The sequence below is a fragment of the Uloborus diversus genome, chromosome 4 (assembly GCF_026930045.1).
Source record: "Uloborus diversus isolate 005 chromosome 4, Udiv.v.3.1, whole genome shotgun sequence".
Classification (NCBI taxonomy): domain Eukaryota; kingdom Metazoa; phylum Arthropoda; class Arachnida; order Araneae; family Uloboridae; genus Uloborus; species Uloborus diversus.
Genome location: NC_072734.1, coordinates 17,081,070 through 17,225,248, shown reverse-complemented (window position 1 = coordinate 17,225,248; position 144,179 = coordinate 17,081,070). Strand labels below are relative to the sequence as shown.

The window sequence follows — 144,179 nt, the reverse complement described above, 5'->3', positions numbered from 1 at the left end:
TTTTCTAAAAATATAGTTTTGGACAGTTTTGGACACAAGGGTTTTGGACAGGACGGTAAAAACCACGGTTTTTACCGTAGTGTCCAAAACCATGCCAACCCTGGTAAAAAATGCAGAGCGTAAATATTGGTTTTCTAAAAAATATTGCCATCCGAAAAGGCTATCAAAATGTATAGAATCAAGAGGGAAAAATAAAAGTCCTATTAAAAGCCTTGTACTATTAAAAAAAATCAATTACAAGTATTTTATTCGTTAACAAATAGAAACTGGCAACAGATAAAAAATTTAAATCATTGCGTTTATTTTCCTTGTCGGTCAACAATGAATTCGGTGAATAAAAGCATAGCCTTATTTAAAATCTGTTTTAAAAAACGTTATAATTAAAATTCTGTAACATGGAAGTTCTAAACTCATTCTATCAGACACAGAAGAAATTACTCTTTATTTTGGTACTAAATTTTTAAATCTTTAAACATGTTTTCACTGCAAACATTGCGGAAAACCTTTTAGAAGTTTTTAATTAATATATTCGTTAAGGAATGTCATCCAAAGATGCAGCAGCCTAGCTAAGGACACTCTCATTAATTCTTATTTCGAACAAAAAACAGTTTTTCAAATTCGATCCATCCGTTTAGACGCTAGAGTGCCACAGACAGATACACCAACACAGACTCATAGATACACACATACACAGACACGTCAAACTTAACCCCTTTCCTTTGTGTGTCGGGATTTAATAAAAACAGAAACTGGCAAAAAAATAAAAAAATTAAATCATCGAGCTTTTTCTCATTCTCTGCCAACAATGAAATTGTTGCCAATCGCGTGAATAAAGGCTTAAAAGTGCATTTAAAATTAACTAGAAAAAGACTATAATTGCTGTTCTACATAAATTGGAAGTTCCAAACAAGCTCCATCATACGCAAAAGAACTTCATTCTTTCGATGGATACCAATATTTTAAATGTGCAGGCAAGTTTCCACTACCAGTATTGAGAAGGAATAGTAATTAATATCTTCTGTAGTTAAAGATGCACAACGACGAGACCTAACTAAGAACTCTCGATCAAGTCATCTTTCGAACAGAAAAAACAAATCCTTTGAATTTTGACGTCTTGAATTCAAATTATGTTTTTCGCAATAACGAATTGAGATAGGACCCACGTCGTTGGGTTTCTTGTTTCGACGAATGGAATGGAAATGACCTAGAAGTTTGCTCCCGTTATATTATGACTGGTGATTTTCTAAAATAGGTAATACTAGGCATATCCACGAAAGAAGAAATGATGATTAGGATGCGCTAATAGTTAAAGATATTATGGCAGATATCCACCAGCAAACTTATCATAAAGATTATTTACTGCGAAAACATTATGTATTTTTATTTCTTATCAATTTTAATTGATGGGAATTAGAAATCTAAAAATTTTGTATTTAGATGAAGTTTTGCTTTTTAAGCTCATCTACATAGGTCTTTTTTTTCCCCTGAAAAAACTTAATTTTACGCACAATACCGCTTTTTTTTTTCAAATAAAAAGTCTGTTTGAGTTAAGCCCTGGAAAAAAAATTAAATTACATTTTTAAATAAAGAAGAAAATGAGACCGCAGATGATTGTAACTATGACGACGGAAGTTTAACTCTCTAAATAAATATTACAAAACAACCATCGTCATGTTAATTTGAAAAATCAGAGCAACAGCAATTTCGCTACTCCAGAACTCGAATACGCTACCTTGCGATGATTAACACTACAACCGAAAACTTTCTATTCCACGTGTTTTCTTTGGGGTAAATTACAGGCTTCAGACAGTTTGTGGTGTAACGTAATTTCAGAAGAATAGAAAAGAAAGCTTCCCACAAACACGATGAAAAATTACTGCCATTCACTAAGCATCAAAGCAAACTATAAGTTATGGCATTTGTTTGTTTTACCTTTTTCATCCACCATTAGACAGTGGCTGCAGTGCCTTCCATAGTTTATTGGCGTGCCGAATCAGAACAACTTTGGTCAAGTGAAGATAACAAGCAATTCGTGATTTCCAAAAAAAAAAAAAGAAAAAAAGAAAAATTAATTTGAATTTCGACATCTTGAATTCAAATTATGTTTTTCGCAATCACGAGTGTGTGTATGTAGGCGTGTGTGTTTGTGTGTGGGGGTATGTGTGTTTGTGTGTAGGGGTATGTGTATGTATGTGTAGGCATGTTTGTTTGTGTCTGTGTGCTGGCATAAGTGTGTGAGTAGTTGTGTGTATGAATGTGTGTGTGTGGGGGGGGGGGGTATGTGTGTGTGTAGGCATATGTGTTTGTGTCTGTGTGCAGGCATGAATGTGTGGGTAGTTGTGTGTATGTGAGTGTATGTGTTTGTGTGTGTATGTGTAGGTGTATGTGTGTAGGTATATGTGTGTGTAGGTGTGTGTATATGTATGCGCGTGTGTGTGTATGTGTGTGCGCGTGTGTGTATGTGTGCGTGTGTGTGTGTTTAGTTGTGTATGTATGCGCGTGTGTGTAGGACATGGATGCAACCTGGAGACGGCTTTCGCTAAGGGGCAGCATCGTGAGGAGCCGGTCGACGGTGATGTTGCGGAGGGTGGCGGGGGGAAATAAAATGATAGGACGCCAAAAAAAAAAAAAAAGAAAGAAAGCAATAAGCAATCGTGATTGCTCAAAAAAAAAAAAAAAAAAAAATATTAGATTTTTTTTTTCATCTTAAATTCAAATTATGTTTTTCGCAATCACGAGCGTGTGTGTGTATGAATGCGCGTGTGTGTTTGTGTAGTCGCATGTGTGTGTGTTTTTGTGTAGGCGCATGTGTGTGTGTTTGTGTAGGCGCATGTGCGTGTGTGTGTGTAGGCGTTCGTGTGTGTATGTGTATGTAGGCATATGTGTTTGTGTCTGTGTGCAGGCATGAGTGTGTGTAGGTGTGTGTATGCGTGTTGTGACAGTTTTCGCAAGAGGAGCAGCATCGTGAGGCCGGTCGACGCGACGGTGGTGCTGGCAGAGGGTACTGGTGGGAAAATAAAATGATAGGAATTCAAAACAGTCAAATGAGAACAATAAGCAATCGTGATTGCTCAAAAAACCTAATTCATCGGTTTAGGAGCTACAATGCCATAAGAGCGAATGATAAAAAAAATTTATTAGTTTTACAATATTATAAATTTATTAGCGACTACATTAGTGAACAGTGATATTCATTTTGAATTATCTCACAACACTCCATAATATTGAGCTTCCATAATTGAAAATATCGTTCAACCACTACACGAGCCAATGTCAATCGCATGAGAAACTTAATAAAGGAAGCAACTGATGATAATCGAATGATAATTTCTCAAAATTCAGTCGAAACCACCTGTTACTTTTCCTCGTCTGTGGTCTCCAATTGCACGATAACACGACAGCAGCTGCTTTTGTTCGAATGTATGTTTGATTCATCCGCAGATAATCGGTTCACTCTGCACTCATACATGGAATGAAGCAAGAGTTCTTCGAACACTGAGTTTTCAACATTTACTTTTTCATTAAGCGTTTTTTTTTTTTCCTTCTCTCTTTTTTTTTTTTAATTTTTTGTGACATAAATAAATATTTTCTGAAATCATCACGTATTTTTTCAATCAAATCATTATTTATGAATACGATATTTCCTAGAGAAATTTGCTTTTTAACCAATTTCCACATACAAAAGAGAGAGAGAGAAAAAAAAACCCTCTATATTTCCGTGAAAAATATCTTTGAATATTAAAATAGAGTAAAATAAATTCGTAAATAAAATTTAATTTGAAAAAAAAGGGGAAAAAAAGAAGTGAAATGAGTTATTGAATCAAATGAAAAATAAAAATGTGCAATTAGAAAATAGCTTATCAAGATTATGGTAATTGTCTGCTCCTCCCTTCAATTACTTTTTACTTCCTTTTACAAAAAAGGAAGCATTGTATTCGCGAAAAAATTTTCACTCAAAAACCGACGACTGAAGAATGGCAAGTCCTAGAAAGTTGAAATTTGGTACGTAGACTCCTAGTGGTGTCTAGTTGAGCACCTCCCCTTTTGGTTGCATTCAGGTGTTTTTAAAGGGTCTTTTGCCACTTTTTTTGGGGGGAGGTGGGAATCATTGTTAATTTCGATGTAAATTCAAGTGGTGTTACAATTTGGCGGACACTTGGCGATATATCGCCAGTCTTTTCATCGCCAAATTTTGTCGCCAACTTGGCGACAAATTGGACGACATTTTTCTTTTTTAAATTTTAAATCTGGTTTCAATTTGGCCACTGTTAGTGATATTTAGATAGTGAACTATTGAATTACATTAAAATTACCAATAATGGGAAAATGACATTAAATTGGAGTAAAATGAAGTCATTTGAGGCACACATCAGCTCGTTTAATGTTATTTTCGAGGGCATTTTAAAATTTTATCATTCATTTTTAACAGTAACAATATAAAACTTTTCATCATTGATGATATTTTCTTGATACTGTCAAGAATGTATTAAAATTTGACTAGTTGAGTTTTTTTTTTTTTTTTGAGGGAGGGCGAGGAGACGAACTTTTTTCTTTGAAGATTATCAATGTGTAATTAATGAGAGAAAAATTACCTAAAGACGGAGATGAAATGAAACGGAAGACCTATCTATATATATAAAAATGGAGTTTGGTAAATTTGTTCCCTAAGATCTCAGAAACTACCCGGCAGATTTGACTGAAACTTTCACCGTTTGTTCTTTTTGGTACTGGGGAGGTTTGTAGACCAGTTCGAAAAAAATCCGATTGATAGTTCCTTTTTTATTCTAATTTGTCCAAATTTTCGCATAAATGCCCCAATATGACGGTGAAAAAATACGTGCACATATTAAAACTATGTGTCCATCGAAAGCGCTTATTTTTCTGCTGAAGATGGCATCTGTTAGAAAGTTCTAAGTTGTATGAAAAACGAGTTATGAGCTTTTTTTGTTCCATGTTCGAAGGCTTTCCTCAACCCAATTCATTATTTAGTGTATCATCTCAACTCCCAGTTCATAGTTAGAATTGTTGAATGTTTTTGTGTTTCGTCTGACCGTTTGAAGCTTTTCTCAAGTCAAATCTTAAAGTAACGTTTTTTCCCCAAGATTGGCTAATAAAAACTAGATTTGGTTGATTATTTTCCATTTAAACGGAACTTTAGTGTAATTAATGGGTTTTTTTAATTATTTGTGCTGATTGGATTTTTTAATCATTACCCAATCTAACAGCAGAAACCTCGCCAAAATTTATGCAGAAAGATTTCGGTAGCGGATGCATTTAGCAGTTTTTTCAACTGTCGCGGTTTTTGAAGTCAAAGACTACGTATGTCAGCTTTCACCATGTAAACAAAATATCGTCAATCAAAGAATCTTTAAAAACTTTTTTTACTATAAAAAAATCCAGCAACTAAATTAGGCAAATCAATAAACAGCACAAAAACTTCCATTAATGTGACTTTGTGCACAAATTCAAACCATCGCCAAATTTTACTACTTATTTTGGAAACATTTCGGATGAAATTGTTTAGCGCCATTTTATGGTGACCAAAAGTATCTTAGCATATGGCGACAATATCTCTTTAACAAAAATTAGTAACATACCGTTTTACAAAGTAAGGAGGGGGAGCATTATCCAAGGTATCCCAAAACGATTCCCGCAAATTCGGTAACATTTTAAATCGCACCAAGAACCCACAATAATTAAAATTTTCCAAAATAACTAAAGCAAGTTTATGGGGATCACGGGCGCGCGGCTACATTTTTTTAAACAGTTCGTTCTTCAATAGACATACAGAGAAGGTAAGACTCAATGTAAAAAAAAACAAGCATTAACTGATAAATCTTTTTAAACATGTGAAGTTTAATTTCATATTTCGGAAATTCTTCAAATTTGTATATGCTTAAATTTCGTGTTTTCGTTTCTAAATGAATACTATTTTGCTCTTTTTACTTACCGCTACTTCAGTTTTACGAGTAAGGAAGCGAGATTTTAAATCACGTCAAAAAGGTGTGTTTTAAGTTCTTTCACTTAAAACAAAATACTAATACAAGTAACGATTGTTTCTCATAATTATTGCTAACCCAGGCAACGCCGGGTATTTTTGCTAGTTAGAATATATTTAAAGAAAGCGATTTTTTATTGAGTTGCCACATTTGGTTTAATAGGTTCTGCACTTACTTCTTACTTACAAGAAAAGTTATCTAACACATTACTAACAAAAATTAAAATCAGGGTACTTTGCGCTTAAAATGTTAAAACTGTGCAATGGGGTCGTTTCCAAAATTTTAAAAGTATTTTTTTCTGAAAGAGCATGCTTAATAACATAGGATCTGACCATTTTTTGAATAATCTATTTAAGTTTAATATTTTTAAAAAATTACTTAAATCGGTGTGCTTTCATTGTTTACACTTCACTGTTTCACATTGTTCTGACGTGTGACATCACAAATGATGAAATGTCATTCAATGTTGCCATTCACAGAACAAAACATTTGATTCGCTTCTTTACTCACGTGTATTGGCAACGATATGGTTGATAGCAAGCGTAGAGCGCAATTTTAATTCGCTGCTTGATTATCATAACGTGGAAACGTAGTAAAAAGATGCGCCAAATTGCATCATTTGTGACGTCATAAAGACCACGCCTTGTTTGAAAAATTGGACATTTTAAAAAATTAATTTAAAAAAAACTGTTGGGAAATTGAAAGTATTTTCTGGATCCGTGTAATTTTTTTTTTGCTCATTCTATCCATTTCAATGACTAAAAGTAGCACTTTTGACTGAAGGAAACCACCCCATTAAAAAAAAGTACAGTGTAAAGGAATACTGAGAAAGTTTTTTGTTTAGTAAAAGCGCTGCAACACAGGATGTGTCTTTGAACTCTTCCAACGAAAGAACGAAACCACGAAACAATAAAAAAAACTTTAACTCATCTCTCTCGTATACTATTTATATATTCAAACCTAACTTTCTCAGGATCGCCATTGCTCAAAACAATTGAAAGGATTAAAGCACCTCCCTGCAAAATGGCAACGCAGAACCAATATTATGAACGAGAAATGTGACAAGCTCTCGATCCTTTTATACATTTATTTTTTATATAAAAATAACGGAGGCAGCTGTGCCAATGTCCCACATTGCTCGCTCTTTGTTGGAAGTCGCACTCATTTCTTTTTGGAACCTATTCAAAAGTATCTGGAGGAATTAGTCGATGACTGCGACTGCTTGATAGTCATTCGATTTCTTATTACTATTCTATTCTGCTCGAGTCTTGATGTCACAGCTCTATCGAGTCGGTTTATTGGATTTTATGATGATCTCATCGTAGCAGAGGCGGGATGAAAGACTTAAACATGTCACATCACTGTTTGCAAAATGGTTTTACGCAGCATTTAAATGGCCATGTGAGTACGCATGAATCGAAAGATTATACGCTATATTTATTTTGCGCTGAAGTCCTATTAGATCGTTTATTGGCATGAATGAGGTATGTTTTTTGAGCTCAAATGTTGATGATCTTATAAAATCCCTGAAACATGCCCTAAAAATTGCAACAGAAAAAAAAGGCCCTCAAAATTTCAACAGTGCACTTATAAATTAAAAGAATTCCTCTTATATTTAAACAAGAATTTCAAATCTGAAGCATTATTTCTTTTAAAAATTTGCATTAAATTGTTGAAAATGTGTAAATTAAGAGAAATTGAGATATAGTTTTAATTAGAGTTTGAAAACATGAAAAGAAAGAGAGAAATGCGGAAAAAAAGAAAAAAAAAAAGGAAAGATAAGAGAGAAAAAAAGTTTTAAAAACTTTTCCTCTCTTTTGATGAAAATTTTATAATATTTTGAACCTTTATTAAATCCCAAAAAAACCTGCGTTGCATGACGAGTTTAATAGATATTTTATCCCTACATATTAATCCAAAAAACGGCAGTGAAATATAACAAAATAAAGAAACAATAAGAATTAAACACAAAAATCCTTTAAACTTCTCATTTTGTTGGTGCCCTGGTGCCCAAACTACGGCACGTGAGCTACATCCGACCCGCGAAACTGATCCGTGGCCCGTTGTTTTGTTCAATGTTACAAATCGAAAAGCACGATTAGTGAATCACAAATTTGGAAACTATATACTCAGAAATTGGTTTTTGAAAATTCGATTCATCTAATAAAATAAGCATCAAGTAGTTGATAACAAGAATCATTGGTTTGTAAGTTTTCTTCCTTTGTGAGAATCGTTTTAATATGAAAAGCAACCCTCGGGTAGCAGAGGCGTGGACAGAAATTTTGGGGCCCGTCACAAATGATTTTTCCGGGCCCCATCCATATTGTTTACCATAATATTTCAGCCCAGGTTTTAAAAATATTGGGCCCCTTTCAGGCTCGGGCCCGGGCCAACAGGTTTCCCTTCTCCCCCCCCCCTTTGTGCACGCCCCTTTCGGATAGAAAAGGGTTCGGAACCACTATTTAAACCCTTTATGACCCGAAGGGTCTCAAAAGTCCCATTAAAAAAATTCCTAAATTTTCAGTAATGGAGTCATTTCTAAAATTTTGAATGTATTTTTTTTTCTGAAAGAGCATGCTTAAAAACATAGGATCTGATCATTTTTTAAATAATTTGACTAAGTTTAATGTTAAAAAAAATATTTTAATCGATGTGCTTTCATTGTTAACACTTTCGCGGAGGAAATCACAAATGATGAAATGCCATTTATTGATGCCATTCACAGAGCACAATATTTAATTCGCATCTTTACTCACGTGTATTGGCAACGATATGGTTGATAGCAAGCGTGGAGCGCAATTTTAATTCGCTTCTTGATTATCCTAACGTGGGAACGTGTTGGACAGATACGCCACAGTACATAATTTGTGACGTCATAAAGACCACGCCTTACTTTCAAAATCGGACATTTAAAAAAATTTATTAAAAATTAAGCGTTGGGAAAATAAAAGTTTTTTTCCTCGCTCTATGTTTTTTTTTTTTTTTTTGCTTACTCTATCAATTTCAGTGACTAAAAGTTACTTCTTTTAACTGAAGGAAACAACCTCATTAGGACTTTTTCATATCCTAATAATCTCATCTTAAATTTATTTCTCACATCAATTTTTTAATTAAAAAATTGAAGAAGCGTTTCTAACGCATAAAAGAATGTAAAAAAAAAAGTTTCAAACTCTTTTTCAAAATATAAAGGAATTTGGGTCATAAAGGGTTAAGTTAATCAATGATCATTCTTTACAACATAAAAGTTTCGGAATTCCAGCAGTGGCGGATTAACGTTGCCGCAACCAGGGCTGCCAGAATTAAGAACAGTAAATACGGAACTAGCATCTAGGAGTGAAAAGGGGGGGGGGGGAATGGGGGGATTTGTAACACGTTTATTCATGATAAATCTTAAGAATTCAATCGCAATAAAGCATTAAACTTCACAAAATGTCGCCTATCAAATTATAAAAATCGTTTTCATTGCGATTGACGACGCAGGCGCAGAGATATATTTCCAACATTAGTCAATGAGCAAAGAAGTAACCATTCGATTCCTCATGGTCTGCTGCCAAAATAAAAACATACAAACAAAATCAAAAAGAAAATAATTTTTGCGTTTGTTGCCACATGATTTTTTTATTGCCCATTATTTTTTCCCCTTAAAATAATGCCTCGTTCTGTAAAATATTGTTATCAGCAAGAATACGGGACATTAGCCGTTCTGTATGGAAGTTCCCCGGGACGCGGGACGATTTTTCAAAATACGGGACTGTCCCTTGAAATCCGAGACGTCTGGCAACCCTGGTAGCGACTCTCGCAATGGCGATAGGAGCTCACTACCAGTGTCTCCAAAGGGGACTCAAAAATGTACATGAAAGCTATTTTACTTTACAAAGCTCTGTGGGGGGCCCCAAATGCCGGGTCCGCCAGCCAGAAAATCCGCCACTGAAATCCTGATCGAAAAATGTCACTTACCAAAAAAGAGAAGGAACGGTACGATAAGGGGCTGCACACAAATGATATCACGCTTTGAGGGTGAGGGTAGATTCGTGAAATTGTGACAGTTGTGACTAGGGGAGGAGGGAAGTAAGAAGAAGTGTGACACCAGACCCAGGAATTTTCGAGAGACGATGTTTTTGAAAAGTAGTGTGATATGTAGTAACAAAGGGGGGGGGGAGGATAAATGTGAATCACGCACTTTTTTTTAATTAGAACTTGTTTATGAAAAGTAGTACACGTGACAAGGTGGTGGGGGTCAAAAATGTTGAACAAAAATGTGAAATCAGTTATAGACAGCTCCTAATTCAAATTGATAAAGACGTTTTTTTTTTTTTTTTTCATTTGGATATGATCATACAGAAAAAAGCAAAAAACATTAAACTATTTTTAAATTTATTTCTTAACTAGTGATACCCGCACGGCTTTGCCCGCAGTAGAAAAATGAAAAGCTTTTTTGGTTCGCCTGTATATTTACAAATAATGGATGATGAATTCCTCGCCAATTGGCTATGTTAATTCGCTCTCCCATGTTACTGTTCCATGTCATGATAATTTCGCAATTTACTCGTCCATCTTATGATAATTTTGCTCCGGAAAAGGTTCTTAAAATTGAAATAGATAAAGAACAAAATCGAATTTTCGAAACATCTCTTCGAGGTGCACACTCCCATGCTACAAACTAACGTTGTGCCGAATTTCATGAAAATCGGCCGAACGGTCTAGGCACTATGCGCGTCACAGACATTCAGACAGATATCTGGACAGAGAGACTTTCAGCTTTATTATTAGTAAAGATAAAGTTGAGATTTTTGTTTGCAGCCGATTGTGTTTGCACAGACAGGGTCTCAAAATAGGATTTTTCAATTTTAAAAATAAATAAATAATAATGTAAATAAATAATTAAATAAATAAAAAAGAAACTTTCTATTTATGATCATGAACTAAGAAGTTAACTTATAGTTACTTCAAAAAAACGGCATTGAAATTGTATTCTTTACGTACCTAACCTTATATATCTGTGCCAGTATGTGCTGCGTATATTTTTGTACTTCTGAATGTTTAATGATTTTTTATGAAAAGCTTGATAGCATACATATTTTTAAATATGCTTGATCTCGTAAATTAAGAAATAAATAAAATGCACTTAAATTATTGTACAGGATACGTAAAAATAACTGACAGGTCGAGAAAAAAAAATTGCTTTTGCTATAATTTTAGAACTGCAATGATAAAATAATAGTGTTAGTTTAAGACAACGTTTCTTTAATTGTGTTCCTAGGAAACCTTGGGGTTCCTCGAATGAAGCTTTTAATCGGTATTTTTCGAATGAAAAGCAGAGTAAATAGCAGCAAATAAAGTAGCAATAGTAAAATAACAAAGTAACCGCAACAGATTTTGTAAACATGACATGAAAATTCAACTTCTTCTTTATTATTATTATTTATTACTAGTGGTATCCGCACGGCTTTGCCTGTAATAGAAAAATTAAAAGGTCTTATGGTTCGCCTGTATATTTACAAATAATGTATGGTGAATTTTCTCGCCAACTGGCTTGTACCCATGTTACGGTTCCACGTTATGATAATTTTGTATCTCGCCAATTGGCTTGTGCCCATGCTACGGTTCCACGTTATGATAATTTCGTAATTTACTCGTCCATCTTATGATAATTTTGTTCTTAAAATTAGAATAAAAAAAGAACCATATCGAATTTTCGAAAAATCGCTTCGAGGTTCACACCCCCATGCTACAAACTAAATGTGCCAAATTTCATCTGCCGAACGATCTAGGCGCTATGCGCGTCACAGAGATCCAGACATCCTCCGGACATCCAGACAGAGAGACTTTCACCTTTATTATTAGTAAAGACTAATAATAAAGCTGAAAGTCTCTCTGTCTGGACGTCTGGAGGATGTCTTAATGTCTGTAGGATGTCTGGGATCTCTGTGACGCGCATATCGCCCAGACCGTTCGGCCGATTTTCATGAAATTTGGCACAAAGTTAGTTTCTAGCATGAGGGTGTGCACCTCGAAGCGACTTTTGGAAAATTCGAGTTTTTTCTTTTTCTATTTCAATTTTAAGAACATTTTCCGGAACAAAATTATCAGAAGATGGACGAGTAAATTACGAAATTATCATGACGTGGAATGGGAGAGCGAATGAACATAGCCAATTGACGAGAAATTCGTCATCCATTATTTGTAAATATACAGGCGAACCGACTGACCTTTAATTTTCAACTACGGGCAAAGTGGGGTACCAGTAATTCCTCCATATATCCCAACATTAAGTTCATCTGCGACCAGTAAAATAAGTACCACTTATCTCAGGAACATTTAAACTTAAAATCTTTCCATCAAAATAATTAAAAAATTATTTTCAGAAGTTTTGTGTTAATTTTCGGAGTTACTTTTTAAAGACAAAAAATATAATTTGAAATAAATTTAGTTTTTATTGCAAATAAACCATTTTCAGAATATAACATTCAAACTACTCTACTGAAAGAAAACCAGGGATTTCTTAAGGAAAACCAAGGATTTCACGAAAAAAGTACACATTAAAAAAGGATTCCGCTAATCAAAGAAATTAAGAAACATTGATTTAAGGCAAAGAAGATTTAAAAAAAAATATTATTATTATTATTTATTTACATATGTCTGTCCAATGTCTTTATATTTTATCAAACCATTACACGATTACTCGAATTCAAAACTGTTCTTTTTGTAGTCGAACATTTCGCTTTGTATTATTACAAAATACAGCTAAGACTTAATACTGCAAAACCTAACATCTCATTTACTGAATACAAACTGCAATTCGTCTTTGTTTCGGGGTCATCGGTCTGGAATAAACGTAACAGGGTTTCAAACAAATAACATCATTTAGAAACTGGTAACACAGTGGTAGCTAGTCCATCATTTCAATTTTTTCCGGGAGGTGGGTAGAGAAGAGTTAGTACTTAATGCAAATTCTTAAAAAACAATAAAAAGTACCCTCGTCAGTGGCGCACACAAGGGACGGGATCCAGGGGGGTCAAACTCCTCCCATAGGTTTTGCCCTCCCCCCCCCCATTCATTACGATTCTATGTAATTGTACGTATTGTGTATTTCAAACAAAGGTAACAATAATTTCAGTTCTCCTAAGTGAAAAACAAAATCCTCATGTTAATAGATTTTTCAAAATATTCTGCACTTTTTCTATAACGAACTGCTTATAAGCAGGATGGTGATTATTAATGAATGCAATGTAATAACCATCGATAAAATCAAGTTAATATGATTGACGGTATGAGTGTATGATAAGAAAATGAGGCTTTCGACCTTGGACCCCCCCCCCTTCCCCTTGCAAAATTCTTGTGTGCGCCACTGACCTCCGTATATATAAATCCAGCTTCATTAATTTCTCAAAGTCAGGTGGCAATTGTTCCCTCCTAACGCATTAAATGAACGGCCTGCTAATTTGCTAAAAATATTTAGGGCCGTATTTAATTGAGACAATAGAAGTAGATTTCGTAAACAACCAAGTAGTCGTGCGTCGCCGAGATAAATTATTTAGTTCGCGAGAAAAACTAAAATGTTTGCTCTCAAACTCGAAGACTTTTGTTTCTTTTTTTTTTTTCCTTTTATGCACAGGCCCCCTCGGCGATCACCCCCCCCCCCGGGTTTTAGAAACATAATGTGACTATGCATTTTTGTATGTACTTGTTGTTTATCTCCTATAAAATGTACTGCATACATTTTATAGGAGAAAAGCAACAACCTTATCCCCCCACCCCTGGAAATTTTTGAAATGTCGGACCTGTTTGCACGTCGTTTAAATTAGTTAGAAAGAAAAAAAAAATTCTTTTTTTAATGTGCCGTTTTAAAGGAAATTAGTTCTGCATTCTAATCAACTAGCTGGCGCCAATTCTTTGATTCCATCAATGCTGATGTGATCAAAAACGCCTGGCATGGTTTCCGAAATAGAATTAACTTGCACCTTTTAGTTGAAAAGAATTCGCAATCGTCATTTTTCTTGTCACGTTTGGAATTCGTATATCCGCCGTGTTTTGGATGATACATTGGAAATACAGACTTCGAATGTGGTCGTCATTTAGGAAAGTCAGGAGGAGGCAATATTTATCCCCCCGACTTTGACAAATCAATGTATTTCCAATTGTTGTTTTTCTGTATAACATGCATTGAGTTTATACACTTTCATCGTAGGATTAACCGGAGTCCGGACTAACAGGACTCCGATTAGCAGGGTTATGTAAATGGTAAATGCTATTAGTTTAAACCGTGGTTTAAACCAAGTGGTTAAAAAAAATAAAAAACATGTAGTTTTTTTTCCAAAATTTTTTTTTTTTTAAATTTATTGTTTTACCCCAAATGTTTTCATAAATTTTACATATTATTGCAAAGAATAAAATCTAATTGATGCAAAGCTTTATAGATGAATTAAAGATTTAACATAAACTCCTGTTTGTAAAAATTTGCAACACCATGAAGGAAGCATCATAGTTGAATGAAATTTAATACACAGTTGAGTGGTAATGGTACAAATAAATGATTACATTTTCAAACCAAACAAACAGTAAAAAGAGATAGAAATTAGTATTTTGTGTGGCCACCACGCGCCGCAATAAGAGCTGCTACACGACTCGGCATGGGGTGAAACAAAGTTTGAATTTCTGCCTGTGGGAGAGTATTCCATATTGTTTGTATGCGCAACCAAAGTTCGTCTGTCGAAGCAACAGGACGAGGATGCGAGCGAGACGCCGCTCAACGAAATCCCACACATGTTCAATCGGTGACATATTCGGGGAATATGCAGGTCAAGGAAGAAGCTGTACCTGCTGCGAATCAAGGTAGGATATGACTGTCCTGACGGCATGTGGACGAGCATTATCCTGCTGGAATACAGCCCCTAGCAATCCTTGCAAGAAAGGAATAGCTTGGGGGGCTGTAAAACTTCGTTTATGTATCGGGTACTGTTCAAATTGCTCACAATTCGTAGCAATTGTGATCGTCCATGATATGCTATGGCACCTCAGACCATAACTCCGGGTGTTCGTCCACTGTGGCGCTCGTTGATGCACTCCGGAATGTGCCGTTCACTGGCATAGCGACTGACACGAATTCGGCTATCATGGTGCCACAAATTGAAGCGGGAGTCGTCAGAAAAGACGACCTGCTGCCAATCAGCACGCCAGCTTCTATGCACATTGGCCCATTGTAGCCGCAGGCGGTGCTGGTTTTGCGTAAGAGGAATCCTGTATAAAGGAATCCTTGCGCGCAGCCCACGCTGCAACAGACGTCTCCGAATTGATGAAGTACACAATGTAACACCTGTAGCTGTTGACCACTGTGCTGCCAATAGGGAAGTTTTCGATTTTTCAATTTTATTTTTATATGATAGAGTAACATGTATGAACATCATAGGTGAAAAAATTTTTGCGATACGATAAGTAGTTTTTTTTAAACTAATTTTTAAAGTTCAAGCTCTTGTGACGTCAAATGGCATAGGAAGTGACGTCATCCCCTCTTCCGATAGGGGAGAAACGAAGGTCACACATTCGACTTCGAAGACGAAACGTGAAAGGCTTTCTCCTCGCATTTAACTCCTCGCGTTTCTGGAACATTAAACATCTCATCCTCTCGAAAATATTCGAATATCTCATTGGTGTTACTTGAGGAAGATTATTTAGATTGTGCTTTAACGAATCCAGCCTCCATAGTGTGTTCAAAAGGATTATTGAATTTCTAAAAAATAAAAATATCAGCGCTCTCAAAATGTTCCTAGCGAAAACAAGGGATCTTCGGCGGAAGGCTGCCCATTCGCGCCCTGTGACGTAGGCTCGTGACGTTTCAGAAACGCGCACTTTTGCGCGTGGATTTTTAAAAATTCATTAAAAATCAACCACGGTGTTTTAAAATTCGGCGATGGTGAATTTTTTAGTTTTGAGGGTCAATTAACAATATCAAAAATATGAACATTTAATAGGTTGCAACTTCCCTATTGTCTGAAAGAAGCTGTGCGGTCCGTCAGCACCATACGCACCAGAGGTATCTGTCATCGCGAGCTGACGTCACATTTCGGGGTCCACTCCCGAATTTCCGAGCTGCCCGACCCCCTTCCGTCCACTGCTTCCAAACACGCATGATTGTGCTGCTGTTACGCTGCACACGAGCGGCTACTGCACGATAAAACGATTCAGCTTCACAAAGGCCGACGATTCTGCTCCGTTCAAACTCCGAAATTTGCTCAAATTTCGCTTTCTTTCGTCGAAGAGGCATAGTAAAGATTCAGTTAACGTTTACTCTAGCATATAACCACCTATAATCATACACGCCTCGCAACAGCCGTCTATTTATATTCGGTTCGATCCACCGTTCGGAGGGCGCTGCTCAGCATACGCATGCGCTACCGGTCTGCAATTCTAATCATTTGCATATCATGCCCTAATTTACATTTCCTCCAATTTTCAGCTCACTCGCGTAAGTCCTGCGTGGTGTTGCAATTTTCACAAACAGGAGTGTATTTAGAAACTTATAATTGTTAAGGTAATGCAAGTGTGCTAAATAATTTTTATTTTTATTAATTTATCTTCTTTTTTTTAAATCCATGCAGCTTTTCTATTAGTTACATAAATATACAAGGCAGATCAACTAAGTTTTTCTAAGATTACATGGAAAAACAAAACCAAGTAGCTCTTTTATAATTTTTAAGTATCATTATTTTTCAGTCATTTGCATTTCAAAATACAGTAGGATCCCGACTTACGCGAGGGATGCGTTCCAAAACTCCTCGCATAAGTCAAAATTTCGCGTTGTGGAAAAAAGTTGTGTGTGATTTTTTTATTTACATACCCAATCATTTTAGACATTTTTAAACGCCTTTTAAACTGTTCTAGACCGTTTTCTAACTATATATTATCGTTTCTTACACAAAGAGTTGAATTTTTACCGTATTTTTAAAAAATCTGCATTAGTCAACATAAAATACTGTTACGATGCACAAAATCAATGATCAATGGGAGAGAGAGACACATAAAAATGAAACAAAAATGGTACATTTGCTCAGTTAACGTTTTGGTATGTCCAAAATTGCGCCTTTTAGCAAAGAAAATATTTTTTAAGGGCATTTAAAGAGCATTTTTTCCATAATTTATGTCAATTCTTGTCTCTATACAGTATTATAATTTAACTCAAAAATTTTTGAGTTAATTAAAATGAAAGTTATTTGGTGTTGAAGCTTCAAAGTTGAGGTCTGTGTTTGCTCCCACCTTTTGAGAACTGCCCATACAGTAGATACAATAAATTGATAGATGATTTATGGTGCGCAATCTGATTGTCATTCTAAAATATTTTTAAATACAGTAGCTTTGCATTTACTTTTATAAGGTTTACATCTATGTATGATAACACCCCTCTTTCAGGGTTTCTATAATCTGCAATACAAGAACAGATTCCAATTTCATATTGATTACATTTTGCTTAAACACTTCTCTGCGAGCTTCATATTAAAACTAAGGATTTAATATGAAGATTGCCTTTCTATCGACTTTTAATTATACGTATAAAAGATTCACTCATACCTAATTGTCGTGCTACCATTGACTCACATTCTAGTTGTTCAAGCATATAAAGAATCTTTACCTTTTCTTAAATTGCCACAAACTTTCGCTGTTTCGCTTTTTGTTTATTCCATCTTCAAACTTTAGATGAAACAGCGTGCTTAGGTGCCACAATATTTTATCCCTTTTCATATTTAGAATAAATAAATGACACTATATAATAAAGCTATGTTTATTGTTTTGTGTGTGGGAACTTGCGCAGTCAGTGATGCTGAAAGGATGACAGTACATTCACGAAGTCAATGTTTAGTAGTCAATAACAAAGCCGAAACTTAGCATCACGATTTCTTTCAAATATTTTCGTGTTGAGAACGAGAAATTCGCTTTAGCTCTAAAATTCGTGGCTCCTGAAAAACTCGCGTTATAGCCATTTCGCGTAAGTCGGATCGCGTTGTAGCGGGAGTCGACTGTTCAAAAACCATATTTCAACCAAAACTTCATGTACTACCTAATTTGCTTAATAACTTAAAGTTTATTGAGATAGAATATGTAATGTACCATTGAAGCGATGTAAAGTGCAAAAATATCTAACACTAGAATATTTAAATGACAAGAAGAAAAAAAAACAATAAAAGTTCAAAACACTTAGAGTAGGCATAAAATTGCGCTTATACCTGCACACTTGTTGTATCCCAGTTATACAATGCAGTCAAAGCAAGAAAAGAAAATGTGTACAATCAAGGCAGTATCCAGAAATTTTTTTCGGGAGGGGCCCGGATTAGCACATTGCCCTAACACACACACACACATATAGTATATATAGACACTCCAAACGCATAAAAATGTTAACATAGAAGACTTTTTGTCTCGATTTTTAATGATTGGACCGTTGTTATTTTAATTTCTTATTATTTTTCTTATTCACCTTGTAGTGGTAAGGATAACAGGAGAGTGTCCCTTTAAGTCGGATGTAGAAAATTCTGTATTTTGAGGCCTTATATTAGGTAATTGAGACAACAAAAATATGAAAAAAAATAGACAAACAAAGTCTTTTAAAAGTTATACATTCTTTTGCAAATCAAGATCACACAAAATAAAAATTGCTTGCTCGACAAATCATGGAACTTAATGGACAGAAAGGAAAAACGAGAGAGGAGAAAAGAGAAGCACCCCGCCATCTGCTCGTATTGGCTTTTAGTGAAGTTTATTTTTGATCACTCCCCCTACCCCCCATTTTTTTTCCCTTAACTGCCCTACAGTATGAAAAATGTACAAAACAGTTTAAAAGAAATGGTGTAGACATTCAGAAAACAAGAACGGACGAGTAATATTCTGGCCAATTGGACAATTCATACTTTATTTTCTTGATAAAATACAAAATTGAAGAACTTTTCAAGGAATTTCAAAAACTTAAATAATTTTCAAAGACTCTCGAACAGTTGAAATTATTTGAAGCTTTTTATTTACACTTTTCAGAAGTTGATTGCACAGTCTTACAAAACGATTATAACTTTGTAAGACACACCCGTTTTAAGTAAAAAATAAATGCAACGAAATATTTCTCGAAACAAACATTTTTTTTTCAATCACAAGTAGTGCAGAAAATGAAAGAGAGTAGAGTAAGTGTTATTTTTTTCTCATACTTTAAGTCATTAACAGTATGCAGTAGAAGTGAGGGAAAAAAACAAGCAATAACAAAAGAACTTCCATGATACTGAATTCGGCATTAAATAAATGCAAGACAAGAAACGTATCAGTCACAAAAATGATCTTGAAAATTATGCTACAGAAACGCGAGAATCGTGATTTTTGCATTTTTTACTCAGGATGTATCAAGGAGCTGAATTTGGCACATCTTGGTAACAAGATACTCGCCTAATCGGAAACTAAGGGCCCAGCCTTTGGGGAGTCCCCGGCTCGAAATCAGTACAGTGTATGTTTTATAAGAGTTTTAGGGGGAGGAGGGCAGGGTCGTGCACAGAGGGGAGAAGGGACACCTGTTGGCCCGGGCCGAGCTTAAATGGGGCCCAATATTTTTAAACCTAGGGTTGAAAATATAGGTAAACAATATGGAGGGGGTCCAAAAAAAAAAAGCATTTGTGACAGCCCCAAAATTTCTGTGCGCGCCTCTGGAGGAGGAAGTGCACAGAAGTAGACTTGAAAAGTCTACCGAACTGACAAAGGGCCTGCCTTGACCCTGGACTGCCCTGAATTGAATTGGGAAAGAGAGCAGGAAGTCCTAATTAAAGGTCTAAATTTTAAGTGTGCCTTGCAGCTAATGAGAACAAGAACTGCTTTTTCTGTATTTCTTCAAAATATTATAAATTTTGAATGTAGTAGCAAAATTAAGAATTTAAAAAAAAATTGTTATTTTCCTTTTCTGACAATAGGAATTTAAAAAAAAGAAAAAAAAAAGCTTCTTCTGTTTTAAGGTACAAAACATTGCGGGTTTCGGGGGGGGGGGCCGTCAGGCCCCCCTCTGGATACGGCCTTGTATACAATTATGAAAACAGAAAACATTCATATAACTCTGTGCTCTTAAAAAAATAATACCAAATTTTCACCTTTCAAAGAACTTTGTATCCTCAGGTATGAATGGTGGAAGAATCAATAAACATTATTTTTTATGACATTATTAAAATGTGTCTCATTATTAAAATATGTTAAAAGAGCATTTTCATTCAAGTTTATACTGGGGCTATCAATTAAAATGATTTTTTTTTATTTCTTTGATGAAAAAAGAAAGAATTTCTAAATGCATTAAACCACGAGAAATAATGTCTACAATAGAAAACATAATGATTTTCTTAAAACCTACTTGTCCTGTTTCTATAATTGTTGTCATTGATACATTAGGTAAATAAATTACATGATTTGTAACTTTTTCAAACATTTTTAGACAAAATATGCATTGATCTTTTGATTTTTAAAGTTGTATAATGTACATCAGACTTATGAATTATTTGTAGATTGTGAAAAATACTTTCCCATGCTTAAGAATGCGTGATTTTACTTTTACTTTTTTATTTATAGTAGATAGCTATGATTATGAGGATATTAATTTGCAAGAATTTATTCTTGGTTATTTGTAATTAATAATGCCTGAACTATCATAGTAAATTATTTCTTTGATTATTTATAACAAGACCCATTTACGTACTGTAGTTTTATTAATAGAAAACTCTAAGTATGAGGAAATGAAATTAAAAATTTTACTCTTAATTATTTAATTAATAACGGAGAAATTAGATACTAAATATGAATGTTAAACATTCCTTAACAATTAATTCATAAAATCTTCATAATTTCCCTAAAATAAAATTGTTTTTCTTACAAATAGTAATAAAAACCAAATAAACCTGGTTTAAATAAAAAAAACCTGGTTTAAACCTGGAGAAAAAAAAACAAAAAAAAAAAACGGTTTTTATACCAACCCTGTTAAAAATATTCATGAAATATTTCTAAAATTTTAAATACTATGTACATTTTGATCTTCGGTAAAATTTGTTTCTTTGCATTTTGCAATTCGTTTCAGCCCGCAATGAGTAATTAAAAAAAAAAAAAAAAAGTAATTTCAAAATGTTTTGAGTGAGTGGGTGGAAAGGGGGGAGTGCACCTTGTTTCTATTCAATGCCTTAAACACAAAAATTCATGCCCACAAGTATCACATTTATTTTCCTTAGCTGGGGGAGGGGGCAATTGCCCTTCCTAACCCTCAAAATACTGGGCCCGATTTTCGATAGCCCCTTTTGTTCGTACAAAACTTGCAGTCGGATTATATATTTTTTTCTGTTTCTCTTTGAAACAAAATTTCATTCACGGTTGATAATTTATACGAAACCCCATTGGCTCTTTAATACCGATAGCCATCAGTTATGCTCGTTTTGGCCTTTAAAAATCGCGCGCAAACAACTGTCATCAATCACTACAATAACATTTTTTATGAATCGTGTATGCACACTCGCATTATTTGTTGAAAGCTTTGAATTTGAAAGAAATCAATAACAGTGTCAGTTATGAGACACATGTTCTAATATTTTTCTTTGCATTAAAAGGAAATCATTATTTTTCTTTGCATAATGAAGCAATAAAAAGCCTTTTAATCGTACGTTCTCCGTGTGCGCCGTAAAATGTTATCAGCTGACCTTGTTCTGACGTCACGTCAGGTGACGTGTCAGTGCGATTGTCGCCGGCAGGGCGGCGTAGCGAGCGCTCCATGGCGATTTGGCGGAGTAGTGCTGCGAGAGTTCTGGTCAAACAGGAAATCCAATTTTCTTCAGATTATGGCCGTGTCAAACTTTGTGGTGGAACCGGATGGATGTTCGATTTGTTGATTATACCCATCTTATTTTAGTTCAGAAATTACTTAGTCATTAATGTAGCTTTCTCCGCGAATGTTGCGTGTAGTTTTTGACGTTAAATTATTTTTTTGTGAGTATATTTTTTGGTAATATCTTTCATTCGTTCCAATTGACATGAACATTTGTTTTACTCATTTGAGTACTTTATTTTCATGATTGCTGACTGTATAACTTCAATGAACAGATTTCCAATTTTCAACCGTTCGAAATGCTTTTGTTTATATGTTCTGTTTGATGCAATGTCTGAAGCTTTCCAAAAGAAATGAAACGTATGCATAGCTCTCATGTTTTACATATGTTTAATGATGCATCGAAAGAATTAAAATATTTTCATTATTCATGGAGATATTTTTATTACTCTCCCAAAGTTCCCGTAACTACATTTTTTCATTATTAAGATAAAAGCATTATTATTTTTTTAGTTTGTTGTCAATTTAGGGAAATTGCTTTTAGAAACTCAAATATTTTGGTATCCTGTACTATGTGTATCACTTGTTGTTTGCGACCATTTCTGTATGGAACATTAATGATTTGCATGTATTTGTGCTATAATAAGCTTTTATGTTCCGATGGTAAAATTTCCAGCCAAGCATCATATTTATTTTTTTTAATGACATATCTATAAATGTGAAGTGATAGTTTAGATATTTTTTCAAAAATTTTCTCTTTGTGTTGAAATAAGAATCACGGTAGTGATCTGAAACTTACTGTCCTCTGCAGCTGATAATTTATCAGGTGCAAATCTATTATGTAAGTCTTCACTATGCATGCAAACAAAGGTGCAGTGTTTACTAGTGTTAGAAATAAGAGTTTGAATCTAAGCATCACTTATAAGCAAGCCACTTTTCGTAAGTTTAAAGAAACTGGTCAGAGTGCGGAGAGGCTCCAGTATGGTAAGGCAAGGCGAAATTTTAAGTATTTGGTACGGATTCAGAAAAGGGAATTGGAGCAAAGGCTGGCAGATGACATTGATGGGAACCCTAAGAGGTTTTTTGCTTACGCTAATTCTGGGAAAGCTCGAAACAGTCAAATTGGGCCTTTGGTGGATGAGCATGGAAATTTAATCCAAAACGATAGGGATATTGCAAATGTTCTAAATAACTTTTTTTCCAGTGTGTTTAACGATAACTGTATCTCAACAGTTGACACTAACAAGACACAAGCTATTATACAGCTTGAGGATTTTGTATTTTCCAGGGAGGAGGTTTTATTTCATTTGAAAAAGATTAAAGCAACTAAAGCTCCGGGACCAGATAATATTTATCCAAAAATTTTAGTTGAATGTGCAGAGGAATTAGTGGATGTTATTTTGAATATTTTCAATGCTTCTTATAACTCGGGGACGGTGCCAGAGGACTGGAAGCTGGCTAACATAACGCCACTCTTCAAGAAGGGGTCTAAAGGTATTGCTGGGAATTATAGACCTGTAAGTTTGACTTCGGTGATTTGTAAGATTTTCGAAACTTTGATCAAAATTAAGATCATGATGTTCTTAGAGACTAATAGTCTGTTGACTAGTTTGCAGTATGGTTTCAGGAAAGGTAAATCCTGTACTACTAATTTATTGCATTTCTACGACAAGGTTACCTCAGCTTTAGATAACAAAAAATGTGTGGATGTTGTTTATATTGATTTTCAAAAAGCTTTTGACAAGGTACCGCATATTGCTCTTCTCAGCAAGTTAGCTGACATTGGAATAGGAGGAAAAACTTTACTTTGGGTTAGAAATTGGCTTACTGGTAGGAAGCAAAGAGTAGTTGTGAGAGGAAATCATTCTAATTGGAGTGATGTTTTAAGTGGGGTTCCTCAGGGATCAGTTTTAGGGCCTCTTTTGTTTATTATATTTATGAATGACATCAATGAAAATATTTCTGGAAGCATGAATTGTTTTGCTGACGATGTAAAAGTTATGGGGATTGTCGAAAATGAAGAACAAGTAAAACAGCTGCAAGAGGATTTAGATCATATTACTAAGTGGGCAGATAAATGGGGTATGGCAGTTAATGTAGGGAAATGTCAAGTGCTACACTTAGGTCTTGGAAATAAGCGTATGAGATATCGTTTACAGGGTTCAGTCATAAATCAAGCAGAAAATGTTATGGATCTGGGTGTCTTTATAAATCAGGACTTCAAGTTTAGTCAACAGTGCAGTATTGCTAGTAACAAAGCCAACAAAATGCTTGGGTTCATCAATAGGTCTATTTCAAACAAATCTAAGAAAGTTCTTCTGCCTTTATATAGGAGTTTAGTAAGACCTCATTTGGAGTATGCTGTTCAGTTTTGGTCGCCTTATCTGAAGAAAGATATTTTTGTATTGGAAAGGGTTCAAAGAAGGGTAACTAAATTAGTAAGGGGACTCTCAGATTTAGATTATGATACCAGACTTAATAGGCTTAACATGTATAGCCTGGAGCAAAGGAGAGTCAGAGGGGACATGATTCAGTTATTTAAATTTATCAAAATGAAAGATGTAAATGGATTAAATTTTTGCGGGGAAAGCAGGACAAGGGGTCATTGTTTTAAGCTATTTAAATCTCAGGCTAACTTGGAAATCAGGAAAAACTACTACTTTAGCAGGGTCGTGGGCACTTGGAATAGCTTACCGGAAGAGGCGGTAATGAGCAAGGGAGTGGATAGCTTTAAGAGGGCCATTGATCTTCATTGGGGACTAATTAATTGACTAGGACCAGCCTAGCTGGGCCTAGTGCCTGTTGCTGGTCGTCACATTTGTATTTGTATAAAATGCCTAGCACAAGTTGTGTAGGTTTTAAAATGAAAAACTTCGGTCCTACTTTTTTTAATAAACATTGTAGATTAAAACAATTACTAAAGTGAAAACATTACTAAATGCAGGTGAATATCTCAGAGCTGCTTAGTCTGAGTTGAAGGCTCTAAAGTTCCAGGATGTCTCATTTTTCTCGGACTCCACTCCACAACCCTGAAATATTTATTCAAAAGTTTCTGTTGCATTTATCTAATGAAAAGGGTATTAGTTAAGATAAAATTACCAGCATTTTAAAAGTGAACATCTTCTGCAGACTCAGTTGGATTTGGAAGTGTGGAGGCCCTGGGGCAACTAAGGAGTGGAGTCCCCTAATCAGGATCTGAAAAGATCATCATATTTTCGAAAATATCCGATACTTTGATAGATATTCGAATATTTTGATATATATGTTTATATCCTATATTTTCGACCTGTGAAAGTTAAGATATTTTGTTAAAATTTTTCATTGTGGGGGCCCCTTTGTTGTGGAGGCCCCAGGGCAGTAACCCCGCCTGCCCTCCCTTAAATTCGGCCCTGTACAAACTATTCTTTCAAAACTGCCGACTCGCTGTCATTTTTTTTTTTTTTTTTGCATTAATTGGATCAAAATCCCATTGCAAATCAGTATGTGGTGCTTGCAGTGAATCAGGAAAGTAGATGCTTGATGAGATCCAAACTTTTATGCATTGATATTAGCTCCTTTGAATTAAAAAATATTTTAGAAAAAAAAATAAGCAAGCATCTTGAATTGTAAGAGGTCTACAAATCCTGATACGAGCTAATGTCATATGATTCCACACAGTAGAAGTGGAAGAGATGTTTTCTGCTTTACAAGTGATGTTAAATAACAAAACACAGTGTGTGTCTAATACTGCAAATAAGAAATAAATAAAATTGAAGAATCTTTGATTTTTTTCCGAGGTGGGGCAAAAACTTCAACTGCCTTCCTTGCCCATCTACCTTCAGATTTAATTTTGCACTTTATTGAAGAAACCCTACAGAAATAGGGTGAAGTTACTGCCCGTGGCAAGGGCCCCAGTTTGCTTTTCATACATCTGGCATTGAAATAAAAATTCTTCATAAATATATTGAGATTCATTGCAATAAAAAGTAATGGAATAAGTTGTTTTAATTTAATACTCCTCCATCACCTTAATAGTTGAACACAAAATTAGAAAGGCTGATCTCTTTTTTAACCAAATGTGACAAATTATCTTTTCTGCATATTTAAAAGAAAAAAAATCAAATTTTTAGTGAGTTCAGGTATTTTTAGTGCCTATTTTAATTTGTTTCAAGTGCATATAACTTTGGCTCTAGTCATGTCAAATTAGTTTTCGATTAATGTTATGTCAAACTGACAAAATATTTTATTATATATTGTTTTAGCAATTCTCAAAAATAATTTTTAATACTTTTTCCAGGTAAAACGCCTAGAAAAGTTTGATAAATTGAAAATGTCGGATACTTCAGACATGACAGTGAAATCCAGAAAATCATATGAAAATTTAACAACTAATGGTGGCATAGATAATGCTTATTCCATGCAGTATGATCCCAATTCACTTTCTAGTCAAACGAAACAGTGGATAGCAAATCGTGAAGATCGTCAAAGTTTGGTCTTATGGAAGAGACCGTTTACTGTTCTTCAGTATTTTATAAAAGAACTATTTATAGTTTTTTATGAATATGGAACCAAGTAAGTATTCAAAAATGTAATAACTGATACATTTTATGCATGCTTTTTTCTTAGTGCAGTTCCTTTCAATTTTTTAATATTATGTAACTGGTTGGAATTGACAGTGGAAATACATTTTAAACAAGGGGGCATTTAAATTCAATTCATTTTTTAGCCTACTTTCCCAGTAAAAGTCAGAAAAAGAAGAAAAAAGCATGAAAGAAGGCTTAATGCATCTTAAACATATCGCAAAAAACAAAAAAAATTCAAAAATAAATAAAATAATTAAATAAATATTAAAAATTGGAAAGTAGGGTATTGAGATGGGGGAAAATGTCTGTCGGTCTGTCTGTCCCCCCCTTATAACTTTTGAATGAATAGTCCGATTCGAACAAACTTTTTTTTGTTCAAAAGATCTCGGCGAGGACACCTCATTCCCATGTTTCACTTTTTGATTTGAACTATTTTTTGTTCAATTTTGAACAGTTCAAAAAACTTAACATTAGCGCCTACGGGGAAATTCAGAGCAATTCCGAACTGTGAGGCGAATTTGCTTCAGACAAACTTTGTAGGAAAAAGCTTTTGATGAAAAGGAACACACTAATCTAAAGTAGATAAAAGAATTAGAAAGGGTTTTTTCACCGAAAGGTGGGGCTAGGCAGTGAAAATCTAATCAAATTGCGAACAAAAGTGAAGAGTCTTGAATTGGTTTCTTTCTTGCTGATAATTTTGTGGAAAGGAGGAGTGTTGAAAATGTTATTCGAAAGTTTAGCAAGTATTATAGAATTCAAAAAATAAATAAATAAATAAATAAAAACAAGTGAAGTTTTCTCAAAAGAATTTTTGTTATATTCACGAATAACTCAAATTTACATTAGTTGAATCTATTTAAAAGCATAAACACTTTAATTTATTCATTAAATCTAATTTTACTGTTAACTAATGTTTAATAATGAATTTTTAAACTATTCCGGTTATGACGTCGCTCCGGCTATGACGACACTTTGTTGACAGTCCCAAAGGTGTCGTGGTAACGACGTTCGACTGCATTCTAAAATATTTTAATCCTAACCAGCAATTACACTTCTTTTCTAAGAAAGAGGTTCCTTATATAAGATGCAAATCTCAACAACTTAGTATATATGTTTCTATATTATTGTTCAAAACCAGGGCCGTACATACTCTAGGTTTGGGATTTAAAAGTTCAACCCCCTTTAATGATCATCAAGGTTAATTTTATGTAGCTTTGTGATTCTCCAAAAACCTGACGTTTTTTAATCAAATCAAATATATTTAAAAAATCCTTTTTTTATTTTTATGCATAGTACTGAGTTTTTATGAGGAGGTTAATGAAATATTATAAATGGAACTCATTTTAACTATTATAGTTTAATTATTTTACACTTTCGTTGTCCTGATGTAGAAAATGTCTCAGGAGAGTGTAACAAGGGAGTAATTTTACTTACACAGGTAGTGGATCAAAGTCCAGAATTATATTTAATATTAAAAATGTTTTAATTCTTATCTCTAAATTAAATTACACACAACAGAAATAATTTTGAAAAACCTTTTATTTTAAACAGAAATGTTGTCCAAGGGCGACTGCAAAAATTTTACATATGTCAGTTTTAAACTTCAAAATCTTTATAAGACCATCAGGTAAATTGGAACTACTAAATAGCCTTGGAATCCAACAAATTGGTCAGAATAAACTGTTGCAGTATACAGGGTTGCCGAGAGCCAAGGTGGTCCTCTGGTTGGTTTTGGTCCTTATAAAACTTATGCTACTCCGATCCCTAGCCGGGTCACTAGTTTTCGATTTGGCTGACATGGCCTCTCGCCGGCCCGAACTGTACAGCAGTTTCAGAATTTCATTTTTTTAAAAAAATCTGTAAAATCTTTTTTAAAATCCTATGCCAAGAGTTAGATGAAAACCAAAGGACAAACTTTAAAATGATGTGCCTTGCTTTTTAAAGTAATTAAACAGATTGAAATTATATTATTTTATAACCTTCTCGCTCTCTGTTCTAAGTATGCAGCCTACAAATTTAATTTGTGGACTGTTGATAAAAATTTTTTAAATAATTGAAGTACATTTGAGAGATTCTTATAGCAATTACATTTGTAGAGGTTTGTGTTGTACAAATTTAAGAATGAGCATTCTCCAGGTCTCCAGAAAATCTCTGATATGATCAATCCAAGTGTTGATGTTGATACACCACAATATTAGTTGTGTGACAAATGTTCCTAAATCTAATCTTCGTAACTTGAATCAAATAACGTTTGTGTACCTATATTGCATGAAATAATACCTGATTTTCATTTTTTTCAAAAACTGTTTATAGGTTCCTTAGGCATCATCTAATCGTTTTAACTACTCTCCTAGTCATTGCCATTAGCATCTTCTTGTACAATTTAGAAGGTCCTCATCAAGAATACATTCACAGAATAGAAAATGTTACATTTAGATGGATTTATTGGATAGGTTTAGGTGTTTTATCATCTGTAGGCCTTGGGACAGGTCTTCATACATTCGTGCTTTATTTGGTGAGTACTGTCTTTTTCTGATTTGTTGATATTTACTGTGATTAAAATGTAGTAGAAAGTTTGATATTAATTTTAAAGATATAGTGTGGGACCCCTAATATCGGTAGGCCCAAAACTTAAGAGTTTTCCTTGAAAAAAGCAAAAATATTTTGTTCTTTTTAAATTCAAAATGCTCAATATTATTACCATTCAGCTACTACTTGTTGAAAACACTGCATTTAAAGCTTACTTTATGTTTCTTTGATGTAACATACATACAGGATTATTATGTTTAATTGTACTGAACATTTTTAGTATCTGATTTTAGTGTACTTGTTGGCATGTTTGTGCCAAAGGTGGAAAAAACTGGTAAAAATCATCCTGGCAAAAATATATGTTCTTTATTTGTGAGGATCGACTGTAGCTAGCTTTATTTTTAGTAATCTCTAATGTGATAATATTAATGCCATTAAACTACAGTTATTCAATGCTTTATTGAAGCAGTAATCTAAACGTTAAGTTTGTACTGTTTTAGTAAAGTGTTCTTTTATTTAATACTTTGAATGCAGAACATAAGAAGCATAGCTTTAATAACATTAAAATAACTCACTACCTTTCATTTAAATTATTAAACAACAGTCATAATAACAAATTATTTTCTTTTAGTTAACTTTTGACTAAGAAGAATATCAATTTGACTATGCAATCAGAATAACAGGTATTCAGGGGTGTTTGTAAAAATCCGAATGGTTCCAAAATTTCTGAAAATTCCAAACATTTTGGGCTGTTGTTTTGGAAAATTTTGGGTTGACCAACACATTTTTAAACTGAAAAATTATTTAAAAAAAAATTTTCTAAAATTTTTTTTTTTTCAATGATTTTTATATGCATACTTGCAGAGTTTTTACGGAGGGGGGGGGGGGTCGAGCTTCTTCATAGTTTATGAAAATTTCACTGTCTTTAGAAAATTTTGCCTGAGTCCATTTGTACCCATGCAGAAATGTTAAGAAGGGGGGGGGGGGGGAGAGAATAATGTGTGGTTGGGAAGTGAAAAAAAAATGTCAGACTTGTATTGAACTACAAATTTGAATAATAAAAATGAGACTTAGAACATTTCAAGCTGATTCATATTCAATTGCGATTCTCTGCATCAAACACATTTTATATTTTTTGGTATATTTTTCTAGTTAGTCTTAGTTTCAGTTTTGTTGAAACATTATTTTAAATTGTTTTAATGTTAACCCATTAAGTGCCGCTATATGAACCACATTGAAAATATTTAAGTTTTCATTTGTTTTGCTGTTCAATACACATCTCTAATCATATATAGCTGAAATTTTGAAAAAATATTTATCAGGTTATGCGATATGATATGGTCCCAAAATGGGAGACATGGCGTTTAACTGGGAATAACATGTATATCCGTACCACTATGTTGATACTTGAATAATTCCTGGCTAAATCCAATTCGAAAGCCCTAAAACCATTTTTATGTAATTAATGCAGCTAGTTATTGGTACTTTAAGTACATATTTCACATATTCAAGCTTTAAAATCTAGAACTTTTAAGGTTTTATGAGACCCAAAGCTATAAATTTTGGGCCCCCTTGCAACAAGAGCTGTGGAGGCCAGCCCCAGAGGCTAGCATTGTATATTTGCAACATTGATAAGTGTTAGTATGCTAGTTATTTTCAATTTCTTTTGGCGTTGGGCCCCTTAAGGACATCCTCCCCCCCCCCCCGCTCTGTCCGTACATCACTCCGAGTCTCTGGTTTTTTTCCTTGTTTCATTCCTTCTTTTTATACATTTTTGTACAAAAAGGAACTTTTCCCCCACATTTTTCTACCTTTTAGCAAAAAGCTTTAGGATTTTCATACACAAAAAGAGAAGAGGTAGGTTTTTTTCTATTAACCTATTATATTCGGGGATCGAACAACAGTAAATGACATTGACCCGAAGCACTATATAAAATGGCTCTTATAAAATGGAACTAAGATATTTTTGGGCTGCCTGACAGTGTATTTGTGTCATTATAGGAAAGGGGTTTTTTACAGTCAACATTTCGTTTGCTTCACAATATGTTTGATGGCATGATTTATGCATCATCATAATGTTTTTAGAGATAAATGTCCAGCGTGCTTCACATTGAGGAATTATAAACGGTTATAGTTTCTTCAATTTCATCCAAAAAATTGAGATAAATTGTAAAAATGTAAATTGAGACAGTTATTGCATTATCTGTGATCTAAGCGATTTCCATTTAAGTTTTTTTCTCAACTATCGGAACAGAATTTGGCAATTCACATTTTAATTCCGATTAAAAGTGCTTAATTTAATATTAAATGTTGGTCAGAAAAAAAGAAAATGTCCTATGACTGTGCACCAACTAATACATATTTTTTATTTCTCAATCATATTATAACTGTGAAACTAGCTAACAGAAGAAAAAATGAGTAAAACAGCTAATGCTAAATTAATTGCATTGGAATTGATTAAAATGTCAAATGAAGTGTTAGATATAAATAATAAAAGAAACCTTAATTTTAAGTCTACATATTGTAACAACAATATAAGAAAATAAAGAGTGTTTTGAAGATGCATTTACTGTTTTGAAGATTTAAGTTCGCGCTGATTGAAAATATCCTATACATATCTAACTATCGGATATTTTCGAAAATATTATGATATTTTCCAGCCCTGAAAGTGAGGGATTGCAAGTTTAAGTAAGAGATTCAGGCATTCAATTAAACTAGTGATTTCCTTTTGGTACATATAATTAAATGTTTGTTTGAAAAAGTAAAATATTTTAAAAGTAGCATCTTTCATAAAATATTTTTAAAATGAAATACAGTGAAACACTATTTATTTGTTTCTCTTTTATACATTCTTATCAGTTAAACATTTATTAAATTGTTCAGTGCTGTAGAGTAATACACATTAACTTATACCTATTATACATTTTTCACTTACGAACCTTTTTCATGCAGTTCTCCTTCAAAAATGTATAAACAGTGCTTCACTGTATTTTGTGAACTTGTTTATTGTAGTTAGCGAAATTGCTTTGAAATCATTATTTGAAGGAGAAGGTTTTTGTCTTAATCTCGAAACTATAATTTTATGAAGTATTAAAAGTAATTTTTTCATTCAGTATTTTTAACTTCGCTGACTCATAATATTGACTATTCTCTAATAGGGACACTTGATACATGCTTTCAAAATAACTATAGTAAAATATTTGTATTATTCTTTTAATCATGCATTGTCACAAGCATTACACAAATTAGAAGATTGTTACTATTGCTTTTTAGTTCAACTGCAGTTTACTTTATTTCTTCGCTTATTTGTTCGTATCTAAGTTATTTATTTGTATCAAGCGAATGTAATCAATCGTAATTTAAAGTGAGATATTTTTTTATTAATTGTAGTGCATTTTCTATTTTGAATTGAAGCACCGAGAAGCAAAGGAATGTGTGAAAGCGCCAAAAATTTTTTTCTTGGCAATAACTAGTACAAGTGGCTGATAGAACTCATATCTATTTTGTGGCAAGACATGGTTTTAGTAGCCCCATTAGGTGCTGCTGAACAGCATAATTTAGAAAAAAAAGTCTACCTAAAGTTTGAACTTAGCACACATTTAACTCAAAATTTAAGAAATCCACTTCCATCCCTTTGCTTCTCACTGCCACAATTGTTGATTATGGGTGAAAAATATTTTTACAAAAAAATTTTTTTTTCAAAGAGTAAATTTGTTTTGCTTAAGAATTTTTTACAAATTAATTTAGGGTCCACACATAGCAGCAGTTACTTTAGCAGCGTATGAGTGCAATAGTTTGGATTTTCCAACCCCTCCCTATCCTGATGAGTAAGTTCTTGTGCTGCTTCTACGTTTCTCTATTACATTTGTATGTGTATTCTAAATGTGTGCAAAATGTGTTATTTTATTGTGTGTTCCCAAATTTTAATTGAAACTTATCTTGTTTTATATTTTTGTTCCGAAAGACTATTAAAAACAAATGATTGTTTCCTAATTAAATTAGCAATTGAAATTCTTACTGGACTTTTTTTTTCCAGAATTATTTGTCCGGAAGGTGATAATAGCAATACTGTTATAACTATTCTAAAAATTATGAGCAAAGTAAGGCTAGAAGCTTTTATGTGGGTAAGCATTATTTTGTTTCGACTTGTTTCTATATTTTTATGAAGTATAGGGACCCTGGAATCTTCTTTTTATTCTGTAATGTCGTTTTTCTCATTAGTGTTTGAAACATTTTCAAAGATTGAACATAATTTTTTCTAATTGCTAAATGTCGTTATAACTAGAAAAAAAAGTGTAATGCCTGAGGGTATTTTTTAAAGAAAATAAAAAAACTAATGTTATTGTTAATGATGCATTTTACAGTTCCCAATGTTTTTCAAAGGTGTGCTTGAACTTTGTTATTTGACAGAATGGATTTAGGGAACCTAGTTTTATACTTAAATCATAGTTTTGTGATTATTCTTTTTATTGAGTATCAAATAAGATGTCTGATAGTTGGATTTCATTCTCTTCATAATGAGTATTATTTCTTTCGAATTTTGAAATCGTAAGTGATAAGATTGTTGTTCCATTTCTTGTTTAAAGAGCTTTTAATTTTAACGTATGTAAGTACAAAATAACCCCAAAAACTCGGTGTTTGTAAACATTGTATTAGTTCTAACTAATTTTTCTGTATAAATACTAATGTTCTAGAAAATTGATGAAACAATCTGTATGCAACCTGGTAGCTTTATGTAATTTGTGTAATTACATTACATTTCTGAACTTGGAAATCATGTTCAAATTTAAAGGAGGCAGCACTTTTGTCAAAAAGTAAGACTTGTGTTCCATTTATTAAATCAAGTAAAATTATTATCAACTGATGATGAATTCCACAATGTATAAATCAAATATTGTATCAAAGGGGTCATAAATATTTTTACACTGTCTTCCTAAAGAACTTCTAAGGATCAATGCCACACAATTTTGCATTAAATTAAAAGAAAAATCTGTATAAAACCTATTGTCAACTTGAAAAGTTGTTTTACAGCTGTAATTTTCCTCATATGACGCTTATATACAGTTGACTCTTTGTTTAACGACTATCAAGGGACCACAAAAAATCGTCCCTAAAGTAGAATACGTCCTCAATAGAATGCTTTTAAAACTACAGTGGAACATCCGGGACCATGAAAGGCTGTCTTTTAATAGAGAAAATCGTTAAATAGAGCTTCGTTAAACAGAGCCTACTGTATATTATTTATTTGCTAATAAATTTGATTTCGCTGCCTATTATACATACAGTGGAGTTTTCTGTGAATATATTTTGCAAACTGTCTTCTGAAAATTTTTATTTTCTGATTGCATGATTTATTTGCAAAGTTGCATGTTAAATAATTATATTTAAATTGGTGTACTTTGAAAATATTTTTGGACTGAATATTTTATGAACATTATGTAGAAATTGAAGAATAATATGTTGTAAAATGTTGAATTGCAAATTTTCTTAGAAGATAATTTTCTTATTTCCCAGGGTATGGGGACAGCACTGGGTGAGCTTCCTCCATATTTCATGGCAAAAGCAGGTATTAAAAAAGTTTTTACTGCTATCAGCATTTATGTATTGATATTTAATTTTGTGATTTAGTTTTTAGAATCTACCGTTGTTGGGTGATTAGACCAAACACAAATAAAATCCACCAACAGCAGTGTTTAGGTTATTCATTATGCAGAATTCCTTTGTCAGTTGAAAATATTTAAAGTTAGAGGTTCTCTGAAACCTTGAAACACCTGTATGCAGCAAGCAGAGCTAGATAATGTAGATGCGTGCACGCCGTGCGTGGATACATCCGCTAACGTGCAGATACGTCGCTTGCGGATTTGCATGTCGTCCGATAATCGTAAAAGTTCATACTCTTTTATTTCAAATTTGTTTTAAATTGATATTGATATCATTTATTTAGATTGTAAAAATTATTACCAGACAGTATATACACCCGCGTGTTTGGTGAATGTATTTGCTGCTGTGCGGATACATTCGCTGCAGGCACACAATAATCGTTCAAATTCTTACTTCTAATTTGTTTTAAACTGATATTATCTAATTAATTTGTAAAAGTTATAGATGGATAGTATATACGTAAGCGGGTAAGGTGGATACATTCGCTGCTGTGCGGATACATTCGCTGTGGGCACGCGCATCTCGTGATAATCGTTAAAGTTCTCCTTCTTTTCTTCTAATTTGTTTAAAATTAATATTGCTAATGTAAAACGTAATAATCATAGCTGGATAATATAGACGGACGCAGATACGTTCGCTGCTGTAAGAAAATAGTATTTGGTGCTGTGCAGATACATTCATTTTGCACATGCGCATCTCGCCATAATCGCGAGTTATGTTCTAGTTTCCCACCCATCCTTTTTCCCTTCTGTTACAAAAATAACTAATTCTGTTAAACATAATTGACATGAAAATTAGTTCCTTGTAACCTGAAAGCAGTAAGCTGCTAATTTTGTTTATCTTAAGGTTTTTAATTACCAAGTACATTTCCGCACAAAGATATTTATTTCTTATCAAAAATATTTTTTAAGCTGTAGTAGGCAGTAGGGTTGTCCAGTTTTTTTCCATGCTGGAAAATATTTGAAAATAAGAAAAAAGCTTTTTTGTTTTTGACTGTAAGAAGATGTGCTTATTAAGCTGTGTGTTTATAGTATCAATGGTGAATTCGTTACGGAGACAAAAGAATTGATTATGTTCTGAAAATACAAATAATTGTAGATTTTTTCTTACATTGAAATGCCCCTCCTGAATTTGTTACTAAAGTTTGTGTTGCCAATAGTAACGTGCTAATTATTTTATCTTTCTTTCTAGCTCGTCTTTCGGGTCAAGAATACGATGATGAAGAGCTAACAGAGTTAGAAGAACTTCTTCAAGCTAAGAAGAAGGCCCCTGAAGAACAAGTAATTTCTTTTGCTATAAAATTTCCTTTGAAATGTTAATTTTGGCTTTGATTTGACTAGGTAATGTATCATTTTAGGAAGTATTCCTGTCTAATAATATTTTTAATGGTTGGATCACAGTGTGTATTAGTCTTAAAAAAATTATGTATAACTTAATGCCATCCTTTGGCTACATTGGCATTTAATGTAACAATTCAACACTTATTGTGAAGGGTTAAGGAAAGTCAACATGCTCTCGTCTATTGTTTATAAGTAGATCTATGTCTCTATTTTTTTCATGATCATCTTTCGTTGTTAATTTTTTTCATTATTATTTTCCTTAGAATAATTTTTCCAAATTGAAAAATTTCAAAATTTTTTAAAATTCTTTTGCTGTTTTATTTCTTACTATACACAAAACTTCTGATAGATGCTAAAATGGTTTAGTATATGAATGAATCTCATTTAGATAAGCAGATCTCTCTAAAAAAAAAGTACTCAATTTAATTTACCTTAAAAAAAATGAAAATTTATCTATGGGTCTTGAATTTATTTTCTCTAAAATCTAGTTGAGATCCTATCCATGTAAATAATCAATAAGTGTGTATGTACCTTTTTAGATCAAAGCTGAAATAAATGAAAAAAGGGTAGCAATTAAGTGATCTTTTAAAAAGATAAAAGACCCCATTTGGAAATGAATTGCAAAAAAAAAAAAAAAAGTGCAACTATTCACATACACCAAAAACATAAGTGTGTGTATTGCTAAGATCTCCCTTTCCCTAACAATATTTATTTACAGATTAATACTTAATATTTGGAGGCACTGAAATATGATCATTTCTCACTTATTCACATTGTCTATGTCTTTTATATTTCAATTCGTATTAAACATTTAAGCAATACATTGTACATGTGCAATTAGAGACGTACCGAGTAGCACTTTGGCCGAGTAGCCGAGTACCGCGTACTCGGCCTTTTATTACTCGGCCGAGTACCGAGTTACCGAGTACTCGGCCGAGTTCCAAGTACCAATTATGTTTTAAGAAGAACCACCGACACACATGTGATGAATTTTGAACTTATTGGAATAGTAGTATAAACCTCCTTGCCCATATAATAGTTTTTAAAACTAAATTCCTGCTGAAATTTAATTACGCATCATATATATACAATTTTGTTTGTGTCAAAAATTTTACAAAAAAATAATTTTTTAAATTAAAAATAAATAAATAAAAGGTATGATTAATCAAGTTGGAATTAAAACAAATTACAGTAAAATCCCTCTAATGCAGACACTAACAGGACAAATTTTTTTTCTGCAATATAGAGGTGTACGCAGGTCAGGGGTTTAATAATGTTATTTGCATTGGAACTGGGGAATTAAAAATTGTCCGCATAAGAGGGGTGTCCGTTAGGAGGGGTTTCACTGTATACCAATCAATTATAGTTCTAATCTGCCAAACATAAATAATTTTTAAAAGCAGATAAAGCAAATGTGCAGGAACACTCCAGACCACGTGTTTCTGCCCCCCCCCCCCCCCCCCCCCGTTACAAGGAACGTCTTTTTCAGTGCATAACATGTGAGCTAAAGAATCTAAAGACATTCAACAAAAAAATACGACTTTTGTTGGATGCCTTTAAATCTACGAGCCCCCATTTTTTGCATTGAAAAAGGAATTCCTTGTAATGCCAAAACACGTGTCTGCAGAGTTCCTGCACTGTACTTTTAAGGTTGTTTTATTTTTTAAGCAAAGGTATTTTTACATTTTTTATAACTAATTTTTGTTTGTAGCAAAAATCCATTTTTAATATAAAAATTCCATATTTTCTATGCTTACATTTTTTGCGTAATTTTTAGTGAATAATACAAATACAAATACAAAAGTGACGACCAGCAACAGGCTCTGGGCCCAGCTAGACTGATCCTAGTCAATTTACTATCCCCAGTGAAGATCAATGGCCCTCTTAAAACTGTCTACTCCTTTGCTCATTACCACCTCTTCCGGTAAGCTGTTCCAAGGTTCCACTACCCTGCTAAAATAATAATTTTTCCTAATATCCATGTTAGCCTGAGATTTAAATAGCTTAAAACAATGACCCCTTGTCCTGTTTTCAGTGCTAAACTTTAACCCGGAACATCTTTCGTTTTAATAAATTTAAACAGCTGAATCATGTCCCCTCGGTCTCTTCTTTGCTCAAGACTGTACATTTTTAGCCTTCTAAGCCTGGAATCATAATCTAAGTGGGAAAATCCACTTATTAGCCTTGTAGCCCGCCTTTGAACCCTTTCCAATACATTATTGTCTTTCTTAAGATAAGGAGACCAAAACTGAACAGCATACTCCAAATGGGGTCTTACCAAACTTCTATATAAGGGCAGAAGAACTTCTTTAGATTTATTTGAAATAGATCTATTGATAAACCCAAGCATCTTATTGGCTTTGTTGCTAGCAATGCTGCACTGTTGGCTAAACTTTAAATCCTGACTTATTAGGACCCCCAGATCAGTAACTTTGTCTGCCTGACTAATGACTGAACCTTGCAAATAATAACTTGTACACTTATTTCCATGCCCTAAATGTAGCACTTGACATTTCCCAACATTAACAGCCATACCCCATTTATCAGCCCACTCCGTAATATGATCTAGATCCTCTTGCAGCTGATTTGCTTGTTCTTCATTTTCTACAGTCCCCATAACTTTGACATCATCAGCAAAACAATTCATGTTCCCAGAAATATTTTTGTGAATATCGTTCATAAAGACAATGAACAAAACAGGCCCTAACACTGATCCTTGAGGAACCCCGCTTAAGACCTCACTCCAATTAGAATAATTTCCCCTTACAACTACTCTTTGTTTCCTTCCAGTCAGCCAATTTTTTACCCAAATGAAAGTTTTCCCTCCTATTCCTATATCAGCTAATTTGCTAAGTAGAGCAACATGCGGTACCTTATCGAAAGCTTTATGAAAATCAATGTAAATAGCATCTACAGGCTTCTTATTGTCCAAAGCCATGGTAACTTTTTCATAGAAATGTAATAAATTAGTTGCACAGGATTTACCTTTCCTGAAACCGTACTGAAAACTAGTCAATAGATTATTAGTCTCTAGAAAATTTACTATCTTAATTTTCATCAATAAGTTTTATTAACTTTGGGGACATTAAAATAAAGATTTATTCCATTAAAACATTACAAACTTCATTATTCTCAAAATTTAAATTTGACTTATAAATTTTAATTGTAAATGATTGCAGAATATAATGCTTGCTCTTTTTCATAAATTTTAGTATCTGTCTTGGACAATATTCAATTTTTTGCAACTACTTGGTATTGGCCGAGTATCTGATCAGAATTTGGCCGAGTACCGAGTACTCGGCTAATTGGCCGAGTACCGAGTAGTTACCGAGTACTCAGTACGTCTCTATGTGCAATATTTTTGTTACTGTGCTATAGTATCATTGTTTGCATAAAATGTATTAAAAGTTTTTTGATTTATCTCCAAAGTAAGTATTTATTGAAATACTGGAAGTAGAATGATTTGACATACATGTTTTAAGAATGGTAAAGGGTGATTTAACCTTGTGCAAAGTGTGTAAAATACAAAGTAAAATTGCACATGCTGCTTATATAATTGCTTTGCTATAGACGGATATTTTTTGGATTCCTTGGGTTTCTTCATCTCAAATCTGTACAAACCCTTTCAAAATGTTCCGTGGGTAAAATAAAGGCAAAAGCAAATGTGAAATATCTGAGGAAGTTTTGTTACAAGAAATAAAGTTGTAAAAGTTTTACATACATAGGTTTTTCAAGGGTGGGCAGGGAAAGAAAGTTTGTACAGATTGAAATAAGAAAGCCTTTGTTTTGGGGGATTTTAATTAAAAACTAAGGACTGAGTGCAGCCCACCTATTTTTTCAAGTTGATTACTTTTCTAGGAATAATACTTCATAAGAAAAGCAAATAAATAATAAATGAAATATAGGATAAAAACATCTAGGATTCTCTCCATTGTTATTCTTTCAATCCCTCATTTTCTCTCTCTCTCTCTTTTTTTTTTTTTTTTTTTTTTTTGTATTTTGTGAGAAATCCTTGGGTGACGGATAAAAGTAAAGGTTTTTTCTTTATTCAGTGCCAAAAACTACCAAGGAATTATCTAATAAAATTTAAGGAACATGACACAACCAAAGTTTTGCAGGTTTTGTGTTCCTATGTCTATCTTTTTTGTTTTAATTCTCTTAATATCTGGCCGTGCAAAATTCTTTCAATATATTTTGTCTAACACTTTCTGAATTTATTTTAAAGTGCAGTGTAAAGCAATCTAGTATCTTAAATTTTTTTTATTTTGCTTCTCTTTCAGTCAGTTCTAGACCGAGCAAAGTTAACTGTAGAGAAGCTCGTAGAACGTGTTGGATTTTTCGGAATCCTAGCTTGTGCATCCGTAAGTATTACAAAGTTATAGTTATTTGTGTTCTTTGCATAAAATTGAGTAGATAACCTCTACTCTCAACTTCAGTCTAACATTTCAATTAGAGGTATTTAAAGTTTTAATTCAAAATTTGTTTTAAGTTTCCACATTTGGACAACGACAATTGGATTTGCATTGTGACCCTTTCATTATATGCCAAGTAGTAAAAACATTTCTCAAAATTTCGTATTGTAAGAGCAGCTTCTTCATTAACTTTTTTTACTGAAGCAGCTGTATCTTAATTTTTATACTTAGCACATTTGCCTAATAATTAATAGAACACTGAAAGAAAAACTAAATTTTCCTGGTTAGATTCTAAAACCTGGATTGACACTTGAGTTTATATATTTAGCAAGTGTCAGTAAAATAGCAAAGGTTCTTGATTGTTTTACCAGAATGAGTAAATAAATTTATTTGTCTCATTTCAGTAATTAAATGCTAAATATTTACCAAATGTATTTTTGTGTATGTGAGTGGTTTTTTCGAATGGTTCTTGTTTGTTTTTGACTTTAAATTTGAGATGATTTTATGAAAAATTATGTTAAAACTTTATTTACTTAAAATATAAGAATACCAAAAACATGTAAACTGTTTTGTTTTTCTAAGTAATTTTTTGAAAAAGTATTGTATATTGAATGTTTTAGATTCCAAACCCTTTGTTTGATCTTGCTGGCATTACCTGCGGGCATTTCTTGGTTCCATTTTGGACGTTCTTCGGTGCCACTCTTATTGGAAAGGCCATCATAAAAATGCACATCCAGAAACTTTTTGTTATTGTTGCATTCAATGAGAGATTAGTCCATGACATGGTCAATAAAATGAAGTAAGTTTTAGGTGCTTTTTTTAAGGATGTCTATAGCAGGTTTTCCAATTAATTTTCAATATTGGGGGGTATTTTACTATATGCTACCTTATATCTGCTTATTTTATTCATCATTTCAATAATATTTTTATTTTTTAATTTATTTTAGAAAAATACAAAAGTCAATCAAAAAATGTGGCTTGGCACCCACTGTCTCAAATTTTATTGAAACTTGGCGTGGTTACTTTTTTTGTGTATTTAAGAAAGTGTAAAAAACATTTATGGTGAATCTCAAATGGTTTAGGCTTTACAGCCTGTTAAAAGTTTTGAGATTTCATGATTAAATGAGGCAGCTGCAAGTTGTTCTTTTGATTCCGAAGTCGTATTAGGAAGTTTTTAAAAACCAATTTTGGGGTCCAATGCAAGGAAAAGATAACCAATCGTTTATATACATATACTAGAGGACCCGACAGACGTCGTTCTGTTCAAACTTTGTAAATCTAAAAGCTAAAGTATTTCAATAAACTATCAAGTGTTTGAACCGTTTTGTTGAAAAAATATGTAAAAAGAAAATGTTTTTCAGAATGCATGTATTTATTACAACTTGATTTATCTAATGCCCACTGAGGCGTTGTTTAAAAAACCATTTTTTCTTGCGTACTTGAAAGATCTTCATAGATTGTATGGTTTGTTGCTTCAGTCATATCCATAAGCTCATTATTTTTTGCATTGTAAAAGGCGTTCCCTGTAACGCCGAAACACGTCTCTGCTGTAATTTGCAAATTTGTGCTTCTTCTAACGTTGTTTTGTCTTACTTTACTGTTCAGCACAAAGGTATTTATTTATCTTATGTACTGATTAGTTTGATAATCCTTAAAGTGCTCTTACCATTGGTGCTGAAACTCAGATGGATTTGAGCCGAGAAACAACTGTTGCTATGTACAGTACTTTCTGATCATTTATTTGGTTAGGTAAACCTAAAGCACCGATTCGACCACATGATTCAACTACGACGAAAGAAGACACATTTACCCGATTTCTACCAGTACTTAAGTTTAAAATATACCACGGAACATAAAATCATTGCTTTCAAGAAATGAAGGCTTCACTCTCTCATTCTACGTATTATCTATTCTCAATTAACATATATCACAGTAAGAAATTTCATTACAAAAAGCAGAGCTGGCTTTCTTATTGTCCTTTGGCAACAGGTTAAATATTTATTTCAATTCTCGCTCAACAACAGATTAAAATAAATATTAATCATTTGGGAGATTTAACCATTCAATGTTTAAATTAATCAATTAACAAAAACGTTTCCGATTCGATCCATTGCGCTTCGAAACCATGCTTGCCACACCTTAATTACACACAAAAAATTAGATCAAAATCAGTCCAGCCGTTTAAAAGCCTTATGGTGACAAACGTCCGCACAGAAGATTTTTATATATTAAGATGTTAGGACTGGGCAATATCAGAATTTTAATACCGCGGTGTATCACTCTTGAAATATCAATATATTCTTGGGGGGGGGGGGGAGTTGCAAAGGATCAAAAAACAAAAAAACATTTGCAAATATTATAATAAATACAAATATTTATCAAATTCAAAACTTTCCCGGAGGGGTTAGGAGGGCGTGCAAATGGTATAGCTCAATGCATGACAAAAGTGCTTCGCAATGATAAAGTTTTAAATATTCAATTCAGTACATGAAATACACCGCCAGCTCAGTCAATTCCAGCCGAGGACTGCAGTTTTGTGCTTATTAGCGCTCATCAGCCCGGCATAGGAAGTGAATGAGCTGGAGGTGGAAAACCTCTCAAGGAAGCCTAGAGTGCCAAACAAACTGGTAGGTAATATAGAATTAGCACAGACCAGATGAGTGACCGAAGCAATGGTTCGGTTCAACTCAAAGAATGAAGGCAAGGCATCGTATATTCAGTAACTGAATAAATATTGTGGAGAATTTATAATGTAATATCTCCCCAATATTTCCTTCAATACTTGCAGAGTGAGTTCTGAAACAAGACTAACAAACTATTTCAAACGTGAATGACATTTATTAAACAATGTAAATAGTTAAAACATTCTGTAAATGATAAAAATATACTAAAAACGTAATCATTACATACATCTCTCTTTGTGCGATTCATACACGAGATAACTAATACATCAATAATGAAATCCATATATTAATTAACTATATGAGAAAAACAATGAGCAATTTTTAAAACACAAACCCTGACTCTATATTACGAACTCCTAATATAAACCCAGAATCTCAAAGTTTGAGAAAAACACAACATGCAATACAGTTTGCTTAAAAAAAAATTCAAAGAACAATCTTCTTGGAAAGTTCTTTTTTTTTCATACTCTCACGACAGTAATGCTCAGTACGTTTCTACGTATTTTCACTAAAAGTTGGAGAAAAAATCCTTCATCAAAGTCTTTAAGGTCATAATTTTTCAATCATTTTCCCGGTTTTATTTATAACAGTGACAGTAAATTAATCTTAAAATATTAAACGAAAACCCACAGTAACTGTTCGAATCAGCATATAATATATCACGGTCTTGAAAATAGAATAGTATAAGCAAATGTTGAAAAATATTTACGATGAAATGTAAATAAGCTCTTTTACTAACTATCCATTTCTCACTAAATCATTTCATTTACAAAAAGATCACTAAAAGAACTTCACTAGAAAAATGCCCCTCTTCTATGCTTAAAAACTGATAATTTTAACTGATTAAAATTTCATTTTTACTAATTCAAAAATTTTTTTAATAAATAACATTTTTGCACCATTATTTATTCAATGAAGGAGAGTTACAAATTCTAACGGGAACTAGTGGTGTTTCCAATATCCAAAAATAGGGTCTCACAAAATGAAAAACAAATACACCCGTGACAGACCCTCATGCAACAATAAAGTTCCTCTATACTAACTTCCGGGAAGACTCTGACAATTACATTTTCACTTTTAACGAGACGTAACAAAAAGCTGTTCGCAACCCGGTTGATAGGGAGAAAAAGTCATTGAAACATTCAAGTGGACAATTAAATTGTTAGAACTTGCAAAAACATTTCATAAAACATGATACAAAGAAGAAAAATTTAAAGTACACTATTCAATTTCAAAAATTTTCTAAAAATGTTTCTAAATTATATTATACTTGTACAGAAAAATTTCTATAAATCTTTTGAATTTCTAATCGGGTGAGAGGTTTCGTGAATATGTCCGACATATTATCTTTGCTTTTGACATATCTCACGTTAAAAATATTTTTGTCAACTGAATCTCGAATGAAAAACAATTTAACATCAATGTGTTTACTACGATGATTTTCCATAAGCGATTTAACGAAATCTAACGTAGCCTGATTATCCACATACAAAACAAATTTTTAATTTTACAAGTGTTAACAATTTGTATTTTGATGCATTCGTCAATTATACGATCAAACCACATGAGCTCTTTTGCACATTCGGTCATGGCAATAAACTCGGCTTCCATCGTAGAAAGGCTAACGCTTCGTTCTTTGAACGTGCACCATTCAATTGGCGCTTTATCTAGTAAAACAAGTTGACCGCCTAATGAAGTTCTATTATCCTTATTTGTAGCAATTGCATGATATTATACTAAATAATAACTCAATAAAAAGTTAGATTATTCTATAATATATAGGCATTTTTTAAAGTGTACAAAGAGTTTTGTAAAAAAAAATTTCCGGCAGTTTTTGGTTTTCGATTTTTAAAAAATTAAGTTTTAATATTTAAAAAAAATCATGTTGTTTTGTTGAAAATTAATCATAGATCTTGTAATTAAATACCTATTCCGAAATATTAATTTTAACCAATAGATGGGGTCCTATTTCATTGAAAGTCGTAGGTGTACGAACACTTTTGGTAGCCACTGTATATATATATATATTTATTCATTCAAATTTTAAGTCATGCAATTTTTCCTCTTTTTTGACTTCGGCTGTTTTCATCCCTGTAATATGCGTAGTGTTTAGTTATTAAGCTATTACTTGCTATATTTTAAACATTTATTTCAATTTTGATTAATAGATACATACCTTATGTCGGAAGATTTCTTCATGCACCCTTGGAAGAATTCTTGGCAAAACAAAAAGAAAAATTACATCGGAAACATGGGACGCCAGGGGCTTCTGTAAGTATTGTTAGATATTTACAAATTTTTTGAAATGAGTTCACCTTTGAAATTCTACTGGAATAAAATTGCTTATGCTGTTAAAATTAAGCTATTCAGTGCTGCAATCAGTATATTTGACTGAGTCAAATTTATTACATTATCAAAGATTTGATTCAATTTAAATGAAAAATACTAAACAGCATGACTGTGTTATCCAGTACAGCATTGTTAGCATGTGTTTTAATTCTGACTAGCTGTGAATAGTTTTTTTTCTTTCTCTCTAAACAACAAATAATTTTAGTTCAATACGTGAAATTCAGTAGCAGATTTTGAATACTAATGCCTAGAGCAAAAACTTTAGTTAGAACTTAAACTTAGAAAATTGAATTATTGTCTCAGATGTGGCAATGAAGTTTTTCTCAGTTTTTCCGCTAGATTTATTTGATCTTTCAAAAGCTATTGAATTCAGCAAAAATACTGAAAAGTCAGGAATGATCAGGAACTGTACTAATATGTTGCTGTAAAACAGTTTCATTCGCATCACATAAAAGTAAAAGTATGGTATTTCAATTAAAATTTTTCAGCCAGCTATAATAAATTGTCTGAAAGCCTGTAAGATTTCGTCAAAGTTGAGTACGGTCATAACATTTCTCACTTGTTTATACACTATAATGTTGGGATTGGAAATAGTAAAAACCTTGAGCAGTGAAAATCGGACAGAAGCAAGCAGAATTCCCTTCGCGAGATTTGAATCTGCCAATTTTGAACTTGTTTGTAAATTGTCAAAAAAACAAAGTTCAGTTTTACAATTTTTTTAAAAAGTGGCATCCATGATATAAATGTATAGTGGGTCTGATTTTGTGTTTGAGATTATTGTGGTGGTTTTTTCCTCCAATCACTGAAATATTCTAAATGTAGCTGAATTTTTGATATTTCAGTATGAGCCGCTTTAATACCTATGTTCTAAAATTCCCCAAATTGATTTTGAGTAATTTTTTGAGTATGTAGATGAAAATGCAAGAAAAGGGCATTTAATGAAAACGCCCTTAATATAAATGCTGATTTAAATTCTTTATTTAATAAATTAACCATGCTAAAAGTAATTTTTTGTTGCAAATATTTAAGGAGGAGGCATGTGTTTTTTTTTTTTTTTTGTTATAACAAATGGTGATTGGTATGTATCTTTATTCCCTCAATAAATGTTTGAATTGCTATGAAATTCATTTTTGTGTTGGCAATGATTAAAAAGGATAATCAAGAGTTCTGTTGACAAAAAATTAATAAATTTTTAGGAAAAGAATTTTATTTTAAATTTATCAAATTAAAATTGCTTCTAATACCTACAAAATAAAACATAATATCGTTACTACAGAAAAATTGCTTTATTTTATTTATTTATTTTTTATAAATTTCAAAAAAAATTGCTTTATTTATTTAGTTTTGTTAATTTTAAGAAACCATTCTTTCTCCCACTATTCTTTAAAGTTTATAGTAGAAAACATATGTTACACATGTAGTACTTACGTGTATTAAAATAATCAATTATCACTGCATAAGATCATAGTGTGTATATTTTATTTTTAAATGTGTGCAAAACCATTAATCATGCAGTACATGGTAAATAAGGGGTGATTTCTCAAAAAATTGATTCTTCAAATTTATTTTTTTTTCCCTTATTTTTGTCCCAAACATAACAAAGAAACAAGTGGGTGACAGCATTTTTTGTGTACTATTCTCAAGAAAGACGAAATATACTTTTATGCTTCTATATCTTGTAACTTTCATTGTATTAATACATTTACCGTGATGCAAGGGAATTCAGTTTCTACCCAATGCTTCTTATTTGCAATTAAAAGTCTTCTGAACATGAGATGTTGTTGGTTTTACTAAAAAGTTGTCAGACTTTCTTTTTAGGCTGTTTAGTTTCTTTCTCTCTCGACCTCTCTTCTTCATCTTCTTTTTCCAACGTTCATGCTTAAAGCTTTTTGAAACATGTGCAATTATTTTCACGTTAACAAATATATACATTTTTTAATTAAATTTAAAAAAGTACCGCTCTGAATGTACAATTTATAGATACTTCACCTTCCGTCTCTTGTTCTTGATTTCTGAATTAAAAAAAAAAAAAAATTACAGTGGTTAAAAGAAAAAGTATCGTGATTAATGATGAAAAACTTTTCCCAATAATTTAGTAAAATTTTGATTATTTAATTTTTTTTAAATGTATTTTCCTGGTTACAGTGAAAATTCATCATTTTTATGGTCAGGATCCGACTAACTCTGGGTGCCAGGCTGCCTGGACAACTAAAGATACCCGAGCAATTGGTTTTCTTCAGAAACCGTGTTGCACTTAATGTTTCTTTAAACTGAATAATAATCTATCTGGCATCTAAAAAAAATTTCCCGACTCCTAGCTTTTAAAAGTTTTTATATCTCTGCTCATCACCATACAGAAATTATGTAAACTAAACTTAAAGCTTTGATTTAAAATTTTAGGTTTACATTACAAATTAGGCGTTGCCATACATTACAAATAAAATAAGCATTCATTTGACAACATATAATATTGCTGATTATTATTCTAAAGTAAGTCAGTCAGTACTTAAAACATTTTGTTAGTATTTACTCAGTGTTTAGTAAATTTTGGTCTCTAAAGTCAGTATTTTTTCTCTTTCAAACAGTTTTACCCCCTGATACTTTCTCTTTAATTAAGTACATAAATGCAAGAGTAATATGTAATGCTTTGGAAATAGTAAAATAAATTGCTTTACATACTGAAAAAAAGTCAAGCCCAGTATCATAGAAAAATTACTGTATTTTTTTTTTACACTAAGGTCCCATTGCTCACTTCCGCAATATTTTAAAATGTATTGTGTGTATGATAAATACACACAAGAACACATTATATACTCTCTGTGTATATCAACTAGTATTTTCCAATTTATTTGCAGATTTACTAGACTTTTTATGATCTGTTTTCATTGCATAAGAGCATTGCCTGGAAGTTTTATCTTTAAATTCATACGAACATTAATTATGATTTACATTGTATAACACTCTGCATTTTATCATCATTAAAAAAATCTCTTTGAAAAGTTTTCCTATTTTTGTCTAAAGTGTAAGGTAATATGAAGATAATATCAAAGCATTAAGGTATTCAGGACAACTACAGTTGTGTAAAATTTCAAGATGAGAAAAAATTTATGTTTTAAACTTTTATCTTTACTTGCTGTCTTATAACTTTCATAAGTTCTTGCAGTATAAGTGAACTTAGTCTATGTACATGCAAAAATATTTGCTGATTAGTAATTAAAGCAATCTTCTAAATATGCTCTGGGCTTTACTAAAATATTTTTTAAACTAAAAGCTAACAGGGTTAAGTGTACAATTTTTTTTTTTCACTTTGTGTTTCCTGACATGGGAAAATTTCTTGAAATTGTTGTTTTCCAATGAGTTTTCAAAGAAAAAAATTGAATGAAATACTGCTCTTAATCATTTAATAATAACCAGTTGCAAGAATTTTTAATTTATTTTCCTAGTTTCAAAAAAGTTTTTTCACTATTCACTAAATTTATAAATTAAACTTTCAATCAAAATTTGTACGAAATAAGCTTTACATTATGTTTTTGCACATTTCAAATAAATCTAGCATCTATTTCACTAAGTCTGATACTATTTTTTGTTACGCCAAGGTTTGTTAAGTTTTAAATTTTTTTATCAGTATTAGGTCAGTATTGGTCAGTATTTTATAAATTTTGGTCAGTAAAGTCAGTATTTTTGATCCTCCAAACAGTTTTACCCCCTGATACAGGAATGTACAGTTAATGGCATTGGAAATCAATTTTAATGTGCAGAACAATTGTTTCACTAAAAATGACTTCTGTTGATGTTTTTAACTTTACATTTTTTTTTTTAACTTTGAAAATAAGACAGATTTTAATGAACTTTTGAGGACAGTGTGTTTAATATTTTATTTTTTTTCTTTTCTCTCACCTGAAAGTAAAATCTTTCATTTTGGAAATATGCCAGCAATAAACATATGCTTTGCCGAACATTGCATACCATGTTTGACTTTTCAATCCTTTTGCATCCTGTAAAGATTTCAACTACTTTGTGTTTTAGGTTATTTTCAATTTTTGTTACCAAAAATCAACTCTTTTTATTTTATACTTTAACAGTATTATTTTTATCTCAATTTTAGATCTGGTTATCTTGTTAGCATTTTTGCGGCTTATTTTTGTAAAAAAAATTCCTGATTTATCTCTTTAAGAACTTGGGAATTTTGCACATAACAACCACTGAAAATTTAATTATGAGTTATCAGTAGAATTCCAAACGAGCAAGAACTTTCAAAAACTAAAAATAAGCAAATGCATGAATTGAAATATTTTAAGAACTTGTTTTTAAGAACCCCCCTATTTTTCTTTAAATCACAATATCATTTTTCATTTATTGGTAGTATTGGTGATATTGCACTCATATTACAAGATCTGTAAACAAATGAGCAATCTGAAATCCCCAAAATTATTAATCATAAGTTGTGTGGGTTTGAGGGAGTCAACTGTAGCTCAGTTTTTGTGAAGAGCAATACATCAGAGTTTTTTATCAACAGTACTAATTCTAATGTGCAGAATTATATGTTTATACACATATTCTTTTATTACTTTCATGTTTAGGAAGGAGCCTGGATAGCCTGGATTTTTGAAAAGTTCGTCATCTTAATGGTGTTCTATTATGTGTTATCAATAGTGAACTCTATGGCTCAGAACCATCACAAGCGGTTACAGAAGAGGCAGTATCGTGCCATGGCCAAAGTTGCCACAGACTGAGAAGAGAAATAAAAATCTTATCAATTTGTATTCCCAAGGCGAAGACCAAGGTCAAATGCTGCATGGAATTGTACAATGCCTATCTATATTTTTATTTAAGTTATAATTTTTTAATTTTGCAACGCTGTGCGTCATCATTTGTGAGTAGATGAGGCTGTGAGAAAGAAACAATCCTCATCAGATATATTACTTAATTAGAGTATCTTACGTGTCTCGTTCCGATAGACTGTTTAGAGTGCCGGGGTTTATATTGAGTATTTGTAAATAAATATATATATACATATATATAATATACATATATATTATCTACCTTTGTTACATACTTTGTGGATCAAAAGGTGGTGAAGAAGGTTATTGTGATAATATTTTCATTTTGGGAAATTGTTTTTTTCTTGTGTATTAATGTAAGTAATATTATTTTTTTTATATATATCTTCTTAGTAAAACTGCACAATTGAAACTGTTTTTGCCTTTCTAATTGAAAAAAGTTTATGCTTACTCTAGTCATGAAGAAATGTTGTGATGATGAAAGTAAGCAACCGTATTTTCATTACTTTGACATTTAGTTAAACAAAATTGATCAAGAGTTGCTTTTATTTTATTTTAAAAGGATTTGAATTATTTTGAAAGAATTGTCAAAAAATTGCTCAAAATGCAGATATGAAACTTTTCCAGGTATACCCCAGAATTCCTTTTTTTTTCAATTGACGTAGCCCAGAATCCAGGTAAGCAAAACGTTTTACCAATTTGTTGTAATTTGATGACCATCATTCAAAATGACCTTGATTTAGGATTCAGTTAGAGATTTCAAATAATGCTACTTGGAATGTATTATCATTCTGCTCCAGTTGCTGTTCATTCACGAAAGATGCAGAGAAATTTCAATGCAATTTTTGATCAAAGTTACACCATATTTGGTCTAAGTTACTTATAAACTACTTGCCTAGTGACATATCTTATTTTGTCTTTTTTAATGAATTTTTAGACAAGGCATTAAAATTAAAAATAAACCTTCAAATAATTAAATTAAGCAATTAAAATATAAAATAATCCTCCAAATTGAAAAACATGTCTTTAAAAAGTGTGAAAAGTTTGATAAAAATAATTCACACACAAAAAAAAAAAAAAAAAAAAAAAAAGAAATGTTAGAAGCTTCATTAAAATGTTAAATGATTTGCTAAATAAATATATTAAGTAATTAATAAACATTAATAGTTGCATTGAAATGTAGAATATTAAAAAAGCAGAGCTATAAGACGACTGCAATGTGAATATTATTTTATTTTTACCAAAGTCGAAAGTAATCAAGTTGGCAAGTGAGATACCAAAAATAAAAAAAGTATTGATATTTAGTTTCTTAAGTTCCAAAATATGAATAATGAATAAAATATCAAAGTTTTGAGGGAGGGGGAGCAAGTTTTACTTGGAACATTTTTGAGTATGTTCCCACTCTGTAGCAATTTATTTTTAGGGATCTGGGGCCTGGGTAGGTTGTATCCCTGTCAGTGTTAGGGTTGAATATAAAAATGCGCAATTGGTTTGATATAAATGAAGTCGAGTTGAAGAGGATTTTCCAGCTAATAGTTTAATATCCATTCTTGATTCCAAATAGCTATGATGTATTAAATCTATTTATTTCTGTTTTAAGATATGAAGATTGTTTAAAACAACTTGGACATTAAAGTAAGTTGGCAAATTTGTGCTTTTTCTAACGTTGTTTGTCTTACTTTACTGTTCAGCACAAAGGTATTTATTTATCTTATTTATCTAACTTGGACATATTTTCACTTTATTTTTTAAAAGATAAATAATCGAGATTCAGCATTGTTTTCTTCATTATTTATGTGCCTCATATTACATTATTTTCTTTGAAGCTTCTGGATTCTTAAAATGCAAATAAAGTCACTGAGTGGTTTTAGTTTTAAAAATGTTTATGTAAATAATTTTTGATAAAATGTTAAAAATACAAAACAAATCACATAGATATATATTAATGTTTTAGTGGTGTAAAAATGCTTTCCTGTTAACTAGTTTTTTACTTTTATCATTGTTTTGATATGATTTTTGAGCAATAAAGAACAGCCAATGGCATTAATTGTTTTTTTTTTTTTTCCTAGAGTTAATGGGCCATCTGTTATTTTACCCCTCTCCACATGAAAATTTCTTAAATAAGACCACCAATTTCTTAAACAAGCCACATGTTCTCATATTATATATTCTATCAAATGAAATTCTGCTGTTCGGTGGATTTCTCCACTTTTTTTCAACTTAAGAACCTGTTTAATGAGAATCTGTAATGCAAAGCCCCCTTTGAAAGGTTTGTCACCATTTCTGCTACATGCAATAGCACGATTTTAAAGATGGTGGACTACCAGTTCTACCGTTTACTTGATTGGCTGTTGAACCTGATATTTGCATGGATGTTTACCATTGGTTAACTAGATGGTTGAGGTAGGAGCGATTGTTTTGAAGTAATTCATTTTCATGTAATTTTGTGTTACCAATGTGATGCTTGATGCAAAATAATGCATTTTTATCAATACAAGCTAAATAGAAATAAAAATTTATTTATTATGAATGATTTTAAAATTGTCAGTACATTTTCTTTTACTGTTTTCTGTTTACTTTTCATATTTGAAATAAATCATTATTGTAAATGACATCATTTGCAGCAACTTCACAACTATAAATAGACACTAATTTCCGATTAAAATTACATACATGCCAGAGAGATTTTAATTGGGATCTTGACGGAATTTTGGTTTTTTATTTTTTCCCAGTGAAATTGCTTAGTGGCCATACTTATGTCTGTCACATTAACATTTTGACTTATTTGAATCTGTATTCTTATTACTCCCTGGAAATTATTAAGAATTTAAAAGTAGGATCATATTTTTCCTGATACATTTGTTTCAGAGTCACAAAGACCATGAAACTGACCGATGAATTTAGTAGTTTTTGTTGATAAACATGTCCTCCCCTTGTTCTCAGAAAGAAGACTCTGAAAATTATGTATGGAATCTTAATCGAAAATTTGTGCTCTGCTATAATACTATGTAAGTTTGTTTGACAGTATGTTATTATTCGCAACATCGGGAGTCCTCATTCTCCAAAAAAAGTGCACTCCTCAGAAAATTTTACTTGAGTCAACTGTCACCCCTGCAACATATCTTGATTTGTGTTCTGCAGAACCCTAACCTACCACTGGGATTGTTTGAGGGTTCCATGAAACTTGTGTTTTTCAATACAAATTAGTCACTTAAAAAACAAAAAGAAGGTTTACCTGATGCTTCTAATCTGTATTCTCCAAACCAAGGTTAATCGTGCATTAAAAACATGTCAATGTAGGACCTGCAACTATAAGTACTATAAAATAATTTTCATTGAAGCGACATTTGAGTCTTTTAAGAAATTATGCAGTACTTTTGATGACACTCAGTATTATTTGAACTCATTTTCATTGCAAGTAAGCCGTTTTTGAATGTTGTACGCAAACTATACAATTAACGATAATTCAGGTTGTAGAGGAAAGAATTGGATGCTAAAGAAAGACTCCACTTTTCAAAGAAATTAAGAAACACTGGGCTATTGTAAAGCAGTCCACAGTTGGATTATGTATTTTTTCTCTTATGTGTGCTTGATCCACATAAGTCTTTTGTTAATCCATGGCAGCATGAAAATAAATTAAAATTTATTTCGATAAATTTATTGTATGTGACCTTGTCCAATTGCATTTTTAAATTAAACATAATTGTCGCAAATACAAACAAAATATTGCAGGTGAAAAAATGTCCAAAGTGATCTTCAAACTGATAAAAAAATATGCCCCACTTCATCTTCTATTTTAAAACAATGTTCAAAGTTGATGAAAATAAAACTTGTTGGCTATTCTTTGGCATTTCATTTTAACGCACAAAAGTTAACATTTAGGTTACATGTACTAAGGTTTTAATGCTAAAAAATCTTCATACTTATTAATAGAGAATTAACACGCATCAATACAGTAGTTTTGTTTCTGATCTGAATAAAAATTCTACTGTGAAAGCAGCTACTATGCAATATTATTTTCTAGATAGTGTGCTAAATAATTTAGAAAGTTTAATTATTACGGATAAATAGAAGATATTTACTTTTATAAATGTTTCAATGTAATCAGTTAAGTGTTGCAGTATGATTCCAATTTACTCGTTTCATACTGCTGAAATTTCCTTTAGCAATTAATCGGTAGTTTTTTTTTTTTTTTTTTTCACAAAGAGAAAAAAATCTTATATTTCTCTTTAAACTATTATCAGTGCCACGTGTATTTTACATTTGTACAGTTTTCTTGAGAATAATTTTTGGTTTTGTGCATGTGGACACTTCTTTTCTTTCTTTTTTTTTTACCTAGTTCATTTTTTTAAAAAGATTGTTCTGAGGGACACAATTGTTAGGCACTATTAGTTGGTCACTTGCCTCTTGTTTTAATCACAAAACTCTTCTTGCTTCTTCACTGTTTTACAATTATGCTTTGATACATCAAAGCATGTGTATTCAATTATTGCATGTATTTTGAATTGCCTTATTATCAAAACTTGCCTTTCTATAACATCATAACTCTTGCTAGTAATTTTACTACTTTGGCAGATTAGATTTTGTTTTCTATCATGATGAAAGTTAATCTGTAACTTTATAACTATATGGCTGTCCAAAAATGATGTCAACGTTTTTTTCCCCAAAAAACTTGACCCCCCCCCCCTCCTACATTGTTACAAAGTGGCACTCTTCTCCTTACCCCTCCCCTTTTCATATGTTGCCAAGTGTGGATCCCGCTTCTAATTTTTGAGGGAGTCAAAGTGCAATATTCAGACACAAATGTGGAATCAGAGGCAAATTTTTCAATTAATAAGTCTCCCAAGATTCAGTTTTTTATTAAATTTTGCAAATTTAGGGGAATTATGACTACTCTCTGGAGTCGCATGTCATGCTGTGTTTTTAGAAGCATATTGTTGAAAAAATGTGTCCCTTTTGTTACCCCCTTCCCTCCCCATTTTCTCAATTTCACATCCCCCGTTCCTTCCCCCTTTCCATCATTTGTAGACGACCCCTATAGGTTTTGTTTTTTATTTTGGTGCTAAAAAAAAAAGGTGACAGAAGTGTAAAAACTATTCCAAGTTTTGGATGTGGTGCCCCCCAAACAACACTAAAAGGAAATAGCCCATTTTTGGTAATGTTTATGACCCGTGCAAGTATTAGCAGGATCAAGGAAGACTTGCATCATTTAAAAAATCAAGTTTTTGAAAAATTCTATTTTTAAAAGCTAAAAAAAATATATATATACATATATTTATAGGAAACTTTGTGTATGCAAGGCAGTAACTAACATATTTAAAAATTTGCTACTGTGATGTGCCCAAATCGTTATATACTTTCCTCCAACTTCTTACCTTCTAGCATGAAGGCTAAATACAAGCTTGTTCTAAAACATTGAATCATGTAGATTCCCACATAGCTAAAATCCCACATAGACAGGCTGAGAGGAGCCTAGATAGCTTAGAACAATACATTTTAAAACTAAAGTCAATTTAAAAAATCTTTAAATGACTTGATTATTTAAATCTTGGTTTCAATCAGTCGGATTTAAATAAACATACTCTGATCACTTCTAAAGATGAAAATGTCTTTAACATCTACAGATGTTATTGGCTGCGCAATATTTGAAGTATTTAACTTAGTCCCATGCCTGGGGGGGGGGGGGGGGGGGGCTTTCTCCTCTTCTTTCAAAATTAAACTACATTTCTATGTGTAATAAAATCTTTTCCATGATTGTAAATCAAATATTTGACTTAAAAAGTAGTAGCATGCAATTATTTAAAAAATTTGCATTTTATTTGCACCCCCTAGAGTCAAACGGAACAAAAATATGATCTGTGCACTAATGATACTAATTAAGAAAACATTTTGTTTTGAATTTGAAATGCTAATGATACTGTTTGATGTATTGTAAAACAAATTCATGCTCTTTTAGTGGCTTTATGGAATTCCGTTTCGTGTAGGGTAAAAATTTTTCAGTGTTGTTTTCTGTTCACTTTTTGTAAAATGCAATTTATTAATAAACACTTGACTTTGGATATTTTCACTAAAAATTTCGTTTTTGATACCTGCAAATTATATCTTACTGCAGTTTTAGGAATTTTTCTACATTTTTCTGAAAATAATTCAAATATTCCTCTAGCTTCTAGATAAATCTTCAGTAGGTAGCATTCATATTTTGTTAATAATTTGTTTTACCTTGACAAATTTTTGCACAAAATTTGCTAAAAGTACTTTTGCCCTTAATATAAAAAGTTTTACAGCAAATCTATAAAGGTTTTAAGAAGAAACTATTTGAATATTATTAGTCATGTCTCTTTTAACTTTAGCACATTAAAACAGAGATAAATTCTGCTCAGCATTTTTGTTTTTTTTTTCATAAGGAAGCAAATCAAGTACTGCTCAGTTTTACTGGAGTCTTCTTTCATTAAATTTGTTATTCATTTGTATTCTGTTTTGTTTCATTGAATAAAGTAATTTTTTAAATGCATATTGTTTTTGAGTCGGTCATAGCGTTGAAAATGCAAGCCTTAAACTCAAAAACAAACACCAACAGTAAAAGAAAAGTTTATTTTCAAGACTGCTTTACAAACGCACAACACATATATACCGTCAAGTGGCGCATCTTTGCTAGTTTTTGAAAACAATTATATTTGTTTCCACTACTAAGTTCAGAACCAACTAAAAATTGCGATAGTCATTTCTGCAGAAGGACACCTACACTGAAAGCAAAGGTATTAGTTAGAAATTTCACCCTGGGGCCTCCATACTCATACACAATTGTCATCACTGCATAAATTGAATCTAGATTCATCGCTGAAGTCGGTCTGGTTCCATTCAGCTGCAATCCAATCCCGTCTGACGCAACACTACTCCAAATAGGGGGACTGTAAAAACCCCAATCCTGCCTTTTACTTCTCAAAGGCACCCCAATAGGGGTTACTGTGATTTCTTTATACCCCAAAAAAAAATTCAGAAATTTTTGTCTGGCGATTCGACAAATTTACAATTTTGACTTTTAGAAATAAGTATCTCTTCACGTTAAAAAAAACATGGAATGTGTAGGCTCATATTTAGATAAAGCAGATAAAGGGGACATTTGCCCCAAGCAGCAGCTCCTCTTGTAAAATTGTTAAAAGTTACAATCTTGAGAAATTGAATGGTTCATTTCCCAATAGGTAGGCGGCCATGTTTTGGTGACATCTGTCTAACCTGCTGTTTATCAGTCACTCATGCCAATCACTATGGCAAGTTGCACGATTGAGCAGCTCGTCTAAATGATGAATGCAACTTTAGTGTCAAAATGAGTGCTCGTTTGTGCAAGCGTTGTGCTCCTGTCGTCTGTTACGGCAGATGTGGTAGCCATTCCACAGCCGTGTATGGGATGACAACGCTAAACGACACGAGGTTCACCAGGTGACAATGAATCTACTAAGAGTTGCTGTTTGGTGGGGATTTCGGGCTGAAGGCGTCATTGTAAGACAGTAGATTTTACATCGTCTTAGTGTCTCAAATTCATTGAAATAAACAAAGGTCTTTTTTCAACAAGGCTTTCCCGAAGTCAAAAAGTTAAGGAGGGAGGGAGAAGGTTTGGCAGTCAATCTTTTTTTATTTTAAAACGAGAGAGAGAGAGAGGAGAAAGTCCAGCTTTTCTTTTTTCAATGAAATCATTGCTAGCATATCAGCACACAAATCAGTAGAATTGCATTCTTAGTGCAAAAAGGGAATTAGCAGTATGAACCTGTGGAAATTCCAAAGAACAGAACAGTATGCAATTGTAGAAAAGCCTAATTATACGATCATATAAACCCTAATTGTGTAATCACGTGCGGGTTACCATCTTGCAGTAGTGCCAATCGACCACATAACCCTGTATTCCGTTTAAGCACTTTGTATTGCATAAAACTACATTCTCGCTTTCAAGTGACAAACATGCTCTGGCTGTGCAGATTCTCAGTCAATACTCAAACACACCAAAACTCCTCTTAGTAAATTTTCTCTTCCAGATTCTTGTAAATGTTGATATATTGTGGGTTCTTTGCCACCCTTTTACCCTTTGGCCGCTATACTTCTACTCTCACAATGATTGACCGCTTCTGCAGATGGCCAGACCCATTTCAATGCACCAACACCAACCATATGCCGTGATATATGCCAGATTTTGGCATATAAATCATGTGATGTGATTGAGAAGCATTGGGAATGCATATTTTTTTCCTCCTACTTGAACCTAGGGTGGTTCAAAAAAATTTTTTTTGAGCTAGAGTCCAGGACACCCCCTATTTTTTTAGACTTGCTAATAGTATTATACTGTAAAAGTTTTAGCTTCATACTCAAATTTTAAGACTGCTCAATGACCCCCCAAGACATTAGCCATAGCATAGAAAATGCCACAAATTTAAAAACACTTAATTTTCCTATAGCTGTTTTTAATGAATAAATAATTATTTTACTGCAATGTATATGCATATTACTAGTGTTTATTGTAATATGTAGCATTGTTTTTTTTAGTTCAATGTATATTTTTAACCCCCTCCCCATACTTATGAAGTTTGGGGGAGTGGGTTGAGCACCCTCTTTCAGTTGAACTAGGGTACGCTAAAATTCTACCAGTATATTACTATCCATAAGTCTAAAAATATTGAAGGGTTTCCTGTTATCTAGGTGGAACTTTTTTTACATGTATTTCTGAACCACCTTAGTTTAACCCCTTAAGTTTGGGGTCAAAAGAAGTAGCAAAACAGAAGTACAAAAATTTTCGTGAATTATTTCAACATCAAAAATGTTCTTTATCATCCATTCTTCTGACAGAAGTCAGACATTAGAATACTCTAACTTTTTGAATTTCGACCGATCTCAATTCAGAGAATTCTGATTTGATGATTCGGCCATTCATTAAGTCTTTGAGCGAGGAAGTTTTTCTATATTTCGGGGGCGGAGCAAAAGACATGAAACTGCAGTCCTTACTGGTCTTTCTACTAATTTCAATATCAAGTTTTGAAAAAAAAAAAGAAAAGCACAAATGACGTATTCATAAAACGTAAAATATTGATGTAATTTTAATTTGTCTTTAGTTTCTCAGAGGAAGGACGGAGCTGGGATCGGGGAAGCTTACAAGGAAACTTTGGGAAAGTCAAGACTTAAAAAGTTTTTTGGTGCCGAAAATTATAATTTTAGGTAATTTTGAGTCACATTATAGCAAAGAGAGGATATGTGATGTCCTTCCGATTAAAAAAAAAAATGAAATCGATTTTATTCTATCTTTGATGAAGTTAGGGGATCTGTAAGCTCCTCCCAAAACTCAAAAATAGAAGCTTTTAAAGACGAAATTTTAGGAAATCTTAAGAGATATGATGGCACGGAGGTAGTGAAAGCTATCCCAAGGAAATTTTTCGAATTTTTAATCTCAAAGAACCAATTTCGGGCTATCTTTGGTGGTAACTTTAAGCAGGGGTGCCCTCCTGGGGGGGGGGGGGGTCATGGCGCACACTGCAGCATTGAAGTTTTATGGGGGGAGCTGAGGGGTATTTCTATGGGGCGCTTGCTTTTGGGGGGATCTTTGTGGTATTTAGGGGGGGGGCGGCACCCCTGCTTTAAGGAATGGATGGAGGCTCGGGGACCTTCCCTCGTTATTTTATTGAAATTTACATACACAAACGCGTTTTATTCTATTTTTGATGACGTTTGTCTAGTCAGGGTTCGGGATATGTCTCGAGAAAGTTTCTGACATCGAATTTTTAAAAACACAGTTTTAGGCTATGTATTAAAACGGAAGAGTTGGGAATAAGTGCTCTTCAGATATTTTTCAAAGTTGAAGACCTAAAAATGCGTTCTCATGCTATGGGGTTTCATTATTTTAAATATTCAAAAGGAGAAAGAGAGAAAAAATTGCAGTGTTTGAATTGAAATGAAAAAGAAAAGAGTTTCTAGACATAATATTACCACATCAGTAACGAACATTTCAGGAAAGTACCACGTCCGGTGGGTTCCTCCTTGCCTACGCCATTGCCGCGGCCACTGTGTTCTCGTTTATTTTAGAACCATCAGTATACCAAAGAGTGCCACTTTTACTATGTTGTAAAGAAACATTTCTCGAGTAATTCCGAGAGGGAAAAATTACTTGAGGGTCATTCCATGTCAAGTGATCCAAAATTTGGGAAATTTTTCCCCTCACCCTTTTGTATTTCTTTGAAATTTGGCTCATCGATTGTAACCTTCGAGGTAATCTAAAGTCCAAATTTTTAGATTTTTATCTCTATTATTTTTTTATTTATGACACTTTGATTTTTCGAAAAACCCTCTTTTTTTCATGGATGTTTGAACATAAAATGGACGATAACTCAGCACCAAATATAGTTAGAAAGATTTGGTAAAAAGCGTTTTAAAGTACATTAGTTGCTGTTTAATTGGATATGCAACATGACTAATTTCAGAAAATTTTTAATTTTTAAAAATGAAATTTAAATTTTAAATTTAAATTTCTCAGAAAAGGTATAATGAATTTTTTAAAAAAAAATTCTCAAAAATTTGTGTGTATTTTATCTTCATTAGTGCAAAGTTTCAAGTTGGGATCTCAATGGGATCATATTTTTATGAATTTTTAAATAAAATTTGACTTATGAAATAATGACATTTTTCAGATTCTAACTAATTAAATATAGAGTTTTCTTACTGGGGATGGTCTAGTAAGTAGTAATTGATCATTATTATGCTTGAAATGAGCTGACATGAATTTGTAGATTGGTAAGCCCCCCCCCCCCACCACCACTTTAAATTTTTTTTCAAAACATTTCGAAAATTAAATAAATAAATAAATAAAACAAAATAAATAGTAAACTTATTAAAAGTTGGTAAATAATCTTCTTTAAAGCAAGAAAAAGCCCCCCCCCAGCACCACCACTTTTATTTTTTTTTCAAAACTATTTTCAAAACGCAAAAAATAAATAAATTGATAAAATAAAACAAAATGAATAGAAAGCATATAAAAAGCTGGTAAATGTTCTTCTTTAAAGCAAGACGAAGTACATCCCCCCCCCCCACCCACACATACGATTAACACTATAATAGTATCACGCCTCACCTGAAGCTTTTTTTTTTCAGACAAAGTGTTTCTTTTTCAATCCGAACTTCACAAAATTTATTTGATTAATTCACTATCTGATAAGGAAAGTTATGATTCATTTCATCCCCTACCTCTGCGCCAACTTTCAATTTTGGAGGGAGGAAAGAAATAGTTTGCCCCAAGATCATAGCAAAATAGGAGTGTTTCCCCCCATTTTGTTTCATTCTTTTCACACTAAACTAAAAATCAATCTAAGTATCAGATCATATGTATCTCCGCATAAAACTGTCCTTTCTACAACATTTGGAGTGCGGCGGTCTCCTTTTCTTTAATGCTAGTTTTCTTTTTAGTTTCAGTTGTAAAGGAGAGCAATGCAGCGAGATCTATGTATGCATATATTAAAAGCAGTTATAGATCAAACAAATTTTGCTAGTTTGAGCATAACCTTCCATGTTGTTAAGCTTCATTCCAGATTGCTCTTCCCCCTCCCCCTATCGTCCCACTTTTCGAAAGAAAAAAAAAAGCTGCAAATGAGTGGTTCTATTTGTCTGTTAACGTTTTTCTGACTTTTAGTTTTTATGACCCCCCCCTCCCCCCTTCATTTATAAGCCTTAGGTCACTGCTGATGTTTAGCAGCGTGCATCCCAGTTTATTATGATTATAACTCTTACGTGCCAGCTTTTTTTTTAAATACAGTTTTGAAAAAAAAAAAAAAGATAAAAAGTGGTTGTATGGCAAGGGGGGGGGGGGGGGGGGGTACCAATCTACAAATTCATGTCAGCTCATTTCAAGCATAGTCATGATCAATTACTACTTACTAGACCATCCTCAGTAAGAGAACCCTATATTTAACTAGTTAAAATCTGAAAAATGTCATTTTTTTCATAAGTCAAATTTTATTTAAAAATTTATAAAAATATGATCCCATTGAGATCCCAACTTGAAACTTTGCACAAATGAAGATAAAATACACACAAATTTTTGAGAATTTTTTTAAAAAAATTCATTATACCTTTTCTAAAAAATTTAAATTTAAAATTTTAATTTCATTTTTTAAAAATTAAAAATTTTCTGAAATTAGTTATGTTGCATATCCAACTAAACAGCAACTAATGTACTTTAAAATGCTTTTATACCAAATCTTTCTATCTATATTTGGTGCTGAGTTATCGTCCATTTTATGTTCAAACATCCATGAAAAAAAGAGGGTTTTTCGAAAAATCAGTGTCTTAAATAAAAAAATAATAGAGAAAAAAATCTAAAAATTTGGACTTTTGATTACCTCGAAGGGTACAATCGATGAGCCAAATTTCAAAGAAATACAAAAGGGTGAGGGAAAAAAACTTTGGATCACTTGACATGGAATGACCCTTGAGCCTGTCAAGAGCAGTCACTGGACATGGTTTCGATTGATAGTTTAGAAAATGGATGCTCAAGCACATGCCCAACGAAGTTCTTCCAGGAGAGATGCTCCACGCCCACGCCAATATGCAATGTCCAAAGTTTCCATTTCTCACAAGCACAAGTCGTGGATTTCTTCGACATTTGTGTAACTCTTTTTGATGGGAGGAAAACTGGTCATTTGAGACAGTGAGAAACAAAAGGATATAAGTGGAGTTTCTAAAGTTTCTTACGAAAAGCATTCAAAGTTCAGATCGTAGGTAGGCTTTCATTGAAATGTTTTTCTTCATCATGCTGTATAGCAGGACTCACCTGAGCTACTAGTACCATCTCTTGCCACCCAAGAGGTTTCCTTATTTTTTGTATTGGTTATCTCCAAAAACTTTAGTTTTGGCACTTATCCCTTTGCTTCTCACTGCCTCATTTAGATTCAAGGAGTTATTTACATAAGAATTCGCAAAAATGGTGACAGATGAACCTTTTTTTCCCCCGCTGAGCTAATGGTTAATCTAGGGTCTTTCAATAAAAGCGGGTAGATGTTGAAATGGAATGAAAAGAAACAGCTTCAGTACAACACAGCTTACTTTAAGCTGCATGTGATGTATACACGAAATTAAGATTTTTTTTTTAATTTAAAAGACTGTTGCAGGCCATTTTGTATGGCACATAACATTGTGTAATTATCTACCGCAGCATTTCATGGTGGCACGGATCAAAATGGTCCAATTTTCAATGACTCTGTTGAATACAGGTAGAACCGGCAGAAATTTGAGCGATGACCTCGGTTATGTTGGCTTTTAGAGCATCGATGGATTGCAATGCTTATAGACATATGACTTCAGGAAATCAGACAACAAAAAATATGGCTGGGTCAAATTGCACGATCTTTGTATCCAATTTACGTCACCTTTACGAGAGGCACCCATTCTCTTAAATCGTTCATACAGAATGTGCATCGTGGTGTTCGTTCTGTGGCACATAGCACCGTCCTCATGGAACCACGGCATGTCGTCTACGTCCATATCGTTCATTATTGGTCAAAAGAAATCGGTTGCCATCGTCCTTCAACTCTCAGAGTTGAGGGTAATTGCCTCACCAACTTCTTTTTCAAAAAATTATGGACCAGCCATAATATTTTTGTTGTTTTCGTATTAAAAGTACAATGCTGCATTTTTGTCCACTTGTGTGTGTAGCCACATTTGTTTTATTGTTAACAGGCCTCACGTGAAGCGCTTTGAGGTATTTCCTCAAGCAATTCAATGCATGAACTAATATTAAGACCAAGACGCTGTACAAGAATCCTAACACATCGTCGTAACCAACGTAGTTTCTAGTATTTGAGAGTTTAACTCCGAAGGAGATATATAGAGCAAGAGTAATAAACAGACTAACCAACCATCCTCGTTATCTTAGAGGAAGCTACTTGACGTTAAATCCCGGTTATCACAAATTTGCCATTTCAACTGCGCTTGCGCACGGACTTAGCTTTTGAAGATTTTGTGTTGCTTGTTTATATTTAGGCTGTGCTAGAGTCCCAACAAATTAATGAATGCGATTAGAGTATTTTCACAGCAATTTCGGGATACATTATATGAAACTATGTATATGAATGACTGAAAATCTTTATAAAGAAAAGAGAAAAATTACACTTCAATATTTATTGGTTTGGAAATATTTATTTAACGTAAACGTGAAACACGTTATGTACTTCAAAAATGATCAGAATATAACAAATATCCGTCTTTTGCGGATATTTTACGTTAGGCGTAAACAGCTTAGTATTATACATTTCTATTTAGGTTGAGGGTTCGACTTTGTATTGGAAGTGATGTTGCAGATCGAGTACGCTCTTCTGATGTTAAAAATTTGGTCCTGAAAAGGGCCTTTGTTTGATAGAAAAATCAGACTCCGAATCCATTAATAATTAAGATGCAAAACTCAATCTTTACCGAGGCGTAAAAGCTAAATCAAAGAAAGCTTTGTAATTTCTAATTTTTATTTGTTCTTATCTCATATTAACAAATTTAAATGTTTTTCATTAGTTTGAGCAAGAGTTTCGAAATCAGCAAAGTCCACGCGCAAGCGCAGTTCAAATGGCAAATTTGTGATAACCGGGATTTAACGTCGAGTAACTTTAATGCCTCTCACAATTCAAAAGAAAGCTATCTCTGTATTAGCTTCAATCTGCACAGCTTTTAAGAGGCAGTTTTTATAAGAGTCAGGCAGGTCAGATACATGCCATTTTTGGTTTCGCTAAAAATTTTACAGCGGTTTCTTCAAATGATTTTAGAAGACACATATTTTTTCTTTCCTTCCAAGAAAATTTTTTGTAACCCACAAAAATTCCGAAAGTTGGTCCCAACTTAGGGTTTTTCTCAAATTGACATTTTTACTTCCTTTTATAAAAAAGGAAGTATTGTATTCGCGAAAACATTTTCACTCAAAAATCGACCTTAATTTCCATTTTACTCACCCCCGAATGGATATTGAGTTTTTTCCTCACTCGAGCCTAAGAATGTATAGACACGCGAAATATCCATAATGACGATTCCCGAGTTAATTACAAAGAATTTTCTCATGACGTCTGTATGTATGTATGTATGTATGTATGTGCGAATGTGCGTATGTATGTCGCATAACTCAAGAACGGTAAGTTCTAGAAAGTTGAAATTTGGTACGTAGACTCCTAGTGGGGTCTAGTTGTGCACCTCCCCTTTTGGTTGCATTCGCGTGTTTCTAAAGGGATCTTTTGCTCCTTTTTTGGGGGAAATCATTGTTAATTTAGATGTAAACTCAAGTTGTGTTATAATTTGGCGGACACTTGGCGACAAATTTGGCGTTTTTTTTTTTAATATGTTTTGATTTGGCCACTGTTGGTGATATTTAGGGAGTAAACTATTGAAGCACATTAAAATTGCCAATAATGGGGAAATGACATTAGATTGGAGTAAAAGGAAGTCATGTGATGCACATATCAGCTCGTTTAATATTCAATTATCTCTGCGCATTGAGCATCAGCAAAAATTAACTTTGTGATTACAATATGATATTTAGCGCCTCAAATGAAATATATCGTACATTTTATGGCTGACCTCCAATGAACCCTGGAAGGGGTGACTAAACTGACGAAAAAAGTGAAAATGTGTCAGGTTTGGGGCCTTCTGGTTCCATACACTGAGGTCAGGGACGTAACTAGAGGGGGGCAGACGGGGCTCGTGCCCCGGGCGCCAGATTTTAGGGGCGCTAAACTGACTAAGTAAAGGCTCAAATTAATTTTTGTGAAAAAAAGAAAAAATTATTAAAAGTCAAAAAAAAAAAAAAAAAAAAAAAAAACTCAGTGCGGGCGCTGACAGAAAGCTTGCGTGGTTTAATGTGGATCAATAGTGGTAAAGATAGATGGAAAGAGAGTGAGGAGGGCGCAGTAAATAGCATGAAAGTATTTTCTTAGAGTGACTAATACTTGTTATATCTTATTTTAAAAACCTCCCTCTCGGAGGAAGAATATAGGAGCAAAGATATGGGAAGTGCACACCAATACAAAACAACGAAAATGGTCAAACGTCATTTTTCTACAATTAAACGTCATAAAGCTGCCAACATAATGTCTTCATCTCATTTAAAATGACGAAAACTTGTCTACCCCCCTAGCCAAAGGGAAAACCTTTATACTGTTTCCTTGGTCTAGTTTAGTTTACATTTTTTCTCATTCTTGGAGAAAAATCTCGCACTATAATGATGGAGATTCAATTTAAAGTGCAAGAGGCTGCCCATTTTGCTTTAGAAAATACTAAGGTCTTTTAAAGATAAATTGCGCTAAAATGAGAAATCTTAGACTTAAGTTTCGATATATTTTTGCCACCCACACAATATTTTAGATATGCTTGTATCATCTACTTCAATTAATGTGTTGGAAATCAACTATTTTTTTACACCTCTGGTTTGGTACTTTTGATTTATATTTATATTACAGTAGCAACCTCGATTATCTGACTCCAGCTTATACATATCTCTGGCTTATCCGGATCATATTTGTAGAGTTAAAAAATTTAGTAAAACCTCTCAATAAAGGGACACTGATGGGACCCGACATTATGTCCCTTAAATAGAGGTGTCCCTTCTTCGTAGTTATTTTAGTTGGTGTATACAGTGTGTTAATTCAGTATAATTTTGTTGTGAACCTAAGCTATTAACACTTAAAACTAAATACTTTACATTTTTCATACACAATTAAATAAAATTAACACTTATTGATTTTTTTTTTAAAGTTTTTACTATTTCTTTAATTATGATTAAGTCTAGAATTTGTTAAGTCCAAAGTTTTGCAGCATAAAGCAATTATTTGGAAGTAATTCATTTCATGAATTATCTTCATATCATGTAATTTACCATGCAAGAAAGACATTGTGAATTACAATTAGTGTTAACATTTCAATTTTTATATAAAAAGCTAGTCAATTCATGTGCCCTCGCCTTCGCTCCTGAGCCTACTTGAATAAATATCCCGGTGGGCAAATCATGTAATACAATATATACTTCTTTCTTTTGCAATATATACATGTTTCTTTAACATATATTAATGTTAAACACTCCTCAATTATTTTTTAGAGGAAAATTGAAGCTTTTATTCCAGTAAATTCACTCTTTCTTACGCACTTGTGCATAATTTTCTGTATTTTTTCCTCTGTGAATGTCCCTTAAATAGAGTGTCCCTCAATTAGAGGCACGAAACTGAAAATGTGCCAAATATTGGCTTATTTTGATTAAATACACAACTGCTATATATTGGTCGTGCAATAAATTATAGTCATCTAATAAACAACGTGACGTATTTGGAGTGTCAGTCTGACACCACCACTGCACAGCTGAACTATAAATGATAAAGTATTTGCTGGTAACAACCCTATGTAATTTTGTTGCAAAGCATCGTTTTTAGCTGCTAATAAAAGATAAGTCTTCTTACTTGCGAATTAATTACTGCTTATTGTTCGTATTATCCGAATTTTCGTTTATTCAAATTGCCTTTTGTCCAATTTTGTCCAGATGAATAAGGTTAACTGTAAATGGAAAGAACCTGAAAACATATAATGTTAATACGTTTAAGATTTGTGGTTTTTAAAAAAGGTTAATAGAAATAGTTTTGATATCAAGCACATTAGGTATCTGTTTTTCTATTAAATGTTTTTCAGTTATACACTATATACCAAAGGTGTGGACGTGCGTATTTTATTTTTAAAAAAAATAGATCGTTATAATTAATATTTAACTATACAGATTGCGATAATTTAAAATGTGTTGCATATAAAATTATCAAGCTAATGTTCACATTTGATAATCTGTTCGTTTCGAGCTATTGTAAGTTGTCGGCTTAAAGTCAATGTATTAAGTAGTAGTAATATTCAATTAATCTCACGTGAGAAAGTGGCGCGAGTTTCATTGTTGAAACACAATGGTCGCTCGATAATCAGCTATTATTTATAGGAGGGTTATTGCGACATGTTGTTGAACACTGTCATTTTTCTCGTGAATTTCTTCGAAGTAGTATAGTGAAAAGATTTAAAAATAAATAATTGAAAACATTTCTGTTACATTTCTGTTTTATTGTTTTCATTTGAAGTGGTAATTTTAAATTCGTATCTCGATATATTTAAAACAAAGTAACGTCAAAGAAATTGTGAAAAGATGCCTGAGACGGCCTGCGTCCAGGAGTAGACCTCAGAGCACCCTACAGCCTTCAAATTTTGTACAAAATTACTTCGAGCGCCGAGGATTTGCACCTGAGGTTGTTTAATTTAAATTTCGAATTAGCTTTTTTTTGGTTACTAATTTTTTAAGCCAAAATTTCACATAAATTGCCTATTAAACTGATGAAAGATTTCTCACATTCCTTAATATTTCATGTTTCAAAAATGTTTTTCGGCATCAAATAAAGCTTGCAACAATTTTATCAATAAATTAGAAAGTAGTTTTAGAGTTTTAGTTTTAGCAAAAAATCCTAGGCTCAGTCCGGAGCTAAAGAGCAAAATATATTACTAGAGACCACGAATTTAAACGCAGTTTTTCAAACGTACAAAACTGCCGTGTTGCAATGCTCGGGAGCCCCTTTCGCACCTATAGCTGTGCAAGTTGGTGCAAGTTAGTTTCGAACGCGGAAAAATACTCTTCAAAGCGATTTTTTTTTTTTTTTTTAAATCTCGGTTATGCATATTTTTTCTATCAAATTATTTTTATATTTTCAGACAGGAGTGGCATTGTGTTCTAAAAATGAGCTCTTCACTTAAATTCTATTTTCTATGAGAGGGAGAGGGAATTTTCACTTTGTTCGAAACGGAACTCAAGTGTTTTTTAATCTGATTCTTTCTGACAGATGATTTAAATCTTCACGAATCAAATAAGGTTGCGAAGCAACCTTTGGGGATTGGTAAGCGTCAGCGAGCAGGGGGCAAAGCCACCTGGTAAAAAAAAAAAAATTATACAACAAGTTGTTAATTATTCTTTTGTGGAAATACAAAATATTTTTCCTTGAAAAACTTCGTATGTAAAATAATAAATAAACTATTTAATGATTTTTACTCCCTATCGAAATTTAAAAAAATGCAGTACAGTGATAAAACAGCATAAAAACTTATAATTACGTAAAAGTTGTATTTATAGGCTTATCAACATATGCGGTCTCCTTTATCACTGCCTAATTTAAATTCATATTTTTGAAATAAAAATTTAAAAATATTTTTTTTATAGGGAAGGGGGGGGGGGGCGCCGAAACGAGGTCTTGCCCCTGTTCGAAAATGACCTAGTTACGTCCCTGACTGAGGTTCAACCATAGTTTTTAGGGGCCTGAATCTCAGTGCACTGAGGGTCAGTGTAGAACTTACTGCCTGCATTTCAAACTAGAAAATGGGTATTTTCACAATCAAGTGACAAAACTATGGGCAAATTCTTTTCAAGAACGCAATACGTATCTCAAAACAGTAAAATGACCTATTTAGTTTTCAATTCAATCAAACTTTCCTCCAGGGTCTTCCAGATTCTATTTAAAAAACTAGAATGATCAAAAACCCACCATAAAAGAGTTATAGACTTGCAAATAGACTGATTATGCTTACTTGCATACTTTACAATATGATAACTGAAAGCAAAGTGGGGAGAGAAAAAAAACGTTATTATTGCGGTAAAAACGTAAGTTATTTGTAGCACTTTTTTGAAGGTGTTTCAGGTATATTTTTTTAATTATTTTAATTAAGATAGCTTTTTTTTTTCGTGTGTTCTGTACATTATAGCTCGTTGACTCTCGTTTAGGCTGTACATTATAGTGACAAAAATGATTTTCCCTGCAGTAATCTACCATGATAGCAAATAATTACTACTAAGTCATATTTTATTACTTATGATAAAAGCAATATTAACAAAGACATTATAAAACAAGGGTATAGTTGCCTAACTGACTAGTGGGACAATAAAAAAAATGCAAGACAAAGCATATAGCTTGAGTACAAGTAACTGGGTGCGTCGTTCACTCGTATGCAATTTCCTCATCTTGACGTGCATTTTATGAGCCTGCAGAACCATTGCCCATAGTTATGTCACTTGTTTGTGAAAAGACATTACTCTAGAATGTAGGCATCAAGTTCTATACCGACCCTCAGTGCTCTGAGATACAAGCCCCTAAAAAGTACACTTTTTATCATATTTTGAAGGTTTTTTTTTTTTACTTTGCTTCTAGTTATCATATTATAAAGTATGCGAATAAGCATAATCAGTCTATTTGCAAGTTTATAACTCTTTTATGGTAAGCTTTTGATCATACTAGTTTTTTAAATAGTATCTGGAAGTCCCTGGAGGAAAGTTAAAACCCTGTTGTTGACTGAATTGAAAACTGAATAGTTCATTTTACTGTTTTGAAATACGTATTGTGTTCTTAAAAAGAATTAGCCCATAGTTCTGTTACTTGTTTGAAAATACACATACTCTAGTTTGAAATGCATTTATCCAGTTTTACACTGACCCTCAGTGCACTGAGATACAGGCTCATGAAAACTGCACTTTTTAGCATTTTTCGATACAAAAATTGCCATTTTTTAGCAGCACAGAGGGTAAGCATGCAACTAATGAGGGTACTGAATAATTTATATATGTATTATTACACATATTACGTACAAAAACCATGGTTGAGCCTGAATTCAGGGAACCAGGGGGCCTCAAACATAGCACTTTTTCATTTTTTTCGACAAAGTTTGGCGAATCCTAAAAGGCTGTACTGAAGGTCAGCCACAAAATTTACGAACTATTTCAATTAAGGTACTAAATGTCATATTGTCAACACTATAATTATTACTATTTTTTTTTGGCTGATGCTTAATACCCAGAAATAATTGCATTTTAAAAAACGCTTATTTGGAAAAAACTTTACGTCGGGCTCCACTTTACGAATTTTTACAGGTCCCCAAAAATGTTTTTGGAGGAAAAGAAAAAATGCATGTCTTCTAAAATCTTTAAAAAGAATCCGCCATAAAAATTTGAGCAAAATCAAAAATTGTGTATATCCGAACATTCCCTTTCTGCCCGGCTCTTATAAATACTGGCTTTTAAACAAATGAAATGAATTCCACCGAATTAATCAATAATGAGAAGACTCCGATTGTTGTGGATAACAAAAAATTCATTGTTATGTTTGAGCATGTTCATTTATAAAAATGCAAATGTATTGTTCTAGCAATTGAATTTCGAAAGCAATAATGATTTTTTTTTTAACATATTACCCGGCATACACCATGTTAATAAAAAGAACAGAAAAAATAAACTAAACCTACAAGTGTTTCGCAACTTAACAAGAAAATATGAAAAGCTATTTAAACAAAATAATGATAATAAAATAAAATAAATAAACAAAAGGAAATTGATAAATCACGTATAATTTGTGTTATATATATATATATATATATATATATATATATATATATATATTAGGGTGGGCCGAAAAAACTTTTTTTGGAAATCTGTTTTTGGATAGTGCGGAAAAGTTGCTATATGGGCCCGTTATTACCCATAAAAAATTTCGCTAAATTTGTTTAATATTTAGCCGGCGCCATTTGACCTTGAAAAACTGAAAAAAAAGGGCAAAAATGCACTTTTTTCAAAAAAAAAAAAAAAAAAAAAAGAAAAGAAAATGGGGGAGGGGGTTAAAAATAAAAGTTTGAAGCTATAGTTTCAGCAAACATTAGACGTATCTGTCAGTGAATTAGTTAAAATACTCAAAGACTTTTGTACATTTCGTAGAATATTTAGCTACGCTCCTTTAAGACTGACACATGGGAAAAATGAAAAAAAAAAAAAAAAAAAATTAAAGTAGTTTCAAAATAAGTAAATACTGAAATGTTACGCAATACGTTACTTAGAAAAAACAGTGAAAATTCAATCAATTTATGCGACATTTGAACGCCAATTTTAAAAAATGCACACTTTCAAATAAAAATTAGTTGCATAAGATGCTAATTTTTTAATCTTCGGTTCCAATTGTTTCTCCTGGATAGTAAACGGCGCTCAACTGCTTCTATTATTCCTAAGATTATGTTATAACTATTTTATACATGTTTGACAGATAGAGCCCTTGAGTATTAAAGACATGTGAATCCTCTGAAGTCTTTTAAACGGGAGCCGGACATTTCGAATGTCATTGCATTATTATCTTTGTTTTGATATACAACACGACTGTTATGTAGAAACGCGCGAAAAAGAAAGTAACGCGAGCAAGCACAAGCAGTCTTCTATTTGGACCTGGAAGAGATTTGTCTCCTCCCTATGCTTTATTTCTTCCAACATATGAGGACATTATCAGATGTTATCAAATCACTAAGATGCAAATAAAGGGAGAAGGAAGTAAGCAACCATCTTCAGCAAGTGTGGCCGCTGTAGTTGCAAAAAAAGTTGTTGACATTTGGGGGTGTGCTTCCCTTCCCCTTGTTTCGATAAGAAGAGTGATTACCATGATTTTCTCTTTACAATCAAAGCTAGGCAAATTTAAAGCAGAGGCTACGACTTCGTTTGACGTTTGTGCCTGCAAATGCGCAGATTTATATTCGTGTAATTGCAGAAAAAAAGCAAAAGTCCCTGATAGAGAAAAACAATTTCTAATTGATCAAAGGACAGTAAGAAAAATGCCTATTGGAAAAGTGGATAAGGTAACAAATAATGCATCTTTCGCTCATCCTGAACAGCTACTGTTAACAATGTTGTCTGACTCAAGAAAATACATTCGGGAATTAGCTGTTAGGTGCATTCTGAACTGTAGAAATAAGAAGACGAAGAGCTCGGATGGTTACGATTTTTTAAGCATCCTAAGCTCAATTTTGAAGCCATTGATTATGTTGATTTAGTTCATTGGGCAAACTGTGTTGCAATAGAGCCACCTCTTGCAATGCATCTAAAAGACCAACAATTGAAAAAAATGTGCAAAAAACAGCCTACAGCTGTTTCGAGAAATTTCCCTGGCACACGGAAGCTGTGAAACGTTGTGTGAAACTAATAACCGAAGCTGCAATATAAGTTCGTGGTGAAACTGCACAAGATGGATACATTCGTGCCAAACTTCAAGCTAGGAAAGAAGTTCTATCATTTGATAACAAGGGACAATATTATTCCAAAAAATAATATTCATTATGCCTGAGGTATTATAAATCAAATTTGAAGATTTCTTTTTCGAAATTTTATTATCTTTATATGTAATTCTAGAAAATGTATGATATTATTGCCTGATAATAATTACTATGATTAATAGTGCTATTTAATTAATTAGTCTATGACTTAATTTTGAAAAATAATTTTCACAATGGTTTTTTAAAAAATTCAATATTTTTTCATTTTTTTCCAATTTTTTGATGTCCGAAAGGAGCGGTTAAATGCTCATTAAAATCAATGAAACATTTTATGGGCTCGAACTGGCTCATTATATAACATTTTCGTTGCATTCCAGCAAAATATTTGGAATTTAATTTTTTTAAAAAAATTTCGACAAAAATTCATTTTTCTCATTTTTTTCGGTTTTTCAGTGTCAAATAGCGCCGGCTAAATATTTTTTAATATCCAAGAAATTTTTTGTGAGTGCTAACTAGCTCAGCACGCAACTTTTGCGCGCTATCCAAAAATTGATTTCGAAAAAAAAAATTTTTCGGCTTATTTCGGCCCACCCTAATATATATATATATATATATATATATATATATATATATATATATATATATATATATATATATATATATATATATATATATATATATATATATATATATATATATATATATATATATATATATATATAAATGCCCCGATGTGTTGCATTTTTTGTTTTAATAGTGTTGACCTTCGACCCCTGACAGTTAAGGGGTTAAAAACAAGAGAGGATCGGTTAAAAAATAGAAATATGTGATCTAAGTTACCTGAATGAATGTAACGCTTTTAAAGCTCCGCATATGAACATCCTTCTCAGTTGAGGAGCATGCAATTTACTTTCCTCAAAAAGCTATTTCTACTCCAAAAAGGTAAAAAAAAAAGTTCCCTATAGTATTTTACCTTTTAACTTTAAAACTTCATTTGTCATCTATCTATCTATGTCGCGGCAATGTAAAAGATAACCTGACAGATAAAGGTAGCAAACACTTTCCACTTCTGGAACAACTCCAGATTAGAGAACTGTTTGGATAGCTTAGAGTTAGCAAACCGTTTCAGCATGGAGGAGCTCATGTACGAAGCAGCCGACGAGATTATGTCAAACGGAAGGGATGAACAGTCGCTTGGTAATTAATAGTATGATAATTTATTTTCTGAAAATTATTTTGATGTGAAATTTTAAAAATTTGTTTTGTTGTTGGTAAATTTTTAATGTTGCACTTAACTCAGTTTTAAAATTTTTACTCGCTGAGTATTGTGGCAGTCATATAGAACGCCCGCGCTGGTACTGTCCAACCACGGATTGCATGGAATTTTCAAACGTCCAAATTAGACGAATCTATGTGAATAAGGAGGAAAAGTAAAAATTTGATGCGCATTTTCCGCTTATTTGAACGAGACTCTGCTTCTGCAAAAGCTGACATCGGTAAAAAATAATAGATTCGTCCATTTCCGGCTGTAAAACGGATGTTTGTCTTTCCATACAATCCGTGGTCAGACAGTAGGGAGAATGTATTTGGGAAGGGGGGTCGATCCCTTCATAAGCCTTCATTTTGAGCCATAGTAGCTAATCCAGGGGTGCCCAACTTACACTGCCGCGAACCTGATCCATGTTCAATGTTAAGAACCAAAACCTTGGTTCTGAAACTTTCCAAAACAACTAATCTTCATCATTTGGGATTAAAAACGACTGTTGCAAATTTAGAGCTTAGTAGTCAGAAATTGGGCTTGGTTTGTTATTTTCCTATCTTTCCTGTGTTTTTCCATGTTATATGGAAAACCCTAAAAGTACGTTAGAAAATTGTACGTGTTCTGGCCCACGAGATTCATTTCAATATCATTTGCTGCCCGCCAGTAAAAAAAGGTTGGACACCACTGTGCCAGTCCTAGTGTGTGTGCGTGTATAAGGGAAAAATTCTGGTTGCGCTTGTGGCATACAAAAGAAATTTTCATTTTATTTATTTGTGTTTTTCAAAACGTCATATCCCGAAACCACCTTTTATCAGCTGATTTATAGGCGAGTTATAATTTTAGCTGTGTCGTTTAAAAGAAGGGAGAGGAAGAAAGAGAGCCAAGATTTTTAAAATGAGGGGTGTAATGTATGTAGGGTCGTAAGGATGAACTAATGGAAGGGGCCCACAAAAGTCATTTGTAACGGGCCCCAAAATTTCTGTGTACGCCCCTGCTGTGAAGATATGTGACCATTGACTCGAGAAGTTGAACTTTGTTCACATACTAGTAACACCCGTAGGACTTTTCCCGTAGTAGAAAATTAAAAGATCTTTTGGTTCGCCTGTATATTTATAAAAAAACTAGCTGTACCCGACGCGCGTTGCTACGCCAAAAAAAAAAAAAAAAAAAAAAAATCATTATACTGATTTTCATGACAATCGGTTGAACTGGGCAGAAGTTGCTACTCTGCAGTGCCACCTGGTGGCGAGTGGCTTCAATGAGCATATTATGCACCGTCTCCGTGGAAAAATACATATATATAGCAATTTTCATAATAATCGGTCCAGGTATCAAGTGAAGCCGTGACTATACTCAAATTTTGTACTCACGCAGTTTGCAAGATCAATCACTCGCTAAAAATATCAAATAGAAAAAGTTTTAAATCCCCCCGTTGCATGAAAAGCCATAAAACAATAAAGAAAGAATTTATTTGTTCAAACTCAAGAAAAACGGCAACAGCTAACTTCTTATCAATGAGATCTTTCACGCGAATTAATTTCTGCAGCCGATAATTTTATTCGTATTTATCCAATGGATTGTGACTTAAATTGGAATAAAAAAGGAACTATCGATCGGATTTTTTTCGAACTGGTCTATAAACATTCCCAGTACCAAAAATAGCAAACGGTGAAAGTTTCAGCTAAATCTGCCGGGTAGTTTTTGAGTTCATGGATGACATACAGACAAACATTCATTTTTATTTATAAAAAATGTATGGGGAATTTCTCGCCAACTGGCTTGCCCATGTTACGATTCCACATTATGATAATTTGGTAATTTACTCGTCCATTTTATGATAATTTTTCTCGGGAAAATGTTCTTAAAAGTGCAATAGAAAAAGAACAAAATCGAATTTTCGAAAAATCGCTTTGAGGTGCACACTCCCATGCTACAAACTAACTCTGCGTCAAGTTTCATAAAAATCGGCCGAACGGTCAAAGCGCTATGTGCGTCACACAGATCTTGACAGAGAGATAAGGACAGAGATCCAGTCACACTTTTAGCTTTATTATTAGTAATAGTGGTACCCGCACGGCTTTGCCCGAAGTAGAAAATTAAAAGGCCATTTGGTTCGCCTGTACATTTACAAATAATGGATGATGAATTTCTCGCCTATTGGCTACGTTCATTCGCTCTCCCATTCCACGTCATGATAATTTCATAATTTACTCGATCATCTTAGGATAACTTTGCTCTGGAAATTGTTCTTAAAGGGAGATAGGAAAAGAACAAAATCGAATTTTCGAAAAATCGCTTCGAGGTGCACACCCCCATGCTACAAACTAACTTTGTGCCAATTTTCATGAAAATCGGCCGAACGGTCTAGGACCGGCGCATAGAAACGGTCTATGCGCGTCACAGAGATCCAGATATCAAGTCATCCTCCAAACATCCAGACAGAGAGACCTTCAACTTTATTATTAATAAGATAAAGAAGATAAAGATAAAGAAAGAAGATATCTCGCCAACTGGCTAGTGCCCATGTTATGGTTCCACTTTATGATAATTTCGTATCTAGCCAATTGGCTTGTGCCCATGTTATGGTTCCACGTTATGATAATTTCGTATCTCGCCATTTGGCTTGTGCCCTGTTACGGTTCCACGTTGTGATAATTTCGTATCTCGCCAATTCGCTTGTGCCCATGTTACGGTTCCACGTTATGATAATTTCGTATCTCGCCATTTGTCTTGTGCCCATGTTGCAGTTCCACGTTATGATAATTTCGTAATTTACTCGTCCGTCTTATGATAATTTTGTTCTTAAAATTGAAATAGAAGAAGAATAAAATCGAATTTTCGAAAAATCGCTTCGAGGTGCACACTCCCATGCTACAAACTAACTTTTTGCCAAATTTCATGAAAATCGGCCGAACGGTCTAAGCGCTATGCGCGTCACAGAGATCCAGAAATTCAGACAGAGAGACTTTCAGCTTTATTATTAGTATAGAAAGATAAAGAAAAAAATAAAGATAATGTATGGTGAATTTTCTCGCCAATTGGCTTGTGCCCATGTTACGGTTCCACGTTATGATAATTTCGTATCTCGCCAATTGACTTGTGCCCATGTTACGGTTCCACGTTATGATAATTTCGTAATTTACTCGTCCGTCTTATGATAATTTTGTTCTTAAAATTGAAATAGAAAAAGAATAAAATCGAATTTTCGAAAAATCGCTTCGAGGTGCACACTCCCATGCTACAAACTAACTTTGTCCCAAATTTCATGAAAATCGGCCGAACGGTCTAAGCGCTATGCGCGTCACAGAGATCCAGAAATTCAGACAGAGAGACTTTCAGCTTTATTATTAGTAAAGAAAGATAAAGAAAAAAATAAAGATAATGTATGGTGAATTTTCTCGCCAATTGGCTTGTGCCCATGTTACGGTTCCACGTTATGATAATTTCGTATCTCGCCAATTGACTTGTGCCCATGTTACGGTTCCACGTTATGATAATTTCGTAATTTACTCGTCCGTCTTATGATAATTTTGTTCTTAAAATTGAAATAGAAAAAGAATAAAATCAAATTTTCGAAAAATCGCTTCGAGGTGCACACTCCCATGCTACAAACTAACTTTGTGCCAAATTTCATGAAAATCGGCCGAACGGTCTAAGCGCTATGCGCGTCACAGAGATCCAGAAATTCAGACAGAGAGACTTTCAGCTTTATTATTAGTAAAGAAAGATAAAGAAAAAAATAAAGATAATGTATGGTGAATTTTCTCGCCAATTGGCTTGTGCCCATGTTACGGTTCCACGTTATGATAATTTCGTATCTCGCCAATTGGCTTGTGCCCTTGTTACGGTTCCACGTTATGATAATTTCGTAATTTACTCGTCCGTCTTATGATAATTTTGTTCTTAAAATTGGAATAGAAAAAGAACCACATCGAATTTTCGAAAAATTGCTTCGAGGTGCAAACCCCCATGCTACAAACTAACTTCGTGCCAAATTTCATGAAAATCGGCTGAACGGTCTAGGTGCTATGCGCTTCACAGAGATCCTGAAAGACAGAGATCCTGACAGACAGAGAGACTTTCAGCTTTATTATTAGTAAAGATAAGACAACACAAGAAAGATTTATAGCAAAAGATGAGGAAATAATACCCAGGGCCATACTGTCGTCGGCGCTGCGAGCAAACCCCGCTTGAAGCGAGCAATATTTTTCTGATTCGTTAGATGTTAACTTGCAGTCCAGCTTTTTCTTTGTTTTAAAAATTCCGCTAACAATATTCCAACGTCAATCGAAATGAAATGGCTTAAAGTTACCCTAAATGACTGTACTGTGTTGAGTAGCTCTTTTTTTAGCGTTAATTTTTATGACTATTATTCTTTTACAAGTGCTTGTTACCTTCATTGACAACAATTTGTGTTCCTTTGATTTTTGGACCTGGACCTCTGCGAGCACCGACTTTGCGAGCGGGACCACCTCTGGTGCGGGATGGTGACATCCATGCCGTACACACACACACACACACACACACTCGCGCGAGGGGTTTCACCGCCCAGGAGGAGAAACGTGCTCGCGGTTTGTTTGTTGTGGCCTGGATGCTGTTTTTCTCTAAAGAGGATTGTGTAAAGTCGAGAGGGTTGGGTATAAATAAGGTCGATTCCTTGGGAAGGAGCTAATCGTGCTCGTAGAAACAAGAAACCCAACGAGTAGGATCCTATCACAAATCGTGATTGCGAAAAACATAAATGAGTTCAAGATATCAATAATTCAAAGTATTATTTTCTTCCTTTTTTTTTGACTGCCTTATGTGATATTGATTTTCATGTGGCATAAATTTAATGTTGTACTTTGCTTTGATTTTAGCTTCGGTTTTAAGTGCATTTTTGTTCTTTCATGTTAAAACATTTCTTATTAGTTACTGTTTAAAATAAACGAGATTTTTTGGCAGTCCACACTTCCGTCGTCATTCTTCAAGCACATTTCAGAATCTACGTTCTTCAACCTCTGACAGTAAAGTTCGGTGAATAGTCCTGTAACATTAACGTAGATGAAATAGTAACGAAAGTTACCTTACTGTCCTTTGAGACAGCCACCTTCTATTAATATACACCGCTGAGTTCTGTTATACATTTTCTGGAAACTTTGCAAGAAGTCTTCTTTTGTGATGGAGTTCAAAAGCCTCGTCACGTTTCGTTGGATGTCAGGAATAACGTGAAACCTTTTTTCTTTCAAAGCGAGTTAGAGTCGTGGAAGGAAGAAGTATGAAGGATTGAGATCTGGTGAGTATGTAGATGTTTCATTTGAACCACCATCCTTTTTTGCCAGGAACTGTTTAGGTAGATTTTAAATTGTTATCGTCCTTTTTTCTGTTCTCAGTTAAGAATCATCGCACTAAACAAACACTTAGCAGAATCAGGGCGGTAGAAACTAGAAGGGCTAGTTCACTCGTCACATTTGACTGAGGCAGCTCTTTTCCCCTAGATGACGTCACTGCGCTGACCACGACAGAAATTTCTGTGAGAAGGGAAAGAGGTTTTTAAAATTTTTTAAGATAATTTTTGAAAGGAAAGCGCTTTTGAATGTAATTTTTCTACCAAAAAACGATTTGTTCAATTTTCCATACTTATGGAAAAGCAAAGGCATTATTATTTCTTTTAAATGCGCAGCATACTTTTAATACATTTATGCTAAAAGAAATTTAGAGGCAAAATATTCTTTTCACACTATCATTACTATCCTGTTTAGCTTCCTATTCAATACTAGAAAATCGCCCGTCATGGTATGACGGGTGAAAATTGTTTTTACATTTGAACGAAGTCATTGCCTGTTTAGTGATATTTTTATAGTTGAAATTTTAACCCTAACACCAGTGGATTAACCTAAAACTCCAATAGATAGCGTTAATTGATTTCGTTTCTTCGTTCCCCTGAAATGACACAGCCTTACCAGTAAAACAGTTAAGTTACCGGATCGAGTTCAGCCTTGTCGCGATAAAGCATTTCCCTGCATGTTAAACATTACCAAAACTATTATCAAATGATCATGCCGTGGCGCGAGTTTCATTGTTAAAACACACGGGTTACTCAATCATCGGCTATTATTTATATGAGGATTAGAGGAACATTTGAGATCTTTTTAAAACATTAGAAATTAGTGTGACTTATTGATCTTATTTTTTTAATTTTAATCTGAAAGAAAATTACTTCTTAATTTCGACTTTGCTTTTCTTAGATTCAATCCTTTTTTGCATCTTTTGGGTAGCCTTTCTTTTTGATGGCTACCTGGTCGATTTCTGTTTAAATATCGAATTCTAATAAATGTCCTTGAACGACAGAACAAACGGATTGCCTTTTTGTTTACTGTTGAATGACGTTCCTCGAACTCTTTAATGAGTTCATTAATTCCGCCTTTAGTTTTTCTGTACGCCTTTCCGTGAGCAATCCTAAATATTTTTTCAAATTCTTCACATGCTTTCATCCATGTTTTTGAAGGCACAATTAATTCTCCTTTTGACAACAAGTTTATCCAATCTGTCCCCTTGGAGTTTTTGTGTGTGTTCCTGCAAGTTACTGTTGCACACACACACACTGACATGCCGAAAAAAATTGAACGCAGTTTAATACCATTAACTTCAGTAAAACGAAAATTAACTTAAAAAATCACTAAAGAACTTTGAAAAATGAGAGAGAACAAGTAATCAAGGCGCATGGAATATAGCACTGAAATCCTTCCCCTGCTTTGTCCCCTTTTCTCCCCAGTCAGCGTCGAAACGTCACGAGGGGGAAACGGCAGACTCAGGGCGGCAAAGGATACCTCAAAGAAATGACCCAGCCCTTCCTTCTTCTATAGCCCTGTAGCAGAACATACACGGAACACAAACGACGCTCAACTGAAAACCAATGGGGGAAAATGGTCAATACCTGCAGCTACTTTGTTTCGCTACAGTAGCCAGTTCGGGCGTCAATTCTTCATTCACTGAACTTTATTGTTAGAGGATGTATAAACCTAATGTGTATCTCGCAGAATAATACAAATGCAATTATCCTAGAAGGTGTCTAGTCAATTTCTCTTCTCTCTGCAGATGTGGACGGTAACTCCAAATCGAGATCAAATACTAGAATATCGCCAAGTTTCTTGGTAGATGATGACGAAGTCTCTTCAGTTGAGGTAATGCGGAAGACTATACTCTGTTCTATACAGAACAGACGGACAAAACTGGTAATTATTACAATTATGTTGTTGTTTTGTTGCCTATCCTCCCGGTAAAGGAAAGCTTACTTCTGGTTCAAGAAGTCCCGACGCGCTAGATACTCGTAAATGAGATCCTGCTTATCGCACAGCTGCCTGCTTGAGGGGCCAGGACAAGCAACAAGATGAGCAGGACTTTCAGGAAGGGAATAGGAACAGGGAGAGAAAATTTTCTCCCTATTTAAAAAACTTTAAACGCTTTAAATGTTCACGACGGAATCGAGCCATGGTCGATTAAAGAGGCCGAGGACCACTGCAGGAAATGGACGAACCAGGAATCTTGATTGCATACCAGTGGTTGGTCAATGCGCCATATCGAGATTATTTGATGTCTGGGTAAGGAGTGGATTTCCGTGGGAGTTAAGCTCATAATAATTGTCCATCTGAAGATCACAACCGTTTTTGGCGAGCAGATCAGCAATATCGTGTCCGAAAACTCCAACGAGGGATAGACTCCATTAGAGCCCTCCCATTTCGTAGAAAAGTTTCATGATTTTTTGGCTTGGGATATCAAAGATTTTGAGCCAGTTTTTAAAACTCCGTGTAGCACTCTTGATATTACTGTTATTACAGATTGATTAAATGGCATCAATTGCTATTTAATTGACTCAACTTTTTAAAATGGTCTTTTTATGTGTTGAAAGTTAAAACGTATGTGACATCCAGTATGGATAAGTTTGTTAAATTTATAACAATCAGCATTTAGAGGGGAAATGAAACTTAAGTTAGAACTAATATGGTTTCTATCTCGAGAACAAAAAAAAAAAAAAAACCCGTTTTCTTAAGGTTACTTTTAGGGATGCTATAAGGATTGAATTCACGTGCTTCAGACTTGGCTAGCGGGTCTTTCGTTCTTGACGTCATTTGTTGACATTCTGAACATTCATTATTGATCTAATAACAAAGCTATTACATGAAATACATCGCCAGCTCAGTTATTCCATCCGAGAACTGCAGTTTTGTGCTTATTAGCACTCATCAGCACGGAATAGGAAATGACTGAGCTGGAAACTTACTGAAAAAAGTTATTACGTTTTGTCGTTGCTGGCTCTTGGAGACTAGCAAAAGCAAGTTACCTTTGTTTTCGAAAAGAAAAAATGAAAAAGTATCACCTAAGTCCCCTATCCCCTAACATTCATCAGCAAATGTGATTTTTATGTTGTGGAATTTTTTCAAAACTTGGTTTAACCTGCAATTCTCCTCCGTTCTGGGAAAAATAGCATAAAAACATACATAATACGCTTACTAGTAATTTTACGTTGCTCGCTATCCATCAAGCACAAAAGCGAATTGATTTGCGCCAAGATTATGACAGAGTGAGAATAATGTATCAGACTTTACATCACCCCTTCCCCCTTCCTTTGTCACATGTCAGGTTACGTTACACGTGGACATATTGTTGAAAGAAAGTTTTCATTTCTTCGGAAATGTGTGATGTCAAACTTCTTGGCTTAAAGCCCTCACTACCTCTCGTCACAAAATGCGATATCGTTTTTGGACGTATGAGTTTTTAATTTTTTTGCGCCATTGTGACAACCATCACAGTTATCCTCTTTTGTTAGAGTTTCGGCAATTAGCGTGGAATGTTGAGTCCAAACGTTAATCTTAGTTTGTTAAAGCATTCATAGCTAAGCTTAGCTGAGGCATTAAAAACTGCGTATTTGAAACTGATCAACTTAAGCACGACAAAGAAACCGTTGAAACCAAAAGTATGATCAGCCCTCGATGATAATCCAAAAGAGGGAAGGGGTACGGCTCAGAACCCTTAAATATTAACTTAAACGGTAGCTGAGGGGCCTGTATCGACTCGACATACTTTGTATATTTGCTCAGAAATGCTACTAATCTGAGATCCTCCTTGAAAATATTGTCTGGGTACGAAGGTACAATCTTGCTCCCGCCAAAAAAAAAAAAAAAAAAATCCACTCAAATTCTTTGTACCCTATTTTGACCCGACTGCGCGTGCGCGACGCAAAGAAAGGTAATGTGTTTATAAGTCTATGTATGTATGTTTGCTCCTATGTGGCGTTGAAGGGGCTTAACGCCTTGGTCAATTTTGGTAATTCTTACGTCAATCGATTTGCCTTAGCCTTGGGAGTGTCACTAATCACATGACAGTAATCAAAACTCACCATATTAACAACCAGTTGCCATTTCGTCAGTTCGGGATCGTGTCGCACGCCACTTGCGTGTGACACAGCGTGCGACAAATGCAGGTAACTTTCGCTGCCTGAATTTTTTGTTTATTAAGTCTACTAATTAGGGACTCAGTGGCCGAGTGGTCTAAGCGATTGCTTCTCACACTTGAGGTGGTAGGTTCGACTCCCACCCTCGCTCCGGATGTACTTTCCCCTCTTGCTGATGTAAATTCTTTCATGCGTTGTTTACATGTATTCTGTACTGTAATAAAAAAATATATCATGCGTAAGGGAAGCTAGAAACTCAGCTTGTAGTCCTCATCGAAATCAACCGGTGCAATAAGCACCAAAAGAAAGAAAGTCTACTAATTCGATTTTCATTTCTAAACATTTTGCATTTGTTTTTGTCATAATTCAGGGGACGGAGTTTCGCCACGTGTACTTTCTTGACAGGCTGTTTTAGTTTTGCGAGAAAGATTTGATCGACGACGTTTCCTTGCTCGCGTCATCATGAGTTTAGTTATACACGCTGTTATTATAGCTGTGCTGTGATTGACTTAAGTTCGCGCATTTTTGCTGAAGGTCTTGCACATGTAGCTTTAAGCCGAGTTAGGTTCCTAGAGGGACTATAATTATCTGTAGTTTAGATCACCGCAAAGTACGTAATAAACCTCACGATACAAACTCTCTCAATGAAATGACAAGATTGCGAAATGAACCATCTTATAATCACAATAACTAAGTCAATAAAAATTAACTATAAAGTGTAAAATAAAAAATTATTAAATAGAAAAAAATAATCCGACTGCGTAAAAACCAAAAAAAAAAAGAAAAGAAAAGAAAAATGTATAAGCCCAGTAGTTTATAATTTTATTAAGTACTACTGAATAATTACAACACTGAAATAGTTCAACAGTCGGGGCCCATACAAATTTTACGGGGTTCCTTGATTCAGAAAGGAATGGGCCTCCAGTGTTGATCCTTCTAATCTTGTTTTTATACTTATGATTTGTCTTACCTGTATACGATTATAAAACTATTTCAATGTTGTAGTTATTCAGTAGTACTTAATAACATTCTAAACTACAGGGCTTATACATTTTTCTTTTTAGTTTTTTTGGTTTTTACGCAGTCGAGTTTTTTGTTTTTATTTAATAATTTTTTGGAGCCTTCTTCAGACCTGTCATTTCGAATTTTTCCAGAGAGAGCTCGAGGGAGCCAAAGGGTATATACTCAAAAATTGTACCGAAAAACAGCAAAACCCATGCTCACTTACAAGTGAATACATTAATTTCCCAAAGACAAGGGAAAGTTGCCCCTCCGCCTGATCCCCACCCCCTAAATGACAGGCCTGGCCTTCTCCTTCTACTCCGAAGCTTTGTTGAGCATGGATTCCATCAAATTTTCGAGCGGCTGCCCCTTTTCTAGAACATAACAGCGACCAAGATGGTTCAATTTAAAACTAGATCGAATGAATACTTATGGAGAGTTGGTTGTCTCAGGTTTTAAGTCGATTTTCTTAATGATCATGAAGAAACATTCTTCACAAAGTATTAATATTATGCCTCTTATATCTTTTCTTTCAGAATTTGTATGAAGATCGCCAACGTGCCAAATTGGAAGAATTCGGCCCTCCCAGTCCGAAAATTGAAGTGAAGAGCTTTGATGATAAACTAAAAGATTCATTTGTGAGAAGACAAACGGAAGACGAAGATCAGAAGAAAAATGAAGAGACTCCTGCAAGTTGTGATGAGTCGGACTCACCTTCAACGCCAAACGTTACGCATCAGTCTCAACTCCAAAATTTGTTCATCAGTTTCAAAAATAAAATTACAAATCAAGAACCGAAAACAGAAGAAGTAAAAGAGAATGTTTTTCTCGATTCAAAGAGCAAAGAGATCGTTGAAAATAGTCTTAAGCTGGCTCGGCGTACTTCAACGGAGAACATATTTGAAAACTGCTCTACATACAACATGGTTTACCCAGAAATAATTCTTCCTAGGAAGAATTCCCTTGAAAAACCTTCCTCTTTTAGCTCATCGTCTTCAAATACGCATTTTCATGAAACGCGTGAAATTAAAGAGAGCAACGAGCCAAGTAATGGTTTGATCGAAAGAAGCAATTCCAGTGGAGACCTTGTTACTCTTAACGACACATTCTTTTCTCATATAATGAACGGAAATTATGTTCCGCCAACAGAATCTCCAAAGTCCGAACGGAACAATTCAACCCGCTGCCAAGAAACAAATGACACTATTGTTGAACGTAGTTCTATCAGTACATACTCTCTATCTTACCAAACAAATACCACTGACAAGAATTCCAACTCGCAAAGTAAGAATGGCATATCTTCTGGGAAATCACATCACAAAAATCGCAAGAAAAACAAGAAGAATAAATCAAACGATCCACCCTTGTTTGAATGTCCCAAGTGCGGCGTTTCCTACCATATAACTTCTAGCAAAGCACTGGACATGGCTCGGTGTTTGCACTGTGATTTCTGGACATCTGTCGAACCTGTGTTCTTGAAACGCGAAAAACAAACATGGAATACCTGTCGTATATGTTAGTCGAAAGAAAACATCAAATCTTGCTGTTGTTGTCCAGTCCCACAGCTGTGAAAAAGAAAGGTGTATTCCCTCAGAAAGAGGAACTACTTATAATAAGGCAACGCACCAGTGGCACACAGGTTCCAAGAATGTTCCAAGGAGGAAGTCCCAGGGTCGAAAGCCAACCAGCATTCTTGTATCATAACACTATAATGCGCCACAAATTGTAATCTTTTAATTGTATCGGTTTTTAGGAACCAAAATTGTTTTTTTCTTTTTTTTTTAATAGAATTTTGGGTACGAAACATTTTTAAAACTGCTCAGATGTTAATAAAAAGGACCAAATCTGCCAGGAATAAAGTACTTAAATGGCATAAATTAATCTAATTGGTTTCGTAAGCAATGAAAGGAAGTATATATCGAATATTTAATTTTAAAAATGATTTATGAATTGAAAAGACAACTGCAATTGTCTACCCTTTACTCAGAAAATATTAGAACCCAATGCGAATGGATAATATTGTGTTGTAGGTTTAGTGGGGAGGGGGGAGGGGTGTGTCATGACTCTCATGACCCTTGCCTTATCCAACCCTGGTTTTGATGCTATCTCTGATGACAGTCAGATTCTTCTGGGGTCACCTCCACTTTACCATCTACCCCTGTGGTTTCCAAATTTTTTTTTATCCCTGCGCCATCTTTTTTGTACAAAAAGTGTTCTGCTAACCCTTCAATTTCTGTAAACATATGATTTCATAAATGCTATCGTGGTTTAAATAAATTATTTTAAATATTTTAAATAAATTGGATTTTATGCACCAAAACATATTTATTATTTAATTGTAATGTGGAGTGTTGATAGTTTTACTATATTTAATGAACCACACAACATTATAGAAAAATAAAACCATATTAATGGATAATTAATGCCAAATTAGCACGAGGAATGCACTAATTTTAAATGCAAGTTTTCTCAAACCGTGGTGTCATCGAAGATGTATAGCTGGTCCTATAGTGTTTTGCGCTCAAATAACCATATCATAGCGTTGACGATAATTTTGATACCAGTTGCATGCCTGGTAAGGGATTCCTTACAGTAACAAAATGCTCAAGTCCCGACAACGATTATCGAAGACACTGGGAACGTAAATATTTTGATGTCCACCTCCCGCCTTCGCTTATTCTACTTACCGCTTATTCGTCATATTAAAGGCCAATTTTATTCTAGTTTCATACGAGAAATGTTTTTAAAAGAATTGAAAGTTTACGAATATTGTTTCCCTGTATATTATGTATTCTTTTTAACAGAACAATTCGTTTCTAAAATTGTTGTTCTTTTGTTAAATCACATAAGGGTACATTCATAAACAAATTTCTTATTAACTTATTCAGTATGTATTTAAGATATATAAATGAAAAGAAAATAATTACAAGCAACTCAACTAGCAGCATAATTATAACTTTACAGTAGATCTCTCTCTGTAATCAACAGTCATTTTCTTCATCCTCGTGTATTATGTCGCCTAAGTTTAGTACTTCTCAGGGTTTGAAAATATCATGATATTTTCCGAAATGTCGAAAATATCCGATATTTTGATGTGTGTGATGTGTATCCGATATTTTTAATCAGCACAAACTTAAGTGGAGAAGGAGAAGATCAGCAGCAAGGTGGCTGGACTGTGTTGAGAATAACCGGGAAATTTTGGGAGTGAACAGGTGGAGAAACCTGGCAGTGTGTCGTACCGCCTGGAGAAGCAAACGGAGAAAGCCTTGGCCTGCACCAGAGGCTGTTGTGCTGATGAAGAAGAAGACAAACTTAAGTCTTTAAAATAGTAAATGGATCCTCAAATCGCTCTTTGATTATTATTACAATATGTAGACTTAAAATTAAGGTTTCTTTCATTATTTATATTTAATATTTCATTTTACGGTTTTATCAATTTTAATGAAGTTAATTTAGCATTAGCTGTTTTACTCATTTTTTTTCTATTAGCTACTTTTACACAGTTATATAATTCAGAAATAAAAAATATGCATCTGTCACTGCACAGTCATAAGAAATTTTTTTTTCTCTGACCAACATGTAATATTTAATTAGGCACTTTTAGTATAATTAAAATTGCAACCTTACTGATAATTTTATGAATATAGAACAAAAAAGAATTACTTTGCTGCATTAATGAAGTATTAATACACCTTAGAAATATAGTACATAACTTTTTGGTTATTTTTAATAATAAATGAACAACATTAGTATGATTAATATGATTGTTACATTGAAAATACCGTTGTTGAAAAAATAGATATCGAAAATATCAAAATATCATGACATTTAATATGATCATTAAAATAAATATCGGATATATATCGTAATATATATCATGATATATATCGACTGATACTCGTATATCGGCGAACCCTGGTACTTCTGATTCATCTTCATCTTCAAACTTATCTAGTGTAAAGTAGTGATGTGCCGGATCGTTAAAAAATTAGATCAGCGGATACGGATCTCAAAAATTTTTTTTCCCAATTCCACTATCCAAGTGTAAAATTTGTTACGGAAATTATTCCCGTCAGAAGAATGGCAGTTTCTTCAAAAAATGTCAACTGCGGCAAAAATATAATCAAGACTATGATTTACTCTTTAAAGAAATCTCCGTTAAAATTGAGGAAGAGTTGGAAGGAATGAGTCAACGCTGCATTAATTCTTAGATGGAATGTGAAAAATTATTTCTAGCTTACTCGGTAGATGAAGGATATAGGAGCCCACTTTTTCTTTTCCAAAAACATTTAGCTGTTTTTTTCTTCCGGGAACTGTTTAAGGAATTTTCAAATTTCCCCCTGAAATTTTTGTTTCCCCAGAAAAAAAGCTATTGATGCTTTGGGGCTGAGGTATATATATAAATTACTCTTTTTCTCTCTATTTCAATTTTTCTTTTATTTAAAACATATTTCGAGGCACCCCATGTATTTTTATTCATTTTGTTGTGAATTTTGTGATGAAGTTTTGAATAAAAGTATTTCTAAAAATAATATGTTAGAAGCAAACCCCAATAAACGATATAATTATAAACAAAAATGTGTTAATTTATTATTAATTTGGAACTGCATGCAATTTATGTGTGTGCAGAGAATTTAAGCAAACTGTGACAAATATTTTGTGCAAAATAGGTGATATGACTGGCAGAGGCGCCCCCATAAGGGATCACGAGAAGTCACTGTGACATCCCCAAACTTTCCTTATTTGACAAAAAATTTCTGACAGTTGGGAAAACTCGGAGACAGCATTCTATTATTATTATTTTTTTTTTATGTAAAGATGCCTAACTTCTCTTTTCGTTATATGTTGGTATGTGATGTGCATGCTCATATTATGTCATTCGGTAAGATTTGAAGTTTTATTCGGTAAATTGATAATTTCCTCCCTCGCAAAAATTTTAACTTTGGACGCCCCTGATAATTGGCAGTAAATAAATATGAATTAATAAATTATTAATTGCTAAACACACATACTTACTGGCGTAGTTTAAAGAATCAAGATAAAAATAGTTTCAAGGACAAAGGGGGGGGGGGTTACAACTTAACATTTTCTAGAACATGGTTTTTACTAATTTTCCTGTGTGTGACTTACTTCTTATCAGTTTTTTACTTTGGCAAAGCCAAGGGCGAACTAGCCTCTTATCGACCTGCAGATCAATGCGCCCTCAAACCTGTGCGCTTTCGTTTTTTTTTTTTCTTTTGCGCCCTTTCGAGCCAGTGCGACTTTGTAGGATTTTCGGAAGTATATTGTTAATCACTGCAAGGTAGCGTATTCGAGCTCTTGAGTTGCGAATTTCAGTTTTTATGTAATTACATTCAGTAAATAAAAGTCTTAATTCGCAAATCCAGAGCTCGAATACGCTACCTTGCGGTGATTAACAATACTAAAGAAAAAGGTAAAACATTCCATTCCACGTGTTTTCTTTGGGGTAAATTACAGGCTTCAGACAGTTTGTGATGTAACGTAATTCCAGAAGAATAGAAAAGAAAGCTTCCCACACACACGATGAAAAATTACTTTCATTCACTAAGCGTAAAGGCAAGTTATAAGTTACGGCATTCGTTTGTTTTACCTTTTTCATCCGCCATATTAGACAGTGGCTGCAGCGCCCCCTATAGTATATTGGAGTTGCGAATAGACGTCGCCGTATAGAACCGGATTTTCATCTGCTTTGCTGCAGTGCTTAAAATAATGCAATTGTGTTTGCTGACTGAATCAAAAAGATTTTAAAAAGAAAGAAGAAAGTGAGGTACAAATTTCATAAAATGTGGTGTTCACAAGTTATTTTGGAAATAAGTGTTCAAGTTATTATTTGCAAGGGTCAGTCATTAGTCAGCCAGACAAAGTTACTGATCTGGGGGTCTTAATAAGTCAGGATTTAAAGTTCAGCCAACAGTGCAGCATTGCGCTAGTAACAGAGTCAATAAGATGCTTGAGTTTATCAATACATCTATTTCAAACAAATCTAAAGAAGTTCTTCTGCCCTTATATAGAAGTTTGGTAAGACCTCATTTGGAGAATGCTGTTCAGTTTTGGTCTCCTTATCTTAAGAAAAAAATTATTAATGTATTGGAAAGTGTTCAAAGGCGGGATACAACACAAGGCTGATAAATGGACTTTCCCACTTTGATTATGATTCCAGGCTTAGAAGGCTAAAAATGTACAGTCTTGAGCAAAGAGACCGAGGGGACATGATTCAGTTGTTTAAATTTATTAAAATGAAAAATGTTACGGGGCTGAAGTTTAGCACTGAAAACAGGACAAGGTGTCATTGTTTTAAGCTATTTAAATCTCAGGCTAACATGGATATTAGGAAAAATTATTATTTTAGCCGGGAGTGGAACCTTGGAACAACTTACCGGAAGAGGTGGTAATGAGCAAGGGAGTAGATAGTTTTAAGAGGGCCATTGATCTTCACTGGGGATTGTAAATTGACTAGGACCAGTCTAGCTGGGCCCAGAACCTGTTGCTGGTCGTCAATTTTGTATTTGTATTTTAAGTACGGACCAACTGCTGAAAGTGAGGACTGCGGGGACTTTGGTCGGACAGTATTCACCTGACGTCACTGCGGGTAAAAACCCTCACTGCAGTGCATTGTGGGAACTGTAGCAGACGAAAATCCGGCATTACAGCGTATAATAACACTTGCTTTTGTGTGGCTTATAAACTCTTTTTTATATTTAAAAATGGGAGATTTTTTACGTTTCTAACTAAGAAACGCTGTAAAAGAATGATGAACGATTCATTTGATACGAAATACTTTCTTTATTATCGTATTTTCATGGGTTTAAGCCTCTTTGGTTCCTTATCACAAACATTTTGAAAACTCGAATTCTCTTTTTATTTTCTCCGTTTCTCGGCATTTTCCATGCATTCGTAAGTCTTTTTAAGCTCTAAACATGTTCATTATGCGCATGAAGTCCAGTAATCCTTAAATAAAACGAGTTTTTTTAGCACTACTGACACTGCTGATTGGTCAAAATACCCGCAGACGGACAGCTGATGGGACCGTTGCCAAACCGTGAATAAGGTCCATTGTGGCGATGCCATCTAATAAAAAATTTGTTCTCTTTATTTCGTTTTGAAAATTTGGCAATCGTAGTTTTGATCAAAACTTTTTTTTGTTGTTGTCCGGTGTCTACGGCGTGTTATTAACTTTAAATAAAATAAATCAATTGTGAACACTTCAATGCTCATAGAAAAAAACCAATACGATTATTAGTTTTCTATAAGTAAAGATGTCTCTTTGCTGTGCCTGTAAGTTTATGCAATTTAAAAGCCTCTTCGGGGGTTTTGTGAATTATATCTCTTAAAATGTTCTCTTGCTAACTTTTATCATCGGTAACGATGTAACTATTAAGACTTGTTTAGAAACCAAATTGTCATTAGTATAAAGTGTTTTCATTTTTCTGAGTGATTTATTTCATGCAAATGTGTTTAACTTAGTTTGTTTATATTGCTCCGGCATGTATGCTTCTATGCTCTAATATACTGAGTCATGTTAGTTTTGTAATTGTTAAACGACTTAATCTTCGTTCTAGCAGCATTTCTAGTTACATAGCGAACACTTAGCAGGAAATAATCTTTCAGAATTTACAATTAAACTTTTTGCAGTTTTGTTCGTTTACTTTTGTGAGAACATTTGTAAGTTTTCAATTGTGTAAAAGGACAATTATAAATTGCAGGTTATATATTCAGAATTTTAAATTATTTTTGCAGACGGCCAAAAACTTTTTATCGCCTGTTATTTCTATAATTTCGTGAATTGCCGGAGATATTTCGAAAATGACAAACATATATGTAAATACTTCTGTTTTTTTTATTGCAAGAATCGATGGCTGTGTAGCAGTATATTAATCATTGTTTCATCCAGATCAAAAAAGGGACAGGGTACTTTCTGACAGAAGGGTGTTTCAATTCAATTAAAATGGCATTTTCTCAAAGGAACTTATAAAAAGTGGATAGTTCTGTAGCACAAACTTCCCTCACCATTCTGGTAAACAAAGGAAGTGTGGGAGTTACCTTCCAAGTAAGAAGATTTTTGTTTCTCATCAAGTATTGATTCCATGTGTCAAGTTAAAGGGGGCTTATTAGTTCCATAGTTAGATAAAAATATAAAGTATCTGCGCACACAAGTCAAAACTATCTGCAAGTATTTAAAAAAATATATGGTTGGTGTTTAAAATTTTCAGTAATGCAATGTTTATTGTGCTTTTAATTATGTATCCATGAAAGCAAGAGATTAATTTCATTAATTTATCTACAAATTTTCAAGATAAACATTGTTGAATATTGATATTAATTTTAAAATTTTTAGAGAAGTTCACATTTGCAGTAAATGTATCCGCGCACGGCGTGTGCGTCTACATTATCTAGCTATGATTAGTTTCCTCATAGAAGAAAATGAAAAAGGTTTATAACCTTCTTTCTACATTTTTAAAACAGTTATTTTCATTTTTCCAAAAATAATGCTCTCTCAAAATCCTTTTTTCTGAAGATATCCTGAAAACTTCAGTTTCAAAAACACATTGGGAGTGAAACTGCTTGCTTTTTCTCTATGATTACTTTTCTGCTTAGATCCTACTGGGCGGACGTTAGGCCATGTCAACCTAGTCGGAGACCAGGGGCCCATCATGGAGTCGGTCATATCGGCCGTATTATAGAGGGAGTGCCTGGAGACAAGCTAACCAGGCGCTCACGTTCGCTCTCGGCAGCACTGTTCAGATTTTGACTAAAATTACGTTTTTAAGATTTTAACATCAAGAACTTTTCTGGGCAGAGCCATCAGATTGCCTACCAAAAACAGTCTAAAACTATCTGATAGATATCAATTTAAAAGATTTTAAATGAACTCTCATCCCTCAGCGTCAGCAAAGGTAACCTACAATTGCATCGACTGCGTTCTTGAAAAGAAATGTGAAGAAAACGCCATCTATTTTTTGCTTACATCACCGAAAATTGCCTAAAATATTAAAAAAAAAGCACTAATTTTGAAAACTTCTGCTTCGGAACACTCTGAATACGCCCTCTGAATTTTTTTTTTCTAATACTGTTAAAGACAGAATAACACTTTTTAAGTTTTCAATTATAACAGTTAAAGCAGGAGATTGCAATCCTATCCCCTTCTTCTGACTGTACACAATACTTTTCATCTTGAAATTTCAGTAAAATAATTTTTTGGCTGGGGGCTTAATCCCGTAGCTGCAAAAGTCTAACTCTGCTCATGACAAAGGATGCCATGACATGCCTTCTTAAAAATGGCTGAGGGAAGTCCTATACATTTTTAGTTTGAATTTTTCCATTTTATACAGATAATAATGGTACCCGCGCGGCTTTGTCCGTAGTAGAAAATTAAAAGGTACATTTGGTTCGCTGTATATTTACAAATAACGGATGATGAATTTCTCGTCAATTGGCTATGTTCATTTGTTCGCCTATGTTATGGTTCCTCGTTATGATAATTTCGTAATCTACTCTCCCACATTATGATAATTTGCTGGGTAAATGTTCTTAAAATTGGAATAGAAAAAGAACAAAATTGAATTGAACAGAGTTGAATTGAAAAATCGCTTCGAGGCACACACCCCCATGCTACAAACTAACTTTGTGCCAAATTTCATGAAAATCGGCCGAACGGTCTAGGCGCTATGCGCGTCACAGAGATCCAGACAGAGATACTTTCAGCTTTATTATTAGTAAAGATGTATTGTAATACAAAATAGCTATAGATCTCATTTGCCAATACTTTTCTTTGAATTTTTTATGAAATTAAGAATTTTCAACAAGATTTCTGGAGTTGAAGTTGAAAAGTAATTTAAATTAATGATTAAAAAAAAAGTTAAACCATTATTAAAATTTACTGATTTAAAGCGATTACTTGAAACCATTGACACTCTGATATCTAATGTTTCATTCTTTGCTACTTCTGTTTGTTAAAATTCGAAATATTATAAGTAATTTAAATAATTGTTTTTGAAATTCAAAAATTTTTTGTAATATATTTTTTCATGTTTCTTTGCAGTGAGCTTTGAGGTTCCTGAGCAACCTGTTTTGTCTCCAGTATCTGGAAGTATATTTGAGAAGCGGCTGATTGTCAAATACATTCAAGAAAAAGGGACAGACCCAATTAATGGCAAAGAACTCACCGTAGATAGTCTGATCGATATCAAGAGTTAGTAGCTTTTTAGATTTCTAGTTGTAGAAGTTTGTTTGGAAAAAAATAAATATCTTTCACTCTATTTATTTATTTTTTTAATGATAGGATATGCAAGGATCGTCCTCAATTAATCTGCTGCTTCAAAACTCTTGCTGTGACTTCTAAAAACTTAAATTGTCATTGCAGCATTTAAATAAATAAATTAAAAAAAATAAAAATAAAACCAAACCAATCATTGGGTTTATGAAAGTTCAATGCATAAAAAATTCCTATTGGAAATTTTTACTTTTGATGCTGAAATATGTATATAGCAGAACTAAAACTTAATATTAATTTTTATAATATCAAAATAAATTAATATTATTTTCTGCAAAACAACTTGAACTGACTCTTTTCTTTGTATTTTTATAGCTCCCTCTGTTGTAAAACCAAGACCACCTTCTGCCACCAGCATTCCAGCAATTTTGAAAACACTTCAAGATGAATGGGTAGATAAAATATATTCTATTATACAGGGCTGCAGAGTCGGAGAAAAAATAACTGACTCAGGGTATTTTAGCCTTTGACCCCGACGCCTCTACCACAAAAGCAATCTGACTCCGACTCTTGAAATTTAAAATCTTAGACTCCTGACTTGGACTCCTTAACCCCCAAAATCAGTCTGACTCCGCAGTCCAGCTATTGAATGTATTAGTTGTTTTAATTAATGTAAAGACACTAATTCTTTAAAGTCTGGAATGTACATAAAATTTAATGAAATTATTTAGGTGTATGATTATTGTACAACTATACAACACTGCCATTTTGGCATTGAGTGATGTTATGTACATTTCTTGGATGGTGGTGACCACCACTTTGAATTAATTTTATTTTGCTATTTTTCAATATTTTTGATTTAATTATATAATACTCTCACACGTTTATTAACGGAAGCAGGAAGTCTTTAAGTATCTCTACAGTGGATTCTTTCCAGGACATTTAATGCCATTAAATCTAAGGCTGAAATAAAAAAAAAATATGCCAGTTCAATGTAATAAAAGTTCACTTAGGTATGTTCAGATGGAGAAACCAGTTGATTTCATAATGTTTTGATGCAGTCATTGTTTAATGCAGTGAGTGTCCGCAGAATGTTTTCGTATACGATCGTCTAACCATTATTCTATTAGAATGCTTTTGGTTAATCACCGGTAAACCAGAATTAATCAGTCGCTCTGTTTGTAAAATACTCTTACTGTCATTTTTTTTCAACTGTGTGACCAACCTTTGGCTAAATCAGATGTGTGGTTCTCTCCTTATGACACATCTTAGTTGGCTTCTTATTAATAGAGCCTTGAGAATTCAATTTTATTAGTTTTTTTTCTTTTATATCAATCCCCCCCCCCTATATTTTGAGTATTGATTTGACTGATAAAATTGTAAAATATATGGAATGTACTGTAAAAATTGCAACAATAAGCAATCAATTTAAATCAATCACCTTTACGTTAACTATTTTCCTGTCTTGAAAAACAAATTGTAAATTTGGTTTTTCAACTTATAAACAAAATATTTCCAAATATTATTTAACTCTTAAGGCGACTTAAATATTGATTTTTTTAAAACTAGAAAACAAATAAAACCAAAATGTAAATTTTATCAATGTATTTTTAGTGTTTTTTTTATTAACTTATGCAGGAAGAAAAAAAAAAAACTTGCTTCTGTAAGTTGTTATTGCAAATTCTATTTTTGTAGCTTTGGCGATTTTTTTTTTTTGTAGGACGGGAGGGGGGGGGGGAGTCTATCGTTTTTTCCATGGCTTATTCATTTATGGTGAGAGTTTGCCAACCCTGTGTATGAATATGCAGGTAAAAATTTAGTGTTTTTTGATTGATCTATCAATGCTATAATTATTTAATTCTTGAACATCAATATTTTATCTCTAGTTTCAGTAAACCTGTGCCCAAAAATATGATAAATATGTAATAAATATTTTTTCATCATTCTTTAGGATGCTGTTATGCTGCACAGTTTTACCTTGAGACAGCAATTGCAAACAGCACGTCAAGGTAAATTATCACATTTTATTTCTCTGTTTATTGTATTCTTTCATAGCATTCAAATATAGAAAATAAATAACTAAATAAAAGTTTAATTACGCATATAATTGTATCTCACTTTGCTGAAGTTTTTCTAATGTATACCATTGCACTTTGTCTAAGTATTATGACAGAGAGTTGACCGATACTGAAAACATTGAATTTTTTTTACATTCTAGAAACACTAAAAATTTTCTGGAAACTTTATTGAAATACTGGAAAAATATTTTAAAAAAAATAGTGTGAACTATGTACCAATGATATGAACTGAGAAGCAAACATACTGCAGTCCGAGAATTCTCAGCTACTGATCTGGCATATTGCCACTGGTCTGGAAAGATGTGCCTGTTCTTCGGAGATTCTTACTTGTACATGTTATAATATTTTCCATATTAGGAAAAATGACACTCATACAATAGTTTTGGGTTAATTGGGTTTTGAGATCATGTTTAAGACTTTTCTGTGATTTTTAAGTTTATAAAATATAGTAATGTGTAATTAGTGCAATATTATTTATCTTTACATTTACATATTTTTGTAAGCAAACCATCATGAAAATCTTACAATTAATTTCCTTAATCTTTAAAAAAACATATGTGTACCCCGTGTACACAGATAAGTTTTAAAGGATTTTCAAGAGTGGCTTCACTAGTATTAAGTCGAAACCGCCAATGCTGCAACAAACTTCATTTAATAACCTAATCATTGGGCTTTCCTTCTCAGTGTGTGACATTTTGGCTGAAGTAGAAGCAACTTAGTTTTTTTGTGCCATGAATATATCTACTTTTGTGCCAACAAAACAATTTGCGAGAAAGTTTTTTTCTGCTTCCATTTGAAGAGAAGTGCAGCTGAAGGCCATCAAATGCTGCAAGAAGCTTACAGAGAACATGTTTCATTGATTTCCACATGTGAGTTTTGGTATAGACTTTTATAAATGGTGATTTTAATACCAATGACAAAGAGCGGGATGAACAGCCACAAAAGTTTGAGGATGCCAAATTGGAGGCTATATTGTACGAAGACTAGTACCAAATGCAAGAAGAACTAGCGAAAACATTAGGAGTGACTCAATAAGCCATATCCGTGAGTTTAAAATCCATGGGAAAGATACAAACGGCAGGATATTGAGTTCCGTATGACTTAAAGATGATGCACGTCAAACGCCGTTGTTTAACTTGTGAGCAGCTGCTTCAACGCCAAAAAAGGTTTTTGCATCGTATTGTTACTGCTGACGAAAAATGGATCCATTACGATATACCCAGGTGCAAAAAATCATATGGGCTGTCCGACCCTAGGCCAAAATCAAGGCCAAAGTGGAATATTCACGATCGCAAGGTCATGCTCTGTATTTGATGGAAAGAATTGAGCATAGTGTACTATATAAGAGCAGCAACTACCAGGTGAAACCATCACAGGACAACTTTACTGAGCTCAATTGATGCGTTTGAGCCGACCATTGCAGGAAAAATGGCCAAAGGTAATTTTGCAACATGATAATGCTCGGCCGATTGTTGCGCAGCCGGTCAAACATAGCTTGATACGCTGAAATGGAAAGTCCTACAGCATTCGCCATATAGCCCAGACATTGCCCCTTCAAACTACTATTTGTTTTCGTCGATGACGCATGCTCTTGAGGATCAGCACTTCCCCTCTTTTGAAGAAGTCCAAAATTGGATCAATTCGTGGATCGCATCAAAAGACGCATCGTGTTTTTGAGATGATATCCAAAAATTGCAAGAAAGATGGAAAAAAATAGTGGCCAACAATGAACAATATTTTGAAAAATGTATATGAAACCATTTTTTCACTATAAAACTTTATTTACACTTAATAAAATATCCTTTGAAATGTATTTGTACATCAGATAGTAAAGCTTATTTTTATCATTATTTTTTTATAAAGAGGCTTTAGGCCACAATTCCCCCCGCTCCCATACTTTTACCTGTTACCAGACCAAAAGAGGATCAGAAATGCTGCTGTAGTCAAAAACTGTTCAGAATTTTTCATTTTTCAAGTGAAGATTTGTTTAGCTTTATAAATGTAACTGTTATAAGTAATTATATGTCCCAGAAGTAAGTTTTAAAAACAGTAAAACATTGAATTTTTCACGAATTTCTTTCAAGTTTAATTTCTAAGCTAAATTGCTTGCACATACAAGGTTTGTACGTCCTTAAAAACCTTGAAAAGTTCTTGAAAAAAAAAGTTCATTTTCAAATGCAAACCTTGAAAAAGTTTCTTAGTGCCATAATTCTTTCAAAAATCATTGGATTGTGCTTAAAATTTTTATATAAGTATTTCACCAATGCAATTTTCTGAACATGTGTTTCATTTGCTACATCGCGAAAAATTGCTTCCATGTTTGAGATTTCAATCCCTTTGCATCTTGTAAATATTTTGAAGTTTTTTACAATCGGAAGTTAATTTGACATGTGGTGGCTCAGATTAGTGTTTTTTTTTTTTTCAATTTCAATATTTAACAAAGGATCTATTTTGGACAACATTGATTTTGCTTGAATTTTGCGGAAAATTGCTCTTGTGTTTGAAATTTCACTCTTTTTGCATATGCTACCTCAGATTATCATATTTTATGTTTAATTTTAGTAAAAAATAAACGAATTTATTTTTGGAAAACATGCCAATCTTGTTGCATCTTGCAAATATTTAAATATTTTGGCTAATCAGATGTTATTTTCACTTATGCTATCTTAGATTAGCATATATTGTGTTGAATTTTAGTAAAACATAAATAAATTCATTTTATGGGAAACTTGCCTACATTGAACTTCGTGAAAATTTGTTTCCCTTTATTGAGGTTTCAACACTTTGCATGTTTTAAATATTTTTATATTTTTGGCAATTAGAAATTATTTTATCACATACTACATCAGATTAGCATTTCATATTATTCTTTAATAACTAAAAAATCAATTACTTTTGTTTTGTTTAAATGCATATATACTGTGTGTTATGCTTTCACCTCTATACCTCCAATTTTACCCCTTTACCTCAAATGTTCAATTTTTGTTGGGTTATAGGCACTTTGAACAGCTTACCAGAAGAGTGAATTCCAACAATAACCCATTTGTCATAATGTATGTCCCTTGTCATCACCCATTTCAACTTCTTGTGAAACTTTTTGATTTGGAAATATGGTTCTATGAATCTGAACTTGCACATTATTGACTATTTAAAGGTCAAGATTCAGAAAATTTCTAAGTGGCCAGTGGTGACCCAAAAAACTTGGTGGCCACCTCTGTCGGCGAGTGTTGAAGTACAAAATGGGAGAGGAGTTTTTACTAATTTCATAAAAAAAACAAATAAATAGAACTTTACATAATTACATTTTAAAAGCTATAAACATGCATTTCCCCCCCCCCCCAAAATAAATAAATGAATAAATCCAGGCCTGAAATCTGCAGACCCCGCAATGCGGGAGGGCACACATCCTTAAGGGGCCCAACTGCTTAAGAAATTGAAGACAAAACGGAAACAAAATAGTGCTAATACTAATTAACGTTACAAAAATATACTGCTGGCCTCTAGGGAGGGGCCCTACAAATTTTGTTGCAAGGGGGCCCAAAGCTTATAGACCCGGGCCTGATTAAATGAGTGAAAAGTCGGCAGAAAACTGCATTTCAGATGAAATTTACAAAAAATACAATTTGTTTATAAAATTTCACTTTTCCAGAAAATAATTAAAAAAGAAAATTCTGACCCTTTTTTGTTATTTTCAGTAGTTTAAACGGAGATAGGCATCCATTTCTGTTTTTTGGAAACTTAAGCAATTCAAGTCTTGTCTGCTTCCATCTTGCAAATGACCAAACATGGCGACTACGGGAAAAATTTAAGATATGAATGTAATTTTAATGATTAAAGCCCCTCAAAGTACAGTGATTTAGATGAAAGAGTTTTTAGCCCATTAGCGTCTAAGCAATATGGATAAAATAATGTTCTGAAGATAAAATTTGAAGGAAAAACTTTTGCATTTTTCAAGAAAATAATTATCCAGGAGAAAAAATACGGCACATTTTGCATAATGTTCAATTGTTTGCATTGTTTTGCAATAGACATCCAATTCTATTTTTGAAAACTTAGGCACTTCAAGAATTTTGTCGACTTCCATCTTGGAAGTGACCAAATATGGCGACGGAGCAAAATATTAAGATTTAGGTTTTTGAATTTGTCGCATTAAAATAATTATAAAATGTAAAATCCTTATTAAACATCAATTTAATTGAACTGTTATAGCTTTTGGCACATTAGCGTCCAATGCAATAAGGATAAGATAAAATTTTAAATACAAAATTTTTCATTTCTCAAGAAAACTTTTAAATAATCTTTATACATAAAGGGCTACTTCTGTCCGGATGTCCGGGGTAAACTTCAAAACTATTATACGGATTTGAACCATTTTTTCCACATAGATAGCTACATTATCAGGGAGCAACTTAGGCTATAATTTAGTTTAAAAAAGTTATGATGGAACACAGTAAATTTCATGTACTTTCCCCATGAAAAGATTAAATATAAAACCCATTGTTGCCAAAATTCTTTGCCTAGCAACAACAATAGTAATAGTAATCATAATGAAAATTTTGAATCAAGGCTTCTCTGGAGCAAACATGAATTTAAAATCATTTAAATATTCGCAACTCCAACGAACTATAGGGGGCACTGAAGTCACTGTCTAATGGCGGAATTGAAAACTAAAACAAACGCACATGGTAACGAAGAAAATGCTAAAAGTGTTGTGATTTTTGTTCGTACGTATGATTTTTTCGCTTTATTCTTTTTAAATTAATTTTCAAAGTCTTGTTGATATTCTGACCCACGTAGAAAGAAATGAGAATTCAAGAAGCATTACTAAACGTCAAACATTAATGCAAAGTACATAGTTCATAGCTCTAAGCAGCCATTTTCACGATGTCGAATTCGATATTTATCAATTCTTGATAAAACTAAATAATAATTGTGGCCTGACAAGAATAACAATTAATGCTAGAAAATTTAATATGACATTACGAATTATTACCAAAAGAAGATGATACTTCTTTGCTTTGCTTTGGCTAGCACTTGTTTTCCATTTGTAGCTGAGTTATTTCTCTTGAATTCCCGAATCGGTTAATTTAAAAATTTTCTGTTTCGATTTTTCTAATTTCTGAGTTACGATTTAATTGTGTCATGTTATGCAAATCATCAACAAAATTCTCACGGATATATGGTGGTAGTTTTCTTTTCAGTTAATTGACAATTATTTCTTTTTACTTATCGAATTCTGTAATCTTACTACCATTTTATTGCACTCATGATAAAAATTGAAAATGGTTTAACTAAAAACGCGAAATCTCGCCAAGGCTACTTTTGCTCACACAATACTAAGACTATAACCCTAAACAAATTTGGCGAAACCTTTCAACTGAGAATAAAAGGAATAAAGTAAATTCTTTCTCGGTTATTCATTTTGTTCTACGATAATATATTCAAGAAAATATTTTGCATACTGTCCATTCCAACTAAATTCTGCTGTAAAATATGGTAAGTTTAATTAATTTAAGATTAAAAAAAAACCCATATTCTTACAAATTCATACAAAACAATAAAATTGTTTACCTTGTATAACGTTATCCAAGTTTGTTAATCCAGAATTTTCGCTTTCACCAATTATTACGGAAATAATGAAAACTAACATTATTTTGAGAAGCTCGAGAATACTACTAAGGGATGAATTAATTTCTGTAGCTGAAAGCAAACTAAGACACATCGATTGCGTTAATAAATACTCAGAACAAACTGCCTGTGTTTACGTCAACAGACACACGTGGAACGCTTCATTTGCAGTTTTGCAAATCACCGCAAGGTAGCGTATTCGAGCGCTGGAGTTCCGAATTTGGAAACTCTACTTGCACACTTGGGGAAACATAGTAGAGAGATTTTTTTTTTTTTGTGTGTGTATGTACTAATGTACTATTTAATTAAATAAAGTGCACAGTTTTTTTAATGATCTTTGTTTTTGTAGTTCATATTTTCGAAATTCTTCAAATTTGTATATGCTTAAATGTTGTGCTTTCGTTTCTAACTGAATACTACTTTGTTCTTTATACTTATTCTTATTTTACTTTTATGGGTAAGGAAGAAGCTCGATTTTTAATCACGTCAAAGCAGTATGTTTTGAGTTCTTTCAGTTAAAACAGAAAACGAAAGAAAGTAGCGATTGTTTCTCATAATTATTACTGACCCAGGCAATGCCGGATACTTTTGCTAGTAGAAAATAAATAAATAAAATACTTTACTGCACAATGTCATTAGTTTCATTAGTTTGCATTTCAATAAACATAAAATTCTGCTTTGTTTTTGCAAACTTAAGTACTTTGTGTATTTCCATCTTATGAGTGACCAAATATGGCGTCTATTTTTCACACGTATTGTCGTTCTGGCCAAAAAATGATCTTTCTTGATGTGTTTATCCTCAGGCGTATGCTTCAAAAGCTATTTATTTTCTTCCACCCTCTTGAGTTTGTGCCTAATTCCTGTTCATCCCAAGATTTTTTTTCTAGGAACAATACGGGGGAAAATGGCGACTGAAAACGTTTTTTTTAGATCGCCACTTTTTCAAACTAGGTCGCCACTTGGCGAGTGGGGACCGTGAATCTTGACCTTAAGACTATTACAACTTATTCAGTAAAAGCAGGCTGAAGTTTACATTCAAAGTATTTATCTCTTCTTAAGTAGCTTTTGCGAACTTTGAGATATGGAGACTGAACTGGGGACTTGCATAAAATGTTTTCTTTCTTACTTATTTTTAAATTTACTTGAGGGCGGCTGAAATGCCTTATTGGCAGAACAACAACCAGAAATTGCCTTCTGGGTGATGTTTTTGGGCCTAACCACCCTTATAAGAGTTAATTATTATCAATATAGGAATTAAATGTTAAAACTGGTGGGGGTGGGGGGATTCAAAACATTCTCTGTGGCTATTCTATTGAACTTCGGTATTGTACTTTCTTCCTATAAAAGTTAAAAGCATTCATGAAAGGTTTATTTTATTTTTTTTAAAAATATTTGTTTGCAGATTCTATAAAGTATACTTCTCTTAATGTGGAGATTTGAAAATTAAATCTCATTGGATCTGCTCCTCTTTATGACCGAGCTTATCAGACATTTGCAGAAACCTTTCGACTCAGTGGACCTTTTATCAAAGTGTCTTTTGTTGTAGAAAAGGCAATTTTGTTTTCCTTTACTTTTTTATATTATTGCTTATTATTTATAAGTTTGAATTTGAATGAAATCTGCATATGTTTTTCGTACAAAATTATGATATTGCCTTGAAAAAATTTTTTTTTTGCCTTGAAAAGTACTTGAAAAGTGCTTGAATTTTTTCTCCCTGAAGGGTATAAACCCTGACATAGCTTTTCGTAGTTTAGATTTTGAAAACTCAAACCATGCTTACAGTAATTTGATGAGAGATTCTAAAAAAAATTTTGTTGCTAAAGTTTGCGTATTCAATTGTTATTTCAGTTGTGTCCCATTTTATATACCGATGATATAAAGCTACATCTGACAATTCTGAACATTGCAATATTTGGGGTGTAGTGAAGACCTGTTTACTCAAATGATGTAAAGTTATAGAGCAGTTATAAAAATATTTTTACTTACTATTTTTATTAGTATGTGTCAGTTTCTTTCTCTTAAAATGTTTCTTTTGCATAAATTTTAACATATGTAATTGTTACTTTGCAGAATTATCCCATGCTTTGTACCAGCATGATGCTGCTTGTCGTGTCATTTTGCGACTCACCAAAGAAGTAACAGCAGCACGTGAAGGTAAGTCAATGCCGTTTTTAGTTTTATTTTTTTTACTTGGAGTTATTTGATATTGAGCTTTCCCTCATAAGGACATTGTTGAAAGGTTGTGTAAAGCAGAGATTCAGACAGCTGGACATAAACACTGTTGCGCGTCAAAGTAAGTTTCTAAATTTAAAAACTCTTACCATCTATTTAACTTCTTCAACGCTTCCAAAAGTCGCGGGGCAATGAAATCATTTGTACTGAAGTCTTCAGATATTCCTTCGTGTAGAAATTGTGACACAAACACTTGAACTTTTTTAACTTAGAAAAATTTAATTACAGCACAATAAACTACAATTTTAGTTGCAAATATAAACTTGTTAATTAATAAACACAACATAATGAAGATATCGGCAACGAACTCTCTCGAAAATAAAATCTCAAGAATTTTTAATATTACATACTGCTATAAGAACTGCTACGAGGTGCGCGAGTCCGGCTAATTTATTTAAACTTAACTACTCAGTTCAGTTCAGTTCTTGGGCGTTTTCCACACTCCCCACCTTGAGTTCAGGGCTCGGGACTCCGGAACTCAACTTCAATGCTGTCAGGCTAGGTGATGAACTGGTGGTGGTGGTGCAACACAAATCCTCAAGAACAGTCACAGGAGGGGGTTTTAACTTTTGAAGCTCACAAGATGACACCGCTCCCAACTCCAGAGAACACAACTTTTTAACAGGACGAATGAAGACACCCGTTTTTGTCTTGACTTTAGCAACTCGCACACATCCATCCTTACTTGTGAACACTTCTAGAACTCTTCCGAGAGGCCAGTCAATTCTTTTACAGTTATCTGTCCACACGATAACTAAGTCACCAACTTTTAGAACTGGAGAATTATTTCTATTAGTCACAGGTTGTCGCAACTGTCCGAGATATTCCACTCGAAATCTCGAACGGAGATCTTTTCGTATTTTCTGTGTATACGCGTGACGTTTATTTAATTTCTGATGATCCAGCACATCTAAGTCTGGAACACCGATTTCTCTAATCTCTTGCAAAAACATAGAAGGTGTAATCGGGGTAAGATCTTGAACGTCATCACTAACGTAAGTCAACGGTCGCGAATTTATGATACTCTCACAGTCGCAGAGGACTGTTAACATCTCTTCATAATCCAACGATGTTTGACCCAAAACTTTTCTTAAAATTCTCTTCAAAACTCCTACTAACCTTTCCCAAAATCCTCCCCACCAGGGAGCAGAAGGGGGGATAAAAATCCAAGCAATAGAAGAAGCAGTAGTTTCATCTTGAATCTTTTTCCAATCAATCTTGCTTAATTGGTTTTTTGCGCCAACGAAGTTCTTTCCGTTATCGGAATAGATAATTGACGGTCTGCCTCTTCTCGCGATGAATCTCCTCAACCCCAAAAGAAAGTTATCTGTAGACACTGAAGTCAACATCTCAACATGAACAGCTCTATAAACAGCACAGGTGAAAATCAAAATCCAAACTTTTGAGTTATCTTTGAGGATCAAGGGTCCTGCTAGATCTATTCCTAGAATTTCGAAAACTGATGCATCTTTTACACGATTTTCCGGTAAAACACTTTCCTGAACTTCGGGCGGTTTAGAGTTGAATCTTCGACACACAATACAGGACTTGATTGCCTTTTTAATGGTTTTCCGGCTCTTCAAAATCCAGTACTTTTCTCGAAGCGCTGACATAAGCAGTTGTACGCCACAATGTCCTAACTCTTTATGTTTCCACCGAATAAGACTAAGGACAACCGGGTGTTCGGAGGGAAGTACAACTGGAAGCCGAAAATGCATGTCATCATCTCTAAAAAATATCTTCGTTTTCACTCGAATCAAGGCATCGTCGCCTACGATTGTATTGATCGATCTTATTCTTGCGTCAGGATTTCTTCCAAAAGCTTCTGATTGAATTTGCTTTAAAATTACTTGTTCAGCCTTTTGAAGCTCTTTACTGTCAAGAACACCAAATCGTCTATCTTTTTTGGATTTTTTACAATTTTCTACAAATCTGTAAATCCACGCGGTGATTCGTAGTAGTTTAACGTAAGAAGAATATCTGTAGTAGTATTTTCCCTTATCTTCGGAGTTAGTAGCTGTGATTATAACTTTCTTCTTTTCTGCGTTCACTACTTCCATGGCAGGCAGAAATTCGTCTTTCGGCCAATATTCGGCAGATCTCTTCAACCAGTCCGGTCCGCACAGCCATTCCGTACGCAATAGCTTTCCTAAGGTACATCCTCGGGACGGAATGTCAGCTACGTTCATTACTCCTGGTACGAATCTCCACTGTTCAATTTTTGTCAGTCTTCTGATTTCTTGAACACGATTTTCTACGAATGTTGCCCACGGGCCTTCCTTTTTTATCCAAAATAGCACATCCATAGAATCTGACCAAAAGACAGTTTTTACGGCTTCGAGACGTAAGTCGCATATGATGGTGTTTGCTAATCTAGCTCCAATCGAACAAGCTAAAAGTTCAAGACGAGGAATCGTAATCTTTTTTAAAGGAGCAACTCTAGCTCTAGCGGCAATCAAATGACAAGTTACTGGGGATCCAACCTGTTCCACTCTAAAATATATGCACGTAGCATAAGATGTCTTGCAAGCATCACAAAAAATGTGTAAAGTTATGTCTTTAAGAGTAAATGGCAATTTGGATAAACGTCGGGATATTTTTAGACTGTACAATTTTGCAATCTCATTTTTCCACTTTTCGAAACGCTTCACTAATTCATCGGGAAGCCGAGAATCCCACGAAGCTTTGATTTTCCAACATTCTTGTAAAATTATTTTGGGTATCAAAGTTATTGGGCAAGTAAAACCAATCGGATCGAAAATTTGATGTGTAACGGACAAAATAGTTCTTTTTGTGATTGGTCCATCTATTGTTATTTTTCTGACATCGCACGACAGCGTGTCTTCAGCGGTGTTCCACAAAAGTCCTAAAACCGACACCGGTTCACTTTTTTCCAAGTTAGCGATTTCAGGAATTAATGCATTACTCTGCCAACCTCTAAGATCAAATTTTGCGGATGATAAAAGCCTACAAGAATGTTCACGGAAATTTTCTAATTCTGCTACGCTGTCTACGCTAGCCACACAATTATCCACATAAAGAGAATCTCTAAGTTTTTGCGCAGTTTCTTTAAGTTCATCTGGGGCTTGATCGAGATGGTAAGCAAGTGTACCGGCCAGAAGAAAAGGGCTGCAACTTACGCCAAAAACGACACGAGCGTGGCGATAAATTAGTGTCTTTTCTGGATTGCCCTCTGCCCACCACAAAAAACGCAAAAAATCCCTATCGGCTGATTGCAAAGCTATCTGTAAAAAAGCTCGACGAATATCAGCAACCACCCCAAACTTTCCAATCCTGAAACGGTTCAAGATGGTAGGGATCAATTCTATCAAATTAGGCCCTTTCTCGATGCAATCATTAAGAGATAAACCTCCTGGTAAATGAGCGGATCCGTCAAAAACTGGACGAATTCTAGTAGTCGAACTTTCCTTAACTACTGCTCTGTGTGGGAGATAATGAGAAGCAGTTTCAGTTTTATTTTCTGAAATTGGAATTTTTTCTATTATTCCCTCTGTTTCCCATTCACAAAAGACATTTTCGTAGTCCCCTAAGTTTCTTGTATATTTAAGATTTTTTACCGTATTTTTCAAACGTTTTTCTGCCAAATTTTTATGATCATTTAGCAAATGAGGATCTTTTACCCACGGTAAAGAAACAATATATCTCCCATCCTCTTGCCTTCCTATTGTATCTCTAAAATGCTTTAACGCCAATTCTTGGGATTCTTTTTTATTTATTTTCTCACCTGGATCAAGAATTCCCAAAGAATCTAAATTCCACAAATCATTTATTTTAGCGTCATTAACATGAAGAGATAACAGTAACAGTGAATTATCTACGTTAGCTTTATTTGAGTCTTTTCCCATGAGTGTCCATCCCAACTTAGTTTTAACAGCAACTAAACCGTTCGAAAAATGTCTGATTCCATTCGTGTATAATTTATCCGCTATATCCGCTCCTAACAACATGTGTATTTCATTATTATTTTCTTCATACAAACATGTTTTACTCATTGACGATATATCACTCAAAAATATACCAGCCCGCTTCAAAATTTTAATACACTGACCTGTCTTAGCCTTCGGAATAAAAGCGCAAATTTTCTTCTGATCCATTACTTCAATTTGAAAACTATGCTTCCGATCAAGACTACTCAAGAGCACAGAATAACGATTATGCTGTTCTGTAGTTTCTATCCCTCCAAAAAGCCCATGCTTAACAATTTCAGTTCCCGAACTCTTTAACCCCATTTTATTTGCAGCAAATTCCGAAATGTAACTTTTTTGTGACCCTGAATCGACAATTACACGCAGTAAATGTTCTAAACCTTGATTTCGAATACGCACAATTAAAGTTTGCAAATAAACTTCATTCGACGAAGATTGGTTTGAGAGGACGGAATTTTCAGGAGGAACATTCTTATCTACGTTAAGTTTCTGCTTATATTTAGTAAAACACATTAAAGAAGAATGTTTTCCCTTACAATGCTTACAATTTACGTTTGCTTTACAAAACCGAGAAATATGCTTCCTAATTTCTAAACACTTGAAACACGCTCCCTTTTTCTTCAGGATATTTTTCCGTTCTTCTAGCGATAAATTACTGGCAGATTCACATTCAGAACTGAAATGGGTAAATGAATCGCAAAATACGCATTTAATTTTTCTGGGATTTTCTATCTCATCGGTAGAAATCAGTTCAGACGCGGTAGCGATTTGTTTCCTATTCTTCCTTGAATCATTTCTAACACGGTTTTCGACAGTGTTTTGCCTATGTGGCGCGAAAGTCTCGTTGGGGGAAATTTGATTTATGTTAACTGACATAATATGCATTGCTCTTTCTCGCGACATCAAAGATTTTGACAGAAAATCAAGTAAGTTTGTCAGATTTGAATGGGTATTACTTTCTAATTTGCTATATTCTAAAACTAAATCCGCAGGAAGGATTTTTAATAGCAGGGGGCATAATACACTAGTGTAATTTTCCGATGACAAACCTAATGCTTCTAAACACCGTATTTGCGTTGTACAGTTGTCATAAAATCTTCGAAATGCACGAACATCATTAGAGTCTCTAAGAGGTTGCATATTGATGATATTATTCATATGAGCACTAATTAATAAGTCAGTTTCAGCATATCGGTCCTTCAATGCTCTTATCGCGTTATCATAATTTTCAGCTGTAATTGGAAATCCTTCAACTGTGTTCATGGCAGTTCCACCTAAATATGCCTTTAGGTAGTTGAATTTGTCAACATTATTCAAAAGTTCATTTTTATGTATCGCAGATTCAAAACTGTTCCAGAATGTTAACCATTGGCTCACATCTCCGTAAAACTTCGCGATAGTCAATTTCGGAAGTTTAACTCGTATAGTACTGTTGCTGCTTGTTTCAAAGCTTCTATTTTGATTTTCGCTGATGCGACTGACTTCCAACGAATTCCGACGCATTTCATTAATTCGTTTAGTAGCTCGAAACTTCCAAACAGTCACTTTCTCGCGATATTCTTCCGAAGTTTCAATTTCTTTTTCGAGTTCGTTCGGTTCAAAATTAGCTTCTAGTTCGCTATCTACAGCGCTTAGCATTTCAAATTTTAAAGTTAATATTTCTACAAGTTCTTCCACGATGTTTGCATCCACCTCACTCTTTGCCAATTCTGTTTCTAGCTTATTTACTGCTTTTGTTACAGCAGCTCGCATTACAGCTCGCTTTTTACATAAATTTTCTACACTTTTTGACATTTTAGGTTGAATATCTTCATTTGTTTTAGACATTTCAACAAAGTTCTTAACTTTTAAATACAAATCAAATAACTTCACTGCAGTCCCGGCAGGGATGCCATGTTGCGCGTCAAAGTAAGTTTCTAAATTTAAAAACTCTTACCATCTATTTAACTTCTTCAACGCTTCCAAAAGTCGCGGGGCAATGAAATCATTTGTACTGAAGTCTTCAGATATTCCTTCGTGTAGAAATTGTGACACAAACACTTGAACTTTTTTAACTTAGAAAAATTTAATTACAGCACAATAAACTACAATTTTAGTTGCAAATATAAACTTGTTAATTAATAAACACAACATAATGAAGATATCGGCAACGAACTCTCTCGAAAATAAAATCTCAAGAATTTTTAATATTACATACTGCTATAAGAACTGCTACGAGGTGCGCGAGTCCGGCTAATTTATTTAAACTTAACTACTCAGTTCAGTTCAGTTCTTGGGCGTTTTCCACAAACACGTTTAATACGAAACATGAGGACACACTTGCAGCAAGACATAGAGAAAAGTAGTGAAGCCCCGTAAACAAGACTGTGGCTCTTTAAATAGAGTAAAGGACGGATTTTCAACATCCAATGAACTATTACAAACAGCAATAACAGATAGTGGATTAAAGAATAGTTTTAACAAATTCCGTAGAAAGCTGCAAAAGTTTCTTCCAATAAGGAATAGGCACAGTTCATGCTTTTAAAACTATAGAAAAAGTGATTACTTCCAACAACATCATGCATTTTTTTTTGCCATACTTTGCTCCTTAATGTACATCATTTGATTTATTTTTTAATCAAACCAAGGAATTTTACTTTACCAAGGTCTGTGTTCTCCATCTTCCAGTACACTTAAGTCATCTGATTTCAAAAGAGTTGTTGCAAGTCTAATAAACATTAGGCATAATATTTACGCATTTTAGCTGTTTTATTTTGTCCTTTATGTATCAGCCTCTGTTTTTTATGCATTTTTGCTGTCATTTATGCATTTGCGTCCACCTCTGTAAAACTTGCCTGTTTTTATTTACTATGTGATTTTACTTCTCGGACATCACTAGTTTTTATTTACCATTATTTTCAAACCATTTTACGTTCCTTAATAAAGGATTTTCAGGCTTGTCATTTTGCCGCATTTGAGTTTATTCAAGCCTTGTAGAATACCACTTATAAAAGTTTGTTTTAATTTTTACCAGTCTATTCATTTTTTGTCGACTTCAAAGAGAGGGGGTTATCAGTTCATACCATATGCAGATTGCAAATTTTTTAAAAAATTGTTTGTTAGTGCATCAGGGTTTAAGTTGGGTTCAAAAGTTCTTTAGCATAAAAGCTAAAATTGAGGGGAAAATGTTAGCAAAATAGTAAAATGTTACACATTCTCATATATTTATATATGCCTCAGTGTGTTTCATCTCCAGTTGAAAATACAATTCATATTTCATCTGTGACATCTTTGAAGAAATAAGTACAACAGCTATTTTTTAAAAACATAAAATAAAAAAAAAACACGATTGGTGTTTAGAACGTTGCAGTCCCATCCTCCTAATAAAGCAGTTATTGGGGGGACATAATGCTGGATAAGACGAATAGTTATTGAACTTAATTGTAGTTTGAACATCTTAGCTAAGATTTAAAAAAGATTAAGTTGATTATCGCCATGCATGCTTCCTCTCTAGGATCATACATTTTTTCTTTTTTTAAAAATTTATTTTTTATTCGAGCAAAAAAGCGAAAATGCATTGCTTTATTTTCGCAATTCAGATAACGTTTTCGCATTATGCGAAAAATGCGACCGTAGCGGAAACTCTGTAGTGCATAGCATTTCACTGGGAGAACTGAATTTGGTGATAATTTTTTAGTAGATAGGGAATGATCTAATTTAGATTTCATGCTTTGTTCAGCCAAATTCGTTCCTTTAAAAGAAAGTTCTGAGTAAAACGGGAAATTTGACGTAATTTCCCTGTTAAATGATGAAATATAAAACTCATTGTTAAAAAATTGGTTGCTATAAAGCAGTAATGTTAATGAGTTACCACTCAAATAAAATCCAGTGAGGAAAAAATATTATGTAGTTTTTAGTGCCAATCTCTTAAAATATTAGATACATAGATAGTTTATTATAATTATTATTTCATTATGGAACATTTATATGAAGAAATCAAGTAAAGTTTCATGATCCTAATATAATATTTTTGAACTACATCTATGCCGAAAGGAATGAAATAAAAATATTTTTGAAAAAAAAAATAAATAAAACTAACTTTAAACAGCAACTGAGAATTGCTCTAAGAAGTAAAAAGTAATTTTATTCTTTAACCACCCTTGATACTAATTTTAAATTATTTTGTACTTTTTAGGGCAATTCTCAGCTGCAATTTGGAAGTTTTTTTTTTTTTTCCAAAAATATTTTTTCCCCTAAAATCTTCAAAAACCTAAGATGTTCTCAAATCTTTATAAACTCAAGATGTTGGATTTTTGAAAATGAAATTTGTTGTCAACTGTTTTTTGAATTTCGACATATTATATCAGTTTATTGAATTATTAAATATTTAGCATTATTAACTCCTTTTCTTTCATCTTTGTACAGGGTGATTCAAAAAGAATGGTGGGGTTTCAAACATGTAGACTTTTAAGAGTGAAAATGGCACAAAAACATATTTTACATGCTTAAATCATTCTGCGGGTGTTCTATGAAAACATCATATCTGTGCTCAAACTGTTGTCATACATATTGTAACATGTATACAGTTACAGAAGCAATTGCTGCAGTGATCCAAGTTTTCAGTTTGTCAAGATTAGTAGTCCATGGGGGTATAAATACAATACCAATCATAATCATAAATCACCTTCACGTTGATCATTATTTTGACTAACTGAATGATAAATAACAAGTGGAGATTACACACTGAGATATCTAGTAGCAGCCAATTGAAACTTTCCGACTCGCTCTTTCATTCAAGTTTCACCAGAGAGCTGTGGGTCCAATATTCCCAGGTTGGTAACCTTATGAAACCCCCACCATTTTTTTTTTTTTTTTTGAATCACCCTATAAAGTTGGCAAGTATGTTAGGTATTTTAGTGAAAGGAAAGAGAGAGAGAACTACAAAAACTTTGATCAAGAATAGAGCAAAATTGATTGCTGCCTTGATCAGATTTTTAAAAATAACTCTGTGTATGTCTGTATTATATTGGATATTTTGTATGTAACGATGTCCTTAAGGTCAGAAACAATGTTTCAGTCTTTGAAACTGTGTGGACTGAAATAGGCTAAAAGGAAGTGAAAGAAAACTGATGTGATAGAGATCTTTTTTTTTTTGGGGGGGGGGGGATATTTTCCTTATATTAACTAAAATCTTCTAATAATAGGTAATAATGAAACCAAGCAGTTCAACAGGTTTTACTATTAGAAAGTTGTAAACAAAAGTTTATCATTGAATTTCATAAGTTGCTATTTGCTTATGTAGATAGCAGGGCATACAATATAAGAAAAAGTTTTAACTTTTAAATATAATGTTAACAGTTCCGCATCAAAAATGAATAAATTAATTTTAAAAATAAATAGATATAAAAAAGTAAATAATAAAAAAAACAAGGAAAATTGTTGTCTTATAAAACTTAAGTTTATACTTTCTAAATGCATTTAACTCGAATAACTTGCAAATCCCAAAGGCTCCCCTTAATTTCGGAATTTTAAAGCTGATGAATGTTTGAGTTCAGGCCACAAAAAAATTACAATTTGCTCTAACTTAACAGACATCAAAATAGCCGTTATTAAATACAATTTAACACTTCAAATAAAGTGGCATAGAATATTTCAATATTCATTCTGCTCCAGTAAATAATTGAACAGAGTATTTCGATTTTAGGAAATAGCTGAAATTTTTTTAATACTTAAGTTGCCAAAATAGCTGCTACTTTGTATCATATAACACTTTTCAAAGTTTTACCCGTGTTACTTCAACCATAAAGCACTTTTAATTTAAATCTTGAAGAAACTTGTAATACTTTTTTATTATTATTAGTACTGCTCATACAATTAAAGAGCAGACACATATAAATCTAATCTATTAAAACAACATTTTTATATCTGTAGTCGATCATAGATTTTTATTTTAAGGTATAACCATCTATCTCTCTACTTCTATTTTTGATCCACAAAGCATTTTTCTAACTTCTCTTGCTTTTTTCACCCAGCTTTGGCCACACTGAAACCACAAGCTGGTATTGCTGCAGCTCCTGTGGGTGCTCAACAACCTGTAAGATCAAATTCCATTACTGCGTTATTGTTATGGATTTGTAAATATATTTGACACAAAAGTGAATATATTCTCCTTTTGTTTTGTAGCAATATGGTGTAGAAGCAGCTGGTGTTGCTGATCAGCCTATGGAAGAAGCAGGAATGACACCTGAAGTTATTCAAAAGGTTAGTTCTTCATTTGTTCTTCCATCTTTTTATCTTTAGTGTTATTTTTTCCACCCTTGGAGTTATTTAATCATATTTAACTAGGATGTAGTTTGATCTGTTAGCTGTTATATGCATGATTTGGCTTCATTTTTGAGAAATATCAAGATTTGTTTATAGTTTAATATTGTGCAGTATCTCATCAATTAGTAAGCAATTTAAGTAGTTTAAAAGTATTTAAAATCTTAAGGTAAGGTAAATGTTTGTGTTAATATGAAGTTAATAGCCCTTGGTAAACTATTCATCTTCAGTAAACTCTGTCAAGTGAGGACATCAGTTGTTCTGGAAGCTGTTCTATGGCAGGAGACAAGCTCTTGATATTCGATATTTTAACTGCCAAGAGCAGTATTTAAGTGATTAAGCCTGGGATTTTACCTGATCTTAAATACAGCATATCACATCATTTTCCTAGCATTTTCCAGAGCATACTGCCGTCAACTGTAGAACGTGCTATCTCATGATTCCGCAAGGTAGACAAAAATGATAGCCCTCAGTTGAGCTCACGTTTTGATGCAAGATTTGTTTTAAAGCCATTGTAAATGTATGATTAATTGTGTAACTCACAAAAATGCACGCTTTGAAGGGGACATTTTGAACTACTTTTTTATTTTTTAAAACAAATTCCCATCCCTTCGTTATGTCGACACAGAATTTCATTAATTTTTGTGCGTTAATTTCGGCCTCCATATAACTTTAAAATAGAGGCATGTAATTATGGATACCCTACATATTTGGAAAAGGGATGAGGCTGTAAAGAATTTAAAAAAAAAAAGAACCAAAATCTTAACAGTTACGGAAATGTAATAAAAAGAAGCTTTCTTAGACACTTATGAAATTAGAAAAATATTAAAAAAGATTAAAAAGCTCAAGACATTTTAACTGTATGTTAGTTTTTCTGAAAAATACAACATGGAACCCTTCTTATACCAAAATTCTAAAGTCTGAAATATCCTTTGCCCAAAGCTTTAAAATGTTGTTTGATGAAATGGTACTGCACAGCTGCCAACTCTCCCGATTCATTCAGGAGACTCCTAAATTTTGTTGCTTTCTTCGGAACTCCTTAATGAAGTAAATATCTCCTGAATTTTCATCAACAGAATGAAATTCCCAAAAAAATTATTTCCGGTGGTTAGATTTAGAAAAATATCGCTATAGAAAAGCATCACAGTTGCAAAAAGGAAATCTTTTCATGCATACAAATAAAATTTGTCTAATAATTTTTTGAATGTTTTTTAACTTAAATTTCCTTACCTGCTAAAAATGCAGTACAACGTTCTCGATTCTTTTTCTGAATTTTTTAAATTTTCACCTGTTGTGAAGGAATGTTTTCTCACTTATAAAAAGAAACAACTGTTACCTATTTTAAAACATTCTCTCCCCCCCTTACCTCCTCAATAGAAAAACAAGTTGTCGATTTCAGGTCCTAACAGGCTTGATTTAGGAAATCCCTATTTAAATTTAAAAAACTCTTTTGCACTGAAATTTTTGTTGTTAAATGTTTTCATGCAAACTCTCCTGAATTTTATCCATTAGTCTCCCTAATTTTCATCATTCAAGTTTGGCAGCTATTGTACGGAATATAACTTTGTGTTTTTTTTTAAAATAAAGCTACTTTTACAAATTTAAATAATCAAATGAAATTTGAACTATCTCCTGTTATAAAAACTTTTTTAAATTTGTACAATATATACAGTCGTTCCTCGCTACTTCGCGCTTCAACTTTCGCGGCTTTACTACATCATGTTTTCACTACATCGTGGTTTTTTTTTTTTTTTCAAATAAGTAAATAATAGTAATTAGCTTTTTTTATGTGCTCGTGTAAACTGTTTCCTAAATAAGAATAACAAAGAATGTCTTTTAAGTAAGGTGAGCTCTTCTGAGGGCTGCAGCTGTACTAGTTGAGGGAGTGAAGGTATAAAATCGTCGAAGAAAGAGCTGGGAATCTCTATCTCATTTTAATCATTAAACACTAACTGAAAAGAATAAATTACTGTATTATTACATCTGTAATTGTAAATGGTGTTCAACTATGTACTACATTTTTAAGTTATATACGTAGACCTTAAATGAGGATAAATGTGGAGGAAGAACGGGGGTACATATGGTCACTAAATGGCAATTAATTCATCATCGAACAAGTTGATCTATTTTCATAGATTAGTAGTAGTGTATACAAACTGCATGTGTGTGTATAGTTTATTTCTCAATGATTAACAATTTGATACCTATTACGTCTAACATATCTCATTTTCTCATATTTTGTGCAATTTTTTAAGTAATGCAAATGTAATGGCGGCTACGTTTCATGTCTAGGAGGCTCTACCTATGTTAAAAACCTATTTAAATTGCCTTAAGTAAGTTTTTTGCGCTCCAAATACAGTTTATAAATACAGAATCCTACTTCGTGGAAATTCAGTTGTCGCGGTAAAGTCTGGAAAGAATTAACCGTGATAAACGAGGGTTGACTGTAGTAAAATCCCTCTAATGCGGACACTAACAAGACAATTTTTTTGTCCGTAATAGAGTGGTGTCCGCTGGACAGGGGTTTAATAATGTGATTTGCCTTGGAATCAGGAAATTTAAAATGGTCCGCATGGCGTCTGTTAGGAGGGGTTTTTATCGGGAGGATTATTTTAGGAGGAGGAGGGTGTACAGATATTATTTTTTAATCTATAAATTATGGTTCATTATACTCTCCTAAATCCCAGTCACGAAAATCAGAACCTGTAGTTGAGAGTTTATATCTTTTTTAAAACGGTAAAACCCAGTTGATAATTCTGCATTGCATTAATAACATGCATTCTTTACGTTTACGTGCTCCATGTTTCAACAAAATTGATGCTGTTTTCGATTTGGCCATCCACCCCATTAGTCTGAATTTTGAGAATATACTGTTCTTTAAAAATTTTAATAGGAACCTTCTAACTTCTTCACAGGCCTAAGTGGTCATTTCACTCTTGTATTTATTATGAAAGAAATCTGTTCACCATTGTATCTTTGGATCGGTTTTGTTTTAATATTTTCTCATGCTTTGTTTTGTTTTTTGTACATAAATTTCTTGTATAATTTTTGTTACTTACTGTGCCTTTATATTATAAATTATCAGCTTCAAGACAAAGCTACTCTTTTGACTACTGAGAGAAAGAAGAGAGGCAAGTCAGTTCCGGAAGATTTAATAAAACCAGAGCAGATTCGACAATTTCAGACCCTGGCTTCCCATCCCGTAAGAATTTATTTAGAATTCATCAGATAACTTTCTAGTTTGTGTAATGGTGTTAGAATTCTTCTTTTTTTTTTTTTTTTTTTTTAAATGCATTTTGCAACATAGTTTTGTGAAAATTTTACACTGACATTCTTTTTTGGGAAAAATGTTTTCAATATTTATATTTTGCGAGACATATAAATTAACGTTCTATTTTTATGAAAAAAATTGAGTCTTTCTTGTTAAGGAAATTAAAGCAAATGAAATTTTAGTTGGAAAAGTCAAAATGTCATCTTAAATTTATTAAGTATATTAATAAGTTGAAAAAGTATTCTATAAACATTATAAAGAAATCTCTTGAAATGTTGAAAAATGATATAAATACTCAATAAAAGGAATATCCACTACTGCAGCAGTGAAGTTCAAGCAAGCAATAGTTATCTATTTCAAACATGATTTTATTTACTTCTTTTTTTTGGGGGGGGGAGGGCTAGGAAAAAAGGGTTTAGCAATATGCTTGCTTTTTAATTTTTTTTATATTTTTAGAGCTCAATAAGCTTTGTATAATGCATTATCAAAGAAATTAACAGAAATATGACACGCTAAAAACATATGCAAATTAAATGCTATACAATTACATGCAATATGCTAAAATTGCATTAGCCTATTTTCCAGGTGCAAATGAAACATAAAAATGAGCTAATATGCTATCAGTTCAATTTTATATTCCATGAATAAATTTTGTTTTTAGCAGAGCATTTAGTTCCTAAATTAAAAATTTCAATTTTTGGGAAAGTGGCTATGTTTTAATATTTTTGTGCAGATGTGAAAAAAATATTTCTGTTCAGTTGCCGGTTTGACACATTAGTGTTATGAAAGTACAAATTTTGCTAGTTTTATTTTCGTGAAAGTACCAATTAACTTTTAAAATTGTCCTGTATTGCACTGTGTGACAGTAAATTAAATATTTGATCCACAAATCTATTAGAAAACAGTCACAAAATCTAATTAATTGTGACAGCATACAAAGATTCTATTTACATCTTGTTTTTTATGTATCTACAAGAAAGTTGCTCATCAAGGTATGACGGGTGAAAATTGCTTCTCTTCTACATTTCAACGAAGCAATCGACTGTTAGGTGATATTTTGAAAATTGAAATTGTAACCCTAACTCCAGTGGATGAACCCTAAACTCCAATAGGTAGCGTTCATAGTTGACCATTTTTTCGTTTCTTCATTCCCCTGATATGATTCTTACCAATGAAACAGTTAAGTTACCGGATCGAGTTCAGCCTTGTCGTCACAATAAAGCATTCCCCTGCATGTTCCACATTATCAAATTATTATGCCGTGGCACGAATTTCATTGTTGAAACATGCGAGTTACTCAATCATTGGCTATTATTTATATGAAGATAATTGAATTTTAGTTAAACACACAAATTGTTCATTTTATTTATTGTAATAATAATAACAAGAAGTTCTGTCTAGAACTAGACGAGCCTACTTTTCCGTATACCCATACTACTTTCTAGTACCTGATCAATATTCTCAAGAATAAATAAAATCGCAAATTTTTTCAAACGTATTTTTAAAATACTTTCAGCTGATTTCTAGGAATAAAATATTCCTCACTCATCTAAAAAAAAAAAAAATAATAATAATAACTTTCAAACAAAGCAGCTAATACACTTTTTTCCATTAAAAAAAACTTTAACTGTTAAAGTTAAGCCGTTTTGAAACAGCTTTCAAAACGAAAAGATAATAATTAGAATTAATAAGCTCATTAAAATAAATACATCATATCAAAAAAAAAAGTTTCTTTTTCCCCTGTTGCCAAAAACATTTTTTTAAATGAATTAATGCACTTACCAAAACAAACAAAAAAAAAAAAACAATAAAATGTCAACTTAAAGAAATAATTTTCATTGTCAAAAAAAAAAAAAAAATCGTCTGCGCATATCTTTATGTAGAAACATAAATGACTTCGTGTTTATTTGCCAAAAACTGAGTACCTAAATTGAAACTTTAGCGTAAAAATTAAAACAAGTCATATCAACAATAATTATTTCACAGTTAAAACCATAGCTGCGGAATCGGAGTCTGAGTCAATCTCATTTTGAGATAAAGGAGTCGGAGTTGAATATTTAAGAATCAGAGTCAGCCATTTGTCCTCCGTGTATAAATTTTTGCCAAAACTATGAAGTCGGGGAGTCGGAGTCCAATTAATTGTCCGGCACAGGAGTCGGAGTCAAGTGCCCCTAAATTCTCGGAGTCAAAGTCTGGAATTTGGCATCAAGAGTTATTTCCAACAAAATTTGAAGTAAATCCGCCTTCAAGTACGGAATCTACATTGACTTTCAGTTTCCCCATAGGCGCTATTCTTAAGGGATTTGAACTGTTCAAAATTGAATAGAAAATTGTTCAAATCAAAAATATATTTTATATACATATACAAGTTTTTCATCAAAATCTTTTTCCTACAAAGTTTGATTGAAGCAAATTCGCCTCACAGTTCGGAATTGCCTTGAATTTCCCTGTAGGTGGTAATGTTAAGTTTTTTTGAACTGTTCAAAATTGAACAAAAAATAGTTCAAATCAAAAAGTGAAACATGGGAATGAAGTGTCCTCGCCGAGATCTTTTGAACAAAAAAAAGTTTTTTCAAATCGGACTATTCATTCAAAAGTTATTAGGGAGGGACAGACAGACAGACCGACAGACATTTTTCCCCATCTCAATACCCTACTTTCCAATTTTTAATTTTTCGATATTTATTTAATTATTTTATTTATTTTTGACTTTTTTTGTTTTTCGCGATATTTTTAAGATGCATTAAGCCTTCTTTCATGCTTTTTTCTTCTTTTTCTGACTTTTACTGGGAAAGTAGACTAAAAAAAGGTTATTTTATTAAGTGAAAAAACAGTCAATTAAAGCTTGGAATTCATCTGGGTTTTTTTGTTTGTTGTTTAGATTTAGTTTTATTCTTACTTACTTTTGTTAGATTTCTTTTGTATGTATAATAATTAGTTGTACTTTTAATTTTACTTTGTAGAAAATGATTGCTTTTATCTTAAAGCTTATATCAATTGTGCTAATTCTATAGAGATGTGGAGGGAAGTAGCCTAATGTGAGACAGTTTTTTTTTTTTTTTTTATCGCTTGGATGCTTCCTTGATGAACAATTCAATGATCTTAAAATCAATTTTCTAGTTTTTCATGTATCAAATTCTAATTATTGACTGAGTCTCAGAACAAATTACAAGCACAGTCAAAAAAAAAAGTTAAAATTTTTGAATCAGGTGGTTTTGGAAGAGGAGTGTAGCCCATTATATGATATCAAGTGTGCCTTGTATGATTTTATATCTTATATCGTGTATTCACAGTTTAAAAGATGTTTGCACTAAAGCTTTTATTTGTGGAAAAAATATAATCAGAACTTTTGTGTTTTTATTTGTGATTGACCAGTAATGTTTGAATGTTAAAAAAAAAAGTTTAAATCTTGTGCAGTGATCTTGATCACTCTGTTAAAACAACTTCCAAAATTGGCGTCACTTTGACTAAGTTGTATTGCTGGCAGTACAGTGCTGTTCTGACATAAAAGAAAAATTGACCTAATGGGAAAGTCTTTATACAGTAGACCCTCGTTTTACGCGGTTTCGATTATACGCGGATGTGGCAATGCAAACAGATAAAATTTTCCCCTCTTTCAAAATCCTAACTCCTGAAGCTTGCAGATTACACGTAATCAACTGCATTTTGGTGTACTAGTAATCAAGCTTGGGCTACCTGAGTCATTTCATGTAGTTGGTTCCAAAGCTCTTTCCAGAAGTAAAGTTATTAAACTCACAGTTCAGAACTCACTAGAAGAAGAGTTTTTAGGAGTGGCAAAGGTGGCCAAAACCAACGAGGATACCAACATGGATGACACTCAACCAAAAACGTTCACATTGAAAATTTTGAATCATTCCTCGACAACAAAAAATAATCTTTCTGAATTGTTAGTGAAGGAAGATTCTATCATGGAAATCATGCAAGTGGTCATGGATGCGTTAATGCTCTGCAAAGAATTACAGAGAAAAATTCTTAGTGACTGCCAAAAGACTATAATAACCAGCTCTTTATAAACAGAACACAAAATTGATTTATGCTTTCTTTATGCATGTTGTGCATAAAAGCCGATATAAGTACACCTTAAACTTACTATACAATTATTCATCACTAGAATGAAATAGTTTTTTTTTCTCTACGGAACCTAACCTCTATTTTAACACTACTATTAAGTCTCAATTTACGCGGTTTTCATTTAGGCGGCATTTTAGTGGAACGTAGCCTCCGCATAAAACGAGGGTCTACTGTATGTTTCCATTATTTCTTTCGTAAAGTGGTGTTTCATCTCATAATGTTCCTTATAGTTGCTTTTGCCTTAATAATAAGTTACTTTCTTTTAATCCATTGTTAAGTTCTCATAATACAGATTTCATTATAATTTCTCTTGCCTAAAGGGTTTACACAGTGCTGGTGTTCCTGGAATTTTGGCATTGGATGTCTGCCCCTCTGATACCAGCAAAATTCTGACTGGAGGCAACGACAAAAATGCGACACTCTTCAACAAAGACACAGAGCAAGTCATCACCATCTTAAAGGGGCATACAAAGAAAGTCACTTCTGTGATCTTTCATCCTGAAGAGGTTTGTATGTTCGTTGTGCTGAGATTTTTAATTCAATTTATTGTATCGTTTACTTAAAAAAAGCAAGTTACAACTTCCCTGTTGAGGGACAGCAAAAACTTGATGTGTTCAAAAACATGATATACAAGTTCAGTAGTATAAATAGTGATTTGTACCAAGTATACAAATAAATGTCATTTACACCTACAAAAAATTAAGCTTATTCATACACTTAGATAGTTTTCTTAATAAAACCTTATGAAAAGCAGCTTACCAGTTTCTTTCTTTTAATTATTATTATAAAAGGATTAATTGAAAGAAGTTTGTATGATGTCCAATTAAAACATGAGTGTTTTAAATTTTAGATTATTAAAAATAAAGCATATGTTTAAAATTGGATTGGATTTTTAATACATATATAGTTAAGTAAACAATACTGAACTGTAAAATAATCAAATGATTCTTAAAAAATAAAATAAATAAAATTAAATTGAAATAAAAATGATGTTACCAGTTTGGGGGAGAAAAAAGAACAGCAAACTTTTGAAAAAGGCAATGACACAGAAGAAGTCATTTGTCTTTGCTTGATACAAACAATTTATGTACTCAACTCAAACAAATTTAATTGAAACAAAATAACTAAAAAAGTATGATTTTAGTCTAAATGATTCTAATGATTTGGCCATCATTGTTTCTTTGTTACATGTTTACATAATGAATATAAAAACAAGAGTAAGCGAAACGCTAATCAACATTTTCTAGTTTGACATTGATCTACAAAATCTTATTTTCAACTAGTATATGTAAATTTACTGTGAATTTCAAGTTGAGTGAAACAAACATGTTTCTGATCAAGTTTTTTTTTCCATATACTTTTAAAAGTAAGCAAGTCATAAATTACATTGTGCTATTTCTTTTTTACGAGCAGGATACAGTAATTACCGCATCTCCCGATTCGATGATTCGTATCTGGCACGTTCCAACTTCACAGACAGTCCAAGCCATTCGGGCTCACGAAGGTGGTGTGACTGGTCTCAGCTTGCATGCCACTGGTGATTACCTGCTGAGTACATCCAATGATGAGCACTGGGCCTTCTCTGACCTACGTACTGGACGTGTGCTCACCAAAGTTGGGGATACAACTACTGCACATTGTAAGTTATGCATTGTTTATTATTATATCAGAATCACAGTAATCCATAGTTACAGTTGAGGGCCCAAAATCCAGAATGCTCAGGACGGCGACCTTTCCAGACTTCGAAAACTTCCGGATTTGGAATTCTGACTGAAAAAATAGTGAAAACTGTATTGTCATTCGATATTTGTCATGTTTTCCCTAAAGTTTGAGCTAATTTTACATTAATTTTTTATCAATCTGAATGAAAGTATACTTCATTATGCTAAAAGAAAAATCAGGGATAATTAGCAGCAATATATAATCCGCTGATGTTGCTTTTTAGTACTATGCAATGTGCCGATCGATGCAATAAAAAATCATATTTTTAATTAAAATATTTTTTTTACTTTTGTTCAGGAAGCTTTTTATGGCATATGTATGAAAAGAGAAAAAGATTTATTGTGAACCGAAAGCTGTTGAAAAATTGCTGCTCAATCAGCATGAAACGCTTATATAGGCATAACATGTGGCATCGGAAAAACGTTCTAAGAAAAGCTGAACTGAAATGAGTGTTTTCAACAAGTAACTGCCCAGTGGTAAAAATGTTTAAACCTGGGGGGGGGGGGAATTTAATTTCCCCCTTTTTTTAAGGGGAAGAAAGTTCTGGGCTTCAGGTTTCTCTGATTTCGGGCTTCCAAAATTGGGTTTCTATACTGTATATCATGTTTTAGTTTATTAATATTAGTTTATTATATTGAAACGATTTCCTTTATAAAAAACAAAGAAAATTAACCCACCACCAATTTTTTCTTTTAAAGAAACGAAAAAATATTTTTAGTGTTTTATGTTGGAATACAAATCTAAAGTTGCAGCTTAAACTGTGAGAAATTGAGTGTATCGAAATCATGCCAGTTTTGCGCATTGATTAAACAAAGAAAATATTTTTCTGAGAAATATAGCTTTTTTTTCTATGGTGTCTAAAGCAATTTTTTTTAAATATAATTTTTTAGAAGATAAACAAAATGATGCGATACATCCGAATGAGCTATGTAACAAGGTGCTATGAAACAGGGAGTTACTATATTTATAACATTTTAACAAACAATGGATGTTTACTTCTGAATATTGGGTTTTTATTTTTGAATAATTTTTAACACTTTTTCTTTTCCTAGCATTGACTACGGCCCAGTTTCACCCTGACGGTTTGATTTTCGGTACTGGAACTTCAGATTCTCTTATAAAGATATGGGATTTGAAAGAACGTGCTAATGTCGCTAATTTCCCAGGGCACTCTGGCCCTATATCTGCCATAGCGTTTTCGGAGAACGGCTATTACCTGGCCACTTCTGCTGATGATTCTGTTGTCAAGCTGTGGGATTTAAGAAAGCTAAAGAACTTCAAGACTATAACCCTGGATGAAGCTTATGAAGTGAGTTTTCCAACTACTTTTTGATATAATACAGAAGCAAATCCCGATCGGTGGCAGATACAAGGAAAAGGTTGTGGGGGGTCATGACTCCCCCCCCTAAACCTTCAATAATAGTATCCGTCCACATTGTGTTCAAACACTTAATGAATAACTTGTAGACAATTTCAGTAGTCTTTTCAATTCATTAATTGTTTTTCAAAGTAAATATTTGAAATAGTACTACTTATTTTCATTACTTATAAAATTAATTTAGATGGTTTATGCCCTATTGGGTCCCTTATTCCTGGCCAATTTGGAACTTCTTATTGACACTCAAGCAGTTTCAGGGCCCTTTGGCAAAATACTGACATGCGGGCCCCCCTACAACCACTGGTTGTTTTCCTTAAATTCAATAAAAATGCCTCTGCAAGAGAGCCCCCTAAGGAACTGATCTACAAGCACTTGATGCTGTGAACATGCAGATGTTGAATAGCAGGGACCGCGTTAAGCATTCGCCAATGCGCCAAATACGATAAAATCGTAAAATCGGCGAACAAAATTCGAATTTGGCGAATTAATTGGCGAACAGAAAATTCTCTAAAATGTACACAGAGGAAAAAAAAAATCTCCCTTCAGAAGTCAATCTGGAAAAAAAGTCCGTTTACAAAATTTGGACCCCTAAAACCGGACCCTTCACAAAATTCCGACCCCTAAAAACGAACCTCTCACAAAACTCCCAGACTAGCAATCACTGAAAGTTGTTTTATCCTCGGAACACTCCGAGCAGATTGAGGTGCGCGCATGCGCGTTAGCATCGGATCAGAGCGTTACCGTCCATCGGATCGGAAATCGGAGAAAGGATGACATTTTGTTGACCTAACAAATTTTGTCTAACTCCCGCAAGGAAGGTAAACACTAAGTTTAGCAGATGCCTTCTGTTTCACATTACTGTAGCTATCAAGTGAATGAAATGTCAGAATTCAAGTTGTATGGCTAAATCATTTTATTTATAATTATCCTATAATTAACAACTGTAAAACAAACTATAACATGAGTAAAATGTATAAACAAATATGAGGAATTTCACTCTCAAAAACATCCTTCATGTTCCAAAGGAACATCCTCCAAAAAAACACATTTGACACCCTAACTTGACTTATCCTAAAAATGTTTCAAAAATTTTAAGTCCCTAACTCTCATGGTGAAACTCTAAAAGCCATCCCCTAAGTGCAGGACGTCGCCACAACAGCAAACGATCCTCTCAAAAAATACGACTATCGTCAGTCGAAAATGAGAAACGCGGGCAGAAGAAGTGATCTCCTTCTCATTTCACCCTGCTTATATAATACAGCGCACTCTATGCACGTCACGCCGGATATGCCTACGTAAGAGCTCAGTCTGGATGCTTCCAGAACATTCGATTTGCCGCGGAGCTATCGGGAGATTACATCATCTCCGCTCGTGCTCTGACGTCACATCCTTCTTCCTGACGAAACACGTCGTTCGAAGTCGTTCTGATGTTTACAGGTTGATTCTCCCGTACGCGAATTGAAACAGGCGTCCTTTAAGGGACAAGATTAACTGCCTTTTCATTATTAAAGAAATACAAGTGAGTAAAAACATTTACACTTAGTTTTCACTTAGCTTTCAAATCGAATTGTTGAGAATATTTCTCAAATAGACATTTTTGGCTATCAATGCCCTCCCTTCTCGACAATTCATTTGATCTCACATATTCATTTAATTTCAAGCATTATCTGATTTAAATTTCCAAAAAATTCTCACTTTTCAAAATTTCTTTAAAGACAATTTATCACTCAAAAAAATTAGTAAATTTTTAAATCTAACTCTCACGTTAGTTAATTTTTTATCGTTTCAAAAATTCGTTAGTTTCAACATTTTGTAAAAACAAACACTTAATATTCTTCTTGAATTTAAGTAAAAACAACATTTGCACATCACAACAATAATATCACAAAACATAATTGTTCAAATCCTATAGGAGTCCTAGAGGAAAAAAGTTCAACCATATTCAGTCCAAAAATTCTCAGTCACAATCGTATCTTCACAAAATGTCACTGATCTTAAAAAAAATCCCGCAGTTGACAAAAGCTCATGTTGGTGGACAGACATCAGATTTAATCTGAAAAATAACGATAAAAACCACAAGTAACTGTTCTAATATCAGCAATTTAACAACAATTGTATAATATGTATAATCATAATAAACAGTTTTGAATATAAGTTCAAGCTTCATTTTTGATCAAAAAAAAGTAAAAACAGAAGTATATAAGCTCATTTTTACATTAATTTAAGTTGACAATCCATACTAAAAAAAATTTAACAAAAACATAAAAAATGACTTTCTGCACGCGTTTTTCACAAATGACTGCTCATCATCGAAAAATGATTATCAAAAAATTACAAACACTTTCTACAATAGATTAATCACTTGAATTGAAAAAAATTTCTTGGAAAAATTTTAAGTCGTTTTGGGTTAGTGGCTTCGTGAAAATATCTGACAAGTTAGATTTACTTTCTACATATGAAACAGTAAAAATATCTTTAGCAATCAAGTCACGAATAAAAAATAATTTCACATCAATATGTTTACTCCTGTGATTTTCAATTGGTGATTTTACAAAATCCAAAGAAGCTTGATTGTCTACATAAATAATTGCTTTTATTTTTATGAACTTTAAAAGTTTATTTTTCAAACATTCTTCCAGAATTCTGTCAAACCACAATGTTTCCTTTGCCGCTTCTGTCAATGCTATGAACTCCGATTCCATAGTTGATAAACTAACACTCCGTTCTTTAAAAGTTCTCCATTCAATAGGAGCTTTGTCTAACATAATTATTTGACCCCCCAAAGAAGTTCTGTCATCTTTATTTGATGAGAAGTCTGCATCTGAAAAAGCTACTATTTGGATTTTACTGCATTTTAATTTTAATTTTAAATTTCGGGATTGATAAACATATCCAAACAATTTTAAAAGGCCATCCCAATGACGTTTTCCTGGGTTATTCTGAAATTGACTAAATAAATTTACAGTGTATGCAATGTCTGGTCGTGTTCTATTGGCTATAAATGCTAAACATCCTAACAAATTACGAAAAGGAAACTTAGTCATTTCAAACTTTTCATTTTCTGTCTTAGGACAGTCAGAATTAGAGTAAACAATGCCTTTACTAATTGGAAGAGAGGTAGATGGGAATTTGAATTTCTTAAAACGATCATACACTTCTTCTATATAGGAAGATTGATGTAGATACAATTCCTTTCCCATTAATTCAAATTCTTCCCCTAACAATTTCTTTGTACTTCCCAATACCTTCAAATCAAAATGTTTACTTAAAGAATTAATTGCACTGTTTATATGACTTTCCTTTTTACCAAAAATCACAATATCATCAACATATACAAGCAATAGAACATTTGGATTAAAATATACACAGTTACATGATTCAAATTTCTTTAAACCAATTTGTGATAAAACTTGATCTAATTCATAAAACCACAAGCATCCACTCTGGTGTAACCCGTAAATAGCCTCTTTTAATTTACAAAAATAATCTTCCTTTCCTTTTGTTACAAAACCGGGAGGCTGGCTCATATATATCAAGTCATCAATTGGTGCGTATAAGTAAGCGCTCTTTACATCGCACTGTATATTTAACCAATTAGCACATGTAATTAACAGAGAAAAGAAAAATCTAATTATTCCAAAATTACATACTGGGCTGTATGTCTCATCAAAATTTTGGTTTTTGATCTGATGCATGCCGTTTGCTACCAATCTGGCCTTATAAGATTTAACTACCCCTTTCTCATCTTTCTTTAAAGTGTAAACCCAGCGAGACCCTACTGGAACAACATTTTCCGGTAATTTTGCCAAATTCCAGACTTTTCGGCTATGCATAATTTCTAGCTCAGTCTCCATTGCTTTTTGCCATTCAGCACTTTCTTTTACCTTTAAAGATTGTTTGTAAGTCCTAGGGATTTGAATTTCTTTTTCTAGTCATAAATTCTTATTGTTTTTCTTTGAGCTTACAGACACATTATTTACTTGCCCCTCTGTTAGATCTTTCCCTTTAAAACTAAACTTATCTGGATTGTATTTTATATCTTTTAATTTACAATACTTTTCAATGTCATGTTTAGATCTTAACCTTTTCTTTTCCCCTTTCTCATAATAATATACATCATTTCTTGTGCTATCCGGTCTTTTCACTACTTTTCTCACCCAAAATGCATCGCGTAGGTGTAAACCACTTTCGCTGTCAGAATCCTCAGATTGAGAACTCGTTTCACTTTCCCCGCTAGCAATCGAGCTTTCAGAATCGGTCGAATCTGAACCCTGCTGTTCATTTGCCGTTTCATTCTCGCTCAAGGTTGCAGGCGGAAGTGCCATGGGCCATGATAGAACTCGATTCTCCTCCTCATTTGACTCATTTCGAAAGTCAGTTTGGAAAAAATAGTTTTCTTTGAACGACACATTTATTGATTCTATAATTTTGTCGCTGTCAGGCAGATAAATTCTATACCCTTTTCTATTAAACGCGTAACCTATGAGAACACCCTTTTGTGCTTTTAAATCCAATTTCTTTCTTAATTGTTTGGGCACTCCAACAAACAATATTGTTCCGAAAGCGCGGAGATGCCTTATAGAGGGTTTTCTCCCCCCATAAAGTTCAAATGGGGTTTTAGTCTGATTGGCATGGCAAACCCTATTCCAGGTGTACGTAAAATATTTCATTGCCTCTGGCCAAAAATTCTGAGGTAAACCGCTCTCCTTTAAAATCACCCGCGTGCTATCTGCAATTGTTCTGTTAAAGTTTTCTGCCGTCCCATTCTGTTCAGGAGAATAGAAATTGGTTAATTCATGATGTATACCTTTCTCCTTAAAAAAATCATCGAACTCATGGTTTACGAACTCAGTTCCGTTGTCTGTCCTTACAGCCTTGACTTTCTTTCCCAAAAAATTTTCCGCTTTTATGATATGATTCATCAAAATTTCGGGTACTTGGCTTTTAAACTTTATAGGGTATAGAGAACTTCTTTTTGAAAAATCATCTATAACAGATAAATAATAACGTTCTCCATTTCTACCCTCAACATTGCAAGGCCCCCAAACATCACAAAAAAGCAAGTTCAACGGACTGTCTGACTTTGTATCCCCAATAGGTTTAAAACTCACTCTTCTGAATTTTCCTAATTTACAAGTGTCACAATTAATTTTAACATTTTTAAATTCTGGTAAACCATTAACAGCTTGTGAACTCCCTGTCTTTTGGATACATTCTGTATTTATATGTCCGAAACGTTTATGCCAGGTTTCAATATTTATATGATTGGACTCTAAAAAAGTATTTTCATTATCAGTATTACAAACAGGCAATTGGTTTGATTTTACAGAATCAACAATATATACACCATTTTCTAAATTTGCTTTAAAAATCAATTTACAAGTTTTATCTAGTACTTTCACGGAGCCACCACCCCCTTCAAATTTAGCACCTCCCAAATCAAATTTGGGTCCGGACAATATATTTCTCCTTAACCTCGGTGAATACATGACATTTTCTAAAACAACAGATCTATTTCCGAAACGAACTTTAATTTCCCCGCTGCCTTCAATGGGAAAAGTCTGTTTCTTGACTGCTACTGCCATTTGAACATCCGTTAAGGGAGAAAATGTCCTAAACCAGTTCCGGTTATGGGTATAATGATGACTGGCCGCTGTGTCAAAAATCCATGTCGATTCCTTTACCCCTACTTCATTTAAATTTGCCTCTAATAAGAAAAAGGATCTATACTCACATCTGTCAGTTGATGGAGATCTCCGCCGGTCCGTTGTATTTCTATATCTGGCTCCTCTCCGTCGACGATTCCTTCCTCGTTGGTTCGATCTTCCCCTAGAATTTCCATGTCCTGTGGTGCTTCCTCTCTCGTTGACTGGACTTGGGGACTGGTTCGTCGTGGGATTTTGTTGTCTCAGCTCTGGGCAATCCTTCCTGAGATGTCCAATGCGGTCACATCTGTAACATCGTTGCCGATTTTGAACTGTCATCACCTTAAGCCGCTCCTTAGTTTTCGTCTTCAAAGCCATGCGGTTCTCTTCAATCACAAGATCCACTACCAGTTTTTCGAACTTGAAATCCTGGTCACTCCTTGTAAGCATTGCTTGGACTAGATGATCATATTCTTTAGGCAAGTTCTGTAAAAGCTGGAAGCAGATACAGTCCTCAGGATATTCGGGATATGTAACCTTAATTCGATCAAACAATCGTTGTAAACGGGCCGCAAAAAGGGAAATATTTTCATTTCTTTCAGGTTTTGAATTTTGCAGTTCCAAGAACAGCTGCATCCGGGCGCATTTGTTATCTGGGTAGAAGAACAATTTCAACTTTTTCCATGATTCTCGGGGATCTTCACAATTCTCGATAATCTTCCTAAGTCGTTGCTCAATATTTAAGAAAATCATAGAAACTGCTGCTCTCCTCCGAACATGGTATTCTTTAATATCCGCTTTTGTGATTCCTCCCTCTTTGTTCTCGATCGGTTCTCCTTCCTCACCAATAACAATTTTCCAGCAGTTCCTGTCCATTAGCAGGAACTTGAGGTTTGTCGCCCATTCGACATAATTCGAATCATTCAATTCTTCGATTTTAACGGTTTGGGTGGACATAGTTCTTTACTGGGCAAAACTTTCGTATCGTTTTCAATTCATAAATTCTTTCATCTCTTTGCTTCGATGAGATCGCTCAAAAAATTAATTTCCAAATTTCTAATCGATATTTTATCCAACAACATTTCTTCTTCAAATTCACTTTCTTCAAACTGACGGAATGTGAATAGGGAAGGGCAGTCTGGGCCCATAACCCTCTTGTTGACCTAACAAATTTTGTCTAACTCCCGCAAGGAAGGTAAACACTAAGTTTAGCAGATGCCTTCTGTTTCACATTACTGTAGCTATCAAGTGAATGAAATGTCAGAATTCAAGTTGTATGGCTAAATCATTTTATTTATAATTATCCTATAATTAACAACTGTAAAACAAACTATAACATGAGTAAAATGTATAAACAAATATGAGGAATTTCACTCTCAAAAACATCCTTCATGTTCCAAAGGAACATCCTCCAAAAAAACACATTTGACACCCTAACTTGACTTATCCTAAAAATGTTTCAAAAATTTTAAGTCCCTAACTCTCATGGTGAAACTCTAAAAGCCATCCCCTAAGTGCAGGACGTCGCCACAACAGCAAACGATCCTCTCAAAAAATACGACTATCGTCAGTCGAAAATGAGAAACGCGGGCAGAAGAAGTGATCTCCTTCTCATTTCACCCTGCTTATATAATACAGCGCACTCTATGCACGTCACGCCGGATATGCCTACGTAAGAGCTCAGTCTGGATGCTTCCAGAACATTCGATTTGCCGCGGAGCTATCGGGAGATTACATCATCTCCGCTCGTGCTCTGACGTCACATCCTTCTTCCTGACGAAACACGTCGTTCGAAGTCGTTCTGATTTTTACAGGTTGATTCTCCCGTACGCGAATTGAAACAGGCGTCCTTTAAGGGACAAGATTAACTGCCTTTTCATTATTAAAGAAATACAAGTGAGTAAAAACATTTACACTTAGTTTTCACTTAGCTTTCAAATCGAATTGTTGAGAATATTTCTCAAATAGACATTTTTGGCTATCACATTTGCCTCTCGCCTCTTTGCGTCACTGTACTTGCGCCTCTCGCTGATTGGATATCGAGTGCGCAGCGTGGCTACCGAGTAGAGTGTTGGCGGATGACTTGTTGAATGGCGCGTTTGTTTCATTGTGTTCGATGTCTGAAACATCGGAGTAAGATAGGAATGCAGTCTTTACTTCTTTAAAAGCTTTTATTTCTACTCTCAAATTTATTAAAGAATGATAAATATCACTTAAAATTGGTTTTAGCCATTTTTTCCTTTGAAAAATTACATATGATTTGTGGAAAAACTACTTAATTTGCATTTTTTTTCCTCACCAAATTTCTAAAAACGGACAAAAATTCCTGGATATACCCTTGCCCTTATCCTCAAAAAATTGTAAAAAATTGAGTTATATTTCACTTTCTGATTAAATATTTCTGCAGACAAAAATACATTTAAAATGAGTAAAAGTTAAGTCTTTGACTAAAACTTTTGAAAATTGGCTAACACTTTTAAAATTTGGCGAATTTACTGGCGAACGATTCGAAATCCTTAGCGCGATCCCTGAATAGGTATAAAATGTTGAATGAGAAGTTTTTGCTTTTCTAACACCGAAACAAAATTAAGATTAGCTGCACTCAGAAATTTTTTTTTTTTTCCCTTTTTGAGGAGGCCCCCGGGCCCCCTTTGGGGCCGGGTCTCGGAGATTTTGCCCCTGCTGCCCCCCGCTCTCAGCGACCCTGTGTAAATATCAACTTTCCAAGAGAATTTATCATACTGAACAAGTAGTGATTTGTACAAGTTGTAGGCGTGGAGGAAAAAAATTCTGTCAACTTATATTGTTCATTCATTTTTACTCATGTTTTGAGCAGAAGATATATTTGTTCATTTTTCATACATGAAATGATGGTTTTTTCACTATCCTTTTGTGTTTATGTATATGATGTGCTTTTAAATTACTTGATTTATTTCAGTTCTTGCATGATATCTTTTTCTCTGTTTAAGTGCTTTAGGCACATTTGTTTTAAACGGTTTTTTTAATACTAGGTGAAATCTCTATGCTTTGATCAAAGTGGAACCTATCTAGCTGTAGCAGGTTCTGATATTAGGTAAGTTTTGTTAGAATAGATTTTATTTTGTTCTTCAGATATATAAGCATTGTCATAAATTTCTAATAACTCCTTTTTTGTTTGAGGTATAATATTAAAGTTTTTGTTTAGTTCAATGTCTCTTTCATGAATTTTTTCTGCCCCTGGAATTCAAATTTGGAATAAGTATAACTTTCTGTGTTTGAAAAATAAGTTTTTCAATTCATTATTTTATCCGCAGTTTAAAATTTATCTTTGTACATACTTGCTATTTTATGATTGTATGCATTAAAATGGTTTATTATCATTATTGGTTAATTTGTTTTAATTAACTAATTAATTTTTTGGTGTAAATTTGATATTTTTACTCAGAATAACTTTATTTATTATTGAATTTCTTGTTTTTATTTTTGTCACTGAAAATTTATCTTAAATTCATGCATGGCGGCAGACAAGACAGATAAATGGTGTATCATTTAATCCATTGGGTTAAATAATTTCGTTTAAAGTAGTCTGGTGCTGGACAAAACAATTTGCTCAAATATTGAGCATGAAAGCTCAGATTTGAGGTTTAAGATTCGAATCCAAGGAATGGAATTTGCTATGACAATAAAAGCAGAGATGATTTTTTTTTTTTTGAATGTATTTGACATTTTTTATTTTAAAAATGAACTAAACATTGCAATGTAATATTTTAAAAATTCCAATTGCATTTTTTCCCCCATTTTCCATGAAGCTTAATTTTTATTTTAAATATAAAGCATGAAAGTATGCTAATCGACTAAATTTTTGAAGCATATTTCTGATTTGCAATCCATGTAATAAGCTTGTAGCAGTGTAAAAAATGTTTTTTTTTCTTTTTTCTTTTTTTTTTTTTTCTTTTTTTTTTTTTTTTACATATGTTATACTACTGTAGAATTCTTGTGCAAGTGAACATGTTTTACTCTCATGTTATAACACAACCAGATGAAATTAAACCTTGCTTTTTACTGAATATAAATTCAACATTGGTATGTACAATGTGGTAGTGCTAATAGATTGTTACAAATTTTATTAAATTTGTATCACATACTACTGAACAGAGCATATTTTGATAAAGGCTCTTAAAATTTACATACATACAGTAATCCAGAAGTAGAAAAAAAAAGAAAAAGATACATGAAACTTTTAGAGCTTATTGCCTAGAAACAAAAATTTTGAATTGAGCCAACTTTCAGTATCTCAGAAGATCTTGGGGCAAAGAAAAATATTAGAGACAATCCGATTGAAAAATATTATTTTTGACTGATTCAGATAGTTTCTAATAGTAATATCAGCCTTGCAGAAGTATGTTTGTAATGCATTTCAACCTCATTAATTTATAATTATATTCTGCTATGCAATTTTGAATTATGAATCATTCCCTCATCAGCCAGCTTAAGTACTACCTCTGTATGTAGCAACAATAATTCAAGCTTGAGTGATTTTAAATGTTTTTAATGGGGGAAGCTCTGCACAATTATCTATAAAAGTAAATTTTTTTCTGAACTTTGCATGCAAGTTCAAACTGAGTGTCACACATGTTTCTCAATAGATAACTTGTCATTCAGGCTTATAGCTTTGTTATGAAGTCCCAACATTAATAAAACAAGGATGTTTTTCTGCTTTACCAACGATAAGGTTTCTCAGACCCTTTGGAGTTGGAACAAATGAGAATGTTAGAATGTGAGCATTCTGTTTAAATGATCTTTAATCATTTTTCCTCCATAACTTTTCTTCAAAAATAAAAAAATTCTTTCAAAATGCTTGATAAGAAGTAATTTAATTTCATGAAATTCAAGACTTTGAAAAAAAAAAAAAACTTTTGCAATGCAGGAATACACCAGTTTGAAAGTAGAGTAGTGTTTTTTGCCCTCTCCCTCCTCAATAATTGTAATCCCCTCTACAGTGTAGCTTGGAAGGGAGTTTACCCCTCCCCTTTAAAATTTGAAATTCAACCCTTATATTCAAGGAGTAAACATATATTTTTTATACTTGTAGACTTAATTGAATAGACATGTATATTCTCATGTTGGATCTAGTCTCATACCCCTCATGGTATGACAGGTGCAAAATACCCTTTTATCAGAGAGATTGGCCTTGAAATTTGACATGTTCCAATAAATATCAAAGCCAGACTAATGTAAGCCACATTTTCACTACTTTTTAGGAATCTTAATATATAGAAATCAATGTCCTGAGATAACATATATATATAATACATATATATATATATATATATATATATATATATATATATATATATATATATATATATATATATATATATATATATATATAAACGCACAGCCAAAACCACTGAAGCTTCAGGCTTGAAATTTGGCAGGCATGTCCGCATGATTACGAAAGTAACCACTAAGAAAGGATTTTTCGAAGTCTCAATTAGTTCGGGAGAAAGTAATTAAAATCCATTAATTTCTGCGAAATTAAAACCTGTCATTGAAATTCAAATTCCTCATTTTCGAAGGCTTTCCTCCATTCAAATCATTATTCAATACTTCATCTCAACTTTTGGTCGATAGCGAACTATAAATTTGATATTGTTTTTGTTTCTCACGTGATTCTTCGAGGCTTTTCTCAAGTCAAATCATAATGTTTCTGTCTATTGCTTTCGTTTTTTCAAAACTAGAAACGAAATTTTTAAGAACATCATCACAGCCGGACTATCCTTTTGAATTTTAGAAGACTGCAGTTTCCTGTTAAAGTTTGCTTTGCAATAACCATTAATAAGTCACAAGGACAGACATTAAAAGTAGCAGGGATCCATTTAAGAGAAGACTTTTTTTCACATAGCCAATGTTATGTAGCTTGCTCCAAAGTCAGTTCATCAAGCAGCTTAATAATTTTAGCACCAGAAAAAAAAAAAAAAAAAAAACTAAAAATGTTGTATACAAAGAAGTTTTTGCTTAAACATAGGTATATCAATAAAATGTGGATGGCCTGTGTTTGCAAAGATAATCAATACTTTAAAAGGATCGTTAATAACAGTTAAAGATCGATTAAGGACAAGGGCATATATGTAAGGAGTCCAGGGGCCCCGGGATCCTCCCCAAATTAGAAAAAGTTATAGGTAATAAGTAATTATTATAGGGGATTTTTGAAACTAGGTGCACTAAGCACTGTTATCCCTGCTAATTCCATTACCCGAGCAATGCCGGGTACGGGAATGCTAGTATATATATATGAATGTGAACATTTATTATAGGGGAACAGTGGTAAGATCGGCGCAAGCTGACACAGGTTTATGGAAATGAGAAATTAAGTTTAATAAGAAACCTGTTTCATGGTGCAATTTGAGAGCTCAACGAGTGATGTTTTAATGAATTCTAACATTGCAGCTCGATTGGGCGAACATGGGGAAATACTAAGAAAGAAGGGTTGGAGGGAAATTTTTTCAGGTACGCCCCCCGTGGCAGATACGCTGCAGATGTTAAATGATTTCAACTTTAAAACACGCATAAGCTGTGGCTTTTCTGCCACAAAATTACGGTATATGAGGATATTAGCTTAAAATTGAATAATGTAAATTTTTAACTCGAATTTTGCTGCATCAGACAAAGGCCTAGTCTGCCTGTACGTTAACCTGCCACCAATCTTTAAGTAGTTCTTTTATTGATAATATTGAAAATTAATATTCTATTGCAGGATATACTTGTGCAAACAGTGGGACAATTTGAAAACCTTTTCTGACCACACAGCCCTTGCGACAGGTGTCAGATTTGGTAATCACGCTCACTTCCTGGCGTCTGTCAGTATGGATCGTACACTGAAGATATATGGACTTTAAAGGAAAACGAGGCTGTCAGACGATCCTAGAAACATGTATCATTAAAAAAATGTTGATGATTGAATTCATTCTTTGATGATACTTTCATTTAGTAACTATTATGTATTCTGAAATATCTTCTCTTTCTGGATTTTTTTTAAAAAATTGTACATGAAAGGATCTTTAACTTCTGTAATTATATTTTTGATGAACTATTTCTTTAGCACCTAAAGTTAAGAAAAATATATAGAGTTGAAGGCCAGTGTTATGAGCATTAGTTCATATTTACCACTTCTTATTCACATAAAAGTTATTTTTTCTATTTTGAAGAGTTCATGTCTTTCAAATTTCTGTGATGGTTTAAAATTTTCCTTAGAAACACTTGCAGTTTGCATATTATTCTAGCGTTTAATATTAATTTGAAATAAAGCACAAAAGGAACTTATTCCTTGTACATGTATATGATGTTAGTTGTTTTCTTGTCATTTTGAAGTACATTCATCATTGATGCAATTCTCATCATAAACAAGAATTCAGTCATCAAACATTTTGATTTTTTTATCACTTGACTTATTACCATTGTCTGGATGGACTCAATGTAATATTGTTTTGACGTATCAATAAATTCATTTTGCAATTAGCTTGTTTCTCTTGATGGTTGTCTTAAAAATGGAAACTACTGTAAAGCACGAAGCCTGTATTATGTAGTAATTTATAGGAAGCAGTCAAGAGATGTGGTTTTGTTATGAACAAAGTAATCGAGCTTGATTGTAGTAAAAATAGAAACTATTGTAAAACAGTAACAACAGAGAAAACCTGTATTATGTGTGGGAATATAGAGGGTGTGGTCAAAGGATGGGAAAGATAATACTTCACCTATATTTGTTACAAATAAAGTAATAAGATTGGTTGTTTTAAAAATGCAAAAATGCCGTAAGGCAATAACTACATGTATTGCCTATATTATGGTTGGGAATGTATGAGGTGTGATAAATTTATGGAGCATTTTTTTCATGAACAAAGTATTCTCCTTTTATGAGTACTGGGTACCTCGCTTGGCTTGCCGACATGCTTACTTGTTACCTTGGTTAAAACAGAAACATGGAACTTTTAATGAGTATTATTTCTGTGTCTTGCAGCATGACTTGATATACAGAATTATACTACAAGGGATTCATACATTTTCAAAATGCTTTATATACAAAATAATTGCACATACAACAATGTAGCGTAGAAAATGCTAATAAGCCTAGCAATTTTTGTTTGTATGAATGACTTTTTTTGTTTCGTTATTTTTAAATTAATTTTTAAATTGTTGTGGATATTCTGGTCCACTTAGAAAGAAATGAGAATTCGAGAAGCATTATTAAACGTTAGAAATTAATGCAAAACATGTAGTTTGTTGTTCTAAAGCAGCCATTTCCAGGATGTTGAATTCGATATTTATCCATTCTTGATGGAACTACATTTTCATTGTCGCCATAAGAACACTATAAATATTTAATGTAACAAAACCTTTGTTTACCAGTGTTATCAAAAGAGGAAGATTATACTTCTTTGTCTTGTTTGGCTAGCGCTATTTGTTCTACATTTGTAGCTGAGTTATTTCTCAAACTGCCGAATCGTTTAATTTTAATTTTTTCTGTTTGGTATGTTTTTAATTTCTGAATTATGATTTAATTCTGTCATGCATCATCAATAAAATTCTCACGGATACATGGTAGTAGTTTTCTTTCTAATTGACTATCTTTTTACCATTTTATTCCACACATGATAAAAAATAAAATGGTTTACAACTGACATGCGAAATTTCGCCAAGGGTTCTTTGCTCGCACAATACTAAAACTGTAACCCTAAACTATAATCCCACTATTTTGGTTATGAAAATTCTCAGCGTTAAACATTTTTCATTTTTTTCTATGATAATATATTCAAGAAAATATTTTGCAAACTGTCCGTTACAACTAAATGCTGCTGTAAAATTAGGTTAGTTAAACTATTAAACTAGGCGGAGATGTGAGCCCTAATTATTTTGCTAATGTTATCAAATCCTTCTTTCAAGCTTAAGATTAAAAAAACCTCATATTCTTACCAATTCACACAAAACAATAAAAACAAATTTACCTGCTGTAGCGTTATCCTCTTTCAAAAAAAAAAAAAAATGCATCGAACAGACAAGAATTTTATGCTAATGGGAAGTAATCCAGAGTTTTCTTGTGTTTACGCTTTCGCCATTTACGACAATCATCTCACTTTTTGTAGGGAAATAATGAAAATTAACATCATTTTGAGCAGCTTGCTGAGAGTACCATTAAAGGACGAAACAATTTCTGTTGCTGAAAGCAATCTAAGACACATCGAATGCGTTAATAAATACTCATAACAAACTGCCTATGTTTACCAACAGACACGTGGTGGAACGCAATGTTTTACCTTTTTCTTTAATTTTATAAATCACCGCAAGGTAGCGTATTCGAGCGCTGGAGTTGCGAATAATGGTTTTACCCGTTTGTACACGGGCAAAATTTTCTGTATGTAATTGCTGCACTTTTCCCATTATTAATATAAGGCGTATTGTAGTCAGTACATTCAAGTACAACATATTTTTTTCTCTAGAGTACTTTCTTTTGAGTAGGGATTTTTTTGAAGAATGATTGAAGCACCCAAAACTTTGTGTAAAAAAAAGTATATTGTATTCGAGTGTGCTGACTATAATATGTCTTATAATTAATGGAAAAGCTGCAGCTACTTTTTGATTTGCTCTCATATTTGAACACCATATCTTGAAAATTAGTCTTTCCTGAACAAGGCACAAAAATTTCATTTTTGTAAACATTAGCTTTGTGTCAGTGTTCACTCTTCAATTTTTAATAAAAGTTATTTTAATTTATATATATGTGTGAAAAAATAGATATCTTTGATAAAGGTATGAGATAAAGGTAATATCTATAAAAATGGATCACTCATTATTTGGATCTCTTCTATCATGGGTGTTACTCCTTTCTCATGAATGTTGCCTTTTAAAAGTAACACTCATGAGATTTATAGAAGAATTCTTCGCTGGCATATATTCTATCGGTGTTTTTGAAAATTCAATTAGATCTCTTGTTTCCTTAACAAAAAATACATTATTGCCTAATTGTATGTTTCTACACTTAAAAAAATACTACCAAATAAATATGTAACACTCATGAGAGATGATCAAAATACTCTTCACATTGAATTGTACATTTCATAAACAACATATAAGGAATTCATGTATCTCTTTTTAGACTTACACATTCTAAGAAACAAATATGGCTTCCATAACACTGCTGCTAACTACGATAAAGATATTTTGCACATAAAAAATATACTACAAAATAAATATGTAACACTCATGAGAGATGATCAAAATACTCTTCACATTGAATTGTACATTTCATAAACAACATATAAGGAATTCATGTATCTCTTTTTAGACTTACACATTCTAAGAAACAAATATGGCTTCCATAACACTGCTGCTAACTACGATAAAGATATTTTGCACATAAAAAATATTTAATTTGGTAACACTCGTGAGTTTTGCACATAAGGACACAAACTGCATTGTAATTTTAAACTTTTAGATGAGCAGTTCAGTAAAATCTATTTCAGCTGTGCGTCTCTAACAAATATTACTTCCTTCTTTAATGCACAAAAAGTAAAAAAGCTGCTTGAAAGAGTACAAGAAAGATTTAGGAAATGTAAATTTTCTAGTCAGGACAAGGACATTTTCGTTACTAGCTAACTAAAGTAATAGAAAAGGCTTATTAACCTACGATCATGAAAAAAAAAAGCATTGAATGCAATGAACTAAATATAAAACAATTCCTTACTTCTTACTACATGTTTTTGCAATGCCAAATGAATAATTTTATCTACATAAAAATGAACGGATAAAGTCAGGACAACAATCTGTCAATCACTTTGAAAATCACCCTACCAGGTGATTCTATTGTTTGCACATTTATTATTTTGTTTTTAGCATTATTTTTCACCCTCCTTATTATACGTATAATTCTTGTGTAGCTGAGAACTTGTAGACTTCTAATTTTGCCGCTCTCATTCGACGCGAAAATTTTAAGTCTTGTTTAAGTCGTGTTGAATCAAAAGATTCATAAAAATCATCATTAACTTTCAGCAGTGTCTTAATTTAATGGAGATTTTAGAGAAAAAAGTAGCCTAAAGAATTGATCAAGAACGTTTAAAACATCGATAAAATGCAGGGAATTCAAGGGTAAAATGTTTTAAAGTTTAAATGTAGTCCTTTGAGTGGTCCCACTTACGTAGGCTTGCCTGACGTTCCGGTTTTTCGACAAAATCCCGGTGTCCCTTCCGGTTTACTTCACGTCCCGGTAAAAGATAAATTTGATTACAGACAACCAAAATAGTCAAAAAAGAATTATCTGAGAAGGATTTTTTATTAGGGTAAATATTTTGTCATTTGTAACGTTTATTTTACGATAGCGGGAGTAGTACATTGAATCAAAATAAAACTCGAATATTTGGCTTATTTATAGTTCTGTTATTGCAATCATAAAATGGGGTCGTTTCCTTCAGTCAAAAGTACTACTTTTAGTCATTGAAATGGATAGAATGAGCAAAAAAAAAAAAAAAAAAAATAATAACGTGGACCCAGAAAATATTTTCCCAACAGTTTTTTTAAAATTAATTTTTCAAAATGTCCGATTTTTCAAACAAGGCGTGGTCTTGATAACGTCACAAATGATGCACTTTGCCACATCTTTCTCTACCTGTCCACGTTATGATAATCAAGCAGCGAATTAAAATTGCGCTCTACGCTTGCTGTCAACCATATCGTTGCCAATACACGTGAGTAAAGATGCGAATTAAATATTTTGCACTGTGAATGGCAGCACAAAATGTCATTTCATCATTTGTGATGTCATCGGCAGAAGACGTAAATAATGAAAGCCCTCCGATTTAAGTAATTTTTTTTTTAAATATAAAACGTAAACGAATTTATCAAAAAATGGTCATCCTATGTTTTTAAGCATACTCTTTCAGAAAAAAATACTTTTAAAATTTTGGAAACGTCCCCATTCAAAAGTACTAAGTGTATAGTTTTTATCCCTAGAAATTTGATCCAGATAAATGGTGACCGGTTAAACGAGGTTCTATGGCATCTGCTTGTGTCATTTATTATTACTCCAGGTTTAGAATCATAATTAGCAACCATTAATTCATAGCATTACGAATCAACTACAGTGGACGTCGCTTATATGAATCGCATTTGTTCAAAGCAGTTTGTATTCCATAAAGCGGCTAATTCAATAAAGCTGGGTTTTGTTTTGTTTTTGACGATTTGATTCATTAAGGCGGTTGATTCAATTAACCACTGATTCAATTAACCGGCGTCCCCCACTGAACTTTATAAAACACTCCAAAAACCAGCCAGGGATGTGCACCCTTTTGAATATACGCAACATAGAGGGAGGGGGGGGGGTGCATTCCATAGGGGCAGATTTACAGTCTATTCAAGGGGGTGGCGGTTGAAAACGCCCCCGACCCGTCATGTAGAGGGGCAAGGAGTCAAATGCCCTCCCCCATTTCCTGTCTTAAATATTAATCGCTTCTAACGAATTTTCACCCCTTGTAGTGTCAAACAGCCCCTTTGGGGTCGATCCCCACCAAGGTTGGAAACAACTGTTCTAAATCATAGCAATGTCTTATCATATCAGTATAGTGTAGTCCTGGAAGAAAAAGGTTGAAAAACACATATAGAAATATAAAAATTATCAAAATTCGAAAAAAGGGGAAGAGGCGAGCTTAGGTTCAAATTAAAAAATGGGTAACCATGTCCATCCTCGACTACACTAACTTTCTAAAATAAATTTAAAGCAAATTTGTGGAATGTAC

General features: G+C 33.3%; 3 protein-coding genes across 4 annotated transcripts; all 3 read left to right on the top strand.

The window, feature by feature from the left end:
* Window positions 1-7,238: 7,238 nt before the first annotated feature.
* Window positions 7,239-52,658, top strand: LOC129221537 (vacuole membrane protein 1-like). 2 transcript variants are annotated; one of them, XM_054856029.1, is made up of 11 exons: window positions 7,239-7,400; window positions 26,087-26,361; window positions 28,686-28,887; window positions 32,649-32,728; window positions 32,938-33,025; window positions 34,416-34,467; window positions 35,754-35,842; window positions 40,183-40,263; window positions 40,935-41,113; window positions 45,167-45,269; window positions 49,928-52,658. In XM_054856029.1, exons 1-11 carry the CDS (start codon window positions 7,335-7,337, stop codon window positions 50,078-50,080), a joined length of 1,368 nt encoding a protein of 455 aa, XP_054712004.1. In that variant the 5' UTR covers window positions 7,239-7,334; the 3' UTR covers window positions 50,081-52,658. The 2 variants fall into 2 exon arrangements, with proteins under 2 accessions (XP_054712004.1, XP_054712005.1); XM_054856030.1 differs by lacking the exon at window positions 7,239-7,400 and adding an exon at window positions 21,788-21,971.
* A 21,654-nt stretch (window positions 52,659-74,312) lies between these two features.
* On the top strand, window positions 74,313-89,312 carry LOC129221455 (uncharacterized). The gene is made up of 3 exons (XM_054855937.1): window positions 74,313-74,398; window positions 81,540-81,676; window positions 85,431-89,312. The coding sequence occupies exons 1-3, from the start codon at window positions 74,332-74,334 to the stop codon at window positions 86,412-86,414; spliced, it is 1,188 nt and encodes a 395-aa protein (XP_054711912.1). The 5' UTR covers window positions 74,313-74,331; the 3' UTR covers window positions 86,415-89,312.
* A 2,741-nt stretch (window positions 89,313-92,053) lies between these two features.
* On the top strand, window positions 92,054-138,905 carry LOC129221611 (pre-mRNA-processing factor 19-like). Its single transcript, XM_054856131.1, has 13 exons — window positions 92,054-92,190; window positions 94,955-95,104; window positions 95,501-95,577; window positions 97,077-97,134; window positions 104,902-104,985; window positions 115,022-115,083; window positions 115,173-115,250; window positions 118,396-118,512; window positions 122,994-123,179; window positions 124,087-124,312; window positions 125,448-125,704; window positions 134,430-134,491; window positions 138,155-138,905. The coding sequence occupies exons 1-13, from the start codon at window positions 92,172-92,174 to the stop codon at window positions 138,294-138,296; spliced, it is 1,518 nt and encodes a 505-aa protein (XP_054712106.1). The 5' UTR covers window positions 92,054-92,171; the 3' UTR covers window positions 138,297-138,905.
* Window positions 138,906-144,179: the final 5,274 nt, after the last annotated feature.

What these genes read in the sequence shown, in the direction of transcription:
- LOC129221537 (XM_054856029.1), top strand. Translation starts at nt 7,335, where the DNA reads ATGAAAGACTTAAACATGTCACATCACTGTTTGCAAAATGGTTTTACG. An exon ending in CGCAGCATTTAAATGGCCAT is followed by an intron (nt 7,401 to 26,086) that starts GTGAGTACGCAT and finishes TACTTTTTCCAG; the next exon opens with GTAAAACGCCTAGAAAAGTT. An exon ending in ATGGGACGCCAGGGGCTTCT is followed by an intron (nt 45,270 to 49,927) that starts GTAAGTATTGTT and finishes TTTCATGTTTAG; the next exon opens with GAAGGAGCCTGGATAGCCTG.
- LOC129221455 (XM_054855937.1), top strand. Translation starts at nt 74,332, where the DNA reads ATGGAGGAGCTCATGTACGAAGCAGCCGACGAGATTATGTCAAACGGA. An exon ending in AAGGGATGAACAGTCGCTTG is followed by an intron (nt 74,399 to 81,539) that starts GTAATTAATAGT and finishes TTCTCTCTGCAG; the next exon opens with ATGTGGACGGTAACTCCAAA. An exon ending in AGAACAGACGGACAAAACTG is followed by an intron (nt 81,677 to 85,430) that starts GTAATTATTACA and finishes CTTTTCTTTCAG; the next exon opens with AATTTGTATGAAGATCGCCA.
- LOC129221611 (XM_054856131.1), top strand. An exon ending in AGACCCTGGCTTCCCATCCC is followed by an intron (nt 118,513 to 122,993) that starts GTAAGAATTTAT and finishes TCTTGCCTAAAG; the next exon opens with GGTTTACACAGTGCTGGTGT. An exon ending in GTAGCAGGTTCTGATATTAG is followed by an intron (nt 134,492 to 138,154) that starts GTAAGTTTTGTT and finishes ATTCTATTGCAG; the next exon opens with GATATACTTGTGCAAACAGT.